The sequence below is a fragment of the Doryrhamphus excisus genome, chromosome 18 (genome assembly GCF_030265055.1).
Source record: "Doryrhamphus excisus isolate RoL2022-K1 chromosome 18, RoL_Dexc_1.0, whole genome shotgun sequence".
Taxonomy (NCBI): Eukaryota; Metazoa; Chordata; class Actinopteri; order Syngnathiformes; family Syngnathidae; genus Doryrhamphus; species Doryrhamphus excisus.
Window position 1 is genome coordinate 5,743,263 of NC_080483.1, and position 121,896 is coordinate 5,865,158.

The following is a 121,896-nucleotide window of genomic DNA, read 5'->3' on the forward strand; positions in this document are numbered from 1 at the left end:
ATAAATGACGAACAGAATCTAAAAATACCCCACAGAGTTCAACCCAGCAGACGCCATGTCCAATGAAATCCTCGCATCTGTGATGACCAAAACACCAGCTTGGTGATTGCAGTTACACCACATGACCAGCAGATGGCGGTGTTGGGTTAGATAAGTCGGCCTTTGTTATTCATCTGTCTCATGAGCACGTGAAGAGCAGGGGCCAATGTGAAGAATGAACATCTGGCACTTGTTGGATCTGAAGAAGGTTCTAAGTAGAGATTCAACATGGGAGGGAGAGAAAAAAGCAATTCAATGCAAAGAAGCTGAAGATGGCTTCACCGTCCATTTTTCTAAATCCATCCCCAAATCTTCTCCATTGGATTTAGATGAGGGGAAGACGGAGGATGGTCCAAAAGAGTCACCTTATTCCTCTGGAAGAAGTCCTTTGTCAAGTGTTGGACCAGGGCCTTCAGCCCCCTCCACCGTTTGACACCCCCGCACCACCTGAAGCTCCACTGTTCCATTGAAGTATGATGATGGTGGAAAACATCTAAGGTGGGGTCTCCTCGGAAGCCATCAGGACCATCCAGGGAGAAGAAAACTTTCTTCCACCTTTCAATGTCCCATGTTTGGTCCTCTCCTGCTCATTCCAAACCTTGAAGGAGACCAGGCCTTTGGAGATGTGCTTTCTTCTCTGACAGATGGCGTCCGATGGCTGCACTCACCACTCTCGTGAGGATAAGCGGCGTAGAAAAGGGATGGCTTCTTTGCCATGGCTTACATTTTGAATCTCTACTCAGAACCTCCTGCAGATCCACCACGTGATCCACCACATGATTAGATCCCTCTAGACATAAAGTCAAACCCCTATAGCCGCCTTCACTCTCCTACCACGTGAGAAGTGGTGGATCTGAGGAGTGTGTCTCCATGAGAGCAGGTGTGTATGTGTGTGTGCAGGCGGCAGCGGCGGCGGTTCCGTCGTCACGGATGCTGAGATCAAGTCTGTCTCAGAGGCCCTTTACGTCCTGGACTCAAACCGCGCTTCGGCCTCAGAGTTGCTGATCGACCCCCAGGTTCTGATCTCAGGGTCTCAGAGCAGCTCCCAGTCCGATCTTTCTTTTCGCCCGTGAGATGACCTCCCCCTCAGCACCCCAACCACTTCTTCGTCACCCTGGTAGCTCACCTTCCATCTTGTGCTGTTAGGTTTTTCCGCTACGTGGATGAGGGGGCTTTGTTCTCCAGGCCCACCTATGCAGCTCTCCTGGCCCTGCTGGATAACTACAACAGGATGACCGGCCAGACGGAGAACATCAGCCCACAGGAGATGGCCGAGCAGGACCGCTTCCTCAGGGAGACCATGTCCAACACAGAGCTGGGCCGAGAGCTCTTTGAGTTCCTCTCCACCAAAGGTTTCTTACACACTCACACACACACACACATGTTTAGTGAAATGAATGTTCCTCTCCACTTGAAGGTATCTACGCATCCGAGGAAGACTTCCTGTACGACCTGAAGATGATGTGGTTTGGTCTCTACTCACGGAACAACAACAAGATGGACTCCAGTGGCTTTGAGCACATCTTTGCAGGTTGGAAGAAAATCATTTTCCTTCCTTCCATTAGCCTCCTCTAGTCCAGCGTTTCCAACCCTTTTGAGCCACGGTCCGTTTTTTACTTTGGAAAAATCTTGCAACCAAAAATGTTCCAAAATGTCACCACCAACCACCTCAGGTGCATCAGCAAGATTATGGGAGGAACGAGGCCATCAGCTGTGTGTTGCCACACTGACCGATATTACGTTGGTCTGCCAGTCTTTACACCACGGACACTCCACAGTGACATCATATTTGGAGAAATGATCTATATGTCTATATATCTATATGGCTATATATCTATATGTCTATATATCTATACGTCTCTATGTCTATATATCTATAAGTCTATATATCTATACGTATGTATGTCTAAAAATCTATATATCTACATATATGTCTATATATCAATATGTCTATATAGCTATATATCTATATGTCTATAAATCTATATATCTATACATCAGGGATGTCATCATAATATCAGCCAGAAGATGTTGGCAGAAAAATGCCTTTGGTTGATATCCTTACCGGTTCTTCAGGCTATCTAGCCAGCAACAAGTTAGCTTGCAAAGCAGGATGATGGCTGAAAGAAATACAGCACGTTCCCTCCGATATGGGGGCCTCTTTTTAGACATAGACATAGACTTTCTTTATTGTCATTGCACAATAACACAGCAGTGAAATTGCCAACGAAATGTCGTTGCCTGGCTCCCGTGTAATAATAAATGATAAATGATAAATAAAAAATAAAAAATAAAAAATAAAAAATAAAAAATAAAAAATAAAAAATAAAAAATAAAAAATAAAAATAAAAAATAAAAAATAAAAAATAAAAAATAAAAAATAAAAAATAAAAAATAAAAAATAAAAAATAAAAAATTAAAAATTTAAAATTTAAAATTTTGTTAGGACACATCAGCAGTCATTCTACAAGGATAAAGTCAAAATAGCAAAGATGGATGTGGTAGAATATGGATGTATGGATATATGGATGGATACATAGATGTATGGATATATGTATGGATATATATACGTAGATATATATATATATATGGATGTATGGATTAGGGATCGACCCATATCGACCCATATGTTTTTTTTTGGGGCCGATGCCGATACCGATTTTTTTCCATCACCCTCAGCCGATGGCCGATTTTGCTTGGGCCGATATTTGTGGCCGATACTGCTTTTGATCCCCCAATTTACATGAAAAAATTACCATGATAACAAATATTACAGGTCTCATGTTTAAACAAATATTTATTGAAATTTAAATATATAATATAAATAAATGTAAATATTCAACCATGTGCAAAACATTTCTGTCGTAGTTTAAATTTATCTAGCATCAATGTGGTGACTGCTCCTCTGCAGCGTGACGCGCAGTGTTAAAAGCAAGCTAACTCTATTACTTAAACACGCTCTTGATGTGATTCAACAGTGGGGGCAGGGTACCACGACTATGTGTGTTGCGGGGTCCTCTGCCGCCTGGGCAACGCAAGGAAAAAAACGCAAATATCGGCCCGATGTATCGGTCGATCCTTAGTATGGATATATGGATGGATTATATGGATGTATGGATGAGCTAGAATAGTAGGATATGGACATACTGTATTGAAGGCCAATACTATGTGTGTGTGTGTGTGTGTGTGTGTTTGTTTGTGTTCCAGGTGAGATCAAGGGAGGAAAGGTGTCCGGCTTCCACAACTGGATCCAGTTTTATCTTCTGGAGCAAAGCGGGCAGCTGAATTATTACAGCCATAGCTTCAACGGGCCAGTAAGACAAATCATTGGATGTTTGTTATGCTCTTCATCACCGTCATCTCCTCCTCCTCCTCCTCAGTGGACACGATACCCAGACGTGATGGGCATGCAGTTCATGTGGGACGGCTACTTCAAACAGGTGGGCTCTGCTGTCATTGGCTGCAGCCCCGAATTTGACTTTGCCATTTACAGCCTGTGTTACATCACCCGACCCGGCAAACAGTGAGTGTCCATGGCCTCCCATGAAGCTCCTCCAAGTGCTTTCAGTGTTGTGTCCTCCTGCCTTAGATGTCGCCTGAGTCTGGGAGGAAAGGAGCTGATCATCCAAACGTACACCTGGAATAACTCCTCCTACGGGAACGGCAAGAAGTATATCGGCACCGCTTATCCCGCAACACCCAGGACCTGAATCCATGAATCCATGGACCGTCTACTCCGCCATACCACACGTGATGGAGATACACACCACCTTCCGACTTACTAATGCCGCAATAAAGAAGTTCACTAGAACTGGCACAGCTGTGGCGTGGTCACCCTCATCCCTAAGTCTAACGTAACCCTAAGTCTAACCTAAATCTAATTTAACCCTAGATCTAACCTAACCCCAAGTCTAACCTAGCCCCAAGTCTAACCTAACTGTAAATCTAACCTAATCCTAAGTCTAACCTAACCCCCTGCCACGGTGCGGCTTGTCGGCTTTGCAACGCCAGGATGCAGAGATGCCGACCAAGACAACGAGCATTTACAGAAAAACAACAATGATCTGACAAAGTAAGGAGCACCTGAACTAAATAGACATCACTGAAATGGGAAACAGGTGCGGGGGATAAGAAACGCAAAGCAAAGGAAAACGGAACAGAGCAACACAGGAAGTGAATAAAAAATAAGGGCAGGAACCAGGAACTAAGGCATGAAAGGAAACTAAACGAACTGTCACAGAGGCTAACTCCCACATTGTTACACCCCCAAGTCTAGCCTAACCCCGAAGTCTAACCTTGAGCCCTAAGTCTAACCTAACCCCTAAGTCTAACCCAGGGGTGCTCACACTTTTTCAGCATGCGAGCTACTTTTAAAATGACCGAGTCAAAATGATCTACCCACTACAAAAATGCAAAACATCTATTTATTTTCAAATGTATTGAGGATTATTTGTACGTACAATGTATGTTGATGTACCTTACATAACCAAATGAGCCAATATTGCAAAACACACATAATTAACTATTAACATTTTTTGTAATTACCTGAGTTTACTTTGATGACTTGCACTGAATTGAATCAGCCAGGGATGCATAGTCCGGACAGTAGCTGCTGATAGCCAGCCTCAAGCACACTTCCAAATGTTTATCAGTCATGGATAATATCCGTATCACAATATCCGTATAATATTCTATATCCGTATGGAAGTGATATGTTTTTGCCTTTTTACTTGGTCCAGCTCCTTCACTCATTTTAGTGACCATAAACTTTAGCGAGGGCTTAAAATCTCGCAATTCGCCGACTAGCTTAGCACTTTGCATCGTTGTTTACGCATGAGCGGTGACCTAAAGGTCAAAATTCAGTTGTCATCTGACTGGTTGTCCTATATGTCAATCAAGTAACGGGGATGGATGATAGGCTGACATCGTAAGTTCTGCTGCACTTAGAGACGTTGTTTGATTTGATTGGTCGCCCGAAGGGCAACATTCAGTTGTCATCTGAATGGCTGCCCTGTATATCAATCAAGTGACGGCATTGATGCTGGGATGATATTCTTTTAATGTCACGCCGCGATCGACCAGCGATCGACCAGTACCACCTCCGCGATCGACCGGTAGCTCGCGATCGACTTAATGAGCACCCCTTGTCTAACCTAACCCCTTAAGTCTAACCTTGAACACTGGACTTCAGCCACGGTCATCACATTGACAATGCGTCACTAGCAGCTAGAACTCCAATTTAGAGAATGAGAGAGATGTAAAAATGTGAAAACCACTGGTTAGTTGGGCCTCTTTTATTGCATGTTCATTCATTCATTCATTCATTTTTTACCGCTTTTCCTCACGAGGGTCGCGGGGGGTGCTCGAGCCTATCCCAGCCGTCTTCGGGCGAGAGGACTGGTCGCCAGCCAATCACAGGGCACATATAGACAAACAACCATTCACACTCACATTCATACCTATGGACAATTTGGAGTCATCAATTAACCTAGCATGTTTTTGGAATGTGGGAGGAAACCCACGCATTCACGGGGAGAACATGCAAAATCCACACAGAGATGGCCGAGGGTGGAATTGAACCCTGGTCTCCAAGCTGTGAGGTCTGCGTGCTAACCACTCGAACACCGTGCCGCCCCCTCTTATTGCATGTAATTTAATATAATGTAATTTAATATTGCCATGTAATCCGTGATAAGTCAAACACAGCGACAGTAGATACTACACTCTTAAAAATGCTGGGTTAAAAACAACCCAATCTGGGTTGTTTCCCAACCCAACGCTGGTTAAATATAGGACCAACCTCGCGTTGGGTTCTCTTAACCCAACAATTGGGTTGTACATTGGGTTGTTCAAATGACCCAACGCTGGGTTCATATTTACTACACGGCTGGGTTATTTCAACCCAGTAAGTTGGGTTGCCAATATACCATATATATATATATATATATATATATATATATATTTTAATTATTATTTATTTATTTTTATTGTATGCTAATACTATTAATAATATATTACAATGATAATGACACCAATGTAACAATAAAATATTTATTAAAATTCAACATTTCCAGAACATACAAATATAACAACTCACAACATTTCCTTCACATATGAACAAATTATGTACAAAAAAAATAACATTTTAAGAACAAGTGAGGGGGACAGCTATGAGAGAGTGATATATACATAGAACAAGAGGCTCTGTGAGCAGGAGCACAAATGGGGAGGCGATTCTGCCTGCTGCAAGTATTCCACCATGTTAGCTCCGACCTATGATGAGAAAAGAAAAAAAGGTAAGTATTTTTTAAGTATTTCTAGCAGTGCAGAGCAATTGTCATCAGCTCTCTACTGAAGCTATTTCAATATACATTCTACAGGGAGAAGTATGACACCTGTAAATTCAATGGCGTGTTGTTCAACAATTTATTCAGGGGGTTTGGCCAGTCTTATGTTTGGTCTGTGGTTTATACGTCACACATCACTATGGAGTAACAACTTACACCAAGTTACAACTTGTAAGAATAGTGCTTCATGAAATGAGAAACACAGCCAAATGTTACGTTGTCACACATTCCACGAAATACAATCTTTTCAAGTAGCTTCTCATAAAAAGAGTCCTTCTTTAAAACTGTGTAAAAGAACAACTGGAGTCATTTCACAATTCATTTACATTTTAATTTCTATTGAAAGGTAAATTACTTACGGGCTTAACATCGAGGAAGGCTCTCTTTGACTCCTGAATACTCGCCCGGACCAATTTCCTGCCCTTTTTAAACACAGGCGGAGGGAGCAGGATGGGCAGAAGCGTCAGGGCGACTTCTCCCCTGGCATCTGTAGGACAATTATGGGTGTCATTACCAGATTGTTGAGAACATGAGTTTTAAATAATATAATATAATATTACAATTTTAGATAAAACTGTCTTGTTTTCAATATGTCCCACTACTGTGCAGTGTTGTCGTATTGCAATCAACCCTAACATAATATTAAGAAAATGTCTCGATTATGTTTACTTGGTCTATTTTAAAACACAAAAACACACCCCAAACTATTTTTTTTACCAATTGGGATCATAATGTGTACCATAGAGAGTTTGTCATCATTGTCTAGAGCAGTGGTGAGCAAACTTTTTGACTATAACAGCAATATATATTGGAATCACAAGATGGATCACAATCAAAATCAAATCAAAATTTGGGTATTGGTACAAGCTACAGTGACTGACCCACCGCCATTTCTTATGTATAGAACATATAGTAGGCACAGTAGCTACTGTAAAACAATACCCATAAAATGAAGGCATGAAGATGACTTACCTTTCAATCAGCCCCTGTAGCTGCCACTCAGTCAAGTTGGAACTGACAAACTCATCCATAGATGCTTTTCAGCGAACTGAAACATCACAAAGAGGGTCCATAAGAACAAACATACCATGAAATGAACTAAGATTCAGTAGTCCAAACGTATTCTGCACATTTATATGCGACTTACAAAACTGTCGTCGAATTCGCGCCCAAACTAGTTGAAACTGCTAAGTATACAGTGGACTATCGGTGGCTAACGGAAGCCCGCTAGCATGCAGCAGTCTAGCTTAAAAAAAAACACCGGTTCATCAGCACGCTCGTATTAATTCACGAGATTCTTTAACTTGATATCACATAAAATGGCAAATTGACGAGATACCTGACGTTGTCCTCATAACTATCACACATAGTGCATGTCTCTTGTAACTTCTACAACATAGTTTGGTTCCTACATAGCTCGCCAGCGAATGTGTTCGCTTGCCACTTTTGGAGGGAATGGAAGTTTGCTAAGGTTACCGATCCATTCCTAAAGCTAGTACTCAACAGTGCTTCACGAACTTACATTTTAACAAGTTTATGAAGTTTTATATAATAATATAAAGTCAATTCTACGCTAAAACAATAGCGGGCATGTAACAAACCTTGCTCCGTGCTGAAATTGGTCTCCTCAGATGAAATGTGGGGTCCGAACGAAGTAAGTTTGTGGGCGGGGCTTTGTTGCTCGTGTTCAAAATTCTACCCAACGCTTTGGGTTGTCCAAAATAACCCAGCACAAAATAATGGAAATCACAACCCAGCAGCAAACAACTCAGCACCCAACAGAAATAACCCAGCGAATTGGGTTCTCAGAATACCCAACTCAATAAAAATAACCCAATTAAATGACCCAACAGGCTCAACCCAGCGATTGGGTCAAAAAAATAACCCAGCATTTTTAAGAGTGTAATAACTTTGGTCTTGCTACAAGAGCCATCTGCCAGGGCTTTGAAGCTAACTTTACCAATCTAAATACTCTTTTCCTTTTCCTCCATTTCCCAATCAATATTTGTTCCAGCTAAATATGCTATGTCACATGACCTAAAACACACACAGCCACACTAGCACGCTATGCTAAAGTAAGCTAACCCAGCAAGCTTACACTGGCCATTGCTGTATCAGTTCATGTTCATGCTGGGCACGCCTACTTGCTTGAAGTGGCGTCTTGTTTGTGTGGTGAGGACACGCCGCTATAAATGAACGGTCCACTGGGGACATATTTCCCCACAGGAAGATTCATTCTCACCATCCCAGCATTTCATTTCCAATATGTCAAACAGCAGATTGAGTTTTTCCTGTCCAATCCTGCGAGGGGGCGAGTCCTAAAAAGGATGATACATGACCATTTGCTAGCAGCATGAGAATGTGGCACTGCTCTCTTCCAGGGGCACCATGCAACTGTGCCTAATGGGGCACAAAATGGGCGTTTCCACACCCGAGTGGGTAGAATAGTGACACCCAGCCTGGAGGAGAACGTGCACGTATCCATTTGACACAATGGCTTATTGTCTCCCACCAAAGCCCCAAAAACAGTCCTTAGCGACGAGACAAAAAGACATTAACCGATCCTGTTCTGCTTGACCCGCCGCAAACAGTGGCGGCAACCCAACCTGCCAAGATCAGCTGTCGATGAAGCTCCGGCCTTTTTGTGTGTGCGTGCGTCCAGCTGGGATGGGGGTTGATTTTACCCGTTTCACTCATCTAGGGTGACTAACAGGATAAATCCTGGTCTGCCGATGGAACAGGGGACACACTTGCAGCCGCGTTAAAGAAAGCATGACAGGAGATGGATCTGCCACTGATCCCATTGTCCCCTCGTCTGTCTCGGTCCTTCATCTGCTGCGGGCCTCCCGTGCAGCCCCCGGTCCAGTTCTCCGCCGCGTTCTCATGGAATATCACATTTCCTCCGCTAAATAAGAAGAGTAAATCTTCCCTCTTTCAGCCCAAACACAACTCCATTCAATCACAGCGGGGCAAATAAAAGAAGGAAAAAAAGATCCAATTGTGTCTTTTGTCATTCCCACAACTTCATAATCGAATTATAGCTGGCCACCCGCCAGCGTGTCCCTCATCTCGCCCAAATTGGCTTCCCCGGCAGCGCTGGCGCACCACCTGACTTTTGTTTTCTAATTATATTACCCCGCTCTGTGTGTAGCGTGTTGCGGCTAATGGCGGCGCGGGCGAGCCCAGCTGCACATGCAGAAACAAAGCTGCTTAGGGGCCCAGACAATGGCCCCCTAAAAATGGGACGCCTGGAGGCGGTCGGCCAATGAGCACGCACACCGGGGGGCCAACAGCGGCTTTAGAGAGGGGTGAAGGGTGTTTAGTGAGGCCAGGGCGTGGGGGGGTCTGTCAATGAGATGGTTAGTCGGGGGACACATGGTCACCATCACCCCGGTCCCCCCTTGGGTCGGCGCCGGGCTGGAGGGGGGGTTCAAGTTTGGCGTGGATGTGGGTCAATCGAAAAGTTGACGAGGGAGCATGAAACGCACGACAACGTTCATTCATGAGCTTGTCTCCATATTGTTGTGGCTTCCAGCATGTGATGCATGTGTGGAGTGTCCGTACGAAGGAGCACTTGAGAGCAGCATGGATGCAAACACAACGCAGCCCCCCCGTGATGACCCTTCCCACAGTCTGCGTTGGGGTCTGCTACTCCCAAGGCAGGACACCGATGTCATCAGCACACGAGACAAAGTCAGCGACCCAAATGTTGGGATGACAGCACAAAGCAGGCAGGAAGCACTAATGACTACTAAGTACTAAGAGTACTAAGTACTCCCTGATATGACTCAGCAACCTGGCTTAAATATATTCAATATTCTCAAAAGGCGGTCTAGTGGTTAGCGCGCAGACCTCACAGCTAGGAGACCAGGGTTCAATTCCACCCTCGGCCATCTCTGTGTGGAGTTTGCATGTTCTCCCCGTGCATGCGTTTTCTCCGGGTACTCCGGTTTCCTCCCACATTCCAAAAACATGCTAGGTTAATTGGCCACTCCAAATTGTCCATAGGTATGAATGTGAGTGTGAATGGTTGTTTGTCTATATGTGCCCTGTGATTGGCTGGCGACCAGTCCAGGGTGTACCCCGTCTCTCGCCCGAAGACAGCTGGGATAGGCTCCAGCAACCCCCGCAAACCTCGTGAGGAAAAGCGGTAGAAAATGAATGAATGAATGAATGAATGTTCAATAATCTCTCTAATTATCTTCTACGTTCATCCATTTTTCAGAGCTAACATGACCACTTCACTCTCATTTCCAGGAAGTGACATAATAGGAGTACTAAACAAAGTCATGGTCATATATATGCTCATTCTAGCCAAGTGGAGATTTAGGTTTTGGAGGAGGATGAAACACTTGGAGATGAAATGGACAATTTAAAGGGGAAGTGTACTTTTTTTTGGAATGTTGTCCATCATTCCCAATCCTTATGTGAAACATGAACACATATGTCTTTCCCTTTTCTGTATCTTATAACAGAAGAAAAGTAGTTCATATAAGCTAGCTAACCATGCTGTCATTGGTACACAGATATTTCCACCTCCTCTATCAACATTTTCTATCCAAGTACATTGACGATAACATGTAGTACTTACAGTACTTTGCCATACTTTAAACAATTAAAACATAAGTGGAATGTCTTCTTTAGTCTCGCTGATTGGAACTAAGGCTACTTCCGTCCATTTCCGTGGAAAAGGCTCAGAACAAACAAGCATCTTACGGAGTCTTGGTAGCCATGTTGTCGGGTCTGAGTTGAGAACTGGTCTGTCCTGTTGTTTTCTTGCTAGCGTGTGGAATCTACATTGACAAACTATTCGGCTTATTGCCACAACCCTCAACAATACACATGTGAGGCGTGATGTATAAGCTAGCCATCACTTCCAAACTAACAACACAGTACTAGCACCATCAGGTAGCGTCACTAGGGAGGAGCTTGAGGCATTGTGATACTCCGACAGAAATATAGGTACTATAAAATTATCCACAATCCAAGGCTTGAACACACACGTCTTTCTCTTTTTGTGCCTTCTAAAGATATAAAAACAGATAAAAAGAGGCGGCGAAGAATGCATGTGAAGGGACACGCATCCAAAAAGCGCCACAGGTTGACGTCCATCATGTGATCACGTTGTTCTTATTACTTTTTTGACATTGTTATTCCCAAGAACTACCTTACTGGCATAGTGACACCTCGCCACACCGCAGTGACTAGCTGGCTAGCGACTAGTTAGCCTAGCCTGAGGACACTAGCAAAGGTAACGCTACATGTTGAAGCGTTTTGTTTTGGAGGCTGGGTGTACCGTCAATGTACCTGTTACTACAGACTCACAGCATGGATAGAAACCCAAAAAACCTCCTTGGAGCTTTTTAGAGGTGTTTCATAGTGGAGTAGGTTCCATTTGGGGCATTCTTAGTGGCCTCCTTTTATCTGTTTTGATATCTTTAGAAGGCAGAGACAGTAAGATGATGGATTCATGCCTCACCAAAGTCTGGTGGATGATGGCCAGGAGTCCAACCAAAGTGTGGATTGAGACTGGGGAGACCTGGCAGAGATGTCCATCTGACGTCTCCATGGAGACAGAGGAACAGCAAGATGGAGGAAAGGGCCAAGCGTCATGAGCGAGACGGAAAACCATCAATGACTCGGACTTTTCACCTCTGAAGTTTTTTGTGTGACCGTGTTGAGGGCTTGGGGGTGTGGAGAAAAAGCAAAGCACGAGTGCAACCAATCACATGCTGCTCTGTATGAAATATAAAATATCCATCGGCCAAAAGGAAAGAGCCTCACCGCATGGACTTGTTTCGTTGCTTCTCATGCACTCACACACGCACACGTGCACATGCTTGGCCTCCTCATGCTGTGGAGTTTTCTTCAGTCTCACTGGACGTCCAGCACGACAGATGGACATTCTCCCCCACGCTCAGACACCCCAGCACCAGGGACTCGCCGAGTGTACCGGAGTGCAACGTGATGGCTCCGGAATATCCTTCATCAAGCCGCTGCCAGGGGAGCATCGTCCTCTTCACGAGGTGAGACGCCAGCTGAGAATGGACGAGCATCTGAGTCTCCTACTGATGGATACCAACTTGGATCACGAGCCGCCACATGACGGCATACGCTTCCTCGGGTATGCTTTACGTTCTTCTCGCACGAGCTACACCTCTCTGCTGAGACTTCCATGTCAAGTATCCATGAAGGTTGGCAAGTATAACGACATGCATGTTAAAGTGCTGAATGAATACGTAATTCTCCAATAACCAAATAGAGTACTGACTGAAGAAGCCATGAGGAGCTGGCAAGTAGCGGCTAGGGTGAGGTGGGCTGGTTCCTCATTAGCTCCTGTCATTGTGTGTACCTTACTGTCAAGTGTTACCACTTATGTTCTACATTGTGAAAGCGAAAGGGAAATGAGTAAAGAGTTGATGGCCCTAGCCATGATGAGCTAGCTCTGACAGTTCAGCCTGATTTCCGGAAGTGATGTCATCATGGTGACGCCTCTCAACCAAAGCAGAGTAAACAAAGGCTTCTCCAGGTGAATGGTGGACTTGCTTGTGTACATTTTTAATCCAAATAGTCATTGTCGTAGGAATATCACACCAAACGTGTTGCTGCTGGATGTTCACAGTATCCCAGTCATACTGGAAGTTTCTTTTCTTTTCCAAAAGAGGAATCTTTAAGACAACAATGGACGAGGGAGAGACAGATGGATGATGGAGTTATCATTTCACTGATGACCGCTATGAAGGACTACCTTTACAAGAAGCATTTGGCTTGAAAGTACGCTATAAACACATTTTGAAAAAGGATGCTATTCTGCCAGTACAGGAAGAAAAGCAACCTAGAAGAATGATGTTGAAGTTACCACGGTCTTGTTTGCATGTCTAAAGACTATTCCATGATAGCGACAAGGCTGGGAAGCATTCTACATGTTATGTAAACATCTTTTCACAGCCATACGTTTGCCAAGGGGGTGTAGTAAAGGCAATAAAACCGTCAATGAAAACGCTCATTAAGAATGTGTTTTGAAAGCCACCAGCCTTCTAAACGTCTTCACATTCTAAAAGGTTGAGGGGGGTCCAAATGTTTCTTCCTCCTCCAAAACTCTTGATGTATGGCTGAAACCATGGCTCGATTCACGCTAACCTCCTACAGAGCCATCTTTGTGTACCTGAGTGATAGTACTCCCATGACATCACTTCCGGAAATGACGCTGAACCGAGCTAGCTGGCGGAGGAGCCATCAACTATTGGTGTCATTTTGGAATGTACCATTGGCTGTAGATAATTACAACAACATATGACAAGTTGATGAATCATGTCAGTCTTGAAAGCTGATTGGATGTTCACAATGTATCCACTGGGGCAGAACCTGGAGGTGGCATGGGAACCATCACATTGCTGGGACACTGAATGGGGACAAATGTGTTCCAAGTACATATTTTCAAGTCATCAGACTAAAGCCCAAGTCTGAACATCCAGGCCCAAAGCTTCTGGATGAGCAAGTGGATGGTGGATGCAGGAGGAGCTGCGGAGCACGTGGTTGGTGCCCCGGCCAGGAAAAGGGTGCAGACACCCGGCTAGTGTGTCGGCTAGGGAAGCAGAGGGCTGGGGTGAGGTGGTCAACTGAGACGACAAAAACGGACAGAAAAGCTCATACTTTGGACTTTTCCTCAGGATAAACATCAACCTGAATCCAGCAGCAGCACTTTTGACCTTGTACACTTTCACAATAAAACACGATGCTGGAGGTCATGAGGGAAATGTGCTCCTCTACTTCAGGATTTACATTCCATATTCTATATTCCATATTCCGCCCTCCTCCAAGGCATAACACAAAACAAACATAGGAATATAGGAAGTATTAAGTGTCATCCATACAATTCTCATCATTTGCTGTAAAGTAAAGTAAAGATGATTTCTCTTTATTATTAATTTCATGTCCACCCTCGGCCATCTCTGTGTGGAATTTGCATGTTCTCCCCGTGCATGCGTGGGTTTTTTCCGGGTACTCCGGTTTCCTCCCACATTCCAAAAACATGCTAGGTTAATTGGCGACTCCAAATTGTCCATAGGTATGAATGTGAGTGTGAATGGTTGTTTGTCTATATGTGCCCTGTGATTGGCTGGCGGCCAGTCCAGGGTGTCGCCCAAAGACAGCTAGGATAGGCTCCAGCATCCCTGCGACCCTCGTGATGAAAAAGCGTTAGAAAATGAATGAATGAATTAATTTCATGTCCTTTTCATGTCCCAACCAAGTCTTGATAATTCAAATAAAAATAGTCCTCTCCCTACTGTAGATAATAAGAGACCTTTCTGAGTAGGTAGAAATATATCATCCATAAATATGCAGCAAGTATCAAATCCAGATGAAGCTGAAATTGCCACCAAGGACGATGTCAAAAGAAGTCATTTAAGCGTCATTGTCAGCCCCACCGCTTCTTCAGACGTAATGTTTTGCGCCAGGCGCTGAGCGAATGGCCCACCTCGTGCGGCCCCGGGCTCTCGGGTGAGATGAACTTGTGCAACAATCTGGCTGCAGAGGGACGGCGGGCTGCAGCAAACACCTGCTCACATGCAACTTCAAGCTGTCACATACGCTTAAGCTCAGACGGCTGAGCGCGTCTCCCCAAACGTGCTGCCTCCCTGCAACAAAGGGGCTCCTGCACACACGCATGCAAAGGGGGTTGAGGGGGGTGGGGGGGACGCTGCGCGGGCCTCAAGCCACGGGCCGGCCACGCGCAACTTTGCTGGCAGTGGTGGCTGGAGGTGGGAGGAGCTTCTCGTGGAGGTTAAAGCCAGAGCTCCTGCAGGGTGACCCGCACTGAGGCTGTGCTCTGCAGAGGCGCACACACGCACACACACATGTGGCCACACCTCTGACTGATGGACACACCGGTGTGACCTTTGGATGCAAGACAAGTCACCTCCAAACTTCTCCAGTGCAGGTACGTGTTGAAGATGCTCATGTGACTTCTCAAATCGAGCTTAACAAGTAGGAAGAGCAAGCGTAGAGGGGTCGAGGGGGGTCCAAACTTCTTCCAGTGAGGGCTGCGTATGGAAACATCAAAGAATTTTTTATTTTCCAGGAAAGCTAAAAGAGGTTTGGTTCTATCTGAAGGAGAATCTTCTCTTTTTCATAATGCTGCTGTTGTTGGCTTTCTTTTCACTGTACAACGTGCTGCACGCTGATACATAGGACCTCCAGGTCACAAATGGCCCACGGACTGTAGTTTGTACACCCCCGGGTTATGATTAGGGAACATCCTGGATGGCGATGACACATGCAGCCTCCAGGCTCTTATCAGCTAGCGATGCTTCAACTATGCTAGCATCTGAGGCACACAACGCAAAGCAACACGATATACCCTGCCTTTCAATCCATGCCTCTGAGTTCTCTGTGTCTGATCCGGGGTCGTCAGGGTTTGGTTTAATCCCATGGCCGCGGCTTCATCCGCAGAGTAAATCCTGCCGTGGCCCAGATTGGAGGCACAACCTGTCAGTGACTTTATCTTCTCTGAGGGGCTTTACCCGTTCAGACGTTGACCGGGATTACAAGCAAGAGAAATGGGGGGGCAAGGACCAGGGCGGCACAGGCCAACCAGGAGGACAACTGTCCAGTGCTGAAAGCTGAAATGATAGAAAACAGCAACCTAATGAGGCCTCCAGCCTTGACGCAAATAAAAGTGCTCCTTTTTGTGCGTCGGTTTCAGTCATCCTCATTTTTTGAGCACCCACTTTTAGGATGGTTAGTCTTCAGCCACACTCTATGTAACCCACCTGGCTCCACCAGCCTCTAAGGAGGCCAGGAGCGGGAGCCATCAAGCTGTCAACTTTCTGTCCAACCATCAGGTGTCAAGGAGTGACATGAATATCCGCAAAGCCACCCTGGCTGGCCCCAGTTACCCATTTTATACTGAGTGTTGCTGCTAAATGACCCGCCATGGGGCAAAGATGGTTGCAGGAATGGTTGCACAAGAATGTGAGAACCGCCATCCGTTCATTGTTTATAATATTTAGTATTATGATATAAATATTATAATGCTATTGATAGATTTTTCGGCACATAAAAATACAATTCTTCTCTCAAAAATGTATTATTTGTTCATATTTTTGTGTGCCGAGAAGAGATTTTTTTCTTCCAAGTAAGTAGAATAACAACAAACAAACAAAAGCTTAGGGTTAGTTTTAGGGTTGTGGCTGGGTTTAGGGGCATGGTTATGGGTTAGGTTTAGGATTGGGGTTAGGGGTCTGGTTAGGGGTTAGTTTAGGGTTGGGTTTAGGGTTAGGTTTCCACTTGCACATTGCTCATGGCAAGCACCATAAAGAAATAAATATTTGTGGTGTTTGCAGAGACCATGATGATGAAAGCCTTTGCGAGACAAGGAGAGGGCGAAGAGGACGTCAGCCCCGTGCAGTGGATGGACGGCGACATGAGTTCGCCTGACGGAGATGTACCTTTGACCTCGCGGCGCTACAGGATGAGCGGCGCCAACCAACAACCCAGAGAGGAGGGCAGTGAGGAGGCCGAGGAAGATGAGGAGGAAGAAGAGGGTGGCCGCGAGGGTGAAAATGAATCCAAACAATGCGGCCCCAAGAGGAGGCGTGTGACCAAAGCCAGGCAGGAGCGCTTCCGTGCCCGGCGCATTAAAGCCAACGCCAGGGAGCGCTCACGCATGCATGGCCTCAACGATGCTCTTGAGAACCTGCGCAGCATCATGCCTTGCCACTCAAAAACACAAAAACTGTCCAAAATCGAGACGCTGCGGCTGGCCCGTAACTACATCTGTGCTCTCTCGGCCGCCCTGGAGGGGGGGCTGTCCATGGAGAGCCGGGCTTTCATGGAGACCCTGTGCAAGGGCCTGTCCCAGCCCACCACCAACCTCGTGGCGGGCTGCCTTCAACTGGGCCCTGTGCCAGCTGTTGGAGGGAGGCCTGACGACAGACTCCGGCCGCCCCCTGTGCCTCTGGGCGGCATGGCCAACTACTCCTCCCCAGGCCTGCCGAGTCCACCCTATGGCAGTTTTGACTCGGCTCACCTGCTCCATCTGAGGGCCATGAAAGGCGGGGGCTACGAGAGCCATTCGCCACATGAGTACACCACAGGTGGCGTGGGAACCCCACCCTACGAGGGGCCCCCGACCCCACCTCTGAGCATCAGCAGCACCCTGGTCAGCAAACAGGAGCCATCTCCTCACTACTTACCGCCATCCCACTACTCCCCGTCCCCGGTGGACCACGGCCTGTACCAGTCTCAGAGCGCCTATGGTGTCCAGGCCTCATATGACTCCTACGTCACCCCCCGACAGATAACCCCCGCCTACAGGGACTGAGAGAGTGGCAGCGTGGGGTTGGGGGGTGCACAATAGACTAGCTGATTTTAGAGCAATCATACTTGACATAAGTTCCGTTTCCTTTCCAAACTCGTTACCAAATGGATCCACGTGGGACGGATCGCCCCAATGGCCCACAAATACACAAGCACTTGTAGTCTGTCTGATCTAGGGTCAGATATTCTATAGTCTGTCTGATCTAGGGTCAGGTATTCTACACAATGAAAGTATGTTTTATTTATTGCCTAATTTATCATCTACGTGTCTTCTGCTTTCTTCTGTGTTTTAGTGACCTTTTGTCTTTTGTCTGTACTTTTCTTTGTCGTGTATTTTGAAGTGCAGTAGTGTTTTTTGGTGCACTGGGGGTGGGGGGTCCGGGGGGGTAATCAAAGCAAACAAAGAATATTCAGGCTCTGACTCTCAGGTTAGCAATGGTATTAAAATGAATGAAATGGCCATCAAAGATTTGGTTTGTGTTGATTTTCCTTGGGATTCTGAGGAGGAAGGACTGGGAATACTGGTCTTCTCTTCTTTCTCTTTTCTTCCTTCTCTTTACTTCTCAGCCAGGCAAAGAGGACCAACCCCCCCACCAACCACTTTGCCTGACTTGTTTATCCTGTCCTTCATCCCCACTAATCCAGCAGCCTGAATCCCTCATGAGAAGGCCGGTGTACAATGTAGGATTGAAAGATTTCAAAAAGTGTGATTAAAGCTTCAATGGCTTTCCGGCGATGAGGACTTCTCTCATCACAAACATGGAATAATCCCGCCCACATTCACGCAGGACACAAGTCAACACGCACGTCTGGAACACAAACCCCCTTGGATACTAGGATCCTAGTATATATATTCATCCTAGTATCTATCTAGTATCCATCCTAGTATCTATCCATCTAGTACCCATCTAGTACCCCTCCTAGTACCCATCCTAATACCCATCTAGTATGCATCGTAGTACCCATCTAGTATCTATCCTACTATCCATCTAGTATCCATCCATCCTAGTATCCATCCTAGTACCCATCCATCTAGTACCCCCTAGTATCCATCCTAGTACCCATCTAGTACCCCCTAGTATCCATCTATTATCCATCCATCCTAGTATCCATTCTAGTACAACTAGTATTCATTCTAGTACCCATCTGGTACCCATCTAGTACCCCTCCGAGTACCCTTCTAGTATTCATCCTAGCATCCATCTAGTATCCATCCACCCTAGTATCCATCATAGTACCCATCTAGTATCCATCCTAGTACCCATCTAGGTATTATTCATCTAGTATCCATCTACGTAGTATCCATCCTCATACTAGTATCCTACTAGTATCCATCCGAGTACCCATCTGGCACCCATCTAGTATCCATCCTAGTACCCATCTAGTATCCATCCTAGTACCCATCTAGTATCCATCATCCTAGTATCAATCCTAGTACCCATCTAGTGCCCATCCTAGTACCCATCTAGTATCATCCTAGTATCCATCTAGTATCCATCCATCCTAGTATCCATCCGAGTACCCATCCTAGTACCCACTAGTAATCATCCTAGTACCCTTCTAGTATCCATCCATCTAGCATCCATGCATGTAGTAACGAGAATGAGAGCCATGAGCCATGAGAGGGTCTTCTTGGGGTGATGGATGCTGCATGGAGGCCACCCAGTGAGAGGTCAGCGAGGAAAGGGTCACAGTGTCAGTGGGGGTCAGAGGCGGTTGGTGGGAATGTTGTTGAAGGATGAAGAGCGGCAGGACATCAGCGACTGTGATGTTGTGAGCTGAGTGTAATGTTGGTGCGTCCGCTCCAGATGATAATCCCCATCAACATCCCTGGCTCCATCTGCGTAGGAGAAATGTATCGCGTTGTTGTCCCGGGATTAGCATAAGCCTGCATTTGCACTACACGCAACAAAACCACAACATGGGGGATACTCCTGCTGATGGATGATGGGAAGATGGAAAGATAGAGAGATGGGAAGATAGAAAGATTGATGATGGATATGGAGAGATGGAAAGATGGAGAGATGGAAAGATGGAGAGATGGATGATGGAAAGATGGAAAGATGGAAAGATGGAAAGATGGAGAGATGGATGATGGAGAGATGGAATGGTGGATGATGGGAAGATGGAGAGATGGAGACTGAAGATCAATGTTGACCTGACTCTCTTTGACCCCAGGAACTTGGCCGTCTGGATGGATGATGATGATGATGATGATGATGATGATGATGATGATGATGATTAGCCTGGATCCAGACACACAAAGTAGAAGGCACTAACTAGTAGAATATACATAAGACAGAATACAGTATGTCCGCCCATCCATCCATTTTCTATGCCACGTATCCTCACTAGGGTAGGGGTATGCTGGAGCCTATCCCAGGGCACATATAAACAAACAACCATTCACACTCACATTCATACCTATGGACAATTTGGAGTCACCAATTAACCTAGCATGTTTTTGGAATGTGGGAGGAAACCGGAGTACCCGGAGAAAACCCACGCATGCACGGGGAGAACATGCAAACTCCACACAGAGATGGCCGAGGGTGGACTTTAACTCTCCTAGCTGTGAGGCCTGCACGCTAACCACTCATCCACTGTTACAGTGTATGAAATATAAATGATATCCACAAGTCCATCCCTTCATATTCTACCACTTATCCTAGGTGTCCTGGGTCTTCCCTGAGTCCTTCTACCAGTTGGACGTGGCTTGAACCTCACCAGGGAGGCGTCCTAACCAGATGCTCAAGCCACCTCATCTGGCTCACGGTCCCCCCCCGACGGTCTACCCCCACCTTATTCCTCAGAGAGAGTCCAGCCACCCTTCAGAGAAAGCTAATTTTGGCCGCTTGTATCCGCCATCTTGTCCTTTGGGCCACTACTCAGGGATCCTAGATCCCCAAAGTCAACAGGCACATTTTCAAGCAGTGAAATGTTTGATTTCCAACATGAGTCATGCAAAGGTGGGGGTGCTTTGCCAAACTTGATGCAGTAACCTCCCATTTCCTCAGATCCCATGATAGACATGGTCCAGACTCAACTATCCGTCCCTCCTTTTCCAGCAGGCTGGAGCCTATCCCAGCCGACGTGTACCCTTTTCCAGCGTGACTGGGTGGGAGCTGGTTCAGAGTAGCTTTTCAGAGCTAGTGCTTCCTGGTGCCGGGTGTTTGGCTTCATCTCTGGCTCCAGAAGCTTGCTGGGCACAAGGCTGAAGTGTTTGCATAATGAGCTGGGGGAGGAGCTATTGCCGTTTCAACTTCATTCATTCATTCATTTTCTACCGCTTTTCCTCACGAGGGTCGCAGGGGTGCTGGAGCCTATCCCAGCTGTCTTCAGGCGTGGGGCGGGGTACACCCTGGACTGGTCGCCAGCCAATCACAGGGCACATATAGACAAACAACCATTCACACTCACATTCATACCTATGGATAATTTGGAGTCGCCAATTAACCTAGCATGTTTTTGGAATGTGGGAGGAAACCGGAGTACCCGGAGAAAATCCACACATGCACGGGGAGAACATGCAAACTCCACACAGAGATGGTCCAGGGTGGAATTGAACCCTGGTCTCCTAGCTGTGAGGTCTGCGCGCTAACCACACGACCGCCGTGCCGCCGCCGTTTCAACTTAATTGACACATTTTTGTCAACATGAGCTACAGAGATCACACTTCCCCTCACATTACGTTTCTGGGGAGCTGGTTGTTGTAAATGTGATGTAAAGTGTGTTATAAATTTATTGTTTATTATTATTAAATGTAAATATATATATATATATATATATATATATATATATATATATATATATATAAAAATAGATAACATAACATAATATATAATAATTTATTTTATTCCTTTAATTCCACACCACTCATATTACATTTAGGTGGTGTCTTATTTCTAGCATCGAAAACTACAGTTAGAAAACACAACCGTCCTGGAAACATGAATATTCTTCCATACTTTTTCAGATCTGGATCTGTATCAAATTATCACTATGAGCAGCAGCGACACCAAGTGTTTAACTGAGAACATGACACAAATGGGAGCGGCTGGAGCAGCATTCGGCCACTAGGTGTCAGCAATGAACCATCTATAAAAGATGGTTCACAGTGGCGTTCCAAATGATTGCGGAGTCGCTTTTACGCTTTTGTCAGACTGCGTGGATTGCGCGGATGGTGACATTGCCGTGTGTCTGTTTTCTCTGCTTTTTCACGGCATGCCGGCAGAGGAGGCCAAGCTGGGGGAGGGGGGTAGAATTAGCCTAATTACATGTCTGCATGTGAATAATCAGGCTAATGAAGGTACCTGGGGACTGTAGTCAATCAAATCATCTGCATCCAACGAGGCTTCTGTGATCACGCAGCGTGAAAGTACGTGGAAAATAGGCTTCATCAAAGAAATGACCTGATGAAATCTCCAAAGGGAGACGAAGAGAGTGAAGAACTGCCCGATAGGAACCTCCAATGTGATGTGTGCTCATACTCAAGAGGTGCAAAGTGGAAAGTGGAGAACAAAAAGCTCAGTGAAGACGAGCCAGAAACAAACATCATTCCAAAAGGGGGTCTGGTGTCTGATTATGGCAATTATTTCGGGCCTTTTATTCCTCTGCTCTCTTTTAGGAAGAAGCTGACAAATGTTGTAAGGATCCCTCTTGCACATTCATTCATTCATTCATTCATTTTCTACCGCTTATCTGTCACGGTGCGGCATGTCGGTGTAGCGATGCGACCCCAGGATGCAGAGATGAAGGGAAGGTGCAGGTAAAAAGCTTGGCTTTATTTTCACCAAAAGCGAATGCAAGGGGAAGTAAAAGTGACGGGACCCAGAACAGACCAACACAGGAAATACTACAAAATAAGAGCAGGAACTAAGGCTAAGAGGAAAACTAAGCTCTCACGAGGGGGTGAAGCCCAATCGTGACATTATCCTCACGAGGGTCGCGGTGGGTGCTGGTCGCCCCAGCTGTCTTGGGGCGAGAGGCGGGGTACACCCTGGACTGGTCGCCAGCCAATCAACCATTCACACTCACATTCATAACTATGGACAATTTGGAGTCGCTAATTAACCTAGCATGTTTTTGGAATGTGGGAGGAAACCGGAGTACCTGGAGACAACTCACGCATGCACGGGGAGAACATGCAAACTCCACACAGAGATGGCCGAGGGTGGGAAAGACAAAATAAGAAGCCAAAAATTTACCAAAAAATAGGAGGAGAACTCATTCATTCATTCATTTTCTATTGCTTATCCTCACGAGGGTCCCGGGGGGTCCTGGAGCCTATCCCAGCTGTCTTCCGGCGAGAGGCGAGGTACACCCTGGACTGGTCGCCAGCCAATCACAGGGCACATATAGACAAACAACCATTCACACTCACATTCATACCTATGGACAATTTGTAGTCGCTAATTAACCTAGCATGTTTTTGGAATGTGGGAGGAAAAACCGGAGTACCCGGAGAAAACCCACGCATGCATGGGGAGAACATGCAAACTCCACACAGAGATGGCGATGGAGCGAACAAAAAAACTGTGTTCAGCCTCCCGAAACCTTTGAAAAGTGCCAAAGGTTTACCAGAGACCTGGCTGACCTGTCACACTGGCTGCTTGAAGAATGTGCCCAAATACAGTGCACCTTGCTGGGCCACAGCAGGTGGCTCCTCCCCCTCTAGACTCTGGTTCTCCTGGTAGTAGTGACGTGCTAGTAGTTGACGGCAGTTGTTTCTATGAATTGTCGAGACACAGGCCACGTGTTTCAGACACCATGTTTCTGTGAGATGGCGTTTGTTACACGTGGTCTGCGTGTCTCCAACTCGGACTTGTCATGGTGAGATGGTGAGATGGACATGCCAGCGCCGAGACATGTCATGGATGACATGGACTTGCCAGGGCTGAGATCAAGTGAAAAGAAGGTCCTCCTCTCATTCCGTGTGGAAGTGATAAGTTCAGAAGAAATACACTCAAGGCTAACTGGTTAGCTTGCTAACTAGTGGCTGCCTCAAGTCCCTGCAGCGTAGGAGTTGCAATGTGATGTAAACAAACAATAACAGGGTTGTAAAGGTGACTATAGGGTTGGTATTTCATGTCTACAAGCTCTAATAGTGTTAAAAGGTGTATTTTGAAAGTCACAAGGAGGTTTTCTATGCTCTTACTACCAAAATATAAAATTTATTAACATTGAATGCAATATTGCTGACGTTCATTTGATAATAAACCACCATAAAGGATTGACGACTAGATAAGGTAGAAGATAAAGGATGGACGGCTAAATAAGGTAGAAGATAAGGACCACAGTGCTCTTTTCTTGTGTGGTTGGTGGTTGGTGTGTTTTGGAATTACACCAGTTGAAAGGAGCCCATGTGGGGAGCAGAACGCACCCGTCCAGACATGGATCAGAGAGCGCCAATGTGACTTCCTGCCTCCTCAGCCAGATGTGATGCTGGGCCATCTTGTTAAACTTTTATTGCAGCCATCTGAGTGGGGACGAGGGGGGGGGGGGGTGTTTTGCATGTAAGAATATCCTCTCGATGAAACATGCTCATTGCTCCAGTTTGCCGCCCTTCCCGCGGTCCCCAGGCCCGACCCCCCCAGTGGCATGTTGACAGAAGGTGCTTGTGTGACATGCAAAGGAATTAAAAATACACCTGAGTTCCTGCTTTACAGCACATACTGTACCTATTTAGTGCTGAGCCATAGAAGGGGTGCTGGGGCTTATTTTTTAAGTGCCGACAACACCTTTCATTTCATATTTAGATATTTGTATGACTTCTTGAAACATGACTCATCCTGATGAGTCACATTTTGCAACAATGTCTGAAATACGGCAATTTTCATAAAAACAAATATACATGTATATCTGTGTATTAGAGCTCCAAATGAAGTCAACTTTTCAATCGGTCCATTTGCCCGCAATCTTCTTCCAAATAACAGTTGAATCACAATGCGTTCAAAGACATCACGCCATTTGAGTTCAATTTTCTGGGATTTCCGAGTACACTTGAATGCAGAGTGTGCAAAGAATATCCAACCCCTTTAATTCAATTATTTGACCACTTAATGCCTTATTTCCTGTTGCCATGCTTTTACCTTGTAGTTGTTTCGGGATTTGGACCGGGCTTTGTTATTATTATTATGATATTATGAGTTACACCACCAGCCTCTTATTTGCTCAATGTGTGTTTGGTCCAGGTCCGGACTTCTGCCCCAATTGGAGCATCGATAGTGATTGATTGTCATCGATCATGAATGCATTCTTCAGTTAAAAAAAACATTTCACATGAATTTGGGTCCTGCTCTCTGCTTTCTCGGATCGTTGCCACGACACCACAAGCTAAGAGGTGACGTGATAGTTTGTAGTGTCCTTGAACTCACCTTCAGAATGAGGAAGTGTTGTCTCCAGGAGTCCAGGACGAACAGCCAGACCACAGTTACTACATTACTACAACTACATTACTTAGAAAACTAATGAGATGTACGTTTTTGTCGCCGCGAGTCCGCCATCTTGAGTAGCACTATCATGTTTTCGTTTGCGACTTTCAACGTTTTTACTGGTGGTTTCTGAAATTCTGGACGCCCTACTGTGCATCTGTAAACTACCTATATATGCCTATACACTGCATTAGTACATTGACTTGCCTTCATTTACAGAGCAGATTTGACCCACCCAATATGGCGCAGAACACTGACGTATGGCAACAGTGGACCAAGCCACTCAATGCGTCGTCTCTGTCTTCTGGGTCAATTTCTGTTCTACATTTATTTATATGATGCCAAATTGTTCTGCTGGAGGCCTTTGCTGGAACCCTGGAGGAGACAGAACCATTTCCCAACGCCCATTGACGCCACATATTTTCTTAAAACAGACTAGCGACAAATCTAGTGACTTTTTCTGGGGTTGTTTTTTGGTATTTGGGGACTCAAAAGTGAAAGCATGTGTTTTGTGTTCTCACTGAGCAACAGTGGGTGCTCTTGATGGGTCGGGCCCGCCCAAGGACAGTCACAAGCCGGCAGGAACCAGTCAGCTTCCGAGGGGGTGGAGCTCCAATGCGTCACCAAAGGCGTCTTAAAGGGACCTTTGATGCTTTTTCCACGTTTCTGACCTATAAATGTAGAAACGTGTAACAACCACATTTCCACCACTGATGTCAAAGTTGGCTGCACTTCCTACTACCTCTGTTACCGCTCTTTGAGTTAATACACGCTAAGTCAGGGTCTCCAGTCAGTAGGTCATGGACCTCCTAAACACTTTTTTACTGGTCTTTTAACACTAGTTATTACACTAACTAACTAATACCTTATTGGTCTATTAACACTAGTTATTAGTACATTAACCATACCCTACTGGTCTTTTAACACAAGTTATTACACTAACCATACCCTACTGGTCTATTAACACTAGTTATTACACTAACCATACCCTACTGGTCTTTTAACACTAGTTATTACATTAACCACACCATACCCTACTGGTCTATTAACACTAGTTATTACACTAACCATACCCTACTGGTCTATTAACACTAGTTATTACACTAACCATACCCTACTGGTCTATTAACACTAGTTATTACACTAACCATACCCTACTGGTCTTTTAACACTAGTTAATTCACTAACCATACCCTACTGGTCTTTTAACACTAGTTATTACATTAACCACACCATACCCTACTGGTCTATTAACACTAGTTATTACACTAACCATACCCTACTGGTCTATTAACACTAGTTATTACACTAACCATACCCTACTGGTCTATTAACACTAGTTATTACACTAACCATACCTTATTGGTCTTTTAACACTAGTTATTACACTAACCATACCCTACTGGTCTTTTAACACTAGTTATTACACTAACCATATCCTACTGGTCTTTTCACACTAGTTATTACACTACCCATACCCTACTGGTCTATTAACACTAGTTATTACACTAACCATACCCTATTGGTCTATTAACACTAGTTATTAGTACATCAACCATACCCTACTGGTCTTTTAACACTAGTTATTACACTAACCATACCCTACTGGTCTGTTAACACTAATTATTACACTAACCATACCCTACTGGTCTTTTAACACTAGTTATTTCACTAACCATACCCTACTGGTCTTTTAACACTAGTTATTTCACTAACCATACCCTACTGGTCTTTTAACACTAGTTATTTCACTAACCATACCCTACTGGTCTATTAACACTAGTTATTACATTAACCACACCATACCCTACTGGTCTTTTAACACAAGTTATTACACTAACCATACCTTGCTGGTCTTTTGACACAAGTTATTACACGAACCTCGTAGGTTGTCAATAAATGGTGAGGCCATTTGAATCATAGCCCATTTGAAGCTGAAAGCCTGGACATCGCCCGGTCCCGGCCAGACTATGAGCTTAGCCTGAGTTACCATGGCGATAACGGCTGCTTTCCAAGAGAGTTACCTTTGCTCAACATGCAAGTCCGGCTTTCTACTCAACACAGCTCGCGAACCCACTAAACTGGCTTGGCAGAAAACCTTCTTACACATACAATGCTGCAACAAATAAAAACTAAATAGACCCCTCAGCTAATCAGCACAAGGTACATGAGCAGGTTGTCAATAGAATAGGGATGTTGCAGCCCATGGTGCAAAACAGGAAGTGGGAGATACAACACAAGGAACAGGAACAGGAACCACATGGAAGACACACAACAGGCGTCAACAGGTCAATCATATTTCCTGACTAGTTCTATTCTATGAATCTTAGAAGAACAATCCTACGGCTTTCATGCCAGGGCTAAAGTAAGCAGCCATTGTTGCTGACTGGTCTATTATCTATGCCACTTACTGACAGTCCAAGATATAGCGTCCAATTTTCTTGCTGTGTTGTTGTTGTTGTTGTTGTGGTGAGCACGTGAAGATAAAGAGAGCACGGTGTAAGGTGACATCATCGTGTCTTGTGTAAACCTCGGGGCAGGAAAGGTCATGAAGTTGAATTGAAGTCCAGCAGTAAAGGGTGTGCTGATATTTGATCCTATCAGAATTAGCCTGACATTTATTCCGCATGGCGGCATATGTCAGTCATCCAAAACAACACTTGTAAGCACATTAATGACATGTGATCCGATTTTTACACCTCCACTGCCAGCAGAGAGGAATGTAGGTGCAGTTGCGGCACGGCTGTATCATGTGCCCATTCAATTGGTCCACGCCGACAGCCAGCCTTTCTCTTCGCTGCATGACAAACTCAATGGCAGAGAGTGACAGAGATGCTGGGAGAGTTTTGGACTTCTGAGTGCATCAGCATTTAAAAAGTGGCATTAATGTAACATTAATGAAATACAACAGGAAATACTAACAGGAAGATAATATTCCACAAAAATGTAACATTAATGAAATACATCAGTTTCCACTGTTACCACAATATGTTTGACAGTCCTATATTATCTTATCTTATTTTATTTGATCCAATTTCTGTTCTACATTTATTTATATGATGCCAAATTGTTCTGGCCTTTGCTGGAACCCTGGAGGAGACGGAGCCATTTCCCAACGCCCATTGACGCCACATATTTTCTTAAAACAGACTAGCGACAAATCTAGTGACTTTTTCTGGGGTTGTTTTTTGGTATTTGGGGACTCAAAAGTGAAAGCATGTGCTTCAATCTGCCATGAGATGACTTTGGGAAAGGCCCCTTTCTGTCTTGTCCCTATCTTGCTGTATTTTGATGATTTAAAACACTACCAAACGCCTTTCCTAGGCGTATTGATTTCACATCGAGCATATAACTTGTGCTAGTTTTGTCAACAACAGCAGCATAGATACAGCGACAACACTTCCAATGTCGGCTCTCCTTGGGATGGCTGTGTCTTCCAGCACGAGACGTGTGCTTCCAGTCCTCAGGTCAAAACTCCTGATGGCAAACCAGCATCTTGTTGAGTCTTGGTAGCCAAATAGAGAGCTAGCTATCCACTCTTCCGTCTGGGAATGATGCTGAGACTAGCAATTAGCCAGGTGTCAGATAAATATAGTTTTTCATGTTCGCATTCATTCATTCATTCATTTTCTACTGCTTATTCTCACGAGTGTGGCGGGGGTGCTGGAGCCTATCCCAGCTGGCGAGAGGCGGACTGATGAAGGACTGGTGCCCAGCCAATCACAGGGCACATTTCTACAAACAACCATTCACACTCACATTCATACCTATGGACAATTTGGAGTGGCCAATTAACCTAGCATGTTTTTGGTGGGAGGAAACCGGAATACCCAGAGACTGCAAACTCCACACAGAGATGGTCGAGGGTGGAATTGAACTTTGGTCTCCTAGCCTGCGCGCTAACCACTCGTCTCGTTATATTTCAAATATTTATGTCAGATGCCATAATTTGGCCATGAGCTTTCCAACGATACCAACCACAACTCTCGACTACATGCGCTTCCTGAGATTTACAATATTTCAAAGTTTCTTCCACTCCCTGATGTTGTAGAAAGTCATGGTTGGCATGTTTCAAAGCAGCTGTGGATGCTTTTTTTGGGGGTGGTGTGGAGGGGAAAGGCATGAAGAATGAAGTGAGGTATATACAGTATACACCCCTTGAAGAATGACTGCAGTACCACGTATCACATACTACAGTATTAATTGTCCCTGTACCCTAGAAAGCGCCCATGAATGATACGGGAAAAGGCCAAAATGATACTGTGTCAAAGCCCAGGGCAGTGATACTGATAAACTATAGAGTTTAACCATGTCCAGTATCAGCCCCCGTAGCTGTCCACTCAGAGCGCGCTGCTCTGGTATCGTGCCCGTGAAACAACCAATCAGAGAACAGCTCACGAGTGCTTAGTGCCTAGTGCTTCTCCAGTCCCCAAAAAACCCAAACTTGATTAATGGAACTTTAATTGTCAGACATTGATAAGATAAGACTGTTGATAAAATATTATTGTTGAAATATTTTTGCAATGGTTGTGTTTACACTGTTTAGATATAATACATGTAATAAACTGAACATTTTCTGGAAACAAAATGGTCTTTTGATTAAATAGTACGTGATAATAAGCTCATGATTAAATAGTATGTGATAATAAGATCATCACATGGTTTGTTGCTAGTACCAGCCCTTGACCTTTGGCATATGTCTATGGCAATATATTGCAGAATATACAATTGCCACTTTCAATATATTGAAATATATTAAATCCAAATATATAATATATGAGTTTATATATCCCAAATTATATGCTATTTTATATATGTAAAAATATTAATAGTCCTTTTTTGGTCTTGATCGCAAGATGTGTATGTATCAATATATACACATATATGATCTATGCATATATTGCAATATATTGGAAAATATAAACAAAAGATCCCATATATGGAAATATATTTCCTAATACATTGCATTATATTTGCCAATATACTGCAATATATTTTTTTTTTCCAAAAGGGCATTACAGCTGGTGTACACCAGTGATTTAGCACAAAGCAGTAGGTGCCATTTTAGGACATTAAAAGCAGTGTGCTAGCTACAGTAGATGATATTCTAGACATTTAGCTGGGCTATCCATCACAGCGAACCTTTCAGCAGCCGTGAGTGGTCACCGTCAAGGCACGATGGCTGAGGCAGCAAGTCAGACACTTTGCATGACAGGTGCAGCGCTTTTTGCAAGCTACCACCCGTTCAGTGTCAAAGGCAACAACACAACTTTTATTGCCACAATAACAGCCTGAGGGCCCATGATCAAAATGATATATGGCCTTCATTTACATGCTTTTACAAAGTGAAGGAAAGCAAACATCTCAGTCACACTTCATTCGTATTCCATTTCATTCCATTCCATATACAGCAGCTAGCAGGTGATGCTAACATAACACATATTCCATTGTGCAGCAGCTAGCAGGTGATGCTCACAATACACAATAATTAACAGACCAATAATTGTTAGATTGTTAATTGTGGGAATTATGATATCAGACACATAAATCTGATAACATAGCTCGGATTATCGATGATTTCAAAAAATTCCATTCCATTCCATTCCATATACAGCAGCTAGCAGGTGATGCTAACATAACATATATGCCATTGTACAGCAGCTAGCCGGTGATGCTAACATAACACATATGCCATTGTACAGCAGCTAGAAGGTGATGCTAACATAACACATATTTCATTGTACAGCAGCTAGCAGGTGATGCTAACATAACACAGATGCCATTCTACAGCAGCTAGCAGGTGATGCTAACATAACACATATTCCATTGCACAGCAGCTAGCAGGTGATGCTAACATAACACATATGCCATTGTACAGCAGCTAGCCGGTGATGCTAACATAACACATATGCCATTGTACAGCAGCTAGCAGGTGATGCTAACATAACACATATTCCATTGCACAGCAGCTAGCAGGTGATGCTAACATAACACATATGCCATTGCACAGCAGCTAGCATGTGATGCTAACATAACACATATGCCATTGTACAGCAGCTAGAAGGTGATGCTAACATAACACATATGCCATTGTACAGCAGCTAGAAGGTGATGCTAACATAACACATATTCCATTGTACAGCAGCTAGCCGGTGATGCTAACATAACACATATGCCATTGTACAGCAGCTAGCAGGTGATGCTAACATAACACAGATGCCATTGTACAGCAGCTAGCAGGTGATGCTAACATAACACATATGCCATTGTACAACAGCTAGCAGGTGATGCTAACATAACACATATTCCATTGTACAGCAGCTAGCAGGTGATGCTAACATACACATATGCCATTGTACAGCAGCTAGCCGGTGATGCTAACATAACACATATGCCATTGTACAGCAGCTAGCATGTGATGCTAACATAACACATATTCCATTGTGCAGCAGCTAGCAGGTGATGCTCACATTACACAATAATTAACATACCAATAATTGTTAGATTGTTAATTGTGGGAATTATGATATCAGACACATAAATCTGATAACATAGCTCGGATTATCGATGATTTCAAAAAATGCTTCAATGAGGCGACATGACCCGTACTGTGCGGGTGAGCATATCATGCGCTCCTTTTTCCTCCTGCGTGTGATGTTAACTGTCTGTCCTTACTTCCCCTGAGCTCACTTTCCCTCTGTTTGAAAAGTGTAAAAGGTTTACCAGAGATTTCCGCGGCATCCCACCGACTGTGCCCTGATAGTGCACCTTGCTGGGCCACAGCAGGTGACTCCTCCCCCTCTATACTCTGGTTCTCCTGATAGTAGTCATGTCATGATATTTCATTTGGACTCATCAACACATCCTCATTTCTTCCAGTTCTTCTTCTTACCTACGTGTGTACACAGTAGACTCACGCTTCATTCAAAAAGTAGATAGCCATTAAGTTAATCGGTTAAGTTTATTGGTATCGCTAATTTACTTTCCTTTACCTACTCCTTCTTTTCTCAGAAATATTCAAAACCTGAACTCAAGGTTAAAAAAAGAGAAAGAAATACAGTCATGTTGTATGTTTGTGTTTGCATGAGATGGGGGAAGTGCTAAACACAAAAGGGTGACAATGTGTCAACATGGACCCCTGTTCCGCATGGAGGCGCTGTGACTGAACTCTGTGACTCTGTGAACGCTGTGACTGATTCCAGATGTATCCAGTCTTGGATGGACTTGAACTTCCTCACACATCTCCAACTACTACGTCAGGGTGTTTGGTCCAATCACCATGACATCTGGTTACACACTTTGAAGAGACCCACAAACACACAACCACAAGTTGTGTGAACTATGATAAGATATGATATGCCGTTTTATCATATATCATCACAGCCTCTTTCAATGCATCATCTGAATGCTCAATGTTTGTATTTGACTATACATCCATCCGTCCATTGATTTTCTATGCCGCTTATCGTCACTAGGGTGGGGGTATGCTATCCCAGCTGTCTTTCGGAGAGAGGTGGGGGACACCCTGGACTGGTGGGCAGCCAATCACAGGGCACATATAGACAAACAACCATTCACACTCACATTCATACCTATGGACAATTTGGAGTGGCCAATGAAGCTAACATATTTTTGGAATGGGGGAGGAAAGTGAAGTACGCTAGAGTTATGACTGAGAAGAGGGCTCACTGAGAGGAAGTCTTCCTGTCTGTTAGGAGGAACACAGACACGCAGCACATAGCAATATATTGACTATCCACATTTTGTTCATGTATTGTTTGATTCATTCATTGATTATGGTCTATCATATGTACATCCGGTATTATTGAAGATAAGTACATTGGTCTGGTCTTGCGGTTTTGGAGCTGAGTTCCCTCTGTACACACAGACCCACATCTTCACGTGTCACCTGAGTCTGCAGGTTGGGTTTCAGTTGACTTTGGTGACATCCATTAAAGTGCTGTTGTGTGTGGCACATTAGCACCCAGACCATTGCGTCCAACAATACACCCACCTGCATTATTCAGCCCCAGTCTGCTAATGAGGAAACCTTAGCCTCACATGCACGCATCATGTGATGTCTACCCAGCTGAAAAGCATGCAGGACTGAGTCACGGGTCATGTGACAGCACCTCCCGATCCGGTGGCGTGCGTGTGTACCGTAGGGCACCCTGATGTGGTAAATGTTGGCTCAGAGGTGCGAGCGCTGCATCAAGTGGCTTGTCAGGACATCCCCTCAGTCCACATCTCTCACGTCTGTTCGTTATTTTCTAAGCCACATGAAAAACACATCAGCAAATGCAAAAGGTGGGATACGCTTGTCTCGGCAGTGATTCGCCACAAAATGACCCTCTTGTCTTTTCTAGCAGGGTAAAAAAACACAACAATCACGTCTATGAATGCAGCTCAGGTTGTTGGCTGTGGCTTGCAACGCCACCGCGGGGGTGTGTCCGCGGAGAGTTAACATGCTGTCCATGGCTCAGGAAGTACTGGGGCGATGCTAGCACAGCTGCAAATATCGGGCTAGGAGACGTTTCATGCACAAACCAACTTAACGTTGGCGTCCGCCTGTTTCACCCAATCAGGTCATCATTCTTCATCAGCGGAATTTCTAGGCACAGCCAACATCAGGGGTCTGATTTTGTGATTTTGGGGCCTTGGGACCTTAAGGTCTCTGATGGCTTCATCAGGCTGTGATCTTCGCAGCTGAGTTTTGAACCTTCTGGGGTGAGACTCAGCACCTCCAAATCTGAGGCCAAGGTTCTCAGTCGTATTGAGAGTGAGGTCTTGCTTCAGTTGGAGGAATTCAAGTACCTCAGAGTTCCCGAGTGAGGGAAGGATGGAACGTAAGATGGAAAGATGGATTGGTGTGGCACTTTTTTCTTTAACCAAGCAAAAATGTTTTTTCTGATTACTCGATTAATCACCAAATATTTAGGTAGAATACTTCATTCCTAAAATATTGGATAGCTGCAGCTCTACAGTCAAGCTAACATGTTTTTGGAATGGGGGAAGAAAGCGGAGTACCCAGAGAAACGCCCCCATGCACTGGGAGAACATGCAAACTTCAAAGTGGAGAATGCAAGTCAGGTCTTCCCATCTCCTGATGGTGTGGCCTGCATTCAACCACTTGAGCACTGTGCGGCCTGATGTGGTTATTTAATGTATGTTTCATTCATTCATTCATTTTCTACCACTTCCTCACAAGGGTTGCGGGGGGGTCTGGAGTCTATCCCAGCTGTCTTCGGGCGAGAGGCGGGGTACACCCTGGACTGGTTGCCAGCCAATCACAGGGCACATATAGACAAACAACCATTCACATTCATACCTATGGACAATTTGGAGTCGCCAATTAACCTAGCATGTTTTTGGAATGTGGGAGGAAACCGGAGTACCCGGAGAAAACCCACGCATGCACGGGGAGAACATGCAAACTCCACACAGAGATGGCAGAGGGTGGGATTGGACTCGGATCTCCTAGCTGAGAGGTCTGTGCGCTAACCACTCGACCGCCATACAGCCTAATGTATGATTATTTATACGATTATTTATTTATGTTTATTATTGTTTATTTTTCTGAGTTTGCTGATGTTTGAAATGTATGGTATTTCTGCCGAATTTGTTTTTCAAAGATTTGATATACCTACATTGATTTTGTATTTGCATGTTTTACAGCTGGGCAGCACGGTGTTCTAGTGGTTAGCGCGCAGACCTCACAGCTAGGAGGATCGGGGTTCGATTCCACCCTCGGCCATCTCTGTGTGGAGTTTGCATGTTCTCCCCGTGCATGCGTGGGTTTTCTCCGGGTACTCCGGTTTCCTCCCACATTCCAAAAACATGCTAGGTTAATTGGCAACTCCAAATTGTCCATAGGTATGAATGTGAGTGTGAATGGTTGTTTGTCTATATGTGCCCTGTGATTGGCTGGCGACCAGTCCAGGGTGTACCCCGCCTCTCGCCCAAAGACAGCTGGGATAGGCTCCAGCACCCCCGCGACCCTCGTGAGGAAAAGCGGTAGAAAATGAATGAATGAATGTTTTACAGCTGTACTTTTTATAGATTCATTGTATCCCCTGTTTTTTTTCTATTGACATGAATGACATATATGATTAAGATATTTCATTGCGACTGATCACACTCTGTGTATAGTTAACTGATGATGAACTGCAGATAGAGGTTTTCCTCAATAATTGGTAGGAATGTCGATCCACCAGTTAGATACCACTGAAAAAAAAAATCAGTTTTAACAACACAAGTCCATAGAGTCTACAAACCACACCATTGTGTTGGATATGATTCGACGATGCCATTGTGGAAGCACACCGTGTAAAAGTGTCATTCTGACAGTATTTTCAAAGCGTGCTGCAAGGCAGGCAGGGCTCCCCAACCGACCCGCCCGGCCACAGGGAAGCTAAACCACCCTAGACCCAACCATTGTTTTATTCCAAAACATAATATATAGTTAGAAGTCCCACAACTCCACAATGTGGCTGGGGGCTGGCCATGAAGGGGTGATGGTGTGTCAGCGTGGGAGACAGCAGCATAAAGAAAATGCACAGCACCCTCTGCTCTCATTGGCCGAGGCTTGCAGCCAATCACAGCCCGGGAGTGCAAGGTGCCTTTAGGTTATACCCAACCCCAAAATACGTGTGAGAGGAAGAGAGAGAGAGAGCAGCTCTCCGCTCTCGTCTTCCTCCTGCTGGACGCAGCGTCTCTGCCAGAGCTTACACGACAGGCTGACGTGCAGGACAAGCTGAGCGCATGTCGCCTTGCCGCAGCCAGGACTGCCTGCTTGTCCTCCACCGACCACGTCCACATCTGTACCCATCACAGTGGAAGAGGAGTGGACCGAGATCCAGGCGGCGATGTGGGATGCTGCTTCTACGCATTAATGCAGAGTTTTGAGAGAGGCTCCGGTTCGTAGAGGAGACCAGCAGGACGACATTGTGGATGGACAGAAGTTGACCGCGGAAGGACAAAGGATGATCTTAGGTGAGAGTTTTCATTTGGACTTTGAAGGACAACAGCCTGGTAAACATCATTCCTAAACCCCGCTGCCTTGCTTCCCATCCTCGCTTTCCGCAAGGTCAAATCATACATTTCTACAAATGTTGCACCGAAATACATTCTAGGAATGATGATTCAGCTTTTACATGTAGACCGTGACATGAACATTTCATATCATCTTTACCGTTACTGATGTCATGACTTACAATTCAATCGTGTTTCTACCTTTACCTGTCAAATTGCTGCCACTGGCAACTTTCTTTGGCCCCATGGCGGCTGATTTAGCACTCGTACTGGATAACATCAAAAAACTCAGGGAGCAAGCGAGGCGTAGGGTGCTTTGTACGGGGCGCCATTCCGCGGAATGAGTCCGTACAGGGCCAACGGACTAGCGCTTACGCTCAATGTTGACCAAAAACCAATTTCCATCATAAGAAATGGGGGTGTCACGATATAGTCCACAAGATTTTAGACATGACGTTTAAGAAATGTACTTGTTTGTTTCTTTCTTTCGGCTTTTTCGGCTGATTTCGAGGTCGCCACAGCGGCTCTTTTTTAAACCGTATACTGGCTTGAGCCCTTTATATATCAGATGTCCTTCCTGATGGGTACCGATGATGCTGACTAGTGGAGATTTGAACCCGGAATGAAAAAAATACAAATCTATGACAATATTTTGCAATATAACTTCTACTTACATTACACTCTTGCGCACTATGTGTGTATGCTAGTGGCCCCGCCTCCACTCACCCAGAGGGAGATTGTATGAGTGAGCCCTGACAGAGGGCTCACTCCGTTCATGCCGCTGTTTTATGGAACAAACGTGCCAAGGTGCTGAAAGCAATGCACAGTGAACCCTCTTCCTGTCTTTTGCCTGTTCATTGATGGTGTGATTCAGTCATTGGTTTATTATCATGCCATGTTTGGATCCTGTCAGGTCTTGTGACACCCCTCATATACAGTAATAATATCATAATATATCAAATATATTCTAATATACAGCGTATGCAATAAGACAATGTCCATACAAACATAATTGTCACAAGATCTTGTGAGATTTGTTGTGTGGTGGGTACTCAGCCTGGGATGATGATCAATAAATGAATGAATGAAAATGAAGTGGCTGATCAATATATCGCCATGTGCATGCGTGTCTCTGTCCACCGCTGATGCTGTTTCTGTCTACGTGCACGGCACGAGTGCTGATGGCGTGTCACATTGCACCATAGCATGAGGCTTGAAGGTCATCTGAGTTTCTTCTCCTTGCCATGAAGGGGAGGGGTGAGAGATGTGGGGTGCAACCTCACCACTAGTTGGCGTTAAGCATCAGGCAGGGTACGTCCACTAGAAATCCATCAGTTTCATCACTCTATAAAGTCTGTGAACGTTCCACGTACACGTGATCACACCAAGACACACACACACACACACACCACGACCTTGTCCTGGCATTTGGTGTTCATCACCTTGAGGACATCCCCTTCTCTGAGCATGAACTAAATACGACTCATCTCCCTGGCTGCACTTTTTTATCTTTTACTATATGAATATTTCACAGCCGCAGCTTTGAGGTCGTTATTTATTTAAAATAAAGCTTTTTCTACTCTCACAGACCTTCACCACAGCCACCACACCACAACTGAAACAGTCAAAGGATTCAACATTTGAATCCAATTAATCTCACTTGCAAATTCATCAATCATGATTAATCACCCTTTGCCACTGGGTCTGAAATATGAACATTTTAATGAACAGAGGTCTTCTGTAACTACTCATTACTTATTCAGTAACTACTCTCAATGTTTGCACCGTAGTCATTAGTTCCTCATTTATGACTATCAAAGTTCCCTCGGTAACCACATTAAATGTATGTGCCTGAGTTCCTCAGTAAACACTCTAGAATGATATGCCTTAGTCATCCCCACGAGGGCCGCTGGAGCCTATCCCAGCTGTCTTCCGGCGAGAGGTGGGGTCATTAGTTAGTCACTAGTTCCTCATGAGTTCTTCATAAATTCCCCAATAACTACTCTACTCATTACTACTACTCATGAGTTCCTCAGTAACTACTGTAAATCTGTGTGCCTTAGTTAATCGTTCATTAGTTCTTCGTGAGTTCCTCAGCAACTACTCTAAATCTATGGACCTTAGTCAATCGTGGCGAGCCGTGGGTGGAATACATTACAACAGATCGTTTTCGCGGGGAACCACAAAATCCAAAGAAATACAGCTGAATAGGTGCAGATTCTGAAAGAGCTAGAAAGCGTTGTGTGCTGATTATGGTGTGTAGCTACTCTACAGGAGTCCACCACTCAAGACAAAGGGTCCAAAAATGGGCATCATAGGTCTCCTTTAAGAAAGGGTTTAAAACAAAGACAAAGGACAAAGAAGCCAAAAACAGACCACCTCCACACAGAAATGGAGGACATGGCATGGCTGACTCCATGCAGTGTGATGCTAATGTGATGCTGGACCTTCATTGCCAGAGACAAAGACGAGCTGTGCCAGGTCAGTAGCATACTGTGTCTCAGGAACAGCTCAGCCTTAAAGCTACAAATGTGTACATGAGAGACATTTAGTGGTTTCAAGGTTACCAAATAAAGGCTGAGGACTGCCAGCCTGGCGCCGACCCGTCATTATCTTTGTGTGTTGCCTGAAGACCACGCTGTTGCATCAGAAGCACACTGGCTCCCAGAATACCGTATAACCTGTCATTTTCCCTTCCCCGCAAAATTGCATACTACCTTTGTCTCGTGCCCTTGCATCAAACACTGGAGGACACGCCCCTTTGCAGGACGCAGCTGCTGGTCCATTGTTGGCATCCTTTACCTCTGTTTTCCCTGCACGCTCAGGTTGCACATCCAGCAGGTGTGTAAATGTTCTTTTCACATGGACACCACCTTCACTTGACCCTGTGCGGGTTCATGTCGTCCTCTTCTGTGGTGGCCCCAAACTGCAACTTGCTTCTTGCATGTTCTTTAGATGTTTTCTGATCACAACTTCCATCTTCTGTTCGCTTTCTCTATGACTTGGATGCCATTATCTTTGCTCCTCCATCCATTTCCACAACTGCTCACCCTCTTGGGTGATGACAGTCAGGCCTGTTGAGCACACTTCATTGGCTCCTTACCTGACCACACATTTCTTCTAAGTACTATGCCTTATTTATTGAACTGTTGAATTATTAGAGCCCTCAAGACATGAAATAACACCCCTATAGAATAGAATTTTATCTCGGGTTCCAGTGGCAGTATAGTATCCCATGTTAGGGATTATTGTGGCTGTTGTGAGATCATTCAAAGCTGAACTAAAAGCCTGTTGTTGAATATACAGTAAACCTCGGATATATCGGACTCGGATATATCGGAAATTCGCTCACAACGGACAGATAAAAAAGAACCGATTTTTCTGTAATGCATTTCCAATAAAAATTAATTGCATATATCGGATTTTTTATAACGGATTTCGCCTATTTCGGACAAAATCTCCAGTCCCGTTCCAATGCATTTCCATTAAATTTCCCTCGCATATATCGCATGTCCACATCGTGGCGCTCCGATTCGCCGAATCGTGACAGGCCGCTATACGACGTCATTTGCAGCGTTTGCAGCGTTGCCTGCGCGTCCAGGTACATTGGAAACATAGTCAAGGAAGTGCCTTTTTATAACGGATAAAATCCAATTTACGCATATACCGGATATAAATCCGATATATGCGTACAACGGACATTTTTCGGTACACGCATATAACGGATTTTGCTTATATCGGACAAAACCAGTGGGAACAATTGAATCCGATATATCCGAGGTTTACTGTACAATATCATAGGAATATAATCTGGAAATATAATCTGAGGTGTTATACATGTTTACATGTTTGTATTTGCTGGTTCTAGTCAGGACTCGAGCAGCAGCATTGTATTATTGCATGTACTGAAGCTGGTTGAGAGTCCAAAGAGAAGTAAAAAAATGTATCTGGTTTTAGATACTGCTAATTTCAAGTGGCTGTTAGGGTCAGCAGGTCTGAGTCTGTGATGAATTCTCCCCAAGGAAGAGCACGACATGACATCTTCATATCTTTAGACTGGCTAAAGACATGAACTCATGAACTCAACTGATTGTTATGCCAACATGGTGGGTCCACAGCATTCACGGAGGTCAGTGAGGAGCCTCATCTCAGCATCTCTGCTACGCTGTGGAGCCTGGTTGTTGCGGTGGCAGGGACGGTGTCTCTGTGCCCCCCCCGATGCTGCAGCGGTGACTGCTGCTGCTGCAAAGGACTAAGCATGAAATCCAATTTACTGCATCTCAGCTTACCCCCAAAGTCAAACGCGGCCATTTCAACCAGAGCTCTACAGCATGGCTGTGGAAGTTGGAGGCTGGAGGATGTAGCGTCAGTGTGAGTGTGCACTTTGTTTTAATGACATGCTGTGCACCCCAGCGGCTGAGCTTAAATGCCACCTGCCAGACAACTCCCACAAGCCCTTTCACCGAAAGACGGCGTTTGTGTGCGTGGCTGCTTGTCATTCTGCAACTTCCTTTGCCAGCATATTTGGGTCAGAACACAATACACTCAATACACTCCTTTTCAGTGGAGTGTGGGTTTGTAAAAGACAAGGAGGTGATGAGCTGGGGGAGTGGGGGGAGTCCGCATGTTTTAAGGTGAGTCGAAGGTGAGTGCAGGGTAAAGAGCTTGCACTTGATTTCTTTTTTGATCCGTGCACAGCAGCACATTTCCATGCAGATGTGACGCGCCTTGCATTTTGTGCTGAGCCTGGAACGAAAGACAACCGCATGGCTTTTCTTTTTGTTGTATTATTTGGCAAGCAGACGACACCTCTGCCTTCGGTCCCGGCGCCAGGCAGGCAGGAGATGCTGAGGGGCTGTTGACATTGACACAACCTCTGTGATCATTAAGGCTGAATTGGACAAATGAATTGCCAATTTGCGAGGCCTGAGGTGCAGCACGTTGGCGTTCACATGTCTGCGCGTGCACATGACTGTTTGTGGCGATAAGCTGCTGCCAGCCCCCCCCCTCTTCCTTCCGCATCTCTTCATTTGTGGCTCCCAAATGTAGGCCAGACCTAAGGAAGCTATTTCATAGCCATTGATCTTCTTCACTGCCAAAACAAACGGTGTCTGCCGCTGGGGGGGTTACCTCCCTTTTCTCTGAGCGAACGACCAAGACACGGCGCCCGTGCGGATTTATAGAGTCTGACAGCACGTTAATTCTCCTGTGAATGTGTCCAATTTATGGCCTCCGTCGTGCGTGCTCAACACATTCACTCATGACATAAAGCACTCACCTGCACAGAGCAGAAGACAGCTTTACATATGCCGCTCTGTTATAGTGCTCCTCAAATACTGGGTTGTGGAGGGAGGTGCTGGGGGGAGACATTTTTGGTATGAGTGCAGACCCGCCCACAACAATACGAGGTGACCAAAGATCTACCTCCAACAATAAATGTAGAAAATAGGGTAGCCATAATGTAGGCGTGCATGAATGATGACGCTGATATCAGGGAATTCATATCAGTTCATCAAAACAGGAAAAATCCTTTCCAAAAACCTTGCAATGAGGCGATGTTACCCCTACATTAACGCTGACTTTAAGGGGGACCTGTTGTGGGCTACACACACAAATAACCACACACAAAGCTTTATAGATCTTCTGCAATCTGCACCTATTCCCCCTGGATTTCCTGGACTCTGTTTTATTCCACCCACGCCCCGCCTCCGGTCACACCCCCTCTGTGCGAACGTGCTGAAATCTTCACAGTGCAGCAGAGCAGGTCAGCACAGGTCCACAGCTTGAATCCAGGCATGCCCATCCATCCATCCATCCATTTTCCTCCGCTTATCCGGGTCCGGGTCGCGGGGGAAGCAGTCTTAGAAGGGAAGCCCAGACTTCCCGGTCCCCGGCCACCTCCTCCAGCTCCACCGGGAGGACACCAAGGCGTTCCCAGGCCAGCTGTGAAACATAGTCCGTCCAGCGTGTCCTAGGTCTGCCCCGGGGCCTTTTCCCGGCTGGGCATGCCCGGAACACCTCCCCAGGGAGGCGTCCGGGAGGCATCCGGACTAGATGCCCGAGCCACCTCAACTGACTCCTCTCGATGTGAAGGAGAAGCGGCTCTACTCTGAGCCCCTCCCGGATGGCTGAGCTCCTCATGCCCATAAAAGAAAAAAAAAAACGAGCGTTCCGAGCCATCCCAAACATCTTCCACAGGGTTCAAATCCAAATTTGCAAACCTCCTTATGTGGAAGGTTGGCATGGTTTAACACCAGAATCCAACTTTCTAGCTACATTTGTCAGTCAGAACGGTGGGCAAAGCATCTTAGGTCCCCTTTAAGAGTCAGGGCATACCACAGGCCCCCCAGTGCTGCTGCTGGCTTTTGGCTTTCTATGTTGCTGCTAATGTCATCATGAATGCTGACAGCATGGACAGACACCTTGCTGGAGCTATGAATGGGCATCTACCATGACATGCGTTCTTAACTGCCTCTTTCCACCAGTTTTATACCTTTAGGAGGCACAGGAGCAGGAAAGACTTGTTGATGTCTCACTATGAAACGGCATTGAGGCGTAAGATGAGCAGCAGGACCACGCGTGGCTGGCCGAAGAGGAGCACAGTGATCCATACTGCTGCCCTCATTTGCAAAGACGCCCCCCCAGTCTGCCTTTATTGCTTTTCATGCTGGGGAGGGAGGGGCGTCACATGACCGGCGAGATGAAAACGTGATGAGATGGAGTTCTCCCCCTCCAGGGCACTAGGCCTGGGGGGGGGGGGGGGGTAATAAATACCTCTCAGAATAAATGAGAATGACGTGGATAATCAATACATCTGTTTTCCTCCAGACGGACAGGCATCTCTCTGGGCATTGGCACATTTGTTCCATAGAACAACGGCATGAATGCAGTGAGACCTTTTGTCAGCCATACAGTGGGTGGGTGGAGCATGCAGAAAAGCGTGACATAAGTCGATATATTATCATCTCATTTTCCCATTTGTACTTGATCTGGTGTGGTGACACCCCATTAGCGCTATGCTAACACCGCCACCAACACGTCTTTTTAGCCATCAGGCATCCTTAACCAGTGGTCATGGTTGACTACCACCTCCCAGGAAGCTAAATAGCTGTTTCCCAAGCAGCTAACTGCCGTTTATGTCGCGTCTGTGGAGGATTCACAGGGACATGGAGTCATGCGTGGCGCCCTGCAAGGTTGAAAGACTGTGAGGAGGAGAGAATACATCATCTATTCCCCATCCCACCATCCCTGCCTTGTTTACATTGCCCTCTCCGTCAGTGGAAGGAACCCATCCCCAAAATAGCTTTTTTTCCTCTTCTATATCCATCCCTGCACATGTTTGTCACCAAGCTGTGGTTGCGTATCATCTCAGGAGGAAAGACGTGCTCCTGTGCAGTCAGACCTGCCAACAACATGTTGAGGTCCCAGCAGCCAAGACCACCACGGCGGGAAGTCGTGGATTGGTGGCCTAACAGAGAGGAGCAGGAGAAAGAAAAGGAGCTTCTGCGGCGTGAGGGAGAGAGCACGATGCAGAATAACAGAGCGTGAAATGAGGATAGAAAACAACGTCTGGTGACGGGGGGAGAGCGAGGGGGGGGGGGGGGTAGATATCTGCAGCGCCCCGCTTGCAAGGATTAAGGAGCTCAGCCCCCCTCCCTGCCATTCACACTACAGTCCTTAAGTACAAGCATCCACTGTGGCTCAGCGGCTAGTGAAGGGAAAGTGAGCAAGAGCTGGGGGGGATCTTAACTCTGCCTCCGACCACAACATTCAGGCTTATAGGCCAAATAGGGGGGTGTCCTCCCCTGGGAGGAACGCCGGGAACTGTTGGAGGGGTGGGGTGTGGTGAGAGGCAGGGAGGACTTTGAAGATTAGTGCAGACCTGCCAACATGTATGAATGTATCATGAATGTATCATACCCAGCATGCACTTGGACCTCTGGATGGTTGGATGGTTGAAGGCTTCACTCATTTCACTCATCTCCCTTTGTGGCATCAGTCGACTGAAAGTTTGGACTTCGGCCTGTACGGTAGATAACAGATACATAACACATAGATAACTAACTAATAGATAGAAAACAGATAATAACAGATAGATAACAGTACATACAGTATTTGTCCACCACTGGGTGGACGCAAACTTCTAGAAGGGCGCATGATAATTCCCCATCTCAGTAAATACATTCATTCATTCATTCATTTTCTACGGCTTTTTCCTCACAAGGGTCACAGGGGTGCTGGAGCCTATCCCAGCTGTCTTTGGGCGAGAGGCGGGGTACACCCTGAACTGGTCGCCAGCCAATCACAGGGCACATATAGACAAACAACCATTCACACTCACATTCATACCTATGAACAATTTGGAGTTGCCAATTAACCTAGCATGTTTTTGGAATGTGGGAGGAAACCGGAGTACCCGGAGAAAACCCAGCGCATGCACGGGGAGAACATGCAAACTCCACACAGAGATGGCCGAGGGTGGAATTGAACCCTGGTCTCCTAGCTGTGAGGTCTGCGCGCTAACCACTCGACCGCCGTGCCGCCCTGTCATGACTACGACATTGTGGATATGAATTAGTTTTAGCTACGACTTTAGCTACGACTTCAGCACACACAGTGACCAATGGGATGGCAGGGAATTTCTTAGCGTTCCTGTGATGATTTACTGTATTAACGTTTGTGGCCTAACAGATAAAAAATGGGATAAAGTGTGTGTGTGTGTGTGTGTGTGTGTGTGCAGCCTGACTGTGCTACAGTCCTTTTTCTAAAGCTTTAACTTGGAAATATGACTTGAGTCGCCAACAGTCAGGTGCAGTCAGATGCAACCTGTAGCTTGGAGAAGAACACGTCAACACACCATGTGTATGCAAATAAACATCTACACACAATAGTATAGTCCTGCCGCAAGGCATGCTGGGCAGCTTGTGGTACACATTGTTTTCCAAATATGTTGTGGAGCAGTTAGCATACTCTTGATAGCCAATGTTTCATTCTCCATACTTCATTTTGGTGTTGCAGTTGGGCTACCCGGCATGCCTTGCGGGCATTTGGAAATAACAGTTGGAAGCGAGTTGGAGTGTTGGTAGTCGATTTATGTGATGCGTTAACTTGCTGTGGATGTGTTGTGTTTTTTGCTTCGTTGCACCGTGAGCAAGTATGTCGTTCTGCTTGATGCCACCTGCGAACAGATGGCCCTGCCCCCAATTTTCTAACCCAAGTCGGAGGGTATATGTGTTCATGGTCACCTTCTTGGGTCCTCATTTTATTGCTTTTGGACTTTTTTTTTTTTAACAAAGAAAGTATTTCTTGAGTTGCAAATAAACATCTACACACAATAGTATAGTCCTGCCGCAAGGCATGCTGGGCAGCTTGTGGCACACATTGTTTTCCAAATATGTTGTGGAGCAGTTAGCATACTCTTGATAGCCAATGTTTCACTCTTCATACTTCATTTTGGTGTTGCAGATGGGCTACCCGCATGCCTTGCGGGCATTTGGAAATAACAGTTGGAAGCGACTTGGAGTGTTGGTAGTCGATTTATGTGATGCGTTAACTTGCTGTGGATGTGTTGTGTTTTTTGCTTCGTTGCACCGTAAGCAAGTATGTCGTACATCCAATTGTTAATATATAAATATATACATATAGTTATATTAATATAAAATATATAAAGTTATATATATAGTTATTATCAGTAGAATAATTCATTCCGTTACAGATTTGAGATGCATACGCATAAGCCATGCCGACTTGAAATGTTTGTCCTTGTGTGTACAGGGAGTGTAAACCGAGCGGGGCCGGTCCCCGCCTTCCTCAGGAGCCCGGCCGTCCTCCCCCCGTCCCCCCTGGACATCAAGCCCTTCCTGCAATTCCCCCTGGAGTCGCCGCACCCTGCCACTGTGGGCGTCTTCCACAGCTTTAACACGGTAAGCGCTCAGCCGGCATGGATGCTCACATGCACACACGTGCACACGCTCGATCCCTTTCACACAAGATGGTGCTTGCAGCATTTCCGCATCCTTCTGCAAGGTGTCCCCAAGGATGTCATGTTGGTGATGTTGCTGATGATGGTGATGTTGGTGATGGTGATCCGCTGATGTATGCAGCTCTGTGTCTTCTGCAGTGTTTTTAGCGTTTAATCATGCACTTGGTGTTTAATTTATGACTTTCTTATTGTTTTGGTGCCATGCCGACCCCTTAAGCAGGTGGGCAGCTATGGATGTTCATCTTGTTAGTTTGGTAGTTTGGTTGTTGTTTGTTCCATCGTTTACACCCGGGAGCAGCTGTTAGCTTTGAGCAGCCTTTGCTACACATAGCGATTGTAGCATCTTTGTGCCAGTCGCAGGGCAACACGGGTGCTAGCAGTTAGCAAGCAGACGCTAACATGAATGCCAGTGTGTAAGCCCAATGCCACAGTTCCAGCGCATCCTTCACCCTTGCCAAGGCTTTTGATTGGCGGACTAAATATCCAACGAAACGGCGCAAAATGGTGCAACACACAAAGGAACCTACCAACTGCACCATGTGTATGCAAATAAACATCTACACACAATAGTATAGTCCTGCCGCAAGGCATGCTGGGCAGCTTGTGGTACACATTGTTTTCCAAATATGTTGTGGAGCAGTTAGCATACTCTTGATAGCCAATGTTTCATTCTTCATACTTCATTTTGGTGTTGCAGATGGGCTACCCAGCATGCCTTGCGGGCATTCGGAAATAACAGTTGGAAGCGAGTTGGAGTGTTGGTAAAAGGATGGCTACCATGTAACCTCAGGCCAGTGGTGCAGTCTGTCCTCACCAGGATTTTACACGGGCTCCAATATGACGCCTACCATAGTTTAACAATATACTGCAACTATAACTATGTGCAGCATTTATTGAAGTTTATTGACGATCTTCATAATATAGCGTCACTTAGGAGTACTTCCTGTTTCCCAGAGTACTTTGCTGTACAGTTTTTAGTAGTTGGTTAATATTCTGCATGATACATTGGTAGTGTACTGTCAGTTTTTATCCACCTATTGTGTTGCTGTGTGTAGTTCTTCTGACACCAGCAGTAGCAATGGTGTGTGACGTGTTGACGCCCCGCTATTAGTATCTAAGTACAGTATGTAGTAGCTACAGTATGCCTCACTCAGGTACACTGCCTTTGAGTACCATCTAATGGCTCCATGTGTCAGGACAGACATCTTTGAATGGTAATCTTCATGGTAATGCTTGTTGGGTTCATAATGGTCAATCATTCCTTCATTTTCTACCGCGGAGGTGCTGGAGCCTATCCCAGCTGTTTGGGGCGAGAGGGACTGGTCGCCAGCCAATCACAGGGCACATATAGACAAACAACCATTCACACTCACATTCATACCTATGGACAATTTGGAGTCGCCAATTAACCTAGCATGTTTTTGGAATGTGGGAGGAAACCGGAGTACCCGGAGAAAACCCACGCATGCACGGGGAGAACATGCAAACTCCACACAGAGATGGCCGAGGGTGGAATTGAACCCTGGTCTCCTAGTTGGTCTGCACGCTAACCACTAGCCCGCCGTGCCATGGTCAATCATTAATAACACAATTATCGACCGGTACAATTTGTTATCATGACAAGCCTACATACACATACACATAGGATATACATATATAAGATAAACAGTACATATACATACTACATGTATATGCTCTAATCAGGTTTTCTCTGCCAAAATAGTTGGATAGATGGATAAATACGGAATCATGGAATGGGACTTGTCAGGGTTGCGTGTGCAACGGATGAACTACCATCTACCAGGGTTGACAGTACTCCCCTGTTTAGCATTGTGGTCTTCCAGATCATGTGACATATGACATGTTGTTACAATTCATTCTGTTGTGGTTGACTCGTCATCACCAGGATGTTATTGTAAAAAGAAGTAGAGTACATAGAGCAGTGATTTTCAACAACTGTGCCGCGGCACACAAGTGTGCCGTGAGAAATCGTCAGGTGTGCCGTGAGGAATTATTCAATATCACTTTTTTTAATTAATATGTATTAATAATTTTCTGCAAATATTATGTCGTTATCGTGTGTCATTGGTGTAAAGACTGGCAAAGCAATGTAATATTCGTCCGTGTGGCAACACGTAGCTGATTGCCTCGTTCCTCTAATAGACTTAGTGATGCACATGTTGTAACATTGTTGGTTAAATTAGTAGGCGGATCAAAAGGATCTGCTGTGGCGAGTCCGTAATCAAAACGGAAAGAAGCAAATAATGTTGGTTATTGGTGTGCCGCAAAATTTTTTCTAACGTAAAAAACGTGCCGTGGCTCAAAAAAGGTTGAAAAACACTGACATACAGTGTAGTACGCAGAGTGTACTGTCAAGTCTCGGTTGGAGGCCGTCTAAGTAGACCCTTCAAACCACAGAGTGAAGCATTTGGGGCGCACCCATGAAGGCAGGAAGTGATGCCCAGACAACAACAGCTACACCAAATCCGGCCCCACCACCCCCACCCCACCCAAGCTTGTCCACATCAATCACCCCTCTGCAGTTTCCCGCTTCTTGCTTTCATCAACTTACAGGCCTAATCTTAGTCCTAATCTGGTCCTGTGTGCTTGAATGTCTCCTCAGATGGACCCCGTCCAGAAGGCTGTCATGACGCACACCTTTGGACCTCCCGTGCTGAAGACAAAGCGGCCCATCATCTCCTGCAATGTCTGTCAAATCCGCTTCAACTCGGAGGTAACCCAATCAGATGTACAGCTATGATGAGGTCCTTCCCTGACTAGTATGGTAGTGCAGCCCTACTTTGGTGTCAAGGTGTAAAAGGTGGAAGACCAGATGTAGCCCACAGTCAGGTGATGATGACGATGGTGACGTCGTGTCAAACGAGGCAGATAGGAGCCGACTCGTTGACCCGACGGATGACGCTCTGGAAAAAAAAAATCAGCTTCATGTCCTTGATGGAAACACTAGGGCAGTTTCAGCAACACAGGTCAGAGGTCAGAGGTCGGGACCCTTATTGGCAAGGAGAGCCATGAAAGACTCATGTATTATTTTTAAATGTATTTCCATCCTCCTGGACTGAAATAGGGACCAGGGTTCAATTCCACCCTTGGCCATCTCTGTGTGGGGTTTGCATGTTCTCCCCATGCATGCGTGGGTTTTCTCCAGGTACTCCGGTTTCCTCCCACATTCCAAAAACATGCTAGGTTAATTGGCGACTCCAAATTGTCCATAGGTATGAATGTGAGTGTGAATGGTTGTTTGAATATATGTGCCCAGTGATTGGCTGGCCACCAGTCCGAGGTGTACCCCGCCTCTCGCCCGAAGACAGCTGGGATAGGCTCCAGCACCCCCCGCGACCCTCGTGAGGATAAGCGGTAGAAAATGAATGAATGAATGGACTGAAATAGGGAAGTTTCAGGAAAATCCCAGTTCCCAACTAAAAGAAAAGGGGAGAAGCAGCTTTTTGTGAAAAGATACATTTCAAGCAGAATGCTCACTGCGACTGAGTGGTTAGCATGCAGGCCTCACAGCTAGGCTCCAGCATAGCTTGTGAGGATAAGCGGCTTGAAAAAGTATCCACTATAACACAAACGTATCAAACCGAACCGTGAATTTTGTATGTGGTCACACTTTGATACTGAATGAGTCAGTATTCTATGTGAAGTGACAAAACATGCTAACCGGGGCGTACGCAAAACAAGGTTCCAGAGGAAGTACTGGCTGAGACGCCTAAGCAGAGATTGCAACATCTGCCTCTTGATGAGCATCAACTTTTATCCCTCCAGCCAGGCTGCTTCAGGCTGGCACTGTGCCATCTGCCAAATGTGGAGAAGTGTCTAATCAGCTTTAAGGTCACGTGAAGGACACGCTGCAGTTGCTTCTTCGGCTCCTGTCCTATCTCAGCACAGGCAAGCACATCTCAAGTCCCCTGCACCCCCACCATGTGGGCCATCCAGTTCCGAGCCAGGAGTCTTCCCTTCACATTCAGGACATGAAAACACTTCCACCTGTTTCCAAGCCGACTGGGGAATCTGAATGGATCGGGAGCCACGTGCGGCTTCTTGGATGCACCATAAAATGGATTGTTTTCATTCATTCATTCATTTTCTACCGCTTTTCCTCACAAGGGTCGCGGGGGTGCTGGAGCCTATCCCAGCTGTCTTTGGGCGAGAAGCGGGGTACACCCTGGACTGGTGGCCAGCCAATCACAGGGCACATATAGACAAACAACCATTCACACTCACATTCATACCTATGGACAATTTGGAGTCGCCAATTAACCTAGCATGTTTTTGGAATGTGGGAGGAAACCGGAGTAACCGGGAGAAAACCCACGCATGCACGGGGAGGACATGCAAACTCCACACAGAGATGGCCAAGGGTGGAATTGAACCCTGGTCTCCTAGCTGTGAGGTCTGCGCGCTAACCACTAGATCACCGTGCCGCCCCACAGTCAAGTCAATTCATGTTTATTTATATAATGACAAAAGAGCCTCAAAGGGCTTGACAACATTTCTACTGAGGTTGCAGCTCGAACATCAGCAGGTAGGATGTTCCGGTGTTGGACCCTTGAAAGAAAAGGCTCTAGAGCCCCCATACTTCTTTCTGGTTCTCAGTATTGCCAAAAGGCAGATGTGGGGTGAGCGTAGGTTTCTGGACGGGCACACCTCGGAAGGTGTCAATGGTAAATGGCTTTAGCATTTTAGCGTTTTCTACAGAATGGGTAACGTCTAATGGGGCCACTGATTGTGGTGGGAAAAGGCTATTAGCAAGGGCGGCAGGTTGTCGGAACCCCCCCCCCCCCCCCCCCCCCCCCCAGTGAAGACAGTAACGCATGGCAGTGCAAGCATAAAGACATGTTTTTTCATCAAACATACATGAAAACACTTGAAGAGGTCATGTTGCCCCATGCTCAGAATGTGGTATGTGATGTGTTTTTGTTTTTTTGTTTTTTTTTGGGGGGGGGGGGTGCTGCTTCTGAGGCAATACCAAGAAATGCAGTCAGATCATGTTCACCTTCGCCAGAAGATACAACACGGATGTGTGCAGCACTTGTCAGTGACGGCGACTGACGGCGATATCCTAGTTTTCTGATTGGTCAATTTATACACTAAACATTTCAGTTCATGAAGACAAAAGCAACCGCTGCTATTTCTTTTAACAGCCCGATATTTAGCTTTCACCCATTTCTGTAATCTTTTGATTCCAAATATAATGCGGAGTGTTCCTGGTAAATAAAATCCATTACAAGGAGCTTTACTCCCACTTGCAAAAATACTGCTATTACTTTGAACACAACTGTACTAACCACAAATTGAATTGAGAAAAGTGGTAGGATAATATACTGATATATTCCATGTTTAAATAAAGTTGGTGAGTCACGTCAGGGGTCCTTTAAGGCTATGGTTAAAAGAGCACTGCCCAAAATCCCAACCAAAAGTCTGATGTCCAAGCCTGGCCTCAAATAGAAACGCATTCCAGCACATAGCTGCTAAATACTTGTCCTCTAAATGCAGAGGTGTATAAAGGACAGCGGGCGGAGGAGTCATCTGAAACTTGTGTAACCCTGCCCTGCTCTCCGCAGGGGGGCCACATCATCATATCGCCTCCTCCTGTTCTCCAAGCTCCACAAGTGCAACCTTGCTTGCCACAGCAGCCCCTTTGATAGGAAATCATGTCAATCCCATTCACAAAATATCAACAATAAGTACATTTTATAGCCAATGTGTACAATTCTACATGCAGAAATGACAAATAGATGGAAGTTATTCTTGATGCCGACATGGCGTACGTCCCTTTTCACCTTGTTGGTTAGGGTCAGGGTTAGTTCGCCCCCATATTGTGCTTTGCATCAGAATAAAAATCCTGCGTCTTTGGATCAGCTTTGATATGCGGGCCCAGTTGGCAGATGGGAATAAAGGAATACGAGCAATGAGGAAACCCAAAATGTGTTAAGAGGGGCCGGATTGCAGGTTGGCTGGTCTGTGCAAGGCTGAGACGAGACGGCAGAGGGCAGTAGAGCAAATAGACCAAGTTGAGTGGATCATGGCACCGCAACGTTAAAAGAACCTCTCAAAGAAACTCCTGGATCCAGACGGCGATCTGGATTACCTTAACACTTCATCACTTCTTCCATATCCCATTTCCCATGATTCCTGAATTTCATCCAAATCCATTCACAACTTTTCAAGTTATTTTGATCACAGACAGACTGAGCACAGACTCAGCAGCATGTTGTGCGGTTTGTATGGACACGCCATTTGGGACGGATACAATACCGGACTGCTTTGTAACACACATAGGTGTAGTCAATGAACACCAAGACGTGTCCGACAAGCAAGGCAAACTAGATGAAAACCGAATCATGTGAAAACTGGGGGTAGAACAAGTGAGGTTTGACTGTGCGGTGGTTTGCTCATATGGGACCCGTATCGGTTTCTTCATGTCGGTGGGAAGTGATAACAGAACTTTTCAAATGTGACTTCTTTTGTATGTGCCCTCTGAACGTACAACCCAACTAGCCTATATAAAAGGGGGGGGAGGGTGGCTCAGAGTAGAGCTGCTGCTTCACATGGAGAGGAGCCAGTGGAGGTGGCTCGGGTATCTAGTCCGGATGCCTCCCGGATGCCTCCCTGGTGCGAAGGCCCCGGGGCAGACCTAGGACACGCTAGAGGGATTATGTCTCACAGCTGGCCTGGGAACGCCTTGGTGTCCAGGACCAGGAAGTCTGGGCTTCCCTATTGGGACTGCTGCCCCCGCACCCGGACCTGGATAAGCAGAGGAGAATGGAATTTTAGAATGGAAGACTGAGTCTACATCAGCACATGCAACCGTAGAATGGTTTGGCGTTTATATTGTGTCTGGAATTATCCTTTTGAATGCTGTCCTAGCTTGTTTATCTAGAAGCGTATGGAAGCGTCCCCCACAAAGACATTTACACTCTAACCAGCCCAATATACACTTTAACCTGTCCAATTTACACTCTAACCAGTCCAGTCTACATGCTTACCAGTCCAATATACACTCTAACCAGTCCAATTTACACTCTAACCAGTCCAGTTTACACTTTAACCAGTCCAATATACACGCTAACCAGTCCAATATAAACGCTAACCAGCCCAATATACACTCTATCCAGTCCAATATACACTCTAACCAGTCCGATGAACACGCTAACCAGTCCAATGAACACTCTAACCAGTCCAATATACATGCCTACCAATCCAATATACATTCTAACCACTCGAAGCAGTCCAATATACACTCTAACCACTCTAACCAGTCCGATATACACTCTAACCAGTCCAATATACACTCTAACCAGTCCGATATAAACTCTAACCACTCCAATATACACTGTAATCAGTCCAATTTACACGCTAACCAGTCCAATATACACTCTATCCAGTCCGATATACACTCTAACCAGTCTGATATACATTCTAACCAGTCCGATATACACTCTAACCAGTCCGATGAACACGCTAACCAGTCCGATATACACGCTTACCAATTCAATATACACTCTAACCAGTCCAATATACATGCTAACCACTCTAACCAGTCCAATGTACACTCTAACCAGTCCAATAGACATGCTTACCAATTCAATATACACTCTAACCAGTCCAATATACACGCTAACCAGTCCAATATACACGCTAACCACTCTAACCAGTCCAATTTACACGCTAACCAGTCCAGTTTACACTCTAACTAGTCCAATATAAACTCTAACTCATCCAATATACTCTCTAACCACTCCAATATACACGCTAACCAGTCCAATATAAACTCTAATCAGTCAAATAGCCACGCTCTGCCCTGCAGTGTGAAGGTGGCCCAAGGGGCATTGAAAGAAGGGGGCTGTGATATGTGATGTACGTAAGTGGTGTCGAAGGGCCTGTGTGCCGCGTACGAGTGGAGGGCTGTGCAGGTGAGCTGCTACGGCCGAGGATGGGAACTTTATCAGACGTCTTTATTCATGAAGGAATAAAGGAGTTGCTGTGGTGTTGCTTCTTCATGTTCATACCAGATGGGCATCCATGATCGTGTTGATGCCTGGGGGAAGGCGGTGTTAAAGTGAGTAGAGGAGCGAGTGACTAAGTGATTGATGTGACCACTCTGAATAAAGTGCCTCTCGCTGCTCCACTGGAGACCTACACGTTGTAATTATAGCTTTGCCCATTCATCTCAAACCACGCAGGACGTTAGCCCGCCAGTGTTCAGCTCTGTCCTGCTGCAAGGCTGACGTCACGCCGTGCCGCATTAGCCGTCGTCACCACCGCAGTACGACACACTGTTCCGCGAACCGTTGCGTTCCTCACCTTCTATCCAGGCCTTGCAGCAACGCTCTCCTTCGGGGTCGGGAGTGGAGTTCCCGCCTGGCTCTCCGTGGGGTTCCACTGTTTCATCTGTCCTCTTATCTCCACCTCCTCCGCCGGCTCCTTCCCAACCCCCCACATGCCTGTCGCTGCTGCCTGTGCCCGATTTGTCTGAGACCCGCTTGCTCCGTTTTCTGTGCCTTTGTGGCGTTGTAGATAAAACATCAAAAGCATCCTGCTTAGACACAGAAAGGATTTCAGCGACATTCGCTTTCCCCAAACATCCTAATCCTAATTCCGTATGCGCTCCTCGTCTTACCCTTACTCTCTTACTTCATTCATATTTCAGCATTCTTCACTCTGCCCTTTAACCCCACTCAGCTGACGGCTTCAAGGAAAGTGCACTTTTTCATCCACCATCCTCATGTGAGACATGAACAAGTCTTTCTCTTATGTCTCTTCTGAATGAAAGCACATCTAATTAGCCAGCTAAGAATGAACATCACGGGACACACCAATTCCGCCTCCAAAAAAACTCAAATGAGGCTCCATGTCCATCATGTCAGCCGCACATGAAGCACATGGTTGTTATTGGTTTTGCCGAATTATGATGCTGTTAATTTGGCGTCATAGTGAGCCACTATGCGCCAATCACTTAAATTTTGGTACCAACTGGCGCCGGCCCAGTGGACTCCGAGCATAAGCTTATATATATATCCGTGTAAATGAATGTAAACTTGCTCGCTGCGTTTACTCTAGCACCTCCGCTCTTTGTTAATATATATATTCTCTTATGGGAAATTATAGCAGAAAGTATACCAGAGTGCGGCACGGCGGTCGAGTGGCTAGCGCGCGTACCTCACAGCTAGGAGACCAGGGTTCAATTCCGACCTCGGCCATCTCTGTGTGGAGTTTGCATGTTCTCCCCGTGCATGCGTGGGTTTTCTCCGGGTACTCCGGTTTCCTCCCACATTCCAAAAACATGCTAGGTTAATTAGCGACTCCAAATTGTCCATAGGTATGAATGTGAGTGTGAATGGTTGTTTGTCTATATGTGCCCTGTGATTGGCTGGCCACCAGTCCAGGGTGTACCCCACCTCTCGCCCGAAGACAGCTGGGATTGGCTCCAGCACCCCCGCAACCCCTGTGAGGAAAAAGCGGTATAAAAGCAGAATAAAATCTGTATGTAGAAGGTGTTTTATATGATATTATAAATATATCGGGTGACTATATTACCCAATATAGTAGACATCATAATATAAAATCACACATAGAAAACCTGTTTACCACCTTCTAAATACTTTTTAACATCATTAGAGCCCTCCGGGCATGAAATATAGTAGTATAATAGTCACCTTTACACCACTATTACTCAATAGTGCAGACATAATACGAGTACATAAGACATAGAAAACCTGTTTACCACCTTCTAAATACATATTTTTAACACTATTATTGTCAGGCTGGCTGGCCCCAGAGCAGAGACAAAGGCAAAACGGGTGGAGAAGTACAAACTAAATAAAAGGCAAAATGGGTAAAACAGTAGAAACAGAGTAAAAGTACAAACAAAAGGCATAAGGTATCAAATAAGGAAATACTAGTTTGCTCAATAGTCAATATGGTATCTACAGTATAGTTGAGAGAAAAGTAGGCAGCAAGTAATCCAAGTTCTCAAGGTTGGGAACCTTTAGCATCAAAAGATCTGTTTGGGCTCATTTCCACCAAATGAAAACCACCTGGAGCCACCAAATTTAGATCAACATTTGCCATCAAAGTGCTGCAGCACGTGGATGAGTTCCAGTTCCAGGACCACCAGGACCACGTTGCTAACAACTTTACTACACCAGAGCGTAAAGCAGCCGGAACCACAACAGGCAGGATAACAGCTGGGGGGTTGCAGACCCTGAACTACAAGGTCTCTTATTTGATGCACGGCCTCCGCAGGCTCTCAGCGGGCGAATGAAGACGGAAGATGATGGAGGTGAAATGAACACAGGCATCACAGCTTCACGTCCATCCATTTGTCTTTTCTTCCAGAGTCAGGCAGAGGCGCACTACAAGGGGAACCGCCACGCTCGCAGAGTGAAGGGCATGGAGACAGCCAGGACAGTTCGCCCTCAAGATGGCGACAAGCAGCACCCTCCCCCGACAACCTCACCCTCCCCGCCAGGGCCCTCACCATCCAGACTGGATCCTGGTGCGAATAAGCAGGGTGAGCATCACCTGGAAGCGCAGAAGAAGATGCGCTTTGTGAGGCTTTTCTCTCTTCTATGGTAACATCACATGTCCTGGAAATTAGGGGGGGGACCATAATTATGGGGCCGATATGAGGGAGTTATGACATCAAACTGATAAATCTGACAGCTTTCGATAACAGATTTTTACAGTTTTAAAAAACACTCCAGTCAGGCGAGATTATAAACACAGTGCCGGTGAGCAAATCCAGCGCTCCTTTTTTCTCCTGCCTGTACCAAACCTCCACCGAGCTCGTAAACCAACATCCCTCTCAGAGGACATTGCACCGAATGCTCCCCCATGAGAGAAAAACCCTTACCAGCCACCTGAATGCCATCACTGTCTGCCAGAGACCTCCGTGGCATCACAGCGGCTGCTCGGAGTGTGTGCCTGAATACAGTGAACCTTTCTGGGCCACAGCATGTGGCTCCTCCCCCTCTATCCTCTGGTTCTCCTGATGGTAGTCATGGTATGATACTTCATTAGGACTCATCAATACTTGTGCTCACACTACACTTATCTTAAACATATGGATCCCAAGAAGCAGAAAGTTATCGATATCGCTTTGCATCTCTGCTGATGAACAGCTATTGCAAAATCTCTACAAGGTTTGACCTCGAGGACTTGATCTTGCTAATGCGTCGTGCTAATGCAGCTAAGGATCCATATATCTATACATATATCTATACAGTCCCCGGCCCTGATCTAAAACACATGTGCCCTTTGTAGATGACCCCCAATCATGTCCCAGCTCAGAGTCACCTTTGACCCCCAGCCAACTGTCCACATCTGGGGCCAGCTCAGAGTGTCCCTTCTTGGCATCCGTGGACGCACCCCTGACATCCTCCCTGGTACCCGCCCCCATCCTGAGCACGGCAGCTGCGGACTCAGCAGGGGCCGTCCTTCCTGACACGCCGTCCCCGGCACCCAGCCCTCCCTCTGGAGAGTCAGAAGAGGAGAAAGCTAAGAAGCTTCTCTACTGCTCCTTGTGCAAAGTGGCAGTGAACTCCCTCTCCCAGCTGGAGGCACATAACAAAGGTAGGTCAAAGCTGGATGCCCATTTGGAAGTTTGGAAACACAAATAGTGTAAGACTGCCACCAAGTGGTAGAAGCTAATATTGCATATAAATTCGCCAATTGTCATTCAAAAACAACCTAATGTGTGACAGTAAGGAATTACAATGCTGTTCATTCGATGACTCCTTGCCTAGCATGAATAAAAAGTGGTAGCATCCGGAGCTGCTTTGAACGCTAGCAAGGCCGTCAACTAATTCCAATTCAAATAATTGGAATTTATTATTCATTTGCTCAATTACAACTATGATGATGTATTATCATTTTGTACGTGGATCGTTAATGTTGGAAACACTGAAAGGGAGGAAAAGGTTTCTTTCATCGTGCCGCTCAAGCTTTGATTGGCATCTACTTGTAGGTCATATCTGCAGTATTGGGGGGCTAATCAAATCTATATACGTATATATATTATATATTACATATACTATATATTACATATATATACGTGCGTGGGCGGCATGGTGGTCTAGTGGTTAGCGCGCAGACCTCACAGCTAGGAGACCAGGGTTCAATTCCACCCTCGGCCATCTCTGTGTGGAGTTTGCATGTTCTCCCCGTGCATGCGTGGGTTTTCTCCGGGTACTCCGGTTTCCTCCCACATTCCAAAAACATGCTAGGTTAATTGGCCACTCCAAATTGTCCATAGGTATGAATGTGAGTGTGAATGGTTGTTTGTCTATATGTGCCCTGTGATTGGCTGGCGACCAGTCTAGGGTGTACCCCGCCTCACGCCCGAAGACAGCTGGGATAGGCTCCAGCACCCCCCACGACCCTCGTGAGGAAAAGCGGTAGAAAATGAATGAATGAATACACGTACGTATATATGTACGTATATGTACTTTATTTCCTTCTGAGTTCAGAGCCAGTGAGTACACATTGTACTCTTTTACCTTCTATCATGGCGGCCTTTCACCTCTATGCCATACTTTGCCGTACTTCCTTGTGTTCCCTTGGTGTGCTTGGGAATCGCTGATTGTGTTCGTGTCGCTGCCATCCTTGAGGCTACAAAGACGGTGTCCTTCAAGCCATGTTGTTCTATTCCGTCTGCTTGCTTTCTTTTGCTCCTCTTGTGTGTCACTAAAATATTCCAGGGTCGCTGACAGGATTCACCAACTTGGCTTCGATGTACGGCGATGTACACGATCATCAATATTATCGCAAACATTTTGTTCGGCCATTATTTTCATGCGTTGCAGTCATGAGAGGCGTGGTCAACTTTTGAACCACTAGTGTAGCGTGGGTGGAACAAATTCAAACAGAGCGTTCACAAATCCAAGAAAATACATCTGGAATAGGTGTAGATTCTGAAAGATCTAGAAAGTTTTCTGTGTGAGTTGTTGTGTGTAGCTATGGAGTCCACAGGTCAACACAAAGGGGGGAAATTATAGGTCCCCTTTCAAAGCCAACTATATGGCATTCACCTTCACATGCTATTCATGTTAGTGTATGCTAGCTCCTGGGTAACTGCAGCCAGGTACTAGCTAGTAGACCCGCCCCCACAAAGAGGCTGTTAGCACCATAGTTAGCGCCTAGCTCGCACTGTTCAGTCTCATTTCCGGACATGAGGTCACAGGAGGACAATCACTCAGGTAACCAAAGATGTTCGTGTAGGAGACGGGATGTTTACGGTGATTATAGCCAAGATTTCATCACCGCCACCGCCACCATTGCCCCCCACAGTCACGATATCACTGTCAAAAGATGTTAGCATGTTAACATACTAACATGTATACTGCTTTTACGTAGTAGTTCTAGCATAGCCAGAATAGCATCCTTTTTCAAAATGTCTCAATGCGTCTTGTAAAGGTGTTACAGTAAACCTCGGATATATCGGAAATTCGCTCACAACGGACAGATAAAAAAGAACCGATTTTTCTGTAATGCATTTCCAATAAAAATTCATTGCATATATCGGATTTTTTATAACGGATTTCGCCTATTTCGGACAAAATCTCCAGTCCCGTTCCAATGCATTTCCATTCAATTTCCCTCGCATATATCGGATGGCCGCATTGTGGCGCTCCGATTCGCCGAATCGTGACAGGCCGCTATACGACGTCATTTGCAGCGTTTGCAGCGTTGCCTGCGCGTCCAAGTACATTGGAAACATAGTCAAGGAAGTGCCTTTTTATAACGGATAAAATCCGATTTATGCATATACCGGATATAAATCCGTTATATGCGTAAAACGGGCATTTTCCGGTATACGCATATAACGGATTTCGCTTATATCGGACAAAACCAGTGGGAACAATTGAATCCGATATATCCGAGGTTTACTGTACTTCATATCAGTCATCAGTGACATGATCACTGCAAAGAGCAGAACTCCAGGTGGACGTCCGTCTGTCTCTCCTTCTCGGACTTACCTCTTCCACTGTTGTCTTCAAGCATCCTCTTTTGAAAAGGAAAACAAAAAGTTACAGTGAACATCCAGCAGCAACACATCATTTTGGCATGATGACTATTTGGATGAAAAATGTACTGAGGCAAGTCCACCATCGATCTGGAGAAGCCTTTGTTTACTCTGCTTTAGCCAAGAGTGTCACCATGATGACATCACTTCCGGAAATGAGGCCGAACTGTCAGAGCTAGCTCGTCATGGCTAACGCCATCAACTATAAATGTCTAATTTACCATTAGCTTTCAAAAATGGAACAATGTAGGAGAAAATTCAATATATTAAAATTCAATGAATCTGTCGACACATGTGGTCTAGGGTGGTCTAGCCTGTTTCAACGCGGATCATAAAACAGACTTTATAACAGACTTATAACTTTATAATAGACTTTATAACAGACTTTATCACCCCCCCATTTAGGTACAAAACACAAGACCATTCTGGAGGCCCGGAGGGGACTGGGGCCCATTAAAGCGTACCCACGACTGGGCCTGAAGGGCAGCCCCGAGCAAGGAGGGGAGCTCTCCTCTGACCCCAACGCTCAGGAACGAACCTTCCACTGTGAGATCTGCAACGTCCGAGTCAACTCTGAGCTTCAACTGAAACAGGTGATACTTTTATAAAACGTGAAAGGAATCAGGACCTGCCACGTATCTCATATGAGGACCTTCTGCACCCCAGCATATATCCAGCCGCAGGCACCGAGATGGAGTCGCAGGGAAACCCAACCCTCTTCTCAGTCGCAACAAGAAGCGTGCAGATTTCATGGTATGCCCTTTTAGATCTTTCTCCAAAAACAATGGACATTAGTCTTGGGACACACCTCTTCATCTAACAATGAATCCAGGCGCGTGCTAACATTTTTGAAGACTGCAAAACGAAAGTTTGAGGGGTTGTATTGATATTGTTCATTTTGTTGAACAACCAGGCTGAAAAGACCGATGCTGTGTTCAGGTGAAACCCCATCAAATGGGGGTCCCCAAAAATCAAAGAATGCGTGGGCCACTCCAGCATCCCAGTTCCAAGTCGACATGATGGACATAACGTATATGTCAAAGCTAAACCATGAACGCATGGTTCGAGTGGTTAGCGCGCAGACCTCACAGCTAGGAGACCAGGGTTCAATTCCACCCTCGGCCATCTCTGTGTGGAGTTTGCATGTTCTCCCCGTGCATGCGTGGGTTTTCTCCGGGTACTCCGGTTTCCTCCCACATTCCAAAAACATGCTAGGTTAATTGGCGACTCCAAATTGTCCATAGGTATGAATGTGAGTGTGAATGGTTGTTTGTCTATATGTGCCCTGTGATTGGCTGGCGACCAGTCCGGGGTGTACCCCGCCTCTCGCCCGAAGACAGCTGGGATAGGCTCCAGCACCCCCGCGACGCTTGTGAGGAAAAAGCGGTAGAAAATGAATGAATGAATGAATGTAAACACCATCAAAGTAGTTGATGTTGCTCAACATGGACAACTTTAGAACCCTGACCTCAACCCACCAATCATCACATCCGTGATGAGCAAGAATGGACCCTGGTGACCCAGTACTTTTGTCCAGATTGTTGTGTGTTGGTGACAACGTTTCAGATCTCATTTCACATTCTGCTTGTCTCTCTCAAAGGAACTTCCAAAAACTCTGGGGGCGGGACTTTTACCAAATCCACTGGCCATGGCCGCCGCCATGGCCGCCGCCGCGTCCTCCAATCAGATGGCATTACGAGCTCCCGGCCCGGCCACCCACCCCCATCGCCACCTCCTGCAGGGGGCAACCCTCAGCCTGCTGAGACCCGCCCCGGGGCCGATTCGCACGACGCACGGGCCAATCCTCTTCACTCCGTACTGATAGTGGGAGTATGAGGAGGAGTCGGGAAGAAGCACACTGTGAAAGGGGAGAGGCGGACCCGCTCGGCATTTCATTCTAGTCAGACTGACACTTGATGGTGCATTGTCCACCTGCAGGCCGCCACCTTAACAGGAAGAAGCAGAAAGCTTCATCCTGCAACATGAAATATCCTTTCAATCAAGCATGGATTTCCACCGTATCTTAAACCCTACCTCGGAAAATCCCAATCCTGTTCGCACCCAAAGCATCAACACCCTAGTGACAAAAAGAGAACCCCTCTGGGTTCTCTGGCCTTCTGGTCTCCTCTGATGTTAGCTTAGAAATCCCTGTCATGGTGTTCCCCTTTTTGTGCTCTAAGGATGTGACTCTGTACTGCAGGTCTTACCAGCTGGCCTCCTGGGGGGGCCACAGATGGAGCGATGAGGTCAAGAACTGACTACAGCCTAGGCATGGTGAAGAGGTCAAGGAGTCAAGTACTGCGCTGGAGGTGTTTCCATTTGCGCCTTGAGAGGTTCATCAGGGTAGATTAAGGCCCTGTCCACACGGGACGGGGGTCCACACGGCGTTGGATGGGTGAATGGTCACAGGAAGGCAAGCATGCAAACGTTCACTTAGCATCCTTCATGGATTTCTAAATGATTGACGTACACCAAAGAACTGGTGGACTTCAGGAGTGAAATGAGGTTTGTGAAATGTGCATCAAATCACATTTAGACAGGAGCAAAAATATGGCCACCCCTAGAGAAAAACTCCTATTACTACTGAGCCTCCTTGAGCCTCCTTTTGTAAGTAGGAGCTCTTAGATGCTAAATGTTGAAGGAAGCACGGTGACAGCAGTTCCCTGGCCTTCCCTGGTTGTTCCTGTGATGTTCCTCACAGTGGAATGTGAACCCCGAAAAAGCCTGTTATGGCAAGCCATGGTAAACCATGAACAATCCTCATTGTCAGGATGTTTTGGGGTGTGATTGGACGACCCCATGCTGGCCATTTTGTCTTCCAAATAACCAGTGTCAGGTAGATCGAGGTATTCAAATCAACAAAAAGAGATTCCTGCACCTGACTAATTTGGTTTTGATAAATATTGCACATATTTTCTTTTAATCCAATAAAGTTGGGTTCATTCATATGACCCAAAATGACCGTCGGTGGGGGTGGGAACATAGACGGGGGTTAACTTGAGAGCTCTTCAGACAGTCCGGTACAGCGGACAGAAAGCTTTCAGTATCTCAGAGAAAGACTTTGAACACTGTGAGCACAGCCCGACAAAGCGTGAGTGACATAGTAGCAGCTATTTGCAATATAGGCACACACACACACACACCAAGACTCTGAGGTCGATGTCTGTGAATATTCTCATTCATCCAGGTCGATCATTGTTCTCCCAGGTCATTGAACCTATCGTAACTGGACTCTTCAGGTTTCTTAGAAGACGTTTAGGCTTCATCAGTTCATGCTAAAAGACTAGATAGGACAGTCTATCCAGGCTATTTGGTCTCTCAAGTGGAGGCCCCAACACAGAACTCTAATGTTGCTGGATTGTCCCAGGGATGATTGCCCATAAACAATATGATTGTTAACATTACCCTTGAGGGCATTGTTCATGAATGGAATGAAACTGTATGGCATAACAATGATCATCGGAATTGGGATGTCAAATAAACGTGCAGGCAAACATGACGTCAAACATTGGTTCCCCAAAGCGTACAGATTGGGGAACATGGATCGGTCGAAACCTGGAATCATATTTCTCACGATTGTCTGAATATTAAAATATATATGTAAAATACATATACAGTAAACCTCGGATATATCGGATTCAATTGTTCCCACTGGTTTTGTCCGATATAAGCGAAATCCGTTATATGCGTATACCGGAAAATGTCCGTTTTACGCATATATTGGATTTATATCCGGTATATGCGTAAATCGGATTTTATCCGTTATAAAAAGGCACTTCCTTGACTATGTTTCCAATGTACCTGGACGCGCAGGCAACGCTGCAAACGCTGCAAATGACGTCGTATAGCGGCCTGTCACGATTCGGCGAATCGGAGCGCCACGATGCGGCCATCCGATATATGCGAGGGAAATTTAATGGAAATGCATTGGAACGGGACTGGAGATTTTGTCCGAAATAGGCGAAATCCGTTATAAAAAATCTGATATATGCAATGAATTTTTATTGGAAATGCATTACAGAAGAATCGGTTCTTTTTTATCTGTCCGTTGTGAGCGAATTTCCGATATATCCGAGTCCGATATATCCGAGGTTTACTGTATATATATAAAATACATGAGCATATCCACGCCCTGGGTGGCCTTTTAGCGACATTGTGAGGTGGAATACGCTGTTGACCTCCAATGAAGTGGAAGCTTCTGTGGCAGTTTGGATGTGTTTGGTGCTCGCTGAGCTGAAAGCTAAGTTCCAGCCTTTTGTATGATTTATTTCACCTTTATGACGACATGCAAACGGGTGGAAAGTGACGCCAGATGGTGTCAGATGGCGAAGTCTTCCATGGTGTAGCACACCACACACACAACTAGCAAGTAGTGGGACAAACAGACCAAATAACTGACAGGTGGGTTCACGCATGCCGTTCATTCTGCTATAGAACCAACACTCCCGGGTGTTGACACACATGCACAGAGTGAATTCAAACGAGTCAATATATCAACTTCCTTTTGACTCCTTCTGCAGTGAATTGACTTAGTGATTATCGTTAGAGGCCTGGATACGGACCCAGGTATGCAGAACCAGTTGAGACTGTCAACTCGATGTCCAGCGTGACCATTAAGCCACCAGGTAGGGAGGCTTACCAGCGTACCCCCAAACCTCGCTCTCATCCAGGTCGTGGAATCAATGTAACACACCTGGTTCTACCAGCCTGGCGCTCCGCCCGGGCCCCAGAATGAGAGTCCAGAGTGCTAGCCATCGAGCTAAAAGTGGATATCCGGGTTTTACTAGCTTGCACCCTTGTCATAAATACTCCCGTTTTGGCATCATCCCCTAGCCCCATTGTGGTTCCGGTCCTGATCCAGTCCGGTTTGCCCGGTTGTGAGCCTACAACAGATTGTTGAGGCCTGGGGTCAGACTCAAGCTGTCCCGAACTGATGAAGCCTGCTCAGATGAGAGACCAAGATCTTTGAGGACAACTTGGACAGTCCGCTTGCAGTGGATTCGGCACCCTGAGACAAAGCAGCATCATGTGGTACAGACGAGTAGCAAAAAATACGCTAGCTCTGCGTGTGTGTCCAGACGTAGCAATGTGGTCTCCTTGTGCCGCTTTTCGGAGCCGACACGACCCTGAAGTATCCCCATCAGGGCGGCGCGTCAAAGACGGGAAGCTTTAGCAAAACAAAACTCTAGCAATACTTTCTGCTCTTTTCATGTGAAATGCAATAAAAATATATTCATTGTTTTTAGGAGTTGTGTGTAGAAATATTGCTGTAATGTAGTTTTTCAGGAAAAAAGGTGTGTGGGGGGGGTTCCAAATTGTTGCATTCTAATAGAATTGTACACCGAATCATTAAACTCACTTTATGATTCTACTCTGAGTGGACAGACTTGTTATTGGAAATGTTTTCTACTTTTACAGAGATTCTAATTCCTAATTCTTTCACATCCGCATCCATTAGATTTAGATGAGGGGAAGACACAGGATGGTCCAAAGGAGTCAGTCCTTGGTCAAGTGTTGAAAAAAACACTAATTATCACACAGACATGAGGGATGCCCACACCGTTTTTGTGACGTAAGAGGAAGAAGAAAAAGCTGAGGATGAACCCCCGGTAGCTGAGGTTCATGCCCTTTCTTGACTCTGGAATAGACTTTCCCAGGGAGGCCGAGGAGTGTGAACCCCCTATAGTGGGATCACGTCCTTCACTCAGGCTTCTTGAAAAGAAAACCCCCTTGTGAGGAAAAAGCGGTAGAAAATGAATGAATGAATAATATTATATTGGGTTTCCATGTATGTTTTCAAATACTACTGAATGAAACATGCATTGTTTATATTTTTCTGTTGTTGTATGCGTTGCTTTTAACCTAGTCTACGGCTGCAGTGATTCTCCCAGACGTCAGAGGGCGCCGTACAAACCAATGCTGACTTGAAGCGCGCAAGTTTGAACTTCCTGGGATTCCGTAGACTGCGTCAATGACATTCTGTCTGTTCTTTCACGAGACGTCTTCCTCGTGGAAGCTTTAAACATGTCACTAAGCTTTTTATGGAAGACTTTAGTAAAAGATGTATCAAAGGTGAGTTGAGATGGACATTTTATATGTAAATTTCTTTGTCGGTCGCCAGTTAGCAAGCTAGGTTACATGGCTGCGTCTCTTGTTATCGATCAATGTCGCTTTTGTTATTTTTCTCTGTATTTTGAATAGCATTTTTGCTCACCCGTCCGCCAGGTGAGTCGCCAGCCTGCACAGGCTTTCCACAGCGGATGTCATCTTCTGGCAGTAGACAAGAACCTCCTGCTCAGACTGCGGAGAAGCTCCGGCTACACTTTCATCAACTGCAAGAAAGCACTGGAGAAGTTTGACAACGACGTCACCCAGGTTTGCATATGTCTTTAGTAGGAATGATGGCGGGTCGGGTGGGTTTGCTGATGAAATGTGCGTGAAAGGCGGAGGCTTGGCTGCACGAGCAGGCCCACAAGGAAGGATGGAGCAAAGCAAACAAGCTGGAGGCTCGCAAAGCCAAAGAGGGACTCATCGGGCTCCTTGTGCGAGATCGGACGGCCGTCATCGTGGAGGTACATCCCAAAAACTCGGTCTTTGTTGGTCTTTCACCCTAAATGCCGTTTTTTATGTCGGGGCGGAGTAGGTCAACTGTGAGACGGACTTTGTGGCCCGAAATGAGAAGTTCCTTCAGCTGGTCCAGGATGTGGCCTTTTCCACCTTGACTCACCACCAAAATAAAAGCCAAACAGGATATGTCAAGGTAAGAGCACGTGGCAAGGATGCTGCTGTTGCCATGGCCACCGCCATCCTCACGTGTGACACAAGCTTCTTGAGATATCACCTTATTCCTTCTAAATCATCATCATCATTACTGTGTCCTCCGTTAACGCTCGTCCGTGGGCGCTCGTCCGTGGGCCCTCGTCCGTGGGCCCTCGTCCGTGGGCCCTCGTCCGTGGGCCCTCGTCCGTGGGCGCCCGTCCGTGGGCGCCCGTCCGTGGGCGCCCGTCCGTGGGCGCCCGTCCGTGGGCGCCCGTCCGTGGGCGCCCGTCCGTGGGCGCCCGTCCGTGAACGCTACTCCGTGAACGCTACTCCGTGAACGCTACTCCGTGAACGCTACTCCGTGAACGCTACTCCGTGAACGCTACTCCGTGAACGCTACTCCGTGAACGCTACTCCGTGAACGCTACTCCGTGAACGCTACTCCGTGAACGCTCCATGCTGCTGTGAGGACGTCAGGAAACGTACCTTACCTTCCTCTCACCTCCCTTGCAGAGTCTCCTGGATGCCCATGATCTCCGCAAAGTCCCCCTGACCCCCCAAGGAGGGAGCCTGGCGGATCGGGTGGCCTTCACCATAGGTAGCTTTGTCCTTCCTCATGGTTGGAGTATGACTTTAGTTGTAGAGCAGTTATGGAACGTTCCAGCAGCATATGCCATGTGGCTGAGAAGGAAGGTTTGGAAGCAAATACGGAGGCAGACTAAGCAGATACTGTAAATGTCGTCCTATCAGGTCGCCTGGGTGAGAAGATGTCAGCCAAGCGTGCCGTCTCAGTCAGCGTCCCTACCGACTGGCGCATCGGCTTCTACGTTCATGGCGGCGCGGTGGGCCAGATGGAGGTGGCCACTGGACGTTACGGCGCCCTAGTCGTCTTCCGGGGTGGTAAAGAGGGAGAAGAGGAAAGTTTGGGACGCAAACTGGGCCAGCACATTGTGGGAGAGGCGCCCATGTCGCTCGGCAACATGGACGACCTACCATGCGGCGAGAGCGAGACACGCCTCCTGCCGCAGACCTTCTTGGGAGACCCCAGCAGGACCGTGGCGCAAGTTCTCAAGGGCCAGCAGGCTCAAGTGCTGGACTTTGTTAGGTTTCAGTGTGGAGAGCTCAGCAGGGAAGAAAGTGAATGAAGACGTCTTTGACTGTCAGCGTGTACGTACGCCTCAGCTTTCTAGGTCATTCAAGGTGGAATCAATACATCTATGTATACAGTACACCTGCCGGCCAATCACATCCCTTCCTTAGTCCCTCGTGGGGGGCATACCTTATCTTAAGAATATAATAGAATAAATGCTACCATAGCGTACAGTATTTGTCTTGTTTGCCACTGGAGTTTTACACAATGCAGGATGGCGCTCACATCTGGACATGCTATTCTATATTATACCACATATCTTTTATATACTGTATTATACCACATATCATTATACCACATATCTTTTATATACTGTATACCACATATTATACCACATATCATATTTTATATATTAAAATTACACCACATATGTTCTATCAAAGATGCAGGACTTTTCAAACATGGCAAAGAAATATGTAATGATATCGAAGTAAACAATACTGCAAATAAGTCATCAAGAAAGAATCAAATATTTGTTTTATTAAATATTCCACGAGGGCAACATTTTTAATGATTTTGAAATGTTTTGAATGCATTTTTGGCTATGACTTAAACGTCCTCTAAGTACAGTGTATATATATTTATATATATTTGACTGTATAGAAATGTTTACTGCTGCCTTGTTATGTAGCATTATTCTTGGCAAAAAAAGAAATATTTGTCATAATCCATACTGACATATCAATACATTGGATCAAATTCATCAGCTTTAAAAAGTCCCAAAACAAAATCTAACTTTATGGGTTAGGGTTAGTCATTTACAGTGTGCAAGGATGTCCGATGATTGTCTTTTAGGGTGCGAATGGGTGTAGTAACCAAGGACAGACGCAAGGGGGCATTTCTTCACCATGGACTCTACCGTCATCTACCGATCACTCTGCGTCATTACATGAATAGAATGCCAACTCGGGCCCTGTACATCCAAGAACGATCATGATCAGCACGTTTTACAAAACAATCTTAAGAGAATATATAGAACATTAAGGTAGAAAATGCACATCTTTTGGTCCACATCTTTTATTCCCCCATGACAATGTGTCATTAAAACCTCAACCTTGTTGGCATTTTTTCAACTGAAAAGCAAACTTGATGATTTGTTGGGACGTTTGTTGTTTTCTTTCATCATTTCATCATCATCATCATTTCAAGGTGAAAAACATACAGGAGGTCAACATTTGCTTTCACAATGAAAGTTGGAACACAGCGAGGCCAGGATGAAATACTGACAAAAACCTTTTCACAGGATTATACTTCATCACGTGATGCGCCCACGCACGCGTTTACACAATGGCACCAAAAAGGAAAGTATGGGAGTAGAGTTGACACGCGCACACGCACACCAAGGCTAAATAGAGGCTAGAAAGTGAACATTATTCAGTTCCAATGTTGATATGAAAGAAGATGTATCAAAAGTTGCTTCCGACATGAAAGAAGACTCCTTGGTTGTCCTCCATCTTGTATCTTTAAGCACGTCTGGATGTCCCAAACACGAATGGGATGATTAAAAAAAACATTTTGGCTTAGCGATGCAAGGCCAGATGACTGATTCCTTGCAGAAAGGAAGGCTGCTGATGAAGATGAAGATGGTAGGGTGGACTGAACCCCACCAGCGAGGAGAGCATAAGAGGACTTTTGGATTTAAGTGCTTAAGTTGAATTCCATGGATGCTTGGAAAGATTCAAAGTGCTTCTTTTTGCTTCCATATGAATATTTCCACGATAGTGAGGGTTGGGACGTGATATTGACAGGAATGATCCATAAGGATGAAGTGCTATAAACGGATGGATGGAGGACGCAGATCCACGTCAGGGTGCTGCTCACTGGCCGTGGAGAGCAGGAGCGCCGCCAGAGCCGGCGGGGCAAGGGGGCGACGCATGGGCGCCCGTGGGCGGTTGAGCCTCAGGAGGGGGGCCCGTTGAGGCCGGCGCCGCGGGGACGGGGGCGGGCTGCGCCGCTGGCGTGCTGCTGGCCTGCTGAGCCGAGGCCGAGCCCGGAGGGGGCGGGCCTGATGTAGCCTGGCCGGGATGGGCGGCGCCGGTCTGGCTGTGCTGCTGATGCTGGATCTGCTGGAAGTGCTGCTGGCGAGCTCTCATCTCGGCGTACTTCAGCTGCTCCATGTGGAAGGACTGGCGGTCGGCCAGCAGCTGCTGACGCTGGTACTCCAGCTAAAGGGTGGACACATTGTCACAGGGTCAGGACTGCCATCTGGCCTCTACATGGAGTACTACATCATCACTGGAAGTCTATAGCCTTTACATGGCGAACTACCCTCATCACTGGAAGTCTAGCCTCTACATGGAGTACTACATGGAGTACTACCGTCATCGCTGGAAGTCTAGCCTCTACATGAAGTACTACATGGAGCACTACCATCATCACTAGAAATCTAGCCTCTACATGGAGTACTACCGTCATCGCTGGAAGTCTAGCCTCTACATGGAGTACTACATGGAGTACCACCATCATCACTGGAAGTCTAGCCTTTACATGGAGTACTACATGGAGTACTACCATCATCACTGGAAGTCTAGCCTCTACATGGAGTACTACATGCAGTACTACCATCATCACTGGAAGTCTAGCCTCTACACGGAGTACTACATGGAGTACTTTGCTAACAACATTCTTTTAGCTAGGTTTGCTAACAACATTCTTTTAGCTAGGTTTACTGACAACATTCTTTTAGCTAGGTTTGCTAACAACATTCTTTTAGCTAGGTTTACTAACAACATTCTTTTAGCTAGGTTTGCTAACAACATTATTTTAGCTGAGTTTGTTAACATTATTTTAGCTAGGTTTGCTAACAACATTCTTTTAACTAGGTTTGCTATCAAACCTAACAACATTGTTTTAGCTGGGTTTGCTAACAACATTCTTTTAGCTAGGTTTGCTAACAACATTCTTTTAACTTGGTTTGCTAACATTCATTTAGCTAGGTTTGCTAACAACATTCTTTTAACTTGGTTTGCTAACATTCATTTAGCTAGGTTTGCTAACAACATTCTTTTAGCTAGGTTTGCTAAAGACTCTCTTTTAGCTAGGTTTGCTAACATTCTTTTAGCTGGGTTTGCTAACAACATGTTTTAGCTATGTTTGCTAACAACATTTTTTAAGCTAGGTTTGCTAACAACATTCTTTAAGCTAGGTTTGCTAACAACATTCTTTTAGCTAGGTTTTCTAACAACATTCTTTAAGCTAGGTTTACTAACAACATTCTTTTAGCTAAGTTTGCTAACAACTTTCTTTTAGCTAGTTTTACTAACAACTCTCTTTTAGCTAGGTTTGCTAACATATGGCCAGTACCGGACACGTCAACCAGGCAGATACAGTATGGGAAGCTGATCGTGATAGGGGATGGGAAGTGTACGGAAGATGGTGGCAAGAAGAAGGAGTGATTTTGGGTGTTGTGTTCAGATTTTTGTTGGCATGCCCCACTCACAGCCTCTCTCTCTCTGTCCATGATGGTTTCCAGTTCCTCGAAGTGCCGCAGTTTGATCTCCAGCTTTTTCATCTGGGTCTCCACCAGGAGCGCCACCAGAGACTTGATCTTGCGTTCCTCCACGGCAGCCAGGTGCTGGGGGTGGACCATGCAGTCACGTGACTATTCGGTTGTGGTGACAGGGTACGAGTAGACTTGTTACCTTGGCTTTCACCGCCGCCGCCGCCAATGCCGATGCTGCAGCGGTGGCCAGGTTCCCCTCCCCCACATCCCGCTCCACCTTGGCCTTCTTTTCCCCCTCACTGTCTGCTTCTTCTCTGTGTCCTTCCTCTGCTCCCTCCTTGCCATCCTTCTTGTCAGCCTCACCTGAAAGCAGGAAAGAACACTTAACTTGATAGCCATGCCCACTTTCATATTCTGAATATGAAGTTGAAGCCTTCAAGGCTCCAAATGAAAATGTCAAACATGGACGTGTGCTTTACTTCCCTACCCATGTCAGACTCGGCTTTGTCCGTCTCTCTCTCGCCTTCAGCTTCTCGTCCTCGCTCCTCTTCTTTCTTCCCGTTCTCCGCCACCTTGTCTTCCTCCTCAGTGGCTCCGTCTTTGCCATCCTGCGTGGGAATGGGAGCAGAACGAGTCCAGCAGCACCACAATTTACCAACAAGGAGGGAGACGTCCTACCTTGGCCTCCTTCTTCTCCTCAGTGGACTGGCTGTCACTCTTAGTTTCCTCGCTGCTTTCGTCTGATGGAGAAACAGGTTCAACTCTTTCCCTTTCACCAAATAAACGTGGCTTTCACACCTACCGGGTCTCTCGCCCTCCTCCAGGCCCGTGCCAGCGATGCCGCTACCCTCCAGCCCGTACAGCGGGTCCGGCCGCCCGCTGACCCTCGCTGCCTCCTCCACCCGCCGCACGTGAGCCTCCACGAGGGCAGAGGGGACCTCCTCTTTCATACGAGAAAACTCCTCTAACAAGAGACACAAAGGTCATTTCCATTCACCACGTGTCTGCTCGCATGAAACCTATAAGAACATCAGCAAACGTAGCTGAAACAATATCAGCAAACATAGCCAAAACAATATCAGCAAAATAGGTAAAACAATATCAGCAAATGCAGCTAAAGCAATATCAGCAAACATAGCTGAAACAATGTCCGCAAACATAGCCAAAACAATATCAGCAAACGCAGCTGAAACAATATCAAACATAGGAAACATAGCCAAATCAATATCAGCAAACATAGTAGCTATAACAATATCAGCAAACATAGGTAAAACAATATCAGCAAATAGCTATAGTCATATCAGCAAACATAGGTGAAACAATGTCAGTGAACGTAGCTGAAACAATATCAGCAAACATAGCGAAAAAAAATCAGCAAATGTAGCTGAAACAATATCAGTGAACGTAGCCGAAACAGAATCAGCAAACATAGCTAAAACAATATCCGCAAACATAGCTGAAACAATACCAGTAAACATAGCGGAAACAATATCAGCAAATGTAGCCGAAACAATATCAGCAAACATCGCTAAAACATATCAGCAAACGTAGCCGAAACATTACCAGCAACCATAGTTGAAACAATATTAGAAAACGTAGCTGAAACAATATCAGCAAATGTAGCCAAAACTATTTCAGCAAACGTCGCTGAAACAATAACAGCAAATGTAGCTGCAACAATATCAGCAAACATAGCTGAAACAATACCATTGTTTGTTTTTTATCAGCAAAACGTACGTTGAAGAATATTAGCTAACATAGCTATATTATAACATATATAACAATATTATCAGACGCATCTAAAACTATATCAGCAAACACAGCTAAAACATCACCAAACAGCTAAAACAATATCAGCAAATGTAGCTAAAATAATATCAGCAAACAGCTAAAATATGTCAGCAAACATGGCTAAAATAACATGAGAAAACGTACCGAAAAGAATATTAGCAAACATTGCTAAGACAATAACAGCAAACACAGCTAAAACAATATTAGTAAAGGTAGTTAAAAAATGTGTGCAAACGTAGCTAAAATACTATCTGTGACATAACTAAAATAAAATATCAGCAAAGATATCAGCCAAGAAAGGTAGTTAAAAGAAAAATGCAGACATACTGCCAACTTGTTTTATTACTTGTGAAGGAGCAGCATCTCACCCAGAGCGGACTTAGCTGCCGCCGAGGCCACGCGAGGGTCCACCACGGAGGCCAGGAAGGCCACTGTGCTCATGACGGGGTTTCCGGCCTGACTGAAAGGCACCGGCTGGTAGGCCAGTGGTCCCAGGGACGAGTAGCTCTCCTCCAGGTAGGGGTCTTCAATGGGCAGACGCAGGAAGTGCAGGATACACTCATCCTGCGTACGGCTGCCCACGTGCTCCGACACTTTGTTCCAGTCATCCTTGTACATCTCCAGTCCCTGTGGGTTACATGTCCATTCCGCTCATCATGTGCTCTTACATTATGATGCTTCCACAGACAAGGTGCTGATGTACCTCCAGTAGCAGAAGTGTTTCCTGTTCTGTCCATTCCCTCATAGAGCTGGATGCACTCTTGCTCTGTGCACGCAAACAATGGCAGGTAAGGTAAGGCCAGCATCAATACACATCTTCTTTCTACGTGTACCTTGGACGAGCTGATTTTCTTGCTGTACATGTCAGTTCTCAGCCCAAAGTTCTGCAGGTCTGTTGGTTTATCCTTCACCTTATCTGGGAAGGACATCATCTGCTGGGCCGCAGGTGTCTGCACAGCAACACACACGCTCAAACCGAGCAGGCAAATGATGTATGTGTGTGCTCTCAGGTGTCCGTGCACGCACCTGGGACGTCTTAGGCTGCAGGGGTACCAGACTGGATGGGGTGTCTGCAAGGACATGGAAATGGGAGGTGGGCGGGGGGCCCATAGGTGTGGGGCGGCTCTCGGAGTCCACCTGGTAGTTGATCAGTCCCCACTGCTCCAGGAAGGCGTGGACTCTGCAGGGCAAACCATGAATTTTACACCCGGTATGGGGTGTGTTAGAAAGCCCATAATTTACATTGCATTGTATGTTCAGCTTTGAGTGTTGTTTGTCCTACGGTGTTCAGCGGTCAGTAAACGCACCACAATTCATAGATCTCTGAGCCTTATTGCGTCTCATACATCATATCACCAGGTTGATGCTGTGCGTAAATGCATAGAGGTGAGTTTTTGGCTTTATTGTGGGAGCTGTGGAGTAGTTTGGGCACCCTTTTCACAAAATTAGGTTCCCTTGTTCATCGGTGCTAATATCAGTATATCAGTATTTAAGCTAACTATGACTGTTATATAACTGTAACGGTTATTCTATAGAGCGTCATGTTTGCTCGGTTTCTTTGTTGAATTTCTGTGTGTAGCGTGCCTTTAGCTCATCATTATACTTGTGTAATATGAGTTACGTTACGTTACTTATCATTTATTGTGTATTTGTCTTTGTATGTATGTCTCATCAGTACCACATCATAACCTAAATAAAATCACCAAAAGAGGACAACCTTCCGTGTTCTTTGATTTGAACACACCCCCATACCTTTGACCGCTCCAAACCAGTGCATCCTGGGAGACGATCTCACAACCCGAGAAGCCTCTCCGCCACAGGTGTAGTGACACCCGGTAGCGCTGTCACTACGACCGGCTGACTGGCTAGCGTGGATCTCCTGAAATCATCAATCTACCTGCTGCCCTGAGTTTTCACGAATCTCAGAAGTATATTCTCTATAGTTGGGCCCTTTTCTGTAAGTCTCGCTCCTTCATATCCTGCACTGTTGCTACTTCTCAGTTGCGAACACAACGCCGTTTCTACACAGAGGGCTCCTGCGTGTAAGTCTCTGTCTCTGTCTCACTCCACTGCAGACAAGGCCTAATACCATTTCCATGTCACCCACCAGTACCCTGGCAAGTGTGTAGAATAGGTCAGTGTTCCGCCACCGGGACCAAAACTTCATTGCAACTTCTGTAGCCGAGGTTTGAGGAATGGTCGTACCCTTTTCTCCAGCACCCTGGAATCGACTATCCCAAGAAGGCTGAGGAGTGTGAGGGGGGACCACCAAGCTTGTCCGCCAATCCAAAGGTACTGTTCCCAACTACCACAAGCTGTTGAAGAGAGGTGTCAGCCTAGACAGTCCCTCAACATCCAGAGCCTTGAGGAATTTGAAACTCGTCCACCCATGGAGCTTTGCCACTGGGGAGCGTTTTGACCACATCAGATACCTCAGCCACAGTGATGGAACTGCCCACATCTGTGTCCTCAGACTGTTCTTCCTATATGGAAGGCATGTCAGTGTCCCCCCACTTACCTCATGATTGCACAAACATCTCCGGCCAGGTTCCTGCGGCAGGCTGTGGAGGTCAAATACTCTTGAGGGTTGAGTCGGTAAGTGTCAATCATGAAATTCCTGTATGCCAGGTAGCTGTTGGTGAGGGTGAGCACAGACAGTTAAAATGTTTGAAATATTTTATGTGTTTTATGACTACATGTTGTGTGCGTACTTACATCTCTGGAGTTTTGGATTTATTCTTGCCATTGAAGAACTCTGGAAGGGCTCTGCGCTCAATGGCATGAACACTGGGGGGGGGGGCAAATGACCACACTGTGAGTCTTAGCCACACATACACATGTGTATGCTTGGGTGGGGGTGTCCAGGGGACCAGGAGGATGTGAACCTTTAGTGGTGATTCTTACCTGTTGTAGTCAAACCAGGCAGCGTAGCTCGGTATGATGATGTGATGCGTCTGCTCTGTCACGTTGTCCTCATGCAGGTCCGAGCCTTTCACCGGTTCTCCTTTCACACTGGGGGAGCCTTCTTCCTCCTCCTGTGTACACACATATGTAGTACTGCACAGTCCAGCCCTTGCCACACCTGGACAATCTCATGAGATGACTGCATTTGATGTAGGGAGTGATCATCATAAAAATATCTATGTATGACTTGTATTTTATTGTGGGTGCATGTGAAGAAGAAATACATTCCTAATATTGAGGATCTTAAGCAGGTTCTAAGTCGAGTAGGAGTGGGACAAAAAAGCTATTTATTGCAAACAAGCATTAAAGTGAAACAGGCTGTTCATCAGCTGATCAAAAATTTATACTATGGCAAAGTCATGAAGGATGCCCCCGCAAGATCTCCACATAGCCGGCTGACATCTGATACCCCTGCATCACCTGAAGCTCCATTGTTCCATTGAAGGATGATGATGGTGGAAAACATCTCAGGTGGGATCTCCTTGGAGGCCATCAGGACCGCCCAGGAAGAAGAAAGCTTTCTTCCACCTTTCAGTGTCCCATGTTTGTTTGTGCTCTCCTGCTCATTCCAAACCTTGAAGGAGACCAGGCCTTTGGAGATACGCTTTCTTCTCTGGCAGATGGCGTCTGATAGTTATGGGCCTTCATTTGTGTCTTGACGGACAGCCAATGGGGTCTACCGCTTGACGTTTTAGTTTCATGAGCCTCAATGACCGTCTAACTGCGTCCAAGCTCAGCAGCAATGGCGCTGCCAGAGGCCTTGCTTATCAATCCCACCTTGTTCCAAGAGAGAAAGCTTTTTTTGCCTTTGCCATGGAGAGATGATGACAGATGATGAATACCTGATACTAAATCACATCCAATCCACATTTTCACCAACAATTTGCCTTTTAAAGGCTGTGCTCTTCCACTTTGGATCAACAGCCTATTCCACTTCAATGCTTCTTGGCTACCAGTTGCTTCCATTTTACATGTTGAATCTCTCCTGAAGACTCAACAGTGCAAAATGTACATTCTTCACATTGAAGAATCACACACAGCTAGCGTACCCGTGGCCAAATCATAACAATAGCCATTGTTAAGCAGCTTGTAGTGTTTGCACTTGACTTTGTTGTACAGATGTTTGTGGACATGTGCGCTGTTGTTGATAGGACGTCTGATCAGAGTTGAGTATTTGTTGTGATATTTTTAGTGTTTGTGTGACCTGACATTAGCGTGAGCAAAGTGCTGCTGCCAATATCGGTATGGGTCGATGTCGCTATCAGGAACCAAGTGCTGGACAACATGCCCTATGGCAAAGCTAGCTAGCTAGCAAACTTAGCTTGCACAGCACTGTATCTTACCTTTCCTGCTACTTCCATTGCCTCATCCTCTTGTTCTTCTGTTCAAAGCGAGAGGAATCAAAGAGAAAAGGGAAATATTTTAACAACATTATCATCAACAGTAAAAACAACTGTTTCTTTCTTACCCATATCTGTTCCTCCCTTGACTGGGGTTGAATCTGTGTCCTTCTTGGCGCTGTCTAGAATAAAAAAGCCTCATGGATCAGTAGGCACAGGGAGAAAACCTGGTAAATATATTTCATGCTGCGCACTGGTCGTCTTGGCTGGATTTCCATCTTCGGATGCTGGGACAGGCGATGCTTCATCCATGTCCTTGGTCAGGTCCTCCTGCTCCTCTTCCCTCTGGCCCCGCTTGGATTTGGTGTACGGCGTGGTCGGCCTGTCACATCACACACCAGTCCATACATTTAGGCTACGTCCACACAAACAGCTGCTTCATGTCGAAAGACTTTTAAGACCCCCCTTTGTGTCTGTTCCACATGCAAAGCCCCACTTAGTTACATAAAAGCTGAGATTCCCATATGTCTCACAGGTCTGCAATCTATTTGTGGCAGGTGGTTGTGAGATGATGTCATTGTGTAATTGTCCGTGGCGCATATGGTGGAGAGACAAACAGTCAGCTAGACCTATGAAAAGCAAAGCAAACATGTACAAATACAAATGAAGGGTTTTCCTGACATGCTTTTAGATGGCGCCCGCTTGTTGAGAAGAGCAATGTCAGCTTCCAGTGTCTAATATGTCCACATGACGTTGCTAGAGGTGACATAATAAGAGAAAAGGGGCACCTAAGACATAATTAAGACTTCTGCTGGTGTGAACCAGTGTCCTAGGAAATCAGCAATGAACTTGACTTAAAGCAGCTGATTGGACTTTATGCAGCAGTAGAGGTGTGGGAGTGACTTTTAACAAGCACGAGTGATGTAAATAAACGGCCATGTTGTTCCCCAGCTGTGTGGAAGCACTGTACAGTATATATAGAGTATATGACTACAGTTTATGGACCCACACTGGTGCTGGAACATGTGACCGGGGTCAGCATTTTCTAGGCTACCCATTGAACAAAATCAGGATTTTCTCTAAATGTTAATGGGGAGAAGTCGCGATTAAACAATATCAACGTTGGCATAAACGTGGCCATCATGTAAGGTAACGTGCACCAATCACTGACGCTTTCTTGGCGTTCTTCTTCTTGCTCTCCTGAGGAGGCGGCGTAGGAGATGGCGACGGTGAGCGCTTCCTCTTCTTGGCACCGACGGGCTTCTTGTCTCTCCGTTCGTCAGGAGTGGTCACCTCGTCCGTAAGTGTCTTGGCCGATATCTTCTTCCTCTTGGGGCAAGCTTCTCCCACTTCATAGTCCTCCTCGTTCATCCACTCGTTGTACTGGTCCAGGTCTAGAATCCACTTTGCGTGGACCTGAGGGGCAAAGGTCATGCGATGAGCATCAGCGGGATTTTACAGGCAGAGCCACAGCTCCAACGAGTGCTGACCTTCCTGGGCTTCTCCGGGCTGGGAGCGTCCTCCACAGAGGCCTCAACTTCACTGGCGGGGATCCAGGTGTCGTAGCTACATGAGAACAGAAGGTGCAAGGTCACACCAGGACGCAAAGAAGGCCAAACGAGATGATGTAGTCGCTTACATTCAAATGCACATACCCTTTGTCTACTCAAATGCAGAGACTACCCGGCATCATTCATGGATTCAGACGGTTTTGAAAAACAACTATAATTTATTCATGAATACATTTTTGAAAACTGGTGATAGAGCGAGGGAGCAATGTAGCGAGGTATGACAAACTGTGTTCAGTTGGGACCAACCTGTCAGGAAAATACCCCCAGTGGAGGAGCACTTGCTTGTCCCTCTTCATCACAGGACGAACCCACTCCTCTGGGGAAACAAATAAAACAAGTTGTGGAGAGAAAAGAAAGAAGAAGGATGGCTGCAAATAATGTGATGAGGTTGAATATTTGAAGGATGACCTTCCTCCAAGCTGCTGGGAAGAGGAACAACAACATGGGAGCTGGAGCTTTTGTCTTCAGTTACTGAGCCCTGCAACACAAGCCATCCAACCATGAACATTAAACACATACTGTACGTTAACTGGGGACTATTCTCATATCATTCATGCCCACTGAAAGCCCACCTGATGTCTCTTGATGATATCTTTCAGCTTCCCCAGCAGTTTTACTTCGATGTCACTACTCAAGTATATGACTGGTCTGCTCAAGCAGTTATTCTGAAACACAAACAGCAATCGGCATCTTCATTCTTTATGTCTTTACACTCCACTGCAGTCTCCAACAGAAGCAATCAACATCCACCACACGGGGGGAGTTCAACCAAATGACTAAATGATCCCAGGAAGTGCCACCACCTATGATGTCATCACTGAGAGGTGAAAAACAACAAGTGCAGGTGCATCTCCCAATAAATGAGCACACAGTAGTCCTTCCAAGTCACTTTCTGTCAAGTAGGATTTCTTGTTTATCAGTTAAGATTTTTAACATGATTAGAGCACTCTAGACATGAAATAACAACCCTATAGTCACCTGTAAACTCCTATTACCCAAGATAGGAGACATAATGATATATAATAGATATAAAAAGATCTAAAAGATATAATTATAATGTAATATAATACTTATAATAAGACATATAAGACATAGATAAGTATTCTTAAGCTGGAAAACGCTTCATTGAGGCAAAAATGTCTGACATGTTCTTCAGTATGAATATATTTGACAAGCAGTAGGCCGTATTGTACCACTAAACAGCAAAGTTCTACAAGTTTTGTGCAACTCTAGCATTGATAGCATTGACATACAAGCTAGCTTGTGTGGCTGAGAGAGTGCAGCTGCACTCGCTAACGTAGCTCTCTGTGACATAAGTGCTGCACCACTCATGCGCTGAAAATGCTTTCTTCATCCTAAGTCTGCTCCGACTTCTCGCACAGTGCACATTAAGAAAGAAAACAAGGAGGTGTTTTGTCCGTCATGCATTTACTCATCAACAAGCGGCCATCAGAGGCTTGAGGCTGGAGGGCGCCTCCACAAGCCCAGGGGGTGTGCACCACTATGGAAGCCTGCAGCCTCTGCCTGATAGCCGCACCATGACACAGCATGGACGCACTCATTAGTCAACACTCCCCCCTCCCTGTGACATATGTCAACCAGGGATGTCCAAAGTGTGGCCCACGGGCCATTTGTGGACCAAATTTTTTGTGGGCCCCTGAATGGCACGTAAACATGAAATAAAACTGGGAAAATAAAACAAAAACCCATAAAGTAACAAGAAAAACTGTGAAGTAGGGCCAAAACCCTGATAATGTACTGGTGCACATGTCCGTTACTGTGTACACTGTTTGCGTTTCATCATATAATTGTCTTATCTAAGGAATTTCATATAGCACCTCAATCTTTTCAGTTTGGATCTAAGACTGAATGGTGAGGGATTAGCGAATCTTTGAGAAACTATTGATTTCAGCAGTTCAATTCAAAAAGTGAAATTCTTATCATTAATTGCACACAAGAGTAAACTATTTCAACAAGTTATTTCTTCATAAGTCTCAGAATTAAAGTTTGCGGCTGATGAAAAAGACAAATCCACCTCTCACCTTCATGAGAGGTGGAAAAGTTCAATACTATGAGCGAGTAGTTTGCACCCCGGCGGCCGAGTGGTGCATGCGTGGCTTTTCTCCGGGTACTCCAGTTTCCTCCCCCATTCCAAAAACATGCTAGGTTAATTGGCCACTCCAAATTGTCCATAGGTATGAATGTGAGTGTGAATGGTTGTTTGTCTAAATGTGCCCTGTGATTGGCCACCAGTCCAGGTTTTTACCCTGCCTCTCGCCCGAAGACAGCTGGGATAGGCCCCAGCACACCCACGACCCTCGTGAGGACAAGTGGTAGAAAATGGACTATTTACTACTAATTACTCTGTTATTAGTCAACTCTATTTTTATTTCTTTTACTCTACTGTAAAGTGTCTTTGAGTACTCTGAAAAGCGCTACACAAATAAAATGTATTATTATTATTATTAAAATGAATGAATGAACTTCTCCAGCACGTCCACGACGCTTGTGAGGAAAGGCGGTAGAAAATGAATGAATGAATGAATAGTTTGCACCGTCATCAGCAAATGAACAAAGCCTTGAATTGTTCTGGTGGTCTGAATGCATGCCCTGAAATCAAAGGGGTTTGACCCCATATTGTGGTTCATTGGCATGCATGTGTGGGACTCACCTGCACTAAGGACTTCTCAATGGTCATGAACATCTCCACATTGCGGTCCATCCTGGATGGATTCTGGAAGTCGAACCTGCGCCTAAAGGGAAATGGACTGGAGTTACACATGAAAGTGCATCATAGCCAAGATCCATACGCGCTTCTTGTCATCATCACACAGGTGCCTCTCAGTCGATGAGAATGCAGTCATCCCTCATTCATGGCGCCTCATCGGTTCATAAGTCAAGTCCGAGCCAATATAAATAAATCGCAGATTTTTTAAGTTATGGTAAAGAAAACCTTCTTAACACGGTTAGAGCCCTCTAGACATGAAATAACACCCCTATAGTCACCTTTACACTGTCATTAGTAGATATAATCATAGAAAGTAAGACACATAAGACAAACATAACCTAACACAGACTAACATTAGCATTCCTACTGTTTTTTTTTTCTGGACATGGCACTTCCATGTTGCTTGAAATGGCTTTGCCATTTATTAGCCCACACAATAGACAGAATAAATAGAGTAAATAAGCCATGTAAGACGTCAATAAAACTCCTAGACGTCACAGTAAATGTAAAAACGTCACAGTAAATGTGTTCCCTAGGGAACCTTTGTGAGGAGTCTAGTGCCTGTCCCACCAAACACACACACACCTAGTGGCCAATGTGGAGTACTACAGTCACAATCACAATGTCAAGTTATGTCATTCATTCATTCATTCATTCATTTTCTACCGCTTTTCCTCACGAGGGTCGCAGGGGTAATGGAGCCTATCCCAGCTGCCTTCGGGCGAGAGGCGGGGTACACCCTGGACTGGTCGCCAGCCAATCACAGAGCACATATAGACAAACAACCATTCACACTCACATTCATACCTATGGACAATTTGGAGTCGCCACGCATGCACGGGGAGAACATGCAAACTCCACACAGAGATGGCCGAGGGTGGAATTGAACCCTGGTCTCCTAGCTGTGAGGTCTGCGCGCTAACCACTCTACCGCTGTGCCGCCCCCAAGTTATGTCAAGTAAAGTTTATTTTTATTTATTTTGCTGCTTCTTCTGCCTTCTCCGTTAATTTGATGAGATCATTTAGCCATTATGCTTGAAAATGCTTCTTTTAGGCCAACAATGAGTACAATTGACCTAAATATACCTTTAGAAACACCATAGGCTGTGTTCAACTACTAAACGGCCATCATTTCTTCATGAATTCATGTTTGGAAAATACATGATACTGCAAGGGATTACTGTATTGTGTAAAAGTTATTTCTGTTTCTGGCCTTCAATCCAGACAAAGCGAGCAGCGGAGTTACATGTGAAATAATTGTGCCAATTTGGCTTCTTTTCTGAGCTGTAATCATGAAAATGATGAAGAAATACAGCCATGAATTAAACCTATTCATTTAGTCGGGCGCACCTGTGCCTGTGTTAAGCACGCCAGCGCGTGGACGCTGGTAAAATCTCACTCACGCCATCTTAAGAGCTGCTCTCCACCCCCATTCGTACCAGTACCTGTACCTCTACCCATACTAGTACCAGTACCAGTGCACATTTATAGGTTATCACATGGTTTGTCTGGTATCAGGCCAGGTATCATGCCCCCAAGTGTCAGTATCAGCCCGAGACCGAAGGTCATGATTAAATAATACTATTTAATCATTAAATAATACTATTTAATCATGAGCTAATTATCACATACTATTTAATCAAAAGACCATTTTGTTTCCAGAAAATGTTCAGTTTATTACATGTATTATATCTAAACAGTGTAAACACAATAATTGCAAAAATATTTCAACAATAATATTTTATCAACAGTCTTATCTTATCAATGTCTGACAATTAAAGTTCCATTAATCAAGTTTGGGTTTTTTGGTGACTGGAGAAGCACTAGGCACTAAGCACTCGTGCGCTGTTCTCTGATTGGTTGTTTCACGAGCACGATACCAGAGCAGCACGCTCCGAGTGGACAGCTACGGGGGCCGATACTGGACATGGTTAAACTCTATATTTTATCAGTATCACTGCCCTGGGCTTTGACACAGTATCATTTCGGCCTTTTCCCGTATCATTCATGGGCGCTTTCTAGGGTACAGGGACAATTAATACTGTAGTATGTGATAAGTACCAGTAGCAGAGTGAGGCCAGCTCCAAAGAAAGCCTTACCATCCTTGGTCACTCTTGAACTTGTAGGCAGCTGCCAGGATGTGGCAAAGGGCGCCTCCCGCCTTGAAGTCCAGGAAACATTTCATCTGGAAAGAAAATACGTGATGAAGAGCTGGGCTCACAGTCTTACTGGAAAAAAGAAGACATACAGGCAGTTTGGTGAGTGGGGGGTTGCTGACATGTCGGCCAAACACCTCCTCTTGGAATTGGAGCAACTGGACCACTAGACTGGACAGGGACTTGTTGGTGGGAGGTTCTGCTTGGATGTACTGGGAAGAGGAAACATTTTTCATGAAAACTGGGATTTGATTTCCAAGCAGCAACTGATGGGACTGAGAATGAAATGGACAACTGCATTTTTGGAATGAAATAAACCAATCGTTTATGAAGTGCGCTCAAGCTGCGGGAAGATTAGCAGTCAGTTGGCGCCAACATCTGGATCCGCTGCCGTACCGTTAGCCGATTAGCCACCTAGCTTGCTAGCGTCCCCGCCGGGTAAAACCTCCCCAGTGCATAAAGCCCCGCTCTGAAGTAAGTACGTTCGCTCCCTTTGAGCCAAGTAAGTGTAAAGCAGCGAGCAAAGGCCACAGCCGCCGCCGTCCACATCTGGCGCCGCTACGAGCTCAGCATCCTTTTGTATCCTGACGAGAGTGAAGCAAGCAGCTGGACGCTCAGCACCCTCCCTCCCTCCTCTCTTTGTTAGGCTAGCGCACCCGTTTTCAGTCTGAAAAACGGAAGTCTACAAATCATGCTGTCGGTACCTTTTTGTAATTCTTTCCCAGCCAGACGCGCACATTGTCAAACTGAGAGACTGTATCGGATGCTTCGAAATATTTTACATTCGGGCCGCCGTCTTTCTTCCGCACCGCCATCTTTGCCTGCAGACAATTAGACGACGTCGTCTGCCCTTCAGCGGCAGCAGGGTGGTACTACACGTAAGGTTGATGTAATGCGTCAGTGAAACCACAAGGTGTCACTGTTGTATACAAAGATTGTTGTCTTCAAGCGGGGGTGTCCAAACTTTTTCCACACACACACACACACATATATATATATATATATATATATATATATATATATATATATATATATATATATATATATATATATATATATATATATATATATATATATATATACATATATATACATATATATACATATATATATATATATATAATTCATTTTATTTCTAAAATGTGCGGTGAGCCAATAAAAAAACAAGCTACGGACCACAAATGACCCCCACTCATCACATGCCTGTTTTACATATTATTTATCACCATAACGTAGCATTATTTTGTGATGTAAACACAAGGTGGAGAAGGACATTTTTATATTGTCTATTGTCTATCATCTACTGTATCTACTGTTCCCTGCTTGTTAAGCCCTTTAAGGCTCTTTTGTGATTAAGGGCTATACAAATAAACTTGACCAGACTATTGAACAAAGCAAAATTAGTTGTCAATCAAAAATCACTTCACACTCTTTATTGCTTTGTGGTTCTACCATATCTAACTTACATCAGTAAGGATAATCCATAATGCCGCCTATAGAGAACAAGTGTATGTAGCCCATGATCAAGTACTACTCACTGATATTTGTCATGATATGATGGACGATGCGGTGGTTGAGCTGGTTTTGTCAGGAAAGAGCAAGGACACATTCCTGCTGAATTCCCACATGCCTACATGGATATGATTATGACATAATTATCGTCACCATGCTACGAGCCGTGCACCGGTGCTGCATGAAGGGGACGACTAATGAGTCTGTGCAGCTTCTTTGTGTTCTTTGACGTTCTCCTTCCACTGGAGCTTCCTCATTGGGACGACTGCCAGCAGGACAGCCTGCACATCGGGCTGAATTTAGAGGGAAAGTAAGGTTCAATTGCAATGTCTGTCTATCTATCCTGCGGCCACTTCAATGGCCATTCCATGACAAGAGTTTGGCCTAATGTCTCTGCTGAAGTGAGTTCTTCCTGAGATGGCGACCATCACTATCCGGCTTTAAATCACCGCAGAACAGGCTTGCCAAAGTGTGGCCCGCAGCACATTAGAATTATATCATTTGACAGATTGGCATGAATAAATATTTGGAGCAAAATGTTTAATTTTCATTTCGGTCACATAAAGTCGTTTTTAAAATCAAAATATTACAAGAAAGAAAGTGACCATTTTTTGATAATTAGGTTGCAGAAATATTAATAATGCTACTAGAGCAAAGTCCAAATATTATGGCAATAAAGTGGCAAATCTATGAAACAGGATTCATTTTCTATGAATAAAGTAGAAATATGAACAGAACATGAGGACAAGTGGTAGAAAATGAATGAATGAATGAATGAATGAATGAAAGTCTTCACAGGAAAATGAACACAGGCATGCGTGGGTTTTCTCCGGGTACTCCGGTTTCCTCCCACATTCCAAAAACATGCTAGGTTAATTGGCCACTCCAAATTGTCCATAGGTATGAATGTGAGTGTGAATGGTTGTTTGTCTATATGTGCCCTGTGATTGGCTGGCGACCAGTCTAGGGTGTACCCCGCCTTACGCCCGAAGACAGCTGGGATAGGCTCCAGCAACCCCGCGACCCTCGTGAGGAAAAGCGGTAGAAAATGAATGAATGAATGAATGTTATGAGAAAAAATTAAAATGTCATTTTAGTAGCATGGAAATGAAATGGTGAAAAAAAATGCATTTAAAAATCCTACTATGATGATAACAAGCCAAACAAAATACCGTTGTCATATTTGGGAAATTAGTGTAGGGACAAGGTGTCACGCCCTGAGGGGTTTCATGGAGGAGGAGGAGCAGGGCTCGCTGGAAGAGATGGAGAAGCTCAGGCCCGGACGCCGCCTGCTTCACCGTCGCCGCGTCAGGCCCAGACGCCGCCTGCTTCTCCTCCACCGCGTCAGGCCCGGACGCCGCCTGCTTCTCCTCCGCCGCGTCAGGCCCGGACGCCGCCTGCTTCTCCTCAGCTGCGTCAGGGCCGGACGCCGCCTACTTCTCCTCCGCCGCATCAGGCCCGGTTTTGCCCTGTCTTCCTTCGTTGCCTATCATCCACACCTGTCCCTAATTTGTGTTGGTATTTAGTTCAGGTGTGTGCTTCTCCCAGGGTGGGATCATTATCATTTGTCCGTCTGCCTCATGAGTTGCTTTATTCCGCTGCTGCTAGTATTGCAAGCAATAAATATTTTTACCTGCATTTGGTCCTGCTCTCTGCATCCTGGGGTCGCACCGCAAAGCAATCAAGCCCGACCGTGACACAAGGTCAAATATTTTGACCTTAAAGTCATAATATTCCAAAAAGAAAGTTGGAATCATTGGGGAAAAAGAAGAGCAAAAACAGAAAAAGAGTGAAGTCATATGGCACAGCTGAGACGGAATACGATAGCTAGCATATCTGCAGTGTTGCTCTACTCCATATCATCCTTGGTTGGGGAGGGGTGGAATCAATGACAAGGAGTCTAATGGAGGACACAGAAATGCGAAGCATGGAAAAAGAGGAAAGTAGGAAATGTGTAGATATGTAGATATGTGTGATTGCTGTCATGTGTCTGACCTGTTTACTTGTTCTCCTTTATTCCCAGCATTACGATATATTAGCAATGTGTGTGTGTGTGTGTGCGTGTGTGCATGTGTGTGTGTGTTAGCACCACCCAGCCTCATTTGCAAAAGTCCAAAGACAACACTGAAAAGCAACTGCTATTCCTCACAGTGTGTGTGTTGTTTGTTTTGTGTGTGTGTGTGTGTGTGCAGCTGTCTGTGCTGAAGGGGGAGAGAGAGAGTGCGAGAGAGCAAGAGAAGCCTATTGATTATTTTAATCCTCCTATTTGTGAGTCTGTGATCCTCTGGGCTGGGCCTGCCACAGAGGGATTGCTAATGGGGCTGAACCCTTCCCTCCCCAACCCTCGCTCCCTGTCCAATTAACTCAACGCTGGAATCTGCCAGGAAGGAGCGCTGGGACCCACAGACCCCGCTGCCCACCCCGTGTCCAACATCTCAACAATCTGCAGCACATTCACACCCCCTCGCCGACAAGCCCAGACCTCCTCTACCTCACTGGAACATCTACTCTTTGCTTTTCACTTCACACCTCACCTTTATTTCTATTCTTCATCCATCCATTCGTCAACGCAACACATACCAACACCGTGGCAACGGCAATAACACAACCATCCATACACACTACACACCTACTGTATACACCAGGGGTGCTCATTAAGTCGATCGCGATCTACCGGTCGATCGCGGAGGTGGTACTGGTCGATCGCTGGTCGATCGCGGCGTGACATTAAAAAAATATCATCCTCGCATCAATGCCGTCACTTGATTGATATACAGGGCAGCCATTCAGATGACAACTGAATGTTGCCCTTCGGGTGACCAATCAAATCAAACAACGTCTCTAAGTGCAGCAGAACTTATGATGTCAGCCTATCATCCATCCCTGTTACTTGATTGACATACAGGACAACCAGTCAGATGACAACTGAATTTTGACCTTTAGGTCACCGCTCATGCGTAAACAGCGATGCAAAGTGCTAAGCTAGTCGGCGAATTGCGTCAGATTTTAGCCCTCGCTAAAGTTTATGGTCACTAAAATGAGTGAAGGAGCTGGACCAAGTAAAAAGGCAAAAACATATCACTTCCATACGGAATGGGAGGTGGACTTTTTTTTCACAATGTCTAGTTCGAAGTGCGTTTGCCTCATATGCCATTCTACCATCGCAGTACCAAAGAAGGGAAATGTGGAGTAATGTGGAGGTAATTACAAAAAATGTTAATAGTTAATTATGTGTGTTTTGCAATATTGGCTCATTTGGTTATGTAAGGTACATCAACATACATTGTACGTACAAATAATCCTCAATACATTTGAAAATAAATAGATGTTTTGCATTTTTGTAGTGGGTAGATCATTTTGACTCGGTCATTTTAAAAGTAGCTCGCATGCTGAAAAAGTGTGAGCACCCCTGGTATACACAATCATTACAACACTACTGCATACTTTATTATCCACCACCTGATCACTACTGCATACTCTACTATGTACCACCTGATAAGTAGTGTGTATGTACCAGCTGACAAGGAGTGTGTATGTACAAGCTGATAAGTAGTGTGTATGTACCAGGTGATAAGTATTGTGTATGTACCAGCTGACAAGGAGTGTGTATGTACCAGCTGATAAATAGTGTGTATGTACCAGCTGATAAGGAGTGTGTATGTACCAGCTGATAAGTAGCGCTTATGTACCAACTGATAAGGAGTGCGTATGTCCCAGGTGATAAATATTGTGTATGTACCAGCTGACAAGGAGTGTGTATGTACCAGCTGATAAGTAGTGTGTATGTACCAGGTGATAAGTATTGTGTATGTACCAGCTGATAAGGAGTGTGTATGTACCAACTGATAAGGAGTGTGTATGTACCAGCTGACAAGGAGTGTGTATGTACCAGGTGATAAGTAGCGCTTAAGTACCAACTGACAAGGAGTGTGTATGTACCAGGTGATAAGTATCGTGTATATACCAGCTGATAAGGAGTGTGTATGTATCAGCTGATAAGTATTGTGTATGTACCAGGTGATAAGTACCGCTTATGTACCAGCTGACAAGGAGTGTGTATGTACCAGGTGATAAGTATTGTGTATGTACCAGCTGATAAGGAGTGTGTATGTACCAGCTGATAAGTATTGTGTATGTACCAGGTGATAAGTATCGTGCATGTACCAACTGATAAGGAGTGCGTATGTACCAGCTGATGAAGCTGCCTGTGTTGTGCGGGTAGGCTGGCCTTGAAGAGGAAAAAAGGAGTCGCGTTTCCAAACAGTCACCAATGGAAGCATCAGGTTGACGTCCAAGTTGCAGCACATCCAAAGCACCCCCAGCGTGGCTACGTAGGGTACTTCCTGATGCCGAATGGAGAGCATGGCCAGCTTGTCTTCGTGTGTGCAGACATGATGCGATACATTGAAAGATTGTGTCTGCTTTTTCCTGCTGTGACAAACACGGAGCACAGCCTGGAAAATCCCTGTCAGATTGCTGCCTGTGTCACACGGATCACACAACATCAGCCTGGATCTGAAAAGCCAAATGCTGCCATGCATGAAATATGAAACATAAGGCACAGAAAAGCCAGCAAAATTCATGAAATAGGTCGTCACCTTGGCCGAGTGGGTAGCATGTAGGTCACACAGTCAAGAGATGGGAAGACCTGGCTTGGAATCTCCGCTTGGCCATCTGTGTGTGAGAGTTTGCATTTTCTCCCCCATTAATTGGCCACTCCAAATTGTCCATAGTTATGAATGTGAGTGTGAATGGTTGTTTGTCTATATGTGCCCTGTGATTGACCAGTCCAGGGTGTACCCCGCCTAAAAAGGTAAGGATGGATGGAGGTAGTCCCCTTTGGAAAAACACTTCCACAGTAACACACATGCTTTTATTATGGTAAGAACCACACCCAACTCAGCACACATAGGAGACATTGGGCTACATTCAACACTTTCTCGCCACTTTCTTTATTCCACGAGAAAGAATGCTTTGTCACATGAACCATGTACATTCATCTCTGCTTTTACCTTCCCTCCTACATACAGCAGCAGTGACTGGGGTGGAGGAACTACAGTACTACAGTATACTCAACAACACACTACAATAACACCTCCCTGATGGCGATTTATGACTTCCACACCCGAGCGTCATGAAGCCATTTCTGCAAAATAGGAAATGGAATATTTTGGTAGTTAGAAAACCTGTCTGCCACCCTCTTTCTTACATTATTAGAGCCCGCTGGGCATGAAGTAACAGCCCTATAGTCACCTTTACACGGCTATTTGCCAATATAGTAGACATCATAAGCGAAAATAAGACATATTTGACATAAATAAGAGTGTGTGTTGCTCTGAATGTTTTATGGTGCTGGGGGTGAGGGGGTGGCAGTTTTACACTTGAAAATGTTTCATTTTGGCAAAATATGCGTCCAGCATTTGACAGTAGTCATAGGTCATAGTAACAAGATGAATTCTTTGTGTTAATCCATCCGCACTTGGAACCTCCTTCAGATGCGACATTTGTTTAGGAGTGTTACATACGCCATATCAGAAACGACAAAGGAGATCTGGCTCCTCCTGCTCCTGCTCAGACATGTTGACCTGTGTAAAGATGCATTCCCTTCATCCTCTCCAGCCGTGCAGCCCAAACATACCCATGTGTCACAACACTTTGCCATGGAGTCACAGGCCTTATCAGCTGTTATGAATACCGCTATGAAGTACAGCATGTTCACTTTTCATTTGGGATGGATAGCTTGTCCACCTTTCATTCTTGCACCGTGTGTGTGTGTGTGTGTGTGTGTGTGTGTGTGTGTGTGTGTGTGTGTGTGTGTGTGTGTGGAAAAGAGCCATTAGATGCGAGCTTACACGGGTTGTTAGTTAATGGCACACAATTACGACTAAGCAAGCGCGCGTGTCTGAGGTAAATGTTAAGTGATGATATGATAGAATAATTGATTCATATTTGGATGGAAACTCTCTTGGGTGATGGCATGATGGAGGAGATCCACTGCAGGAAATTCAGCCATTCAGTCGGGATAGATGAGGAAGCCGGAGAAGGTGCTGTATTTGTTGGTGTTCCCGCCGTGAACTTTACCCCCGTCCAGCTGCACGCACACTTCGTCCCCAACGTCCAGGTGCAGGATGACACTGTTGGAGGCGTAGTCGTAATTCTGGTCTGCATCCTGGGCGATTGCACTGGCCCTTACCTGAGAAGAAGAGCACAAATACATCAAATGTACCAGTTGGGCTTTCCCTCATCACCTCATCATCTATCTCAAGGTACTGTAGCAACCACGGTGCAAGATCACAAAACACAAAACATCATCAACTGCTTACAAACTTCACACCAACACTACTACTACTACAACTACAACAACTACTACTACTACTACTGGAGATAACAACTTACCAATAAACACTAAATACTGTTTAGAAAGCATGCTGGGATGCTATAATAATAATAATAATAATAATGATAATAATAATAATAATACTGATTCATCCATCCATCCACCAATCCATGCATCCATCCATCCATCCATCCATCCATCTATCCATCATCCACCCATCCACCAATCCATGCATCCATCCATCAATCTATCATCCACCCATCCATCCATCCACCAATCCATGCATCCACCCACCCATCCATCTATCAATCCATCACCCACCCATCCATCCATCCATCCATCCATCCATCCACCCATCCATCCACCCATCCATCCATTCGTCCATCCATCCACCAATCTATCCATCCATCCAACAAACCATGCATCCATCCATCCATCCATCCATCCACCAATCCATGCATCCATCCATCATCCACCCATCCATCCACCAATCCATGCATCCATCCATCAATCCATCAATCTATCTATCATCCACCCATCCATCCATCCACCCACCCATCCATCTATCAATCCATCACCCACCCATCCATCCATCCATCCATCCACCCATCCATTCACCCATCCATCCATTCATCCATCCATCCATTCACCCATCCATTCACCCATCAACCCATCCATCCATTTTCTATGCCGCTTATCCTCATGGAGCCTATCCCAGCTGACCTTGAGGGGGACCCCAGACTGGTTTAAGTGCACTTGATGTATATTAGGGAGGGACTATAGGGCTGTTACTTCATGCCTAGAGGGCTCTAATAATGGTCTAAACAGCATGTAAAACCAAACCAAAATATTACCAATAAGGGACCTGACTTATCATGCTGGGGTCTGGAAGCCATGAAAACAAGGGACGAGCGTGTGTAATATTATTAGACGTTTAATTGAAAGGACTTCATAAGAATTCAACCAGCGTAGCAGTTGAGTTGAAAAACACACAGAGCATTGGAATACACCAAGTTGAAATGGCAATGATCAAATCATGTGGCAAATGAGTGAAGAACCATCACCACCATAAGCTGTGATAACAGACAGACATGATCAGTCAGGACTGAGGGTGAGGGGGGGCAGTAATGAATAAAGATGATGGGGGTGGTGCTCAGTGCACGTGTTTACACAAGCACTAACAAATGGCCTCTAATGATGCGAGCACAGACAACAGCTTCCATGAAGGCACCTGGACGCCTACAGAGCTGCCGAACGTGTCATCATGCTTCTTCCTTCCTCTCACAAGCAGACACTTGGGGGGGGGCATTCATTATGCTTCCCACCCGCCAAGCAAACCTGCTTATATGAACTGGACCAGTAAGCAGCCATCCAAGCACGCCATTGGACAGGAAGCCACAACCGCTCCCGCTTACATCGCCCCGCCCCTAAGCACTCCTGTCTGCACGCCACGGCTGCATCGACCCACACTTACATGGCCCCACCCCTAAACACTCCTGTCTACTGGAAACACTCAACACCAACATCCAGCAACACACATTCTACACACACAACACATTCACATCACATATGTCTCTCCATCCATATACAATGTAAACATCTGTCTCGCCATTCACATACAATGTAAACATCTGTCTCTCCATTCACATACAATGTAAACATCTGTGTGTCCATTCACATACAATGTAAACATCTGTGTGTCCATTCGCATACAATGTAAACTTGGGATGTTCACATCAGGATTTGATGCTGCCGATACCAATCCCGATCATGCATGAGTGAAAAGGGCCGATACCGATACAAATAGGGATCCCATAGATGCAGTGTAAATGTTTATGTACTACTGGCTATACTAGGGTCAACAAGTTATTTTCTTAGGAGAAATACTTTTACCATGTTTTTAACATTTCTTTCCATAGCTTATTTCCAGCCAAACAAAACCAATATGCTGGTTTTACCACAACATGAACAACATGCTGGTACCCACAACTCACCTTTTCTACTTCACAATGCATTTATTTCTAGTCTTACATGATTCACTGGAAACCTGAATGAAAAGCAGGTTTATCCTGCTTTAGCCCAGCAGAGGTCTGCTGGGCCCCTCCAGCCATTGATCTCCAGCTGACTCCCTCTTCTGTGCCCACAGAGGAGATTGTGTGATATCAGTGTTCACAATGCCCGCTTCAAGCGTGGCACTAGCGCTCACACGTCACACTCATTGTGCGTCACTCACAACCAAAGGTCCTCCAGCTACATCGTGTCTGCTTGCTACCGAATTCGTACTGAAGTGCTACTCTTCCCCAAATGTCTCTCCATTCACATACAATGTAAACATCTGTCTCTCCATTCACATACAATGTAAACATCTGTCTCTCCATTCACATACAATGTAAACATATGTCTCTCCATTCACATACAAAGTAAACGTCTGTCCCTCCATTCACATACAATGTAAACATATGTCTCTCCATTCACATACAATGTAAAGATTTGTCTGTCCATTCGCACATTATGCAAACATCTGTCTGTCTATTCACAGACAATGTAAACATCTGTTTGTCCATTCACATACAAGATAAACATCCATTGTCCATTCACAGGCGATGTAAGCATCTGTCCATTCATACACGATGCACACATTCATTTCTCCATTCGAATACAATGAAAACATCTGTTTGTCCATTCTCACATAGGGCAAACATATGTCTCTCCATTTCCACATAATGTCAACATGTCTGTCTATTCTTACACATTGCAGAAACCTGTTTATCTATTTAACACAATGTACACATTTGTCTGTAAATTCGCATAAAATGTACAGCCTGCCGTAAATACTGTGGCGTATATTTACATGTCAATCATGTTATGAATGAAGTATATTGTGCAACACAGTGAAAGAGAACCAGTGTTGTTGGAAGGATGTAGTTTATTTATCGGCTACGTTATGAAAGAGAACCAGTGTTGTAAGAAGGATGTAGTTTATTTATCAGCTACGTTACAAAAGAGAACCAATGTTGTAAGAAGGATGTAGTTTATTTATCAGCTACGTTATGAAAGAAAACCAGTGTTGTAAGAAGGATGTAGTTTATTTATCGGCTACATTATGAAAGAGAACCAGTGTTGTAAGAAGGATGTAGTTTATTTATCGGCTACATTATGAAAGAGAACCAGTGTTGTAAGAAGGTTGTAGTTTGTTTATCGGCTACGTTATGAAAGAGAACCAGTGTTGTAAGAAGGATGTAGTTTATTTATCGGCTACGTTATGAAAGAGAACCAGTGTTGTAAGAAGGATGTAGTTTATTTATCAGCTACATTATGGATGAGAACCAGTGTTGTAAGAAGGATGTAGTTTATTTATCAGCTACGTTATGAAAGAGAACCAGTGTTGTAAGAAGGATGTAGTTTATTTATCAGCTACATTATGAAAGAGAACCAGTGTTGTAAGAAGGATGTAGTTTATTTATCGGCTACGTTATGAAAGAGAACCAGTGTTGTAAGAAGGATGTAGTTTATTTATCAGCTACGTTATGAAAGAGAACCAGTGTTGTAAGAAGGATGTAGTTTATTTATCAGCTACGTTATGAAAGAGAACCAGTGTTGTAAGAAGGATGTAGTTTATTTATCAGCTACATTATGAAAGAGAACCAGTGTTGTAAGAAGGATGTAGTTTATTTATCGGCTACGTTATGAAAGAGAACCAGTGTTGTAAGAAGGATGTAGTTTATTTATCGGCTACATTATGAAAGAGAACCAGTGTTGTAAGAAGGATGTAGTTTATTTATCGGCTACATTATGAAAGAGAACCAGTGTTGTAAGAAGGATGTAGTTTATTTATCGGCTACATTATGAAAGAGAACCAGTGTTGTAAGAAGGTTGTAGTTTATTTATCGGCTACATTATGAAAGAGAACCAGTGTTGTAAGAAGGATGTAGTTTGTTTATCGGCTACGTTATGAAAGAGAACCAGTGTTGTAAGAAGGATGTAGTTTATTTATCAGCTACATTATGAAAGAGAACCAGTGTTGTAAGAAGGATGTAGTTTATTTATCGGCTACGTTATGAAAGAGAACCAGTGTTGTAAGAAGGATGTAGTTTATTTATCAGCTACATTATGAAAGAGAACCAGTGTTGTAAGAAGGATGTAGTTTATTTATCGGCTACATTATGAAAGAGAACCAGTGTTGTAAGAAGGATGTAGTTTATTTATCAGCTACATTATGAAAGAGAACCAGTGTTGTAAGAAGGATGTAGTTTATTTATCGGCTACGTTATGAAAGAGAACCAGTGTTGTAAGAAGGATGTAGTTTATTTATCGGCTACATTATGAAAGAGAACCAGTGTTGTAAGAAGGTTGTAGTTTATTTATCGGCTACATTATGAAAGAGAACCAGTGTTGTAAGAAGGATGTAGTTTATTTATCGGCTACGTTACGAAAGAGAACCAGTGTTGTAAGAAGGATGTAGTTTATTTATCAGCTACGTTATGAAAGAGAACCAGTGTTGTAAGAAGGATGTAGTTTATTTATCAGCTACATTATGAAAGAGAACCAGTGTTGTAGGAAGGATGTAGTTTATTTATCAGATACATTATGAAAGAGAACCATTGTTGTAAGAAGGATGTAGTTTATTTATCAGCTACATAATGAAAGAGAACCAGTGTTGTAAGAAGGATGTAGTTTATTTATCGGCTACGTTATGAAAGAGAACCAGTGTTGTAAGAAGGATGTAGTTTATTTATCAGCTACTTTATGAAAGAGAACCAGTGTTGTAAGAAGGATGTAGTTTATTTATCGGCTACATTATGAAAGAGAACCAGTGTTGTAAGAGGGATGAGTTGATCGTGAACCAAAGTACGGTAGTAAGTGGAAGATGCGTGACCTTCATGCTAAGAGCTGAGGAGCACAGGCCACATTTGAAAGCGCACGCAGAGGTAGATGAAGATCTCTTTTGCATGGAAAATGGCGAGTCAGTGTAAATCAGTTTGACTTTTTCTTATCGGAGATCAAAACGCAGCATCGGTTGGGACACCTCGCTTTTGAGGCGTCATTAAGCTTCCCTGACTTCCATGTGATTCCATCCATCCATTTTCTATGCCGCTTTTCCTCATTAGGGGACTTCCGTGTGATTAGAAAGAAAAATCAAATCAGTCCTCCATTTAATGAGTCGCCTCCTCTTCTCATCCCATCAGTCCAACTCATGACTCCATCTAATTCTCGCGGAGACCTTGAAAAAATGCCAGTGCTTTTATTCTCTGCGCCATACGGCAGAAACCAATCAATAACGGCCTTTTTCTTGGAATTCAAGTCACAGCACCTCCCTAATTGTTGTCTCTTCCTCCTTCCATCACCCCCACTCCTCCTCTTCATCTATCCATCTTTTCTCTCTTTCCACTTCAGCGGGATGCCGGTCACGCACACATTTTCTCTCCTCGCCGCGGCGCTGCTGGTGGGAGCAGACACTAAGCGCGTCCCTGTCCGCTCTAAATCGGATTGATTAACGCCGCCGCTGTGTCTCCCGGGGACCACGCCGCCTGCCCCCACCCCTCCTTCCAGGGAAGGCCGTACACTCGTGGGGGCTGGGGTAATTGGTGGTCGGGCAGCCGTGGCAGCTCAGCCCCTAATAGGTCCGAGCCCTCAACGGCGCCGTACAATCACAATAAAGGCGGGAAAACCAGCGTCGGTCAAATGGGCCCATCGCATACCAGCAGCACCCCAAAAACAAACGAGGACGCTCAGGCGTGCACACGGGACTGATTTGATACAACACACTCTGCTCTTTGCCGGGGAAGGGACGTAGCCATTCCCCCGGGAACGACTAATAGGATTTTGGAGGAGTAAAGCAGTAAAGAGATTCTGACATCTCGTACATCCGACATCTGCCTGCATGCTTGAACGCCGACGTTCCCCTGACACCCGCCTGCAGCCTCCACGGCGTAGCAGCCGTGCACCGTGGCTTTCTCTTCAAACCTCAGATACGTTTGACATTATCGCTATGACCTCATCCCTAATTATGGCTGGGGTCGTCATCGTGTTCCCCTTTTTAACCCCCCTGTTCTTCCCTGCATGGAAGTATTCATTACATTACACTACATTAGGAACAGGCTTTCTATGCCCTAATTACTGCATGTTTCCTCTCAATAGTAGGCCGGGTGGGGAGGCTGTCATTGTAATGCAGACCTACCAACATGTAAATACAGTAAACCTCGGATATATCGGATTCAATTGTTCCCACTGGTTTTGTCCGATATAAGCGAAATCCGTTGCGTATACCGGAAAATGTCCGTTTTAAGCATATATCGGATTTTATCCGTTATAAAAAGGCACTTCCTTGACTATGTTTCCAATGTACCTGGACGCGCAGGCAACGCTGCAAATGACGTCGTATAGCGGCCTGTCACGATTCGGCAAATCGGAGCGCCACGATGCGGCCAATCCGATATATGCGAGGGAAATTTAATGGAAATGCATTGGAACGGGACTGGAGATTTTGTCCGAAATAGGCAAAATCCGTTATAAAAAATCCGATATATGCAATGAATTTTTATTGGAAATGCATTACAGAAAAATCGGTTCTTTTTTATCTGTCCGTTGTGAGCGAATTTCCGATATATCCGTGTCCGATATATCCGAAGTTTACTGTACATATGTTGTACCCAACGTGTACCAATTTGACTCCTGACTACGCTTTGTCCTGCTTTCAGTTTCCAGTTGAGTCTATTGGGTCCAGATCAATGATGGTGTTATTGCTTCTCGAGTATTTCTGCAAAGCCAAGCCAAGCATTGCTATTAATTGATGTGGCCTTTCCAAATGTGCTGCTATGGAAAAAGGACAGGTTGTTATTTATGAGCGGTTATGCTTGACTGTCTTACATTTAGTTAGCCCCAGTGGCTGGCTGGAGATGTGACATTTCAAACTGTTTTTTTTCAAGTTCATGATGAATTCATGGCTGCGGAGCTTGCTATCGTATGTTCTTCATGTACGTCTTGGCATTTAAAGCACGCTTTTGGACCACAATGCACCAGCTTCCTTGTGTGAGACGTTCCAAGTAAATAGGATGGTATCGGCTGAACAGGAACAGTTATCGCCTGATTCCGGTTTGTGTCGTATTTAGAGAGCTTCAGCTTCTGGAGGTCAGACCTTTAAAAATGTTCATCGGCGTGTGAAGGAGGCTGGCCTCTGGTGCTTCTTTTGCACTCCCTTCCGCTGATTAAAAGCTCACTAGCCTTTTTTATTCTCGTCTAGGGCTCATTTCTGGCTGCGGCCGCGACTCTTGGGCCGGAGCGTCAGCCACTGCTTGGTTCCTTGGAACGGGCAGGAGGAGACTACGGGCGTGAAGGCAGCAAGGAAATTCCAATGATGGGGATCATTGTCAGCAGCCCGGCACGATGATCGTGACAGGCCGTAAGGCTTCTGTCGCTTGACCCCAAAGCTGCTTCTGCTTGATCCGCTGCTGCAGGGAAAATGGGGGGAGGGACAATAGAGAAGACTACACCGTCTCTACTTTTCATTTAGGGGGCTCTGAACATCTCGGTATTGTTCTTCGTGGATTTCTCCGAACACACCACTTTGATGCTCACAATGTTCCTGCAAAACAAAGCTTTCGGCTTCAGGAGGAAAACATTTCACCGTTTCAGTAAGGACGTACTGGCCTATATAGATATAGATATAGTAGATATAGATAAGAAAGGAAAGAAAAGTCCAAATGTTATGCAAATGTTATGTTATGTCATCATTAGCAGTAGACGTTTGCTGTGGTGAAGTGGTGAAGAACATTTTAAAACACAACAGAAATGACATTTAATTTATTTATCATTTCACCAGAATAAATCCAAAATATTACAAGAAAGAGAAAGTATTTTAACATGAACAAAGTTGCGGTTTTACAAGAAGAACGTGGTAATCTTGTTCTTCCTCTTTGGGCTTTTCCCTTCAGGGGTCGCCACAGTAAACCAATTTCCTCCATCCAAACCCTGTCTTCTGTATCTATCTCTCTCATGTCCTCCTTCACTACATCCATAAACCTCCTCTTTGGTCTTCCTCTACGCCTTCAACCTGACAGCATCCTTCTACCAATATATTCACTATATCTTATCTGGACATGTCCCAACTATCTCAGTCTGGCCCCTCTGACTTTATCTCCAAGGCCTCTAACATGTAATGTCCCTCTGATGTACTCTTTCCTGATCCTATCCATCCTAGCCACTCCCAATGAGAACCTCAGCATCCTCATCTCTGCTACCTCCAGTTCTACTTCCTGTCTCAGCCGTTAATATGATAATAATAATAATATCAGGAGCACAGTGTTGGAATATTCAAGGAAACTATAAAGGTGGAATATTATGAAATGTACTGTATTTTAGGAAAACTAATTTATAGTCTTTCAGGAAAATTGACCTTATAAAAAGTATTTGATTATATTGTATTAAGATTATGATTTGATTTTTTTTATTTTTTTTATATTGTTCACTTAAGTGTCAATACTAATATGAAATCTGAAATCTGTGTTCTGTGTTCTGTATCTGGGTTGCTACAAAATATCTTCCTTTCATGTGTGAGCATGTGACCCTCACTGGATGAGGAAAAAGTATGGACACCCCTTGCTGGACTGTTGAAAAGACCTCCACATTTTTACATAACAATGTCACACAGAATGCTGCACCTTGCATGTTAACATTGCAAAGCAGCTATCCTGCTAGGTGCTAGCTTTAGCATGGCATTTTGCACAGACACATTTTGCACAGATTTAGCACTTTAGCAAGCATCACTTGGAGCAAGATGCTGTCACAATGTAACCACGCAGGATGCTACCATGCTGGTTGTTTAGTGTGCTAACCTGTTAGCATGTGGGTTGCAAAGGCAAAGCCCGGAAGCCACCAGTTTGGTGTTAAAGAGGTTGCCAGAGGTTGTCTCCCCAAGTCAATCGCAGTCATCCCTCACAATATCACTACCTTGCTATATTCAGAAAAAGATATTGAAAGATGAAAGACTTAACAAAGATCAAGTACATGTAGTGGTGTTATTTCCTGTCTTTAGGGCTCTAATCACGTTCAAGAGTGTATTTAGAAGGTGGTACAAAGGCTTTCTATGTTTCTCTCACCTTTTTATGTCTACTATATTGGACAATGGGAAGGTAAAGGTGACTATAGGGTTGTTATTTCCTGTCTAGAGGGCTCTAATTACATTCAAGAGTGTGTTTAGAAGATGGTTCAAAGGCTTTCTATGTTTATTTCGCCTTACTATGTCCACTATATTGAGCAATAAGAAGGTAAAGGTGACTATAGGGTTGTTATTTCCTGTCTGACAGCTCTAATCATGTTCAAGAGTGTGTTTAGAAGGTGGTACAAAGGCTTTCTATGTTTATTTCACCTTTTTATGTCTACTATATTGGACAATAAAGGTGACTATAGGGTTGTTATTTCCTGTCTAGAGGGCTCTAATGCTCAATTAGAGCATGTATTTAGAGTGTATTTAGAAGGTGGTGCACACGCTTTCTATGCTATAACTACAAAAATATTCAATTTATTTAAAAGGAATCCCACTAAATTCACGTATTGCATTTGGGTGTGGAACCAATGAACCACCATAATGAAGGGATTAACCTACAGCTTTTCTTCCCGTCACTCACACGCACCACTGACCTGTTGCATTCATGGTTGACGTCTGTGTTTCGGCAAGAAAAGTCTCACACTGGAGCCGAGTCTCTTAAAGTCAGGGCTGGGAATGTTGAGGGTGAAATGGAGCAGCGTGTTCCTCCTGCCTCCATCTTCATGTAGCAGTCAGAGGTGTCCTGCTTCCATTATGCAGGTTGACAAGGAGGCGTCCCTAATTGGCATGTACAGTAAATGCTACCATTTGACCATGACACTCAGGACCTCCAGGTGTCAAGGCGCTGATTAGAAAGTCTCTAATTGGATGTACTTGGAAACCTTTGAGGGCAGAGGAGAAGAATTAATTGGATGAAATGACTGAGGTGAGCTTCCAACAAGTTATGGCGAGTCTTTTATATTCTATTCTTATTCTTCTGTTAGACAGTCAAAGCTGCCTTTATCTATCATTTGCTTTTCCATGCACACGTGCGTTGCTGCAACTGTGGTACAATACTCCTGATACCTTAAGTATACCTCTGCTGTTCCTGATACCTTAGGAACACCTCTGCTGTTCCTGCTACCTTAGGTACACCTCTGCTGTTCCTGATACCTTAGGTACACCTCTGCTGTTCCTGATACCTTAGGTACACCTCTGCTGTTCCTGATACCTTAGGTACACCTCTGCTGTTCCTGATACAGTGAAGAAAATAAGTATTTGAACACCCTGCTATTTTGCTATTTCTCCCACTTAGAAATCATGGAGGGGTCTGAAATTTTCATCGTAGGTGCATGTCCACTGTGAGAGAGATAAACTAAAAAGAAAAATCCAGAAATCACAATGCATGATTTTTTAACAATTTATTTGTGTGATACAGCTGCAAATAAGTATTTGAACACCTGAGAAAATGAATGTTAATATTTGGTACAGTAGCCTTTGTTTGCTATTACAGAGGTCAAACGTTTCCTGTAGTTTTTCACCAGGTTTGCACACACTGCAGGAGGGATCTTGGCCCACTCCTCCACACAGATCTTCTCTAGATCAGTCAGGTTTCTGGGCTGTCGCTGAGAAACACGGAGTTTGAGCTCCCTCCAAAGATTTTCGATTGGGTTCAGGTCTGGAGACTGGCTGGGCCATGCTAGAACCTTGATATGCTTCTTACGGAGCCACTCCTTGGTTTTCCTGGCTGTGTGCTTCGGGTCGTTGTCGTGTTGGAAGACCCAGCCACGACCCATCTTCAATGCTCTGACAGAGGGAAGGAGGTTGTTCCCCAAAATCTCACAATACACGGCCCCAGTCATCCTCTCTTTAATGCAGTGCACTCGTCCTGTCCCATGTGCAGAAAAACACCCCCAAAGCATGATGCTACCACCCCCATGCTTCACAGTAGGGATGGTGTTCTTCGGATTGTACTCTTCATTCTTCTTCCTCCAAACACGCTTATTGGAATTATAACCAAAAAGTTCTATTTTGGTCTCATCTGACCATAAAACTTTCTCCCATGACTCCTCTGTATCATCCAAATGGTCATATGCACACTTAAGACGGGCCTTGACATGTGCTGGTTTAAGCAGGGGAACCTTTCGTGCCATGCATGATTTCACATCATGACGTCTTAGTGTATTACCTACAGTAACCTTGGAAACGGTGGTCCCAGCTCTTTTCAGGTCATTGACCAAGTCCTGTCGTGTAGTTCTGGGCTGATTCCTCACCTTTCTTAGAATCATTGAGACCCCACGAGGTGATATCTTGCATGGGGCTCCACTCCGATTGAGATTGACCGTCATGTTTAGCTTCTTCCATTTTCTAATGATAGCTCCAACAGTGGACCTTTTTTCACCAAGCTGCTTGGTAATTGCTCCGTAGCCCTTTCCAGCCTTGTGGAGGTGTACAATTTTGTCTCTGGTGTCTTTGGACAGCTCTTTGGTCTTCGCCATGTTACAAGTTAAAGTCTTACTGATTGTATGGGGTGGACAGGTGTCTTTATGCAGCTAACGACCTCAAACAGGTGCATCTGATTCAGGATGATACATGGAGTGCAGGTGGACTTCTAATGGGCAGACTAACAGGTCTTTCAGGGTCAGAATTCTAGATGATACACAGGTGTTCAAATACTTATTTGCAGCTGTATCACACAAATAAATTGTTAAAAAATCATGCATTGTGATTTCTGGATTTTTCTTTTTAGTTTATCTCTCTCACAGTGGACATGCACCTACGATGAAAATTTCAGACCCCTCCATGATTTCTAAGTGGGAGAAATAGCAAAATAGCAGGGTGTTCAAATACTTATTTTCTTCACTGTACCTTAGGAACACCTCTGCTGTTCCTGATACCTTAGGTATACCTCTGCTGTTCCTGCTACCTTAGGGACACCTCTGCTGTTCCTGCTACCTTAGGAACACCTCTGCTGTTCCTGATACCTTAGGTACACCTCTGCTGTTCCTGCTACCTTAGGTACACCTTTGCTGTTCCTGATAACTTCGGTACACCTCTGCTTTTCCTGCTACCTTAGGAACACCTCTGCTGTTCCTGCTAACTTAGGTACACCTCTGCTGTTCCTGCTAACTTAGGTACACCTCTGCTGTTCCTGCTACCTTAGGAACACCTCTGCTGTTCCTGATACCTTAGGCACACATTTGCTGTTCCTGATACCTTAGGAACACCTCTGCTGTTCCTGATACCTGAGGTACACCTCTGCTGTTCCTAATACCTTAGGTACACCACTGCTGTTCCTGCTACCTTAGGAACACCTCTGCTGTTCCTGATACCTTAGGAACACCTCTGCTGTTCCTGATACCTTAGGTACACCTCTGCTGTTCCTGATACCTTAGGTATCAGGCGTTTGTTTGCCTTCTAAATAAGTTGAAATGTCTGGAACTGATTTGGATGAAATGTTCTTAGGAGGTGGGGTGTGGAAGAAGTGATTCCATTTTGGGGGTGATCCGGATCACCATCTAGATCTAGGACTTTTGAAAGGATTCTTTCACATTGCGCGATAGAACCATTTTGCACGTAAGGCCACAAAATATAGTCAGGACCGTTGGAAAGCCAGAGACCAAGGTTCCAACAGGTTCTATTGAATATCAAAGCAATGTAGGACGATTCTTTTGGTGTGAGTGACACTATGAGGGAACAATGGTGTTTCTTCACTCGGGTGTGTTTTGTGTTTGGAAACTTTTGGAAATCTACATACAGTTGACCTTGACCTTGACTCCACTTTTTATTTGGATTGGATATCATGCATGATACTTATAGGTTATCACATGTTTGTCTGGTATCAGGCCAGGTACCATGCCCCCAAGTGTCAGTATAAGCCCGAGACCAAAGGTCGCTGATACTGGCACGCGGGGGCATGATACTGGGCCTGACACCAGACAAACCATGTGATGATCTTATTATCACATACTATTTAATCATGAGCTTATTATCACATACTATTTAATCAAAAGACCATTTTGTTTCCAGAAAATGTTCAGTTTATTACATGTATTATATCTAAACAGTGTAAACACAATCAGTATCACTGCCCTGGGCTTTGACACAGTATCATTTCAGCCTTTTCCCGTATCATTCATGGGCGGTTTCTAGGGTACAGGGCCAATTAATACTGTAGTATGTGATAATGCATGGTACTGTACTGATACTGCATGATACTGTGCTGATACTGTACTGATACTGTACTGATACTGTATGATATGAAGTACAGCGGTGTCTGCACATCATCTTATTGCTTCAATGCAACAAAAGATCTCAGCACAGATTGCATTTTAAAGGAAACGGGACGCATTCATTCATTCATTTTATACCGATTATCCTCACAAGGGTCGCGGGCATGCTGGAGCCAATCCCAGCTGACTTGGGCCGAGAGGTGGGATACCTCTCATTCATACCTGAAGAGTCGCCAATGAAGCTAACATGCCCAAAGGCAGATGCCAAGCCAATATAATATAATATAAACACTGATTCCTCCACTGGATAGCGGGATAAATGTACAGTAAGGATGGACGATGAAGCACGGAGCTTCCAAGGATGCAGGGTTAGCATCATTAGAATGCTGTGTGAGCCACAAAAGTTATCTTTCACTTTGAAAGCAAAAGCTTTACATGCACAGCCTCGCTCGAAATAATGACTTTTTAAAAAGACATACACCTGCGCCCCGGCACAACATATACATCTAGATATAGAGATATATATTTCACATCCGCACCCACACACCCCATCTTTCTCTTCCCCTCCAACAAGCTTTCCACCTCCAATTGTTAAGGCTGAGTCTCGGCGGAGACATGTCAGAGCATTTTGTTGGGCTTTAATAAGGCGGCCGCCTTATTAAAGCTAGGAGGGAGGCTAGAAGGAAGGCTAGGAGGAAGGCTAGGCGGCGGGCCGTGTCTCATTCAACCTGTTGCCACAGACACATAATGAGTTCACTCACGATGCCAACATGTTAGCGCTGATGTCATCAAAAGTGTGTGGGCGCTACAGCGCCAGGCCAAATGACCAAGCGGCTATAAATATTCTTATCACCGCTCCGTGCTCAGCGGTGGAAAGGCTAAAGTCAATTATGTATCCATTGCAAAGGTCGTGTGCATCAACACCTAAGGAAGGATTGGAAATGTGAGCAACATTTCTTCATCCAGCTCTTTCACACATCTTTTATTTTGGACTTCTTCTTCCACTCCGTACTTCCTCCACACATGGCATGACTTCCTGCAGAAGGCGGGGCAAGGAGGCACACCCTCAGCTGCTTGCCACCGGCTGTGTTTGAATCTGGGGGTCTGCATCCTACGAGGCCAGTAGCCTACCCGGAATCATCTCCCGGTCAAACTCCGCTATTACTGAGAGCTAAAAACAGCATATGAAACCCAGTTGAGGTGAAAGGTTTTGTGTTTGCAAAGCAAAATACGGATGCTAACTAAGTTTAGCCTCCTCCGTAGCTGGGAGGGGCAAGCAGACTTCCCTGTGTCGCTTTGGCCCCGCCCCGACTGCAGTCTTCTTCCATTGGCTGATCAGGGCATGCACCCCAACAGCCCCAAAAAGTGAATGCCCCCCCAGTTCCATACTCTGCCCCAGCGCTGCCACCCGTCTCCACCACATCTCCCATCCGCCCACCGACCCGCCGAGTAGGACACCCTGCCCCAAAGCAAGCCCCCCGCCAATCCCGGCCTGCGCCGCACAGAGCACCACCCCAGCCGCTACCCACCCCGGTACCCGCGCACCCACAGCCAGCCCCCCCACCCACCTGCCCCACATCCACCACAACACAGCCACCCCTTTACCAAAGGGAGAGAAGCAGGTAATCCCCCACCTCAGCACCGCACCTCCCCCACCCACAGCCCAACCTGCACAAACGAGACCCCCCCCTCCCGTATGCGCTCACCAGGCACCCCACCCGGGAAGCAGCCACAGCCAGAGTGGGACGATAGCACACGGTTCCCATATATCACACATGCCTGCCATACACAAAAATAAAAATAGAGAACTCATTCATTCATTCATTTTCTACCGCTTTTTACTCACGTGGGTCGTGGGGGTGCTGGAGCCTATCCCAGCTGTCTTTGGGTGAGAGGCGGGGTACACCCTGGACTGGTTGCCAGCCAATCACAGGGCACATATAGACAAACAACCATTCACACTCACATTCATACCTCAATTCATCCTCAATTGATTTCAACAGTGGGGTATAATTCAAGCTGATCAGGTGTGATAGATTGGAGGAAATGTTGATGCCCAAATACCTGATATTCCCTGAGCGCAGTGGTATAGAAGGGGTGCTCTGGAAAACGAAATTAATGGGCAATACTGTGGATTTAGACCAGTTAATAGAGTAGTCCGAAAAGGTGCTAAAGAATGTGAGTTTTTTAGGAAGAGTAACACATCATCAGCATAAAGGCTTATCTTGTGATGAACATTCGATGTGTGGATCCATTTAATATTTAAATGTTGTTGAATTGCAGCTTATAGCAGATTATTTTAAGATCCGCATTATTAAGTGAAATTGGACAATAACTGGAAGGTAATGTTGGGTCCTTTTCTGGTTTTAGCAGGAGACTGATTGTAGCAGAGTTCATATATGGGGGTAGGCGTGCATTTTCTTTTATTTCCTGAACCATTTAAAAAAATACTGGGGCTAGCATTGACCAGAATGTTTTATAAAATTTGTCAGGGAACCCGTCTGGTCCTGCATCATAAAGATCTGTTAGTGAAATGGGTAAGTCCAGGGTTGTCACCTGATTTTTTTCTAATTTTGGTAATTCTATGGTGCTAAGAAATGTTTCAATGTCTGGAACAGATGGTTAATCTGAGGTGTGTCTAGTTTTTTTTTATAAAAGTCCCTAAAAACTGAATTAATTTCCTCCGGAAGGTGAGTGATGTTACCTTCTGAGTTTCTAATGGAGGAGATAGAGCTTTTTTCTTTATTAAGTTTTCGTTGGTTAGCTAAGTATCTTCCAGATTTATTGGCATGTTCAAACTTCTCCAAACATAGTCTTTGTAATTGGAACAGAATTTTCTTATCAGTCATTTCTTCTAATTTCAATTTTCCAAGATTATTCAGAGTATTGGGGCGGCACGGCGGACGTGCAGACCTCACAGCTAGGAGACCAGGGTTCAATTCCACCCTCGGCCATCTCTGTGTGGAGTTTGCATGTTCTCCCCGTTTGACAATTGTGTCATGCCTGCCTACCCCGCCTTCACCTTGGAGACCCCGCCTCCTGCCTGATTGTGTTCAGGTGTCCCTCATCACCTGATTTCCGGCCTACTATTTATTGCCTCGGATTCCTCCTGTCTGGTGCAAGTTCGTTGTACTCTCATGTCTCGTCCTAGCATTCCTTGTTATCGCCTCGCCTGGTTTTCGACCCTTGCCTGCCTTTCGACCTCTCAGATGTTTGCATCCTGCGGCCAGCCAGTACTACGCTCACCTGTCCGCATCGCTATGACGACCAAAGGTTGCTGGAGAAACAAAAGTCCAATCAATGCTTGCAAGCAACTCAACAACAGCAACATCAAGACCACGTCACAGTGCCGCCTGTCACCTAGGAGGAAGAGGACGTATCTCACACCTTCACAAAGACGACACCTCAATTATTTACTCCATGGAAAAGTTCATTAATGAGGAATAGCCAGTTTGTGTGTGTCTGTGTGTGTGTGTGTTGAAAAGGGAGGGGCACAGGTTGAGTGGAGACGATCTCATCTAAAGTCCATGAAAGATTCAAGAGGAAGAAGACAGGAATGACAATGCCAAGCGAGTCTCCGGGTTTATGGACATCCTTTTCATTCACCAATACTCCAACCTTTCACACATCCAACCCGCCCTGCAGCCGTCCACGCTACACCTGGATGGAAACCTCTCGTCCTGCTACACAACACACATAATAAAAGACAATTGCTTTTGGATCTTACTGCCTGTTTTCCCACCTTAGATGCTAAATTCACCCCCCAAGTAGCAGCCTGTGCTTTTCAAGGAGTTTTCAATGTAAAATGAGTCCACTTTGTGCTGCGTTGTCACGTGATTCCATCTCCCGTCTGTGTTTAAGTATGGAAGGCGGTGAAGCGGTGAAGAAGAAGGCGGCAGTCTGCTGTCACTTGATGACGCAGTCAAGCATCAAACGCTGCCATAGCCTGACTTCTTCTTCTTCTTCTTCTTCTTCTTCTAATCCCCAGGACGTCACTCTTCTCCTCCTCATGTCACAATCTCACCCCCCCCCCCCAGCAGAGCGAGGGCTTAGTACGCCAAGCGTCTCCAGATGGAAGCGTCCAAGCCTTTTGCCAGACATTTGTAGGCCACTTGTTTATTTATTAGCATCACAGTCGCATTTCCTCGGAGGCCGCTAGCCAGCTGTTGCGTGCCGGCTTTGTTCACTAAAACACGGAGAATTCTTATCCCCTAAATCGCTCGGCTGTCAATCACATATTCGTACCTTTTCACTTTCTGCCAATGACTAAGATACTCCTACGACTCAGAATGGAGCTCAAGTCAACACACACATGATACTCAGCTCCTGTTCTCATCTAAATCTCCGCTCCACTCTAACCTGATTCCTTCCTGACCATCTTCTATCTTCCTGGAGAGGATCTGCTGAGGTCATCTGCCTGAAAAACAGACAGCTGTAAATGTTAAAAAAAGGTCGTGTTTACCGTGGAAACCAGCCTGGAAAACCCACACTGAGGACCCAAGCAAAACAAGGAATTCCTCACCGCCTCCTTCCACTGACTCAAAGCCAGACCGGCCTCACCCACCACGGCCTTCTCACGCTCCGCCCCCCCGCCACCTTCTAAAAATACCATTTTACCAGAGGAAAGCAAATAACACCAGCAAAAATGGAAAAGACACCAGAAAAAAAGTTGTCATGTAGGATTAATAACCTCTTTATTACCAACCATCCATGTTATTTGTAGTCATAAGTAACAAACAATGAAGAAAGTTGGCATTTTTGAAAAATGTCAGAAGTACCCAACAACAAGGGGAAAGTAAAAATATGTAAATAAATAGGGAAACAAGGAAAAAGAATGTCATTGTAGTTTCATAAACTGGAAATATGAATGAAAAATTGGTTATTTTTACTTGGAATATTGGAAAAAAAAAAAAAATAAAGTTGTCATTTTTGGAATATTAGGTTTAGGAAAAAGCTGGAAACAAAATATTATGGAAATAAAATCATAACATTTGCAAAAGAAAATGTAGGTCCAATATTGGTTTCTTTGCCCATAACCAATATGCCGATATTGTCAAAGTCACAAATTCCAATACCGATAACATCATTCATTCATTCATTCATTTTCTACCGCTTTTCCTCATGAGGGTCGCGGGGGTGCTGGAGCCTATCCCAGCTGTCTTCGGGCGAGAGGCGGGGTACACCCTGGACTGGTCGCCAGCCAATCACAGGGCACATATAGACAAACAACCATTCACACTCACATTCATACCTATGGACAATTTGGAGTGGCCAATTAACCTAGCATGTTTTTGGAATGTGGGAGGAAACCGGAGTACCCGGAGAAAATCCACGCATGCACGGGGAGAACATGCAAACTCCACACAGAGATGCCCGAGGGTGGAATTGAACCCTGGTCTCCTAGCTGTGAGGTCTGCGCCCGATAACATCATATATATTTTTAATGAGCAGTGTTTCTCAATTATTTTCGGTCATGTCCTCCTACCCAGGCCCCCCCAGGACAAGCCTTTTTTAGCGCCACACCAATCTGAAATACGAGAGGAAGTGATAACATGTATTCATGTATCTGGATGGAGGGGTACAGTATCTGACTTAAACTGAAAGCAGGGAAATGGGGAGCAAATTTGGAGAGCATACCAGCATATTCAGGAGTCAAACTGCATGCTGAGTACTATAAATGTCTACATTGTGGTAGGTCTGCATTCGAATGCGCCCCCCCTGACAGTCCAACACGTTGATGTAGTACACTCAGGATCTGTACAAACTGGATCTCTTCCTGATTCCCAGAGTGCTTTGCTGTACTTTGTTGTAAATGGCGAATAAATTAGATCTCACATAGTTGTTGGTTCATTCATTCATTCATTTTCTACCGCTTTTTCCTCACGAGGGTCGCGGGGGGGCTGGAGCCAATCTCGGCGAGAGGCGAGAGGCGGGGTACACCCTGGACTGGTGGCCAGCCAATCACAGGGCACATATAGACAAACAACCATTCACACTCACATTCATACCTATGGACAATTTGGAGTGGCCAATGAAGCTAACCTGTTTTTGGAATGGGGGAGGAAACCGGAGTACCCGGAGAAAACCCATGCATGCACGGGGAGAACATGCAAACTCCACACAGAGGTGGCCGAGGATGGAATTGAGCTCAGGTCTCCTAGCTGTGAGGCCTGCGCACAAACCACTCCTCCTAGTTGTTTGTTATTTTGCATTATTTGTTAGTAGTAGTAGTCTCGTCTGTTGTCATCTACATATGACATTGCTATGTAATGTTTTAGACACCGTGAGTAAGAATGGTAGAAGGGATATTAACACACCTGCTGGTGAAAAAAAATAGTGTTTATCATTCAAAAATATGAAATTTGCACGGTGTTTCATCACAAGGCCCTCATCACTGGAAGGAAAAGTTTTGGACAACCCAAGATGTAGCACAACACGCTTGGCAAAATGTTGACACAGCCCGGCACAGGCCAGGCCAGGTCCGACATTCGGTGTGCCGCATCTCTTTGTTGACACACATCATGTGGGGGTTCTCTCACGTCTACAAAATATCTTTCTGCTCGTATAAGTTTTTCTTTTTCATTCCGTCTAATTGCTTCTGATAGACTCCTTCACACACACACCACTTGCCCAACACCGACATACGACTGATGGAAGCACAGTGGGAAGTTCTCACTCACACAAGCTTATCTTTCACTTCTACACAAACTGAAGTGTCACTTCCTAGAGGGGCGTGGCCACTGCATACACCCTCCATTGCACACTGCATCCCTCCATTATGGCGGCTAACCACCATGCATGATTCAATGCTAATAAATACAATATTTTCATCATTACGGCTTAGGACAGCTTTATATGACTTACTAAATATGCTTTTAACACAATTAGAGCCCTCCACACATGAAATAACACCCCATAGCAACAACCCTTATGCTGCAGGCATTCAAACTAGCTAGCACGCTAACAAGCTAGCCAGTTAGCCTCAAACTTTCATTCATTCATTCATTCATTTTCTACCGCTTTTCCTCACGAGGGTCGCGGGGGTGCTGGAGCCTATCCCAGCTGTCTTCGGGCGTGAGGCGGTGTACACCCTGGACTGGTCGCCAGCCAATCACAAGGCACATATAGACAAACAACAATTCACATTCATACCTATGGACAATTTGGAGTCGCTAATTAACCTAGCATGTTTTTGGAATGTGGGAGGAAACCGGAGTACCCGGAGAAAACCCACGCATGCACGGGGAGAACATGCAAACTCCACACAGAGATGCCCGAGGGTGGAATCGAACTCGGGTCTCCTAGCTGTGAGGTCTGCGCGCTAACCACTAGTCCGCCATGCAGCCTAGCCTCAAACTTCAGAAGCCAAAAACATGAGCTAATGTCTCAATATTTTATGTCATGACCACCACCTTGCATGTGTTTTGGTTAATAATAGGCCAAAGTCTAGCGGCACACAACCATCATTTATTCATTCCTTCCTTTCTGAAGAAGCGGCAAGGTTTCTGTCTACTTTCATTCTGGTCTTCTCCTTCGAACTTCCTCATTGGCATTGCGTACCAACAACCAAGAACCCAATATACAGTGGTATGAAAAGGTTTGGGGGGCCCCCCTGATAATTTTCCAATTTTTCCATGTTCCTTTCTCAATGTTTGTTGGGATCATCTATTCCAGGTATTTAGTAGATATTCCTTTAGCAGAAATAAATGCTTCCCATAGCTTCCAATGATTCTGGTTGAAGGTATTTTTGACCATTCCTCTTTCCAAAACATCTCCAGTTGAGTCAGGTTTGATGGTTTCCATGCATGGACACCCCACTTTAAATCACACCACATATTTTCAATCATATTCAGTTCTGGGGACTGAGATGGCCTGTTCTAGTTTCTCTGCATAAATGCCTTAGTAGAATTGGAGCAGTGTTTAGGGTCATTGTCTTGTTGGAAGTGTCCAGCCCCGGTACAACTTCAACTTTATCACTGATTTTTGAAGACTGTTGCCAACAATCTGCTGATTGTTGACTAAAATCCATGCCAACTTCAATTTGAGGATTTCCAGTACCTGCACTGGCCACACAGCCCCCCCGGCATGATGGAACCACCACCAAATGTTACTGTGGGTAGCAAGTGTTTGTTTTGGAATGCTGTGTTCTTCATCCGCCATGCATTTGTTATGTCCAAATAACTCCATTTTAGTTTCATCAGTCCACAGCACCTTATTTCAAAATTAAGCTGGCTTGTCCAAATGGGCTTTGGCATACCTCAAGCGACTCCGTTTGTGGCATGTGATCAGAAAAGGCTTCTTCAGCATGACTCTCCCAGAATAGCTGAATAGTTGAAGGATGCACAGTGACAAACATTTGGACCAAGATCATCTTGGACGTCTTTGGGGCTGGTCTGTGGTTTGACTTTGACTGTTTTCACCATCCTTGGTCTCTGCTTAGCTGAGATGTTCCGGGCCTTAACTAGAACTGTGCCTGTGGTTTTCCATTTCCTTACTATCTTCCTATGGAAACTTGTGTATCCTTCACCTAAACCATGCTGTTGAACAATCTTTGCTCTCAGGTTGTTTTCAGGCTACCATGGTGCTACTCTTCAGAGAAGATGCAACTTGCCATTGGCCCCATTAAATACCCTTTCTATCACTTCTGTATGCAGGTCAAGGGTCAATGAGCTTACCAAACACATTTTCCAATAATTAGTGTTGACATAATGATTGCAGACTTTCTGTAAATCCTATAAAGTTCATTTGACTTCTCATCTATCACTTTGTTGTTCTGCTATATGATATATTTACCTGGAATGGATGAGCCCAACAGTCATTTACAAAGGAACATCTGGAACATTACCAGGGGTGCCCAAACTTTTTCATACCACTGTAGTACATTTAAATACAATTTGAAAAGCTTTTAAATTGTGTAATCACTGAGCACTCCCGTGATAGATGTCCAGATCTTCCAGAATCTGCACCTATTCCAGTTGGATTTTCTTGGATTTGTGCTTCCACCAAAACCCTATTCCACCCATGTCCCGTCTCTGGGCACGCCCACAACGCTGTCATTTGTCACACTGACCAAAGTGCTTCATAACTACGAAGGAACCCCACTCCCTAATTTAGTGGGTATAGGAGTTATAATAAATGAATCAAGTCTATGGAGAGTTAATTGAAAAGTGTTGAGGAGCGACTGGCAGCTTGTGACCCCTGACTTACCGTGTATGAACTCAGATTGGTAACGTAGCACGACTATTGCGGTGGAGGTCAGAAGCGTGGACGCACAGCGTGTCTGAAATTATTGCACCTTTCCCGGCGAGAGAGTGCTTCTTTTGGTTCCAGCAACAGTTTGGCATATATTTCAAATTCATGTTCACAAAAACAGTCCTGTGTGAAATGAGGAAAATATGTTTCTCTTGCTGGAAATCACCAAATACAATAACATCTGCCTGAGCTTGTTTCCTAAACAGAGGAGCAGTGCTTTGGGGAGGGCAGAGTGTGTATCTGGCCTACATCCACGCCCATATAAGGAAGCCCAATCCTCTGTGACATCACAAAGGGCCAGTTTTACCACGCCTTCTGAAAGCGAGGGTTTTGAGCCATCCCAAACTTCTTTCAGGGCTCACTTCCAAATACGCAAACCTCATTATCTGAAACTTTGGCATGGTTTAACACCAGGATACAACATTCTAACTATATTTATAGGCCAAAAAGGTGGAAAAAGCATCATAGGTCCCCTTTAACTTAGCTTTGCATTAGCTTTAACTTAGTTTGAACTGGCTTTAACTCAGCTTTAAGATAACGTTAACTTAGTTTAAGCTAGTATGTTTACTTAGCTTGAAGCCAGCTTTAACTTAGTTTAAGCTAGCTGTAACTTAGCTTTACGATATCGTTGACTTAATTTAAGCTATTTTTATTTAGCTTTAAGCTATCTTTAACTTTGTTTAAGCTAGCTTTAACTTTGCTTTACAATAACGTTAACTTAGTTTAAGATATCTTTATTTAGCTTTAAGCTAGCTTTAACTTAGTGTAACCTAGCTGTAACTTAACTTTAAGATAGCCTTAACTTACTTTAAGCTATCTTTAATTTAGCTTTAAGTTAGCACTAACTTTTTTAGGCTAGCTTTAACTTAGCTTTGAACTAGTGTTAACTTAGTTTAAGCTAGCTGCAACTTAGCTTTACGATATCGTTAACTTAATTTAAGCTATTTTTATTTAGCTTTAAGCTATCTTTAACTTTGTTTAAGCTAGCTTTAACTTTGCTTTACAATAACGTTAACTGAGTTTAAGATATCTTTATTTAGCTTTAAGCTAGCTTTAACTTAGTGTAACCTCGCTGTAACTTAACTTTAAGATAGCCTTAACTTACTTTAAGCTATCTTTAATTTAGCTTTAAGTTAGCACTAACTTTTTTAGGCTAGCTTTAACTTAGCTTTGAACTAGTGTTAACTTAGTTTAAGCTAGCTGCAACTTAGCTTTCCGATATCGTTAACTTAATTTAAGCTATTTTTATTTAGCTTTAAGCTATCTTTAACTTTGTTTAAGCTAGCTTTAACTTTGCTTTACAATAACGTTAACTTAGTTTAAGATATCTTTATTTAGCTTTAAGCTAGCTTTAACTTAGTGTAACCTAGCTGTAACTTAACTTTAAGATAGCCTTAACTTACTTTAAGCTATCTTTAATTTAGCTTTAAGTTAGCACTAACTTTTTTTAGGCTAGCTTTAACTTAGCTTTGAAATAGTGTTAACTTAGTTTAAGCTAGCTGCAACTTAGCTTTACGATATCGTTAACTTAATTTAAGCTATTTTTATTTAGCTTTAAGTTAGCACTAACTTTTTTAGGCTAGCTTTAACTTAGCTCTGAACTAGCGTTAACTTAGTTTAAGCTAGCTATAGTGTTGGAGGGTCAAATGTGTGCTAATTGTCAAGAAGTGCTCTGTTAGACTTTCAGTGTGTAGAGCTTAGGTTTTCATAGGTGTTAGCATACTAGCAAAAGAATTGTTGCTGCTTTGGTGTCTACTCAAGCAGGCTAGCACCCAGGATGAATGTTTGTCTTCCAGACACAGCCAGCCATGTCCTTGAAATGAAGTTGTGGGTCATGACTTGGACAGTGGGTGTAGAATATTCCATTGCAGAGCCTACAGAGGTCACGTAGGTACAGTATTTTGTAAAACCTCGGATCTTGCACAAACCCCTAGAGTAGAGCTGTCTTATCTCGTCCTTGAGCGTGACGTGATGAGAGTAAGACAGGCTGAACATGAAACCAACCATAACTGTTATGTGAACCAGTTTGACACCCCTGAACTAAACCAAGCTCACATAAAAGGAAAAGTAATCCCCGTCTGACAGACACGGAATGGAGCAGGAAGAGTCACCCGGTGGCCTTTTACAGGTACTGCTGGAATTTGTTAGCATCCCGTATACTTGCTAACAAAAACCGTGAGCCTTAAAAAAAGTCAAAGAAAAAGCAGCATGGCCAAATTGACTGCATTCACAGCCGTGGATGACGTTGGTTCCTCATGCCTGATGACGTACTCACCTGGCCGTTCTTCTTGAGGTCGGCCCACATGCTGGTGCCATCCCCCCCTCTCATGAGGACGTGGTAGGTGAAGTAGTAGATGCCAGGCAGGGGGCAGGTGAACTTGCCCGTGCCGGGCTCATAGTAGTTCCCCACATTGGTCACCACGTCATCAAACTTCAGCACTTCGCTGCCTTCGTGTTGCTTCCGCAGGCCGGCATAGAAGGCGATCTTGGGCGTGTACAAGGAGGGGCCGTAGCCACCGGGTCCGGGACCCGGGGGACCGGGCGGGCCGGGCTTCCCCGGTTCTCCAGGGGGGCCCTTGGGACCCGGGGGACCGGGAAGCCCCGGGCTTCCTCTGAAACCCTGCTTGCCTCGACGGTTGGCCGAGTCCGGGGGCTGGGGGGAGACGCCTGTCAGCTCTCCTTGAGGGGGGGTGAAAGTGTCGCACACCATCTTGCAGCTCCCCAGCATTTCGTAATGCGTGCCCGCTGCCCCGGACCCGCCCCCCTTGGTAGAGTGGACCAACAGGGGGATGGCCACCAGCAGGACCAAGACCATGGCCACGCCCACTCCTGCTCCAATCACGCGCTTCTTGCGGCTTAGCCGGGAGGCGGCCAGCGTGAGGAAGTCCTCCTCCCCCTTCGCTGGGATGGTTGTGCCGGCCAGGCTGAAGTCTGGATGGAACGTCACTACGTGTGAGGAATACGTGAAGGTTTGCTAGCGTCTTTCCACCTTCCTGTTTTGTACTCGATGTCTGAGCACTGGACACCTAGAAAGGGACGAGAGACTTCCTGACTCCTTGTTTGGTTTGCAGCTGTCAGGTGGGGTCTACAGTATTCCCACTGGAGTTCATCTCATCCACCACATTCCGAAGATGGCGCTCACTTGCCCGTCTAGCGGCTAGACAAATACCTGCTCCTTTGTCCCTCTCCGATCCTTCCCTAGTTTAGTTTGGACGCATGGGATCTGTCTCTGCACTTTTCCATTCAAGATACCGATCGCTTACACCTCACATACAGAAGATCTTTGCTTGAAAGCCATGTGGGGCGTCACGGCAAGGAGGTTCTGCACAGTCTGGGGGTGGGGGGCAGAAAGAGAGCTATGGTAAGGCTTTAGCACCACACGTGTACACGCACACAGGTCACATTATTCAACATGTCCCAAAACTCAATCATTATTCAGCCCGACCCCCGCTCCATCTCTCGCGTCTTCACTTCCTGTGCTCATTACGCACGTCAGCAATTCCTCAGAAATACATCTCATTCCACATCAAGGAATGAAGACGCGCCAAAGACGCATAACGTAGCCTACCATTGTCTATATTATTCATGATAACAACTATTATTATTATGATTAGAAAGTCACTCATAAGATGAAATTATGGAATTGAATATCATAATAAGAATGTAATAATGTAATATATGTGATAAATGGTGTAGAAGTGCTACTGATTTCAACATGGCATATGACATAAAACACAAATATACTCACTGGCTTCTTGGCTTGGTCGGCGTGGTCATGGTGCCGATGGAGACTCTCTCCTCACTCCCATTTTCTTCCAAACTTCCACGTCAAAGTCAAACTAAGATCTTCGACTGCAGGACTCCAGCAGCACGTGTGCCAAAAACCAAAACAAGAGAAAAAGAAAGCATGGAATGTGGGAGTCAAAAAGTCTCACTCAGCGTCTCTAAACGCCACGGCTTTTATTCTGGCGACTTCCGCAGCTGAGCGAGGTTGCAAGCAAAGCAACAGTTTCCTCACTTGTTGTCTTTTGTGCGCTGCTCCTCTCTCCTCCTCGGCATCCCGCTTCTACTCCCTCCCCCTTCCTCCTCATCCTCATCCTCAGCCTCCTCCTCACACACACACGTTTGACCTTTTCACAAATCAAAAGCATCACCTTTTATTACACATTCCCAACATAAGACAAATATTCCATTTGTTCCATTTTCCAAATATTCACCAGCATCACAGCAGATCATAGCAAGTCCGTGTTAAAATAACCCCTCCCCCGGTGAATGAATGTCGTACCACATGCACAGCAGCAATTGGACGTGACACTTTTTACTCTCTTTTACCTCCCATGTGGTCCACTTTGGTCCAATACAAAAACAGGTCCTGCCAAATACCTAAGTTAACACAAAACACCTTTGTATACTTTACATGCATAAAACTACTGTAAATGCATAGCAAAGGTGAATAAAAGGGATCAATGACGATTTAAGCCTACTGTTCCCTTCATCGGAGACATGATTGTTGGTGAGCCTGATGCCAGAGACACCACGCGGCGGCAAGACCACACAGTTTTGGTATTTGTTGAATTCATAGCGGTTTCACCTTCTTCATCCCAAACCTGGCACTTGAAACTTTTTCCATTTTGGGTTACTGAGGTGAGGAAAAACTACTGAAGGTGTGGGATGAAAAGAACAGGAACCCCTGGTTCACTCTAAAAAGTAATTCAGAGTATCTGTTGACACCACTTGATTTAATACATAAATGCAATGTAAAAAAATGTAATTAATTGATTTAGATACACTTTCTAAGTTGCTAACTTTATTTTTTAAGTTATGTTCAAATAATAATGTTGGCTATTACATGAACTTAATTTAGAATGTCATATACACTCAAATTTTATTGTTGGTAAGCTTAAAACGAAATTCAGGTTGCCATGACTTAATAAAATTAGCTTGGTAACATAATATATACACACACACACACATATATATATATATCATTCATTCATTCATTTTCTACCACTTTTCCTTACAAGGGTCGTGGGGGGTGCTGGAGCCTATCCCAGCTGTCTTCGGGCGAGAGGCGGGGTACACCCTGGACTGGCCAATATCTATTAAGTTACTGCTACTTAAAAAGCTGTGTGCATTGTTATTATAATTAAGTAGACAACAAATGAAACTACTTTGAATAAAATGATTAAGTCAGTTGACTTAACATATTTCTTTGAGTTACGAACTTAAAAACGTGTCCTTATGACAACAATTATTCAGTCAGCATTACTTAAAATGAGCTTTGAGTGAAGAGGAAAAGCTAATTTGTGCAATGCAATATTGTTTGTTGGTTCAAAGCAATTTCAAATTAAGTTGTCATAACTAAAAAAGACTAATGGAAACTGTTGCGTTGATTTTTTTGTTTTTTTGTTTTTTTTTATGATGATATTATGTTCATGCTATGCTGATATTAGTTTAGCAAGTCACCACCAGCAAGTCCTGGTGTGTTACAGTTTTTCTCGATTGTTTACACACAATTTGTGATGCCTGAGACCCAATGACCACAACATATAACCAATGCACCAACTCCATGAACCAAGTCTGCTAAACTATAAGCACAATTCCTGCTTTACACTCAGACCCGAGTGTAAGGCCCGAGTCATGATGAATATGATGTAATCACATTGTTTTACACTGAGCACATCAGTGTTTAATTGGTTCATATAAATGTTTGTTCATATAGTGGCTTGTGTGCGTCATTTGGAGACAAAACACCATTTTGAGAAGAATGAAGACTGTTTTGGATGTAAAGTTTCATTTTGCAGGAGAATTGAGGGGTTTTCAGAAATATGTGAGTGATTTTTTTGATTTGTGTGCAGAGTTCTGAGAATATGAGGCATCCTTTCAAAAAATGTGTTTAAACAATCGAGAAAAACTGTAAGGTAACACGCCAGGAGCAGTGCATGTGTACAGTTGGTGTCAGGTTGGAAACAGGAGAAGCAAAGAATCGCTGGGCAGCCTTCTCTTGCTGTCGCACCTCATTACACGTGAAACGCCGATCACTGTTGATGCCCAACACCGACGCCGCTATTGCCTCCCCGCTACCAACACTGCCCCCCACCCTTCCACCACCGTGCAGACAAGAGACATGAATAAAGGCTAAATTGACAAACTTGTTGTCAAACAGCACATTGTTGTTGCTAAGGCGATCCCACTGAAGGTGGCAGATTGTCACGGTAGCACGGATCAATTAGAGAGGTTTCTGTGCACAAGAAACAGACGGTGGCAAGCCTTTAGTCCTCCAAGGTAAAAGCCTCTACTTGTCAGTGGTGCGCTGTCAGTCATTTATTCATGTGCCAACTTGTGGAGCAGTAGCTGATATTGAATATGGATCAATAGATCACTCCCCGGGATGTGTACTGTCAGTCGGCAGCGCCCGGAGGCAATGTCTCCACTCACATTTGCATTTGAAGTTGCAAAGAGAAAATGCTCCCGGCCTGAAAGCGGGCAAAGTGTGCGGCCTGCCTGGTTGCTGAAAATAATCAGCAAGGGGTGCGTCAAGGGCTGGACCTCTTTGTGCTTCTCCGGCTGACCGTCTTCTTTATGGCCTCCGTGTGCCACGCATACATATACACACGCTCTCATCACTTACTGGTGACTCTGACACAATGGTGACATACACGCCGCCTCCCTGAATTTCAATGATTACTGCCAAGGAGGGAGGACAATTTACAGAGAATGAGCTTTTTAGGGCCCTATGAAATATTAACTAAGCTGATGAATATATAAGACGTGAGGCCATCATATCAGCTTCCTGCTGATATACGACACCGTGTTGTGGGATATCATTCATTATTGCAAATGTTTACAGGATTCTACTTCATTTTACCCAAATGTGACCAAATAGGACTTGATTGTATTCCGCTTTGACTTTTCTGACCTTCAAGCTGTGCCCGTGAAGAAGACGGATGAAGGATTTGTTGCTATCGAGGGGATGAGATGGTTGCAGGCTTTCATCCCACAGGGGACACACAAACCTCACCCTCACATCAAAACAATCATTTCAATTCAATTGTACCAGTGTTACCGGGAGGGGTGGGGGGGGGGGGCAATGCTGTACATGTTGGTACATAAAGTAACAACAGTGCAGTAGTACTCCTTTATGGCGGTTCATTGGTTTCACTCCGTGACTGAGATATGTGACTTTCTGCCAAGCACCATATTTAGCTAGCTGCAGCAGACATAACCTGTTTACCACCTTCAAAATAAGCTCTCAAACCACATTAGAGCCCTCTAGACATGACATAACACCCCTATAGTCACCTGTACACTCCTATTACCCCATATACAATAGTATCCAATAATACAATATATTTAAGAGAAAATAAGCCATAAATAAGACGTTGAGCTATACCTTGGTGTGAGTTATGCAACAGTATCCCGTGTTCGACATTATT

General features: G+C 45.1%; 6 protein-coding genes across 7 annotated transcripts in view; 4 read left to right on the plus strand and 2 right to left on the minus strand.

The window, feature by feature from the left end:
- endou (endonuclease, polyU-specific) overlaps positions 1-3,850 on the plus strand; it is a 9,163-nt gene extending 5,313 nt beyond the window's left edge. The window contains exons 3-8 of the mRNA XM_058054391.1: positions 940-1,108; positions 1,186-1,391; positions 1,457-1,570; positions 3,247-3,353; positions 3,420-3,562; positions 3,629-3,850. Coding sequence (XP_057910374.1) covers positions 940-1,108; positions 1,186-1,391; positions 1,457-1,570; positions 3,247-3,353; positions 3,420-3,562; positions 3,629-3,749 — 860 coding nt within the window. The 3' untranslated portion in view covers positions 3,750-3,850. The remainder of the gene's footprint in view (positions 1-939; positions 1,109-1,185; positions 1,392-1,456; positions 1,571-3,246; positions 3,354-3,419; positions 3,563-3,628) is intronic.
- An 11,326-nt stretch (positions 3,851-15,176) lies between these two features.
- LOC131105899 (neurogenic differentiation factor 4-like) lies at positions 15,177-18,094 on the plus strand. The gene is made up of 2 exons (XM_058054392.1): positions 15,177-15,327; positions 16,733-18,094. Exons 1-2 carry the CDS (start codon positions 15,291-15,293, stop codon positions 17,710-17,712), a joined length of 1,017 nt encoding a protein of 338 aa, XP_057910375.1. The 5' UTR covers positions 15,177-15,290; the 3' UTR covers positions 17,713-18,094.
- A 17,712-nt stretch (positions 18,095-35,806) lies between these two features.
- LOC131105896 (zinc finger protein 385A-like) lies at positions 35,807-65,557 on the plus strand. The gene is made up of 8 exons (XM_058054389.1): positions 35,807-36,133; positions 45,947-46,095; positions 48,778-48,888; positions 56,517-56,691; positions 57,444-57,752; positions 60,610-60,797; positions 60,871-60,957; positions 61,805-65,557. The coding sequence occupies exons 1-8, from the start codon at positions 36,124-36,126 to the stop codon at positions 62,024-62,026; spliced, it is 1,251 nt and encodes a 416-aa protein (XP_057910372.1). The 5' UTR covers positions 35,807-36,123; the 3' UTR covers positions 62,027-65,557.
- A 559-nt stretch (positions 65,558-66,116) lies between these two features.
- Positions 66,117-68,286, plus strand: tsfm (Ts translation elongation factor, mitochondrial). Of its 2 annotated transcripts, none has more exons than XM_058054394.1 (6): positions 66,117-66,276; positions 66,430-66,579; positions 66,648-66,776; positions 66,848-66,964; positions 67,477-67,561; positions 67,714-68,286. In XM_058054394.1, exons 1-6 carry the CDS (start codon positions 66,229-66,231, stop codon positions 68,106-68,108), a joined length of 924 nt encoding a protein of 307 aa, XP_057910377.1. In that variant the 5' UTR covers positions 66,117-66,228; the 3' UTR covers positions 68,109-68,286. The 2 variants fall into 2 exon arrangements, with proteins under 2 accessions (XP_057910377.1, XP_057910376.1); XM_058054393.1 differs by having other exon boundaries at positions 66,153-66,276; positions 66,406-66,579.
- A 309-nt stretch (positions 68,287-68,595) lies between these two features.
- On the minus strand, positions 68,596-84,956 carry smarcc2 (SWI/SNF related, matrix associated, actin dependent regulator of chromatin, subfamily c, member 2). The gene is given in 25 exon segments (XM_058054366.1): positions 68,596-70,278; positions 71,553-71,687; positions 71,755-71,918; positions 72,043-72,163; positions 72,234-72,295; positions 72,358-72,519; positions 73,715-73,973; positions 74,050-74,112; positions 74,180-74,306; positions 74,308-74,526; positions 75,865-75,978; positions 76,062-76,133; positions 76,251-76,381; positions 77,654-77,691; positions 77,779-77,832; positions 77,905-78,032; positions 78,822-79,066; positions 79,141-79,216; positions 79,468-79,537; positions 79,630-79,699; positions 79,794-79,886; positions 81,893-81,974; positions 84,049-84,134; positions 84,198-84,317; positions 84,810-84,956. Coding segments are annotated over 25 exon segments (3,150 nt in total). The 5' UTR covers positions 84,921-84,956; the 3' UTR covers positions 68,596-69,930.
- A 5,569-nt stretch (positions 84,957-90,525) lies between these two features.
- On the minus strand, positions 90,526-118,527 carry c1ql4b (complement component 1, q subcomponent-like 4b). The gene is made up of 3 exons (XM_058054403.1): positions 118,209-118,527; positions 116,736-117,791; positions 90,526-91,810 (listed from the first exon to the last, which is right to left on the minus strand). The coding sequence occupies exons 2-3, from the start codon at positions 117,273-117,275 to the stop codon at positions 91,631-91,633; spliced, it is 720 nt and encodes a 239-aa protein (XP_057910386.1). The 5' UTR covers positions 117,276-117,791; positions 118,209-118,527; the 3' UTR covers positions 90,526-91,630.
- Between the last annotated feature and the right edge of the window lie 3,369 nt (positions 118,528-121,896).

Coding starts and splice junctions, on each gene's coding strand:
- LOC131105899 (XM_058054392.1), top strand. CDS start 15,291: ATGCAAGACAAGTCACCTCCAAACTTCTCCAGTGCAG. Junction 15,328..16,732: donor TCCAAACTTCTCCAGTGCAG/GTACGTGTTGAA, acceptor TGGTGTTTGCAG/AGACCATGATGATGAAAGCC.
- LOC131105896 (XM_058054389.1), top strand. Junction 46,096..48,777: donor TCTTCCACAGCTTTAACACG/GTAAGCGCTCAG, acceptor ATGTCTCCTCAG/ATGGACCCCGTCCAGAAGGC. Junction 56,692..57,443: donor TCCTGGTGCGAATAAGCAGG/GTGAGCATCACC, acceptor TGCCCTTTGTAG/ATGACCCCCAATCATGTCCC.
- tsfm (XM_058054393.1), top strand. CDS start 66,229: ATGTCACTAAGCTTTTTATGGAAGACTTTAGTAAAAGATGTATCAAAG. Junction 66,580..66,647: donor TTGACAACGACGTCACCCAG/GTTTGCATATGT, acceptor TGTGCGTGAAAG/GCGGAGGCTTGGCTGCACGA. Junction 66,777..66,847: donor GGACGGCCGTCATCGTGGAG/GTACATCCCAAA, acceptor GGGGCGGAGTAG/GTCAACTGTGAGACGGACTT.
- c1ql4b (XM_058054403.1), bottom strand. CDS start 117,275: ATGGTCTTGGTCCTGCTGGTGGCCATCCCCCTGTTGGTCCACTCTACC. Junction 91,811..116,735: donor ACCTCAAGAAGAACGGCCAG/GTGAGTACGTCA, acceptor TCTTCTTCTCAG/GTAAGGGCCAGTGCAATCGC.